Here is a 144179-nt window from a genome sequence, read left to right on the forward strand (position 1 = left end):
ATGCTTTGTAAGTTTAGCAGAGATGAGATGCTTTTTGCTGGCGTTGTGTTGCACGGGCATATTAATCTAGATAAATGTATCTCAAAATTTGATGTCATATCCTACATTTCAAGATAAATGCAACTGCTTGCTAACTTTTCCTTTCCTGGAAAATGTTCTTGGGGAATCCCTTCACGTGCTTCTTCAGTTTCGGTGAATGGATCCCAAGGTAAATGCCATTGGAGCACAACATGTACTCCTAAACCAAAGTGACTCTACTGCGCTAGAGTCTTGAACCCATGACCTCTCAGTGATCGCTGTCTTGAAATTGGTTGGTTCAAACTGATTGAGCTATTCCACTGGGCTAAATGATGGCTAAATACTTAAATCAAATTGAGTCAATAAATACTAATAAGTTATGGATAGTAAATTTTTATAGATGTACACAATTGTTTCCAGGTTTACATTATTCGTTACTTCTTTCAATATACAAACCATGAAATGGATTTGAACTGGTTTGCCCCAAAATAATCAACTAGACCAGAGTCAAGGGTTTCCACTAGGAGGTGTTGTTGTTCTTGCATATGATATGTTAGGATTTGTGCAATGCGAGAGCCTTGAGTTTCTCCATGGTGTTCCATAATTAGACCATGTTTTATGATAGAACTTATAAGAACACCTCCTAAGCTAGCTGGTTTTATGAGGTATATTATGCAGCAGTGACGGGGATCATAGATATTTCATCTGGCACTTCTAATTTTATTTTTGATTTAGCACAGCCTATGTGAGTCATTGTTATCATATCTGATTGTTTTAATTAGATTGCTATTTGTGAAGACGAAGACAGGTTATTTGCTGTAATAGTGATATAGGCACACATCCTTGTGAGATCTGTAGCAAGGGAAATACTTTGTTAAAATTTAGTTGTCTTGTGCATGACTGAATCTCTCAGAATAAGGTGAGGATCTAAACTGAGTTGCTTTGGTTTGTCTTTTCTGAACAAAATCTCAGCATTAATGCTGCAGATAAAAGATAACAAATAATCACACATAGTATTCAACCACTTGAGTTTAATGTGATATTATCAAATTTGGGGCTCGAACTTAAGAGAGATTACATAAGATCAGAAATAGAAACAAATCTGCAGAGAATACGAGAGAGCTCTTGCATGCTTATAAAACTTTTATATAATTGGGTGTGAAAATTAAGATATCAGCAATTCGGCCAAGTCAGCAATCTCGAGTGTAGCTGGCTACTAGAATCCATTGTAGTTGAACAGAATTGGTCAGACGAGACAGCTAGGAGGAATTCTTGGAGATTGTCATATTTCAATAAACTTTCTTGTTCAGTGTTTCAAAAAGTTGTTACTAGTTGGCAGTTACGAGGATCTATTCCAAGGGATTGGATACTCTGAAAAAGCAGTTAGTGTTGTTAATTTCTGATGCTGATTATGTTAAAATAAATGGATAGTTTGAAGTAATACTAGTATGCAAAGCTCCTGAGATCTACCATACAAATGCTAAATTCCAGTAGTAGAATGAACATAATAGACAAGTCATAAGCCAACTTTACTTGTAATCATATGCACATAATAGCTGGTCCATTTGCCGGTTTTATTGAGGTTCCCTATGGCGTAATTCCCTGGTCAGATCAACTTTGAAAGAACATACATTTCCGTTGAAGTGCAAGAACACTTTTTAAATAGTAAATTTTATCCTTGATAAAAATTGAAGTCACTTTCTTTCTCCTGTCTATAAAATCAACTCTTTGTGCTGGAATGACATCGACTACTTTTGAGGTTTTAATTGTCAGAATACAGTAACAGTTGGCTAGAGAATCTTTTGAGAAGTTGCTGAGAGAAATCTTATGGTCAAGATCTTCCTTTATTAAGCACATCAGATATCAAAACACAATGGATTTCTTGGTCGATTGGTGGACATCAATTATTTTTGTTATTAATCAGGATATTATAATTCTTATTCTTCTTTGTGGGTTATGTTCAGAGTTGTTGGCAGAGGTTCGAGATTGATAGGTTCTGGTTCAGCAGTGCCTAAACTTGTGGTTTCAAACCACGATCTTTCTAAACTGGTGGATACTTCAGATGAATGGATCTCTTCTCGTACAGGGATCCATAATCGACGGATTCTTTCAGGCAAGTTATCATACTTCATGGTATCTCATATATATATATATATATTGTTAGATCAAGTAAATACCTACATACATAGGCCTGATTTGGTATTTATTGCAGTCGATGAAGGATTCAGGAAAGTTTAGAATTGATAATTTTTTTTGGATTCTAAAAAAAGGCCTGCCAAAACCTCTTCACTTACATGGACTAAAATGTCGTTGAGCTCATTTTTCTTTGCAGGTGATGAAACACTAACCGGTTTAGCTGTAGATTCATGTAGAAAAGCCCTTGAAATGATGAAAGTCAAGCCAGAGGATGTTGACTTGGTTTTGATGTGTACGTCTACTCGAAATGATCTATTTGGTGGTGCTCCCCAAGTAAGCATCATATGATATGTATTTGATCTATAGCTGGATAATTATCGTTAACCTCACAATGACACTTTAATGTCTTTGCACTCCAGATTTTTGTGTTTTCCCATGTTTCTGCTTGGTTCAAACTGTTTGAGTTGAAGTTTTCCATAATATGGGAACTACTTGGACTAGAGAGATTATGCTATATCGTTAGCATTTTTATGGGCATTTATCAGTTATAGAATCTATATCATGATAGTATCAAATTTTATTGATGTTATAGCAGTTAACATGGAGTTTAGATGCATTTCATTGAGTGGCGACCAATTCTTTTTTATTCATGTATTGATTGGCTTGGTGATCAATTTCGTTTGTCTAGGCTAATCTCAATTCAGAGGTGCTGTATTTTGAAATTCTACAATTCACAATTTTGTTGATATCAAAACTCCTCGTATTGCTGTGTTTTTTGTTTTGAGATGATGTTTGTAGCCAACATTTGGGCTTTTGTCGTGACAATTTTTTTGTATAGTTTGATATAAGGGGATGCCTTTAAACTCATTATCTTTGTTGCTTTGATTAAAAGAGAAGCATCCTACTAACCTAAAAATGAACTGTAGTGACATTGAAATTAAATTTGAAGTTCTGCATGCATTTTTTCGTTAACTTGTTAATGCTAGTTTCTGCTGTAGGGAATTGCTTTGATGTTGGGTTGTTTTGTTATTATTACCTTTTCAATGGCTAGAAATGTGTCTTGAATTCATGTAAGTGTTTCCTTGGGGTGGGCTGAAAAGCCTTGGAAATAGGCACATGGGGGAGCACGTAAATGCAGATTTGATCAAGCTCATTCTTAAAGGAATAGAAAGGGATATGGTGCGAAACTGGAGGCCAATTATTCTGCTTAATGTTTTGTACTGTGTCAAGGTTTGATGAGGTTTGATCTATCATCATGGTCAAGGTCTGCTGTCAGTGTCTATTCTACCCTTATGTGCTATGGTATTGGTCACTTCACTAACACTGTTATTTAGTCTTGCCATAGTCTTCAAGAAACCCCTTTATTCACTGCTGATATGGACATGTGGATGCAGCTTACAAATATTTTTTATGACCTGCGATGTGTTCATGCCGAGACGGTCTTCAAAATTATCAATAATCAATGGTGGTTATGACCTATCAAACTATCAGTTATGATACATGGATGGCTAATAGTAACATGCATGAGAATTCTCTTTTTTGGTTTTGGTTATAAACTTGTAGTTCTACTCTTGTCATTCCTGAATGGTTTTGATTATTAACTGGTTTTTTTTTTCAAAATTGTCCCTCTTTATATATATTACAAAATATTTTTTGTACTTGCCATTTCCCTACTGTATCTGGATCATGGCTTTTAAAAAATTTGGCAAATCTGTATCCAGATCCTTATATGTATCCTGCTGAACGTAGTGGAGTCTTCAAAACTATGGTTTTCACGATCATGTCCACTCCCGTTTCTTCCTATTTCTTCTTGCATCTGATTTGCCTTGCTGTGTTATAGCTTTCAATAGCAGCTTGCATGTCAGATTATAATTTGGCTTAGTCTTTAGAGAAATGTTTAATTTGCCCTCGTATATTTGCTAGGTGTTGTTCGACTTTCAGTCTATGTATAACCACCGCCCCACCAATTTCCATGGACAATGGTTGCATACCATTTCACCCCCAACCATTTGGCAATGGTTCCATGTAGGATCCTTCTTGTGTTTGGAAGCCATGGCAATTCTCTACCACAAAAATAATCTCCAAATAAAGCCTTACACTTAATTTTTAGATGTTTTTTTAGCAAACTAACTCTTAAGAGAAAGAGGGTCTGAAGAATATTTGTACATACCTTTACAAGTTCCAAGTCTTCACTCCGAATCAGTTCCGGGAGCAGATCTGAATCAACTGCAGGAACAGTTCGAATCAACACCTGGAATCAGCAAAAGAGCAGCTCCAAAAACCAGTGTTGCAAACATTGCAATGTCATGATATTATTGCAATGTCACATTGTTTACCCCAAACGATATTATTGCTGGTAAACAGTGCGGTATTTTCATTCTTAAAAATATCATGGCAAAAACACAAGATAGACCCCAATCAAATCCTCAAATCAGCACTCCAAGTCTTAATCCAAATCAGATCCAGTAATAGATCCAAGAAGCACTCCAAATCATCGGATGAGACTTTCGGAATCAGCCCAACAAGCACTCTGAATCAGCACAAGAATATTGTTGAATCAACACTCTTTGCTGCTCAAATAATCAATGAGAAGGTTGTGAAGCAAATAGAGGGGGAAATGATTAAATAGACAAGAAATGAGGTTTATGGCAGTTTTAGGATTTTTTGTGTTTATTTTTTCATTTTCTGGGGTTGGGGCTGCAATGGTACAAAATTGGTCAAACTGTCTGGTTTGATCAGTTTTGTCCCGAACTGGCTGTTTTGGGAAAAACCAATCAATTCTAGCTTCATGGGCTGGTTCTGACTGGAAATGCTCAAAACAGTGCCAGAACTAGGTGATTCTAGTCTGGATTGTCCATTTTCAAATTTCAAGAACACTGAGCTGAACATGGCTCTAAAGATGTTAACTACACAAGTTGATGATAAAAAAGTTGACATTATCCGTTGCTATTCCCGCGTCTCCGCACCCAGCCCCCCCCCACCTTAAAAAAAAACCCTCATACCCACTGTTCTTGTGTTTCGGGGAGTAAGGAAATGTCCCTTTGTGTGATGGATTTCACTGGGGATGAAGAGACTTGCTGGCCATACCTGAGACATTCCTGGCAAATTTCAGGGATGTTTTGGGCATGTCTGGTATAAGTACTTATCCTAGTAAGAACTGACAATAAATTAATAATAGAGAGATATAGGGTAGTGTTGTTGGGAAAAGTATCCAATTTGGAATGCCCCTATCCCACTCTAAGAGGTGATAGTGCCTTAGCAACAAACAGGTAAACTTATTTGAGTATTCTTCTTTATGAAATTTAAGTGAGGAAGAAGGATCTAACTAACCTGTGTCTTCCGCTAGTTTGTCGATCCAAATCACTCCTCTCTTCAGTAGCTCCCAGCTTCTTGCTCCTTCACCGGCCCAGCTTCACCGAATTCCTGCAAGATCACGAGAGAGAGAAACTACACAAAGATACAGATATTCATTCATAAAAAGCTCAAGATCAGATTAAGCTAAACATGTAAGCATAACAAAACATCATTGGTATACAACATGTAGGAGAAACTCAAATAGTTTATTGATGAAATAAGAAAGTCCAAGAGGAGATACAACCAAGTGAGTTCCGATCCAGCATCTACCTCCCAGCAAAGGAATCCCTTCCTCTCCTCCAACAAAGCATAAATCACCCAATGTGCTAATCTCAATCTCAAACCAACAGCAATTCTCTGCAAAGTACAAAATTCCAGCCTCCTGAACCTCTGGGTGAGAGATCCATATATAGATGTAAGCAGAGAGGATGAGTCAGCTTATGTTTTGACTTGTGGCTTCTCTCTGTCAGTTCTTGCTTCCACTTGGAGGTTGAGAACCTCTTACTCATCACTAGTCGAATTCATTGAGGTAAGTGTCATTGGAGAAGATTCTGGAAGCTTCCAGGGTCTTTCCACCTCGTTGAATGAGCTTGCCATTTGTCATTTCCCGCTCAGCGCACCCTGGTAGTGCTTCCACCTGCGTTGCAGTGCACCTAGCCAGTGCAGACTTTGCATTTCAACGCAGGCAGCTAGTGGAGCCTCTGAATTGATCCTGAATTGACTGTTTCTGAGTGGTTTTTGGTGGAGAACTTCTGGGAGAAGCTGTCATTGGTTGACCTTGTTCCTTTAGGAGCCGTAACAACATCTTTAGGGACTTTGGATCCCTTGAATTATGGACATTTCATGCTTATAGCTGTAAGGCACAAAAATGTCTATAACAGTTGCCCCCTAAAGTATGAGGCCGTTTATCGGGTGAAATGCTTTATTAGGAGGATCCGAAGTTCATTCAATGCTGGGAGGAGACCTGTAATAAGATACAATACAATACATTATTTTTCATACTATTTTCATGATCTAGCTGAGGCGGGCATTCCCATGCTCAGCTTTATAAATTCATTTTTGTGTACATAGGACAGACAATTGTCTGATGATAGACTGATGATCCTGCTGAAATCATCATCCTTTGGTAGGATGATTGTCTGTGCTGCAATGCTGTACATGTCAATGTCTTTATTTTCCTGAATATATATCGCAGCCCGGATGGATGAAACTAGATCCGGGGTCTTCAAACTCGTTCGATCTTCACTCTAAGTACAAGTCGATCCATGTGAGAGATGTTCTGAAGTCGAACATGGAAAGACATCGCTTGATTACCGGTCAATGAGGTAAACCGTTAACAAGCGCGAGAGGAATCACCGATAATGATAATGACCCTCAAGGTACTGCAGTACAATTCACGTGGTGTGAATAAAGGGCTTGGCGTCGAACACCACGCAAAATCTTTCGGTCAAAGGTCATTGATGTATACCTGTCGCCGGAAGTGAGAAACTTGCCATTGAGGCATGCAAGTTTCAAAGTACTGAAGGGGTTGTTCCTAGATCAACTTCTTGGATAATGAGCTGATGTCGACAAGAAGCGATCCGTCAAAGGAGGGCCTTAATGTATCCCACATCAGTGACACGGAACGGAGCAAATGATTTCGATGGAGGTGAAAACGATCTGATGATATATGGTTCAGGGTGGCGGTCATGAAAAGAATGAAGGATAATGTATGGTAGTGGATGGGACACAGTTGACTTCTCTGGATGACTTCTCTTGAACATATCGGCGACACTTATGTGATGGATTGGTAGCATTTACCCCAAAGGTGGATGGTATGGCGAGACCATGGTGATGTGACCGGTGAATGAAACAACCCAACCCGACTCAGGCACGGAGTGGAAGTGTCATGTTCAAGAGCGACTTGCTACCAATAAAGTTCTTTGAGTTTCTTCCCAATTTTTCCCCAGTCATTGCTGACCAGTACCTCTTTATTTTTGTCAAGCTTGAGGGGGATAAACCCATCGCTATGTTTTAACGAGCCTAGCGATAGTGAAACTCGTTCTCGTCTAAAGACAAGTTTGTTGCTATTTAATGCTTTTAACGAGTCTAACGACAAAGATAACTCGGTCCTTTTCATTTTTAGAGAGTCTAAAAAGGTACGTAAAGTCAACTCCGAAAGTCCTTTTTCGTCATCTAATCCCTTAAGTCCGAAAAAGTATAAAACAATACAGAAGGGATGAATTTTCGATAGTTTTAACGAGCCGAACAAAACAAGCGCTCGATCTTTTTGTGCAATAATCCCTTAGGTCCAAAAAGATTAAAATCTAGAGGAGGGATAGCATTTCCGGTCACTTTAACGAGCTGGAAGGCCAAAACTCGGCAATCTTTTCATATTTTACGAGTCAGATGAAAAGAGCTTAAAGAAGACTCGTCTTTTGAGGAACGAGTGATAAAACGGGTAGCAGCTGATTCCAGGTAAGGGTTGGAATTTTCCAATCACGGCAGTGTCACAAGGATGGCTAGTGAAATCACTCTTCGCAGTTGCTCCTCAAAATGGGTAAACAATCATATGGAGGTGAACGATCGGCCAATGGAAAAGTGGAGGTGACGGTGCAAACACGACCAAGGCTTTAATGGCTGATAATGTTACATTCACGGTGGTTATTTACTGAAGGGTAGTTCATTTTTTAACGAGCTTAAACGCGGAAAAACACTGCTCAGTCTTATGTTTATTTTTTAACGAGCATGAACTATGTGCTAAAACTGCTCAATCTTATGTTTATTTTTTAACGAGCATGAACTATGTGCTAAAACTGCTCGATTCGGGTTTATTTTTTAACGAGCTTGAACCCTGTGGTAACACTGCTCATGATAAGTTTGCATGCCCCCAGCATAACAACGCAAATCGAGGTGCATGCCCCCCAAGCTTCATTGCATTCAACTCGGTGGTTGGAATGAAGGTTTACCTTTGAGATTTGGAAAGGGGATTGTTTCATTTTTTAATGAGGTTGACACAGTAAAAGAACTATCCTCATGACTCCTTGTTTCATTTTTTAACGAGGTTGACACGAGATAAGAACCGTCCTCAGAGTCCAAATCCATTAGATATAGAAGGTTTCATATTCCACTGTGGCCACTTCCGCCAGATTACTCGGAGGCGGTAGGGCAAAAGTACCCATTAAGGCAGGGTCTTTTAGGAGACCTACTCCGATATTTTGGAGCGAATGATTGCTTCCATGGATCATTGGAATGCTTCCAGTAACTTGAGAACCGTTGGGGAGGAAGTTTTGTTGATCGAAGATTGTAATCCCTCCTTGGAAAGGGAATGCAATCTTTCTAAAATAGGTCGACACAACAGCTGCCATGGCATATATCCATGGTCTTCCTAGTAGGATGTTGTAATCAAGATTTCCATCGATGACTTCAACATCAATTTCTACTGTTTTTCCCCCTAGTTCAACTTTCAAGTTATTTAGGATACCATATGGGGTATATGTCCTTCCGTCGAATGCTTTTAACGTCGTCGAAGATCGCGACAAGGTTGGAGATCCTAAAGTTTTCCAGCAACTCATCGACATAATACATGTAGATGCCCCCTCATCAATAATTGTTCGATGAACAGTTTTGTTGAGGGCTTTCACTTGAATAAGGAAAGCTAGTTGGGCTAGTAACTGAGGATTATATCCTTTATGATTAAAGGCCACAAGATTGGAATCCATTGGGTCAATTTCACCTATTGCTGATAATAAAGCTTGCTCTTGGGAGAGGCAATTTTGCGGTACCTCAAGCGTCGACATAGCGGACGGCGATCGGGCCAGGTCTTCTATTATATTATAATTCTGTGCTATTTTTGTACGAGGATTAAATGTCGACTTGTATACTACTCCCTTTGGCGACTTTATCATTTGTTCAGGAATGGTGGGTGGCACAACTTTGGTCAAAGTTGCTGTCGAACTACTAGGTTGTTCATTAGCCTTGTTATTCAACACCTGTGGATTCCCGTAATCTTTATTCCTTGCCAAAGCATCATTTTGCTGCTTTGAGATAGACAACATAAGCACTTGGGATCGGGAAGCATTTTGATTAGCAACCAGTTTGGTTCCCGGGCTTGGAAACGGATCAGTCAATACTGCTGAGGTTTTTGAACTCTTAAAGAGTTTCTTAACTTCAGCTATATGTGGACAATCTCTTGTCCAATGATCCTCATCGCATATATGACACCCCGCAGGGGGTTTCCTTTTTCTCCCTTTCTTTTTCTTCTTGCCCCCTGGTTGCTTCAGTTGTTTGCCCTTGTCGGTCGACACAGCATTTACTTCCGAAGCAAGAAGTTCCTCATTTGCATTTTGATTGGAAATCTTACGGGCCTTTTTAGATGTAGCCTTTGTCGATTTCGTGTCTGTCGCACCAATCACGCCATCGATGGCATGAGAGTCATTGTTTGATTTAGGAGGAGGAGGAATTGAGAATTCCGGTCTAGGGGCGTCAGGTATTTTGTTGTAGAGCGTGCCAGACTGAGTATAGACCAAGTCCAGATATTGCGCACGAGCGATGACTTTCTCTTCCGTTACGACTCCCCCCTTTGCCACATCTTCCTTGATTGTAGGAAGTAAGGATTTGATAAACCATTCAGCTAATAGCTGATCGGGAACGTACGTTTTTACCATCCTATGACGACGTCACCACTCATGTATATGATCAGATATGTGAGTGGTCGTTGTCTGTTTGAAGTTGGTTAGGAGTTCCGTTCCCGTTTCATACCTTATCGGTAATTGAAAATGGGTTAAGAAAGTCGTGGCTAAGGTACCGAAGTTGTCGAACGAAGCTCTAGGCAATTCAATATACCATTTTGCCGCTGGACCAGTTAACGTCCTCTGAAAAAGGCGAAGCCTAATCGAATCATCGTTTAGGGTGTTTGATGAACACCACAGATGAAATGTCATCACATGATTCGACAGATCTTCACCCGGATTTCCATTGAATTTAGGAATATCTGACGGAAGTTTATGCGGAATCGCTGGCCACCAAGGGGCATAAGCAATTGGATCATTCGTCAGCCGGTTTAGATCTGGTAATTCTAGAGTTGCTACAAAGGGCAACTGTTGATTCAGGTTAGGCGAAGCATACCCAGGATAAGATGGAATCGCCTGAGCAGTGGGTCTTTGCATACCGGCATAATGTATTTGATGCTGGCAACTTTGACAAGGTTGATGGGCATAACCATTATAATATGGTTGTTGATAACCGCTTTGGAAATGCGATTGCCCATTACTTACAAAGACTTGTTGCTCAGGTCCTTGATATGATTGCTAGAATGGGGGTTGTTGAGTTTGAACCCGCTCTGGTTGTTGAACCATTTGCTGTTGACCAATACTGGATGATTGACCAAGATGAGGAGTCACAGTACTTGTTTGATCCTGAGTCGCTCCAGATCAGGAGGCACTAACCTGAGGTTGTGATTGAGTCGTTGAGACAAGAGGCTGTTGTATTGCAACCTGAGGCTATTGGGGTTGACATACAACAGGTAGCGCTTGTACTTGCGACGCAGTCACCGTAGCAGGTATAGTGGGAATATTCGACACAAGGTGGACTGGTTGCATTGAATATACAACCCTTGGTTGCTGAGGCAGTATTGGTACCCAACTGCTGGATGTAATTCCAATTTGACCTGAACTTTGTTGTAAACTCCCATATGGTTGTTCTCCGGGAGGGAACAATGAAAAGGCATACTGCCCTCCATATGGTGGCAATCCAGTACTTAAAGGGTAGATTGGCCTTTGAAGACACATTGGATCAATTTGTTGAGTTTCAACATAAGAAATACCAGATGATAATCCGGCTGAAGAAATAGGAACTAACCATGTCGTCGAAACAGTCTCTGATTGGACTCCAGCTTGTTGTTGACAATTTTCCGGGACAGATGGTATACCGGCAAACATCGTTGGAGTAGCAGCAGGAGGCTCTGCCGCTGCTGCGTCGGATGACACAGTCTTGGATGTCGACGGTTGTTCAGACATATTTAGTCTATCCAAAAGATTTTCTAGCGATTCTACAAGAACTTGCGATGAAAAGAGACTAACTTCGAAGACCAACGAGGGAATGGTGATGATTATTCCGTTTAAAATAAATTTTAGACGCTTTGACACAACTTGCTTTTTCAATTTTAAAGAGTCGAGAAAAAGCAAAAGATGACTCTAGTCTCCTTCGATGTTTTAACGAGCCCGAAGTGACAAATGCTCGGATGGACTTTTTCCGTTATAGAGTCTGAAAAAGGCCAAAAGGAACTGCTCTGGAGTTCTAGGTAGAGGGTGTGCCAAACTTTTCGCAAAACCGCAGAATACTTTTTAAGGTACGGGCGGTCAATCTTCCCGAACACTGTGTTCAGTGCATTGCGATCAGTAGGGCGGCCGACACGGCTTCCTAAGGATAAAGGTTTTATGCCTATAGGGGTCTCCCAATATATACTCGACGGTACGTGGGAGCACAATCCGTACTAGCGCTATCGTCTCTCAGGAGGAATCACCCAACCATCAGCGAGATCGACAGTCACCAGGTTTTACGACGCCGGAACACGTCTCTAGCCTAGACCTCTATGTTGTGCGTTAAGTTACAAAGCGTTGTTAAGTTCATTCAATTTATTTTAGGTTGATCTTTCTTAGAAGTTTGTCTTTTTGGATCACCACGAGATGTATGATACAATTCCTAAATGCAGTCTAAAGATGATAAGCAAGCTTTTATATCTTTTCAACAATGAAAATCCTAGCTACAAGGGGAAAAGAAAGACACAATCTTTTCTCAAAGAGCATAGAGCACACTGTAAATGCACTTTTCCTAAATCAAAGCATGCAAACTATCAAAATGCAAATGCACAAATGCATGTATTTGTTTTCGATTTCTTAATATTGATGCCTGAAAAGAAAGTTGTTGTACAAATTTGAATTCGATTTCAAGTGAAAACATAAACAAGTTCCTTTTTCAAAATCAAAAAGACGATTACAACACTTTATGATTTACTTGTTTCGACACTAGAAATGCATAAATTCAAACCAAATGACAAAAGTAAAAGCTCAATCAACTGTGAACAGCAAACAAGCTCACTCCTAAGATCAAAACGACACTTACGACAGGTCTAGATCTAAGGGCGACAGTATGACTAGTTTATTTTGTAATGGGAAACTGCAAATGATGTAACAAATACACAAAGAACAAATACAGTTTCTTTATACAACCGAGGCGGAATTGAGGCAAAGAAAAGGGGTTTCAGATAGGTACACTGACTGATAACAGGCTGCAAAAACAGAGATGAAACTGAGCAAAGGAAGCAGGGAACCACAGCTGCACAAGGCAAGGGCTGATCAGCGCACCCTCAGCACAAAGAAACTGAACTTCAGCGCAGGTAGCCTTCACGGGACCTGCGTTGAAATGCAGAACCTCTTCACAGAGTCTGCGCTGAAGCAGAAACGAGAGTTGTTTCTGGGTTCTGGGTCACGGTTTGCAGTTAAATCTACAGCTTTTGGCCGGATCAAAGCTATCAATTAGGTACAATTAGGAGGATGATTTAAAGGAGGACTAAGATCTATCACAAAGGGCTGTTAGAGCACTTGTGGATCAATTTGTTCAGATCATAAAAACAGGCCCAGTGAGTGGACTAGAGTGGCAGATCTCTACTTTGCACTTGAAAATAGCAAATGCATTTCGATTCGGCACTCCTGAGTTTATGATAAGAACAACAATAGAAACAAAAATAAGCTAACAAGATACTTTCCCCAGCGGAGTCGCCAATTTGTTTTTGGGAAAAGTATCCAATTTGGAATGCCCCTATCCCACTCTAAGAGGTGATAGTGCCTTAGCAACAAACAGGTAAACTTATTTGAGTATTCTTCTTTATGAAATGTAAGTGAGGAAGAAGGATCTAACTAACCTGTGTCTTCCGCTAGTTTGTCGATCCAAATCACTCCTCTCTTCAGTAGCTCCCAGCTTCTTGCTCCTTCACCGGCCCAGCTTCACCAAATTCCTGCAAGATCACGAGAGAGAGAAACTACACAAAGATACATATATACATTCATAAAAAGCTCAAGATCAGATTAAGCTAAACATGTAAGCATAACAAAACATCATTGGTATACAACATGTAGGAGAAACTCAAATAGTTTATTGATGAAATAAGAAAGTCCAAGAGGAGATACAACCAAGTGAGTTCCGATCCAGCATCTACCTCCCAGCAAAGGAATCCCTTCCTCTCCTCCAACAAAGCATAAATCACCCAATGTGCTAATCTCAATCTCAAACCAACAACGATTCTCTGCAAAGTACAAAATTCCAGCCTCCTGAACCTCTGGGTGAGAGATCCATATATAGATGTAAGCAGAGAGGATGAGTCAGCTTATGTTTTGACTTGTGGCTTCTCTCTGTCAGTTCTTGCTTCCATTTGGAGGTTGAGAACCTCTTACTCATCACTAGTCGAATTCATTGAGGCAAGTATCATTGGAGAAGATTCTGGAAGCTTCCAGGGTCTTTCCACCTCGTTGAATGAGCTTGCCATTTGTCATTTCCCGCTCAGCGCACCCTGGTAGTGCTTCCACCTGCGTTGCAGTGCACCTAGCCAGTGCAGACTTTGCATTTCAACGCAGGCAGCTAGTGGAGCCTCTGAATTGATCCTGAATTGACTGTTTCTGAGTGGTTTTTGGTGGAGAACTTCTGGGAGAAGCTGTCATTGGTTGACCTTGTTCCTTTAGGAGCTGTAACAACATCTTTAGGGACTTTGGATCCCTTGAATTATGGACATTTCATGCTTATAGCTGTAAGGCACAAAAATGTCTATAACAGGTAGGTCTTATTGATAATTGCTCTTATCAAAATTCCTTTGTTGCATGTGGAGGAATCTGTACATGCTGTTGTGCAAAATTCTGACTTAAAGCATATGATTCTTGTTCTAGTTTAGTCTATTGCTTCTTACAAATAGTATGTATTCCCTTGTCAAAATCCTTCTGCTTTCTGAATGAACTCGTGCTTCCTGTTTGCAAATCTGTGAATCAAAGCTGACCATTCTGTCATAGTTTAGTATGTTATTCCTTGCAATTAGTTTATAGTGCCTTGTCAGAATATATGCAAAGCATCCTTATTTTCCACATGCTAAACCATTAGCTTGCTTCTTAGTGACTGAAGAGTCTTTTTTATAACAACATCACTGTCAATATCCTCTATCCTTTTGGAGCATACCTGTATTTACCATTTAGCCACCTATTCATGAATTTGTTTGAGCCGAGTCTCACAGCGGCTCAAATTCAAATAAATAAATCATCTAGGAAATAACCTATAAGATGTATAGAAAAAGAAGCTTGTAATTGTTTTCTCATTCCCCAGGGAGACAATTGCTCTATTATTTTGTTGCTCCCTTTTTTAAAGTTGAATTTTTGCTTGGACAGTGAAACCCTCGTAGCCGAGAGTTGCCACTTGCCAGTATATCCAAAGAGGTTTTCAATACCTTTGCAGATCAAATAGGGCATATACTATCTATATGCCCTATTTGATCTGCAAAGGTATTGAAAACCTCTTTGGATATACTGGAAGTGGCAACTCTCGGCTATGAGGGCAAGCAAAAATTCAACTTTAAAAAAGGGAACAACAAAATAATAGAGCAAGTGTCTCCCTGCGGAATGAAAAAACAATTACAATCTTCTTTTTCTATACGTCTTATAGGTTATTTCCTAAATGATAAAATTTATACAATTTTATATATGGTGATCTAGATATGTCCTATTTGATCTGCAAAGGTATTGAAAACCTCTTTGTATATTGCATAAAGACAAAAAATTACAAATGCCTGAAACAGTTGATACCAGATGGAAGTTAGAACACAGCCAAACTAGAACCAGGCCATAACCAAGACCAGAAAGTGAGCATATTCTTCATATGACTAACTAGACTAACCGGCACAACATAAGAAATAACACAATTCAGCAGATTCTATTGTGAATTTGTAATCATTTAGCAGAATCTGACGGTCCTCTCTTCAGTCAATAGTTAGGTTTAATATTGGTAATTTTCAACAAATGAGCTTCCTTCAATGTTGTGGGCCTTGTGGCTGAGACTACATTTGTTACCTATGCAAGGTAGCAACCATTTTGAAATGTCTCTTGAGTCTTCATAGATCTAATCAAAAAACTTCACTGGAAGAGTTTCTCATTGGGATACATTTCACAATCATTGGCATGATTTGGTGTCTTCAAAACTTGTTCTTGTGTGCATGTGTGTATTACGTTTTTACAAAATTGCCACTTTTCTATTACTAGTATTATCTTCTCACATGTGTAATGAAATGGTTCCACAAAGTATTCCATCTATATCAATAATTATGTTGGTATATGAACATCTTTCTGCAACCACATTCCTATTGGGTTTGAATGAATATTGCATAAGTCCACCACAAAGTGGCTTGCCTTGTGATATACAAATGAAAAGTAACTGCTATTACTAATTGTGCATGTGTTGATTTTATGGAAATTTGTAATTGTTCCGGTTTTTAAATGGGATCTGTTAACCCTTCCACCTACACCTACCTACAAGTCAGTGAGAAAAGCCTTCAACCCCACAAGGTGTGGTTGGTGGCAGGGAACTAAGAGAAGGGGTTGTCACACTAAATCCCCTCTCTCTCCGTTTAAGCTATCTCCTAGGTTAACTATGCGGGGTGGTCCCTAATATGGAAAACTAAGATAAAAGAAATGTAAGGTTCTAGGAGAGATGTTAAAGTGAAAGTGGATTACTTTTAAGAATTATGAGCAAAATATGATATGAGCAATAAAAATCATTAACATATTAAAACCATAAAACCAGTGCCTTAAGATAAATTGATCAACAAGAATGAAAGATATATTTGCTCAAAACAAAAGTAGAATGCTTCAAAAAATGAAAGCAAAGCAATCCTGAAATGGAGACAAAAATGTTAGCACGATAATCGATACAAGATATAAAATGCTTTTAAAATATAATCAATGCTTAAATCAAAGCATATAGAGATATCTTGCAAAAGAAAAATCAATTAGTGTTCTACTTGCAAAAGGAAAATGAAACAATGCTTGCCAACATAAAATATTCAATAATGACAAGTAAAATGGACAATTGCAAATGAAATCATAAGATGTATTAGCATGAGATGCACCTATACTAGATTTGAATGCAATTAGTCTTGGTTATTTTTAATCTAAAATGTCTAATCTAAATGAGAAGTCCTTTTCTTGAGCTCTTACCAAAGGGTAAAAATTGGGGTGACTGTAAGAAAAAGGGGGCGAGGGCACATAGGTGTCATTAATGATACTTGTCCCCCAAGTCTTACGAGCCAACCTGTGCCTTCATTCCTACAAGGGGACAAGCCACCTTCATAACTGCAAGGTCACAACGACTTTACCTTACTTCATACCAGATGAAAGAACTACTTCGTACCATATGGAAGAACTTTCCAAGAAAGTCTTTTTCCCTATACTTTCTATCAACCAAGCTTATGCTTGGAGGTTAATTTTAGTGAGGCTTGGGGCCTGGCTTGGAAGCCTTCTTATACTAAAATTCCCAGATGAAATGCATGAGTGAGTGCTATTGCTTTCAAGCAAGTATTGATATTAGTGCTCAAAATAAAAGACAATTCTCAAATAAACAGTGCCAATATATTTCGATGGAAAGGGAAAGTGAAACAATTAGCTCAATGTAGCTCCACAAGTTCCAAATATGTTGCTTTGCAAGTAAATGAAATCAATGCCAAATTGCTTCAGTGGAGTGACACAAGAAAGGCCCAACAACAATGATAATGCCACAAAATATAAATTGACAATGATAAAGCAATGTGCTCAAGAGATTTGTGAAACCAAAGTAGATGGATAAATTAAACTAGTTTAAGCTTGCCCAGTAAATATAAAATACTTGCTTGCATCAAAAGAAAAATTGCATGTGTTGTAGTAGATTGCCCAATACAAGTATTCAAGAAATTGAAATGGCAAACATAAACCAATCTAAAATGTATGTTAAAATGAGAATGGATGTGAGTGTTATGTTAAAAAAATAATCTTGCACGAATGAGCTTAGCAATGAGATTAACAAAGAAAATTGGAGTAACTAAACTAAGAGATTAGTCCACCCACAAGCAATGATCCTCCCTCTAAATGAGGAAAAATGATACGATGGGAAAAATCCCAAGCTCCCTCACAAGAAAAAATAATCTTTTTATTAGAGATTGGTTATAAAGAGAGAAAATAACAGTTTATTGAAAATACTTCCCAAGGAAACCAAAGGAGAATTTTACAACATGCCACTTCCAAGGGCTAGATCTCTTCAAGTAACAACTACAAGAGAGTCTTTGACAAAATCTGAAAATACAAGAAACAAATTTGCAGGAATCAAATCCGCCACAAAGAGAGTTGTATTCAAGGCTAAGGAGAGAGGCTAAGCCTCCTTTAACCCACAGCCTAGTGAGAGAAGGATGCTGCCCTCAAAGTAGAACTCGACCTTTCAAGAAATGATGCCTCAAATACTCACAACCTCCTTGAATTTTAGTCTCAAAATGCTCCAAAGGTCCTGCAAATAACTTGTTAAATGTCTCAAATGAAAACTCCCTCAAGCTGCCACAAGGATTGAATTAGTAAATTTGCTCAAAAGGGGCTACAAAACAGATCCAAAATCTGTGGAAAAATGACATGAAAGAGTCAAAATGATAATCTACAATTAGTGTACAAGAAATAGATCAAGACATGCAAGTAGAACTCCATACTTGTCTAGCTAAAACCATGCTCTAGGTAGCAAATAAAATCCTTGAAAGACCAAGATATTGATCAAGAAAAATATTGAATTTAAATTTATGTGATCTTAGTAGGCTAGAGGAAAAGAAACACCCTCTTTCAAAATCGTTTGATGAGATCCTTTAGGCAAACCGATTGGGTCCTTCTATTCTTGATCTTGGGAGTTAGTCCGTCTATTGGAGAGTTACCCCATGCCCAAGTAATCCCTTCAACCAAATCTAAAGATCTCTACACACTTGGAAAAATATGCCAACAATCATAAAGGGATTAGATTATAAAATGGAGGAGAAGACTATAGATTTCACCAAAAATCTTCTAGTGCCCCTCTTCCTAGAGTATTTTTCTAACCCAAAAACCAAACAAGATAGCTTGCATATGTTAATCCAAACAAGTGGAAAAATGATAACTAGCATAATCTCATCAAACGATTTTGAAAGAGGGCGTTTCCTTTCCTCTAGCCTACTAAGATCACATAAATTTAAATTCAATATTTTTCTTAATCAATATCTTGGTCTTTCAAGGATTTTATTTGCTACCTAGAGCATGGTTTTAGCTAGACAAGTATGGAGTTCTACTTGCGTGTCTTGATCTAGTTCTTGTACACTAACTATAGATTATCATTTTGATTCTTTCATGTCATCTTTCCACTCATTTTGCATCTGTTTTGCAGCCCCTTTTGAGCAGATTTACTAATTCAATCCTTGTGGCAGCTTGATAGAGTTTTCATTTGAGACATTTAACAAGTTATTTGCAGGACCATTGGAGCATTTTGAGACGAAAATTCAAGGAGGTTGTGAGTATTTGAGGCATCATTTCTTGAAAGGCCGAGTTCTACTTTGAGGGCAACATCCTTCTCTCACTAGACTGTGGGTTAGAGGAGGCTTAGCCTCTCTCCTTAGCCTTGAATACAACTCTCTTTGTGGCTGATTTGATTGCTGCAAATTTGTTTCTTGTATTTTCAGATTTTGTCAAAGACTCTCTTGTAGTTGTTACTTGAAGAGATCTAGCCCTTGGAAGTGGCATGTTGTAAAATTCTCATTTGGTTTCCTTGGGAAGTCTTCTCAAAAAACTTTTCTTTTCTCTCTTTGTAACCAATCTCTAATAAAAAGATTATTTTTTCTTGTGAGGGAGCTTGGGATTTTTCCCATGGTATCCTTTCTCCCCATTTAGAGGGAGGATCATTGCTTGTGGGTGGACTAATCTCTTAGTTTAGTTACTCCAATTTTCTTTGTTAATCTCATTGCTAAGCTCATTCGTGCATGATTAGTTTCTTAACATAACACTCACATCCATTCTCATTTTAGCATACATTTGAGATTGGTTTATGTTTGCCATTTCCATTTCTTGAATACTTGTATTGGGCAATCTACTACAACACATGCAATTTTTCTTTTGATGCAAGCAAGTATTTTATATTTACTGGGCAAGCTTAAACTAGTTTAATTTATCCATCTACTTTGGTTTCACAAGTCTCTTGAGCACATTGCTTTATCATTGTCAATTTATATTATGTGGCATTATCATTATTGTTGGGTCTTTCTTGTGTCACTCCATTGAAGCAATTTGGCATTGATTTCATTTACTTGCAAAGCAACATATTTGGAATTTGTGGAGCTAATTTGAGCTAATTGTTTCACTTTCCCTTTCCATTAAAAGATATTGGTATTGTTTATTTGAACATTGTCTTTTATTTTGAGCACTAATATCAATAGTTTCTTGAAAGCAATATCACTCACTCATGCGTTTCATCTAGGCATTTTACTGTAATAAGGCTTCCAAGCCAGGCCTCAAGCCTCACTAAAATTAACCTCCAAGCATAAGTTTGGTTGATAGAAAATATAGGGAAAAAGACTTTCTTCGAAAGTTCTTCCATCTGGTACGAAGTAAGGTAAAATCGTTGTGACCCTGCAGTTATGAAGGTGGCTTGTTCCCTTGTAGGAACGAAGGCACACATTGGCTCGTAAGACTCAAGGGACGGGTATCGTTAATGACACCTTCGTGCCCTCGCCCCCTCTTTCTTACAGTCACCCCAATTTTTACCCTTTGGTAAGAGCTCAAGAGGAGGACTTCTCATTTAGATTAGACATTTTAGATTAAAAATAACCAAGACTAATTGCATTCAAATCTAGTATAGGTGCATCTCATGCTAATACATCTTATGATTTCACTTGCAATTGTCCATTTTACTTGTCATTATTGAATATTTTATGTTGGCAAGCATTGTTTCATTTTCCTTTTGCAAGATATCTCTATATGCTTTCATTTAGGCATTGATTATATTTTAAAAACATTTTATATCTCGTTAACATCTTTGTCTCCATTTCAAGATTGCTTTGCTTTCATTTTTGAAGCATTTTACTTTTGTTTTAAGCAAATATATCTTTCATTCCTGTTGAGCAATTTATCTTAAGGCACTGGTTTTATGGTTTTTGTCATATTAATGATTGGCATTGTTATTTCAAGTTGCTCACTTCATATTTGCTCATAATTCCTTAAAATTAATCCATTTTTACTATAACACTCTTCTAGAAACTCACATCTTTTAACTTAACTTTTCATTAGGGACCATTCCCCTTAGCTAACCTAGGAGATAGCTCAAACAGAGGGAGTCGGGATTAGTGTGACAACCCCTTCTTTGAGTTCCCTTCCACCAACCACACCTTGTGGGGTTGAAGGCTTTTCTCACTAACTTGTAGGTAGGTGTAGGCGGCAGACTCATATCATATTTTGATCATAATTCTTAAAAGTAATCCACTTTCACTTTAACATCTCTCCTAAAACCTCACATTTCTTTTATCTTAGTTTTCCATATTAGGGACCACTCCCCATAGCTAACCTAGGAGATAGCTTAAACGGAGAGAGGGGATTTAGTGTGACAACCCCTTATCTTAGTTCCCTGCCACCAACCACACCTTGTGGGGTTGAAGGCTTTTCTCTCTCACTTGTAAGTAGGTGTAAGCGGCAGGGTTAACAGGATTCAACCTAGTCTCTATAGTCAGTGATCCATAAATTATTTTGTTTTCAACTTTCAAAAGTTCCAAATTTTTTGGATCTCGTGTCATTGTTAGGATTAAGTTTTTGCATGCTGACAACCTATGTTTTTAGGACATAGCCCATTTTCCCCCTCAACCATATTAAATTGGTATTTTTTGTGTCAATTTATATAATTTAAACAATTTTTTCCCCAAGGAAAAATCACAATTTTATTCAAATGAACAAAATTACGTTTTGCAGATGCTTAAAAAGCATCCAGTCATGCCAGCCATAGGCTGAGATCCACAAAGAAAAAAAAAAAACTAAAAAAATCAGGTCTAAGTGTAGAAAAACCACTTAGCCTACCCCTTTCTACCTCTCTTCTTTTCAACTTTTCGCCAGACTCCCTCTGAAGGAGCGGCATTTACAATTGCTAACTGATTTACATCTACCTTCAAAGAGGCTTCTTTTTCTGAATCCAAACCCTCTTTGGCATGGGATCGTTTCACTCCACCTGCTTCCTATTGGGGGAGCGCTCCCATCGACTGCTGCACAATACTCTCTGCTTTTTGAGAAATTCTATGTCTTTGGCCATTGTTTTAGCCTGCTCTTCCCCTTTATTTTCTGATGTGCCTTGGTGCTCCTGGACCTCCACATTCATTTGATTCACCATAGTTTCCTCATCCTCTTCTTCTGAAATCTATGGATCTGGAATCTGCTACCCCTTTGGCTTTTTGGATTGCTTCTTTTTCCTATTTGGAAACTTCTTTGCCGGCGGACATGTGTTTTGTAAGTGTCCAATCTGAAGGCATATGCGACACCTAAATGTCGTATTCTCAAAGTCTAAGACCGTGTCCAATGAAAGCTATTATGAATTAAGGGGATACGATCTGGTAGTCCTTTACTAAGATTGACCTCTACACATATTCTGGCAAAAGTAAAAATTCCTTTGTCAGCTCTTTCTAAATCTGTCTTTATGTATTTTCCCAAAGTGTTTCCAATTCCCTCTAATACCTGGTGGTGCCAAAAAGGAAGAGGAAGGTTATGCAATCTTACCCACATTGGCATTTTTGAGACCACTAGTGTATTGGCATCAAAACCTGGGAACCATGGAGTGATAAAAAGACCTACACTCCCCCAAAACCATGGTCCCTCATTTAGAGCATAATCCAAATCTTTCTGTGTGTCAAATTGTACAATAAAGAATCCTTTTGAACACAAATAAATGTCGCAGTTGGGAGCATAGTTTAAGAAACCAGAACTAGTGACCAGACCAGTCCCCTAATAAACTGAGTTTCAAACCGGAAACGGTCAAACCGGGACTGGTCAAATCTCAATGAACCGGTTTTTAAAAAAATACATTAAATAATTATTTTTCAATGAAAAAAATTATTTTTAAGATTTAAAACCATGATTCAAAGTCAATAGAGACAAAATATGCAAAGTTTGCTCATCTATATACCATGTAAAGGTGAATATATCAAAATGGCACTGAGTGCAATACATATCATTGACAAAATACATAAGCAAGGACGCTCTAAATGGCCTCTAGAGTCTAAAAACAATGCTCTAAGCTATGGGGCCACCGACCTACTACAAGTCTACATATTAGTGATCAACAACATGATCACTCCTCATCATGATCAAACTCATCACCACTACTAGAGAAGGGATCATCAACATGAGCTACATAAATAATATGGCTCAGAGTTTGAGGACTCCTAAAACTCCTCTACAACTTTAGTAGTAGTAGTAGAAAAAAACAGTGTTGTGAAAATCGCGATATTATCGTTTTATCGCAATTTTTTCCCGAAGCCGATATTATCGCGAGTAATAATCTCGGATTTTTTTTATACCCGATAATTTCGAAAAAATCGCGATTTTTTCCCAATTTATCGCCGAGGGTCGGGGCAGCGCGGTTTTATAAGGGATGCTAAATGTTCGAAATGCAATTTTTTTTGAAAGAAACAAATAATTTTTCAGTGGGGCAACTTAATGATTAAGTCTAGGCCCTAGTATTGATATGCTATTCATGGTAATGTTAAATTCTTAAAATAAAAGGATGAAAATGAAGATTAAGGAGAATGAAATGACTCAGGATGTTTGAGAGTGGTTCCGGCCTCATTGGATTTCATATGGAGAAAGTAGAATTTTAGATTTCATTCAAAATCCAACAGACTTATCAGTTTTTCAGGATTTCAGGATTGGGAGATTGTAATGTTTCTAGGTGACACCACCTGCTCGGGCTACCCCTGCCACCAGTAGAGGATGTGATCTACCTCCTATAGCTCTTACTTCTAGTTCTTCAGCTTCTAGAGCACAGCAGACTCCACTGCCAACTCCACCAGCACCAGCGTCTACATCTAGAGGGAAAGGGAAAGCTGTGGCATTTTCTCGCAAGAGGGGCAGAGGAAATCAATAGGATTAGATTTTAGTTATTTTCTTCATTTTATTGTATATGACATTATGACATGATGAGATACATTATTATATTTTTTGTTGATATTTTGAGGCTGAGTTGGGACTTGGGAGTCAGAACTTACTATTCAGGACATGATTCAATGTTATGTGTGATTTTAGCACTAGAAATGATATTAAACATCTTATATATTAGTTCTTTTATCATATTTATGCGTCAATGTATTTATTTTATATTGTAGATGGTTTAGATATTAAAAAAAATGAATATTTTTGTACCAAATGATTTTTTCCTGATAATTACGATTTTTTCCTCACGCCGATATCATCCTGATAACGATTAATGCAACATTGGAAAAAATAGACATCAAAACTACAACATTGATCAACATGGTCACTCATGAAACTCATCATTGATTCAACGCTAATAGAAATGGGATCATCAACAAGAGATACATAAACATCATCTAGCTCAAAGTCTTCAGACTTAGATTGCTCAACCTTATAACATGATAGAAATTGAAAAAGTTAAACATGACTAACTAGTTGTTTTCCTTTGAGTGAAGGGTACATTCTTGTTAAGGCCATGGTAGAGGAGTTCAACAATCAATACCACCAACATCAACAAAGTTCAACAATCAATGCCACCAACATCAAGGTTTTTAAAGGGCTTCATGCTCTTGATCAAATGTCAATCTCATACCCTCACACATGATAGAATCAAATGGAAACATTGCAAACCCCCAAACCATGAAATCTTGAAAACCATTAAGTTTGCTGAATTTTGAGTGAAATATAAAATTCTAGTTTCTCCATATGAAATCCAATGAGGTTGAAACCACTCTTAAACATACTGAGTCATTTCATGGTAATGCTAAAAATTTAAGTAAAGGGATTCCTTTATTTTTCCTTTTCATCCTTTTACTTTAAGAATTTAACATTACCATTAATTGCCAACATTGCTAGGGTTGAGACGTGTCAGGCAAATGATAGGGTAGGCATGATTTTTTTGGAGGGGTTGTTTTTGGAGGAAAACAACCCTCAATTTCCCTCAAAACAACTCCAAAACTGCATTCTTTGGAGTCCATAGGTGGCCTGCCAATGAACTGACTGGTTTAGGAGAGAACCGACCGATTTGACCATAAATCCACCTGTTCCATCTAAACCAGTCGGTTAGGGCCGGTTTTTGTGAATTTGGGCGAAATAGACCCCTCAACCGAGTTTTTTGTTTAGTTTAACCCAGTCGCCCAATGAACCGACCGGCTTGACCGATTTTTAAAACTATGGTTGGGAGTCCAATTAGAGAAGACCCACTGATGAAGATCCTCTGATTTGGGCCAGAAACCATTAAACCTGCACACAATGGCTCGTGATTGGAGAACATCAAACAGATCCTTTACCTCTGGTATATTTACTGCCATTGCTAGATCATGTTCCATCTGATCAACGATGTAAGGGCCCAAAATATTTTGGCTTTGCCCAGCTGAAGCGAACTTCTTCCCTGCAGCCTGGAATGAACCAAAGGTTTTCGCTTGAGACTCTCCCTTGCTTTTCACTACATCCCGATATGAAGCTGAAGCCATAGGGTCGCTGGTTCCTGGGGAGCCCCCCGTAGCCTCAAATTTAAGATAATGGAGGAGGAACAAATAATGCAGTAATCTTTCATCAGATAATCTTGCATTGATTTGCCACTGCAGATCAGGTTTTGAAAGATCATCAAAATGCCCAGAGTATTTTGAATATTCATCTTCAACTCTTTTACGAGATCGAGGATTGAACCCAAAAAAGGACGGATTTTACACCTGGGGTTTTCACAAATATTTCTCTGCACTCATTTTTTTTTTTGAGAAGTCCAGATCACGAATTGAGGGGCATAGAGAGAACGAGACCCCAGAGGGGTTCCAATCTTCTGAAAAGACCTCCATTGCAAAGCATTGGAACAACTTCTCGGTAGACTAGTGTGGCTCAAATAACAGTTTACGACCCCTTGGGATCAGATCATATGCGACCTACAAAATCCCGACCCCGTACAACTTTGCATATACTAAGAAGAAACCCCATCCGACCAGATCTGCAAGAGATAACCGCATAATTACCATAGCGACATGAATCAACGTGACAAGGACTGAATCGACGCCATAAGCCTTGCATGATAGGAAGGATGTCCGGATCCGACCTTTTGAATGGTGGATCAATGACTGGGAAGGGTCCTATCAAACAAGTTTCAGGTGTATCACCTTTCAAATTTAAAATCATAGCTGTTGCGGTGCGAAAGAACGAGAAATCCATGGGATAAGACACTGAATTACTATTTAGATCCAAACCATGTGCTTGACTTGGACGCCATGCACAAACATTTTGGATACCAATCTCATCGAGGGAATGTTGAACCCCTGCGACGATGGATGAACTGCAAACAAGAGCCCTAGCCATCTCTCCCGACTCCTTCCAAATTTCGTTTCTTTTTGTTTAAGTTTTCAGATCATGTAAATCCTAATTTTAACAAATACAATTCACTACGTGTAGATTTTAGATATATCTTTGTAAATTTGTGCATTAATTATTCATACTCGTGATTTTGTATTAGAAAAAAATGCAATTTTGATATCAAGTGCAGAGGGAGGTGGGTTGTATAAAAGCCCCGACTTTCGACATTACAGTTGCTTGTAGTGGCTTTTTGTTGGGTCTTGTAACAACTACATGTTTCATAAAAGGTGAGTTGTTGTGTCTATTCTGGTCCTTGATAAATCCAAATTTGTTTGTGTAATTCAATTTCTTATGGTTAGTATCATTGGAACAATGATAGGTGGCAGATTTGAAAATGTTTTGGTTATTGGCGCAGATGCCCTTTCTAGATATGTTGATTGGACAGACTGGGGCTTGTGCATTCTTTTTCGGGATGGAGTTGGTGCTGTGCTGTTACAGGTAGACATCCTTTTTTAGCCTTGCAAATTAAGTTACCTTTACAAAAGTATCACTGCTTTGACTACTTGAGCTCCCATATTTATTTTTCCCTTTCGTTGTTAAACATGATTTTATACCTTTCTATTTATATGTAAACTAAATTTTTTTTGAGTATTTGACATATCCATTTAAGTGTTGGTATCTTTACCTTGCTGTCCTAGTTGCTAAAATCTTACACACTGGAATACATAATAAGATGCTATATTGATTAGCTCATTGTGGTTGTCACAATAGCTGTTAGGGCTGAAAAATCAACCATTCTAAAATAATGGCTACTTACATAACTTGCACAACTTGGAGCAATGATGTTGGGCACATGATTTCATTGATCTTTTCATGGTGCAAAGCATATAGGCTGTCTCTCTGTTATTGTTGGTAACCAGGGTACTCTCTCAAGTTGATGAAACATTTCTAGAATTTGACCATGAATATTCATGGTGAAGAGGCTCCCAAGTTCCAACAGTCATCCACTTTTCCGAAGCTAATAAGCCTAGCTAGATGTAACTTTGATGTAGTTTCTATTAGTAGTGCAAGCAAAGAGAAACAAAGTCAAAATTGGAAGAAAATGAAACCTTTTCTTATTAGAAATCTGCAACTCTAGGATCACCCAACAACTAATCGACACTAGTTTCTGTTCTTTTTTCATTGTCTTATGTGCCAGATCTACATACATGCTCACACACAGACAAACATGCATTTGAACTGGATAGGAACTCTGTAGACAATAATCATTGATAACATAACTCAAAAGTAAGACGAGGATACTAATAGCTATGAGAAAGGAAAGGAAGATATGAGTGAGGGTAAGATAAGATGATTTTATTAATGTCCAACGAATGACCATAAATAGGCCAATGAGATTGAAGAATACAACCAATATGAGTACAATGTGGGAGTGCAAACGCAACTTCTAAAAAATTCCAAAGCTAAATCTACGATAAAATGAAGTAAAGAAGGATACAAGACAATCTCATAAACATGTATATAACTAGATAATGTAGAAGGCTAAGTGAATAAGTCTAGGGTTGGAGGTCGATGATGTCAAGAGTGCCTGAGTCTGATAGTCGATTGTGAGCCTGACAATGGCACTGGCTCGTTATTGGAGTCCTCTGGATCCAATGAGTGTGGTTGCATGATCTTGGGGGGAGATGTAGGAGTGAGGGATACTCCTAACATCTAAGGCCAAAGGAAAGAAGCTCTGGATAAGTCTTTCGTTGCTTCGCCGCGGCTGGGGAGTAACTCGTCGGGTAGGGGGGGGTCCTTGTTCGGGAATCGTCTGGTAGTAAACCCTCTGATGCTTTGGGTGCGAGTGAATTGATGTGTTGTTTGGCACCTTCGCAATGGTCTTGAGAGTACTAGTTGGCTTCACAAAAGGGGGGGATGAGGAGAGGGCTGAGGTCTCACTGCTCTACTATTTGAAATACCTTGGAACTCAATGAGTCACTTGTTGCTCCAATTAGCCAGATCAACCTAAAAATATGATGTGATCATCTGAATCGTCCCCTAGTGAGGTGGGGTATGTAGGATTTGAGATCTGTGTCTAAATATTTCCTTGATGAAGAGGGCTAGGCATTATTGGTTAGGATACCGAAAGAAGGTAGAGAGGGACCCTCTGGATTGTCTACAAAGGCAATGATATTGTCCTCTAATCTCATAGTATATGGGGCACCGAAAAATGAGGTGCATCTCGGTCTTTGGCTCCTGTAGGTGGCACAACTGGCAGACCTTATCAGATCGTGGTATATGGTGATCCATCTCCACTCGAAGTTGATGGGACCCAACTCGAAGCTGCCCTAGTGGGATTCTGAGTGAGTGCATCTAGTTCCTGCGAGTATAAGGGGGGAAGGCGATAAGTCCATCTTGTAGCTCCAAAAAATGCTCTATGTAGAAGTACATCTTTAAGCCAAGGCTCACTAAGGCGGATGTCCAAGTGACCTGAATGTATAATCTGTAGATATCTTCTATGATGGCATGATGACATCTTTGAGCCAAGGCTCACTGAGGGGGGATGTTGAAGTGACCTGAATGTATAATCTGTAGATATCTTCTATGATGGCCTGATGCAGTATATGTTGAGTCGGTAAGAGATGTGCTGGTTTGTCAAGGGAGAAACTAAATGGAGGAAGGTGCTTTGGGGAGATGGTCATCGACTAAAGGAGTTGAAATGTCTTTGCGAACCATTAATGAGAACTACCTGAGTGGGTATCCAAAGCGATGGCCTGTGAAGAACAAAGTGCAAGATAGGGGTATCTCTCTCTCCTGGTAGAAAAATCTATGTAAGCCCTGAATCTATGGAGGAAAGAGACCAAGCAGAAAAGGAACTCATGGTGAAATGGGAACCCAAACTCCACATCAATAATGGGTTGTAGAATTATGCATTTGCAGTTGGATGATATAATGGAGAAGCAAGGTTTGGACTCTCTCCATCATGGCCAATTTGTCTGTAGTAAACAAGGTCCATAGATCTAAGAGCCATAGAAGATTGTGGGTCTGATAATGGCTTCCATGAGGTGGAGCTTGGACGAGATGTCCTGGAACTATGCCTCGAAGCATTGTCGCTCGATGAGGGATAAGCCGTAACCTTCATTGAATTGAGGTTGGAGTGCCTGTTGAATACCAAATCTAGGCCTTGTGAACAGTACCCCCAAGTAGATGTAAGATGGGGTGATCTCAATCTCTGTCTTGTGGTAGTAGACGTGTAGGCCTGAAATAGAGTTCTTCAAGGCATTTAAGATCAGAACCTTGGTTTTACTAGGTTGACCTTTAGCTGTCAAAGGTCACAAAAATTGGCCAACGAATCAATCTATCTTTGTAATCCCTCAGGAGTAGAGGCCAACAAGACCAAGTCATCAACAAAGAGGAGCAAGGCAATCATCACACTCTTGATTACGTTGATGGAGGAAAAGCTCGAGTTCATCAATATAAATGCCAAAGAGAGGCAAAGAGAGGGGACACCCCTTCTTCTCCCCAGTGGTACTCTGAATGAAATCAAACCATGGGCCATCTTGGGGTGCACCAACACTGACTCATAGAGTCTCATGATAGCAGTTAAGAGGGTCTCTGATATACCAATGTTGTAGAGTCTATAGAATAATGCTTCCCTCGGAAATCGAATTTTTTGTAGTTGTCAATTTTATTTTTTTTGCCCATAAAAAAAACCGCAATTTCATTCATATAATTGAAAAAAATTACATTTTGTATATACACACCACCATGTGTATTCATTAGTAAACTACCCAGTTCTTGTAGTGGCTATATTGCATTAAATCTACATTGTCCTGTCATCATATTAATATTTCGTACATTTTTCTGGACATCACAAAATAATACTAGTATAGTGCTGCCAAAGCCAACAACCTGTAAACAAACATATTTACTAACATAATATGCTATGAAGCATCACAAAAACTGATAAGTGAAAGTTTCAAAAATTAAACATGATCTTCATTTTGTATCTCGTCCATAAATGGCCTGTGGTAGAATTGGTAGTGATCGACTCCCAAGTCTTCAACTACCTGCCACAACCCCTGAGTCAAGTGTAGGTCTTCCTTAGAAAGTCAGTGTGCTGTTCCATTTTGTTTCTTGTAAATATACATGCATGTAAAGGAAATGAATGAGAGCTTCAGTCTTAACAGATCCTCCAAAATATGAGCAAGGTATATGTTTCGACACTGTTGAGCATCATTAAGTCAATTTACCACCATCAAAGAGTCATCGAAAATTTGAAGCTAATCACAACCCTTCTCTTGAGCAAATGCTATAAGATGTCTACAAGCTAAGAGTTATGCCTAGTTTTTTGAACATCTACCTAGACCCATCTTAACATGGAAAGAATGTTGCTCGGACAAGTGCAGAACAAACCCCCCTGCCCCCACAATGCATCTCATCACCCTGAGATGCCCCATCAAAATAACCCCAAGGAATACTAACATCAAGTACTTCTTGAAATATTATCCTCCCACTGGCAGGAACTCTTGACTGAGGATAATGTGAGAGAATTGCGAGACCTTTAGCTGTTATCTTTTCTATATAAGATGATTGGTTTTGGAAAATCTCTCTGTTTCTGGCCAACCAGATGCCCCAACTTAAAATGAGTGGCAAAGCTTTAAAAGATTTTGTAGCCCTATTCTGTACCCAAGATTTCCATATCTCCTCAAAATGAAAACTCTTCCACACACAATCTAGACCTAAAAGAGCACAACCAGCTGAACAAACTTTCTCTATTATACACCACACAACAAGACGAGACTTTGATGGACATCTCGACTTACAAAGCACTTTACACCACCAAACGACCCCGACATTTTAAGCTACCACATTTAGGTGTTTGTAACCTAACTTGGGAGTATAAATACCATGAGGAGAGTGAGCCCAAACCAGCTCATCCTCTTCGTCAAACATTCTAATATGAGCTATAGTCAAAGCATCCAAATAGCTACTCCATTCCTCTTGGTATTCCTCCTGTAGAATTAAATCTTCAACTGTAAACCAACCTTGTCGCCAAAGGGTGGTTTGTATACGATTATTTATATGAGAAATTACGGAAATACCATGATCTTTGAGAAGATTAATGGAAGCTTGTGACAGTCTATGTATGTCCCTGCTACCAGGCCAAGGATCTAACGCTAATCTTACCTTACTTCCATTCCCAATCTTCCATGCCAATCTTGATGTTATCATCTCAAAAGAATTTAATACAACCCTCCATACAACATAAATGCTTTGGCATAGTTTTTCCTAAAGTCAAACCCAATCCTCTATAGAATAAGGAGCTATATATTTTTGGTACACAACCATAGTCCAAATGCTATGGGTGGATAATAACCTCCAACCACATTTCGCTGCAAGAGCTTTTGAAAATAAAAATATATTTTTGAGCCCCCAACCACCCAATAGCTTTGGAACTGCAAGATGATTCCACTTGACCCAAGGAAGGACAAAGTTGTCATGAGTGCCTTCCCACAAGAACTTGAAGCAAATCCTTCTTGCTTTTTCCAAAACATCCTTCGGGATCCAAGCTAGTGACATCCAATAGACAAGAATAACTTCAAGAATTGATTTTACCAATACTAATATGCCTGCTCTAGATAACCACCTAAAACTCCAACAAGTGAGTCTTTTCTCAAGTTTGGCTATTAACCAAAACCAGTCTTCTTTTTTGTAGCAGTTTGGCTTCAAATGGAAGCCCAAATACTTTAAACCATCCTCCAAGTCGTTTAGCTCAAAAGGAAGAATTGTTCTGATATGAAGGAGCTCAGGAGCTTCCATATTATGAAAAGATATGGTGGACTTTCTAGCATTGATAACCATACCTATAGCTTTCCCAAATAGATCCAATATCTCACATAGTTTATGGACATCCCTTATTGAACCATTACAAAAGATAAGAATATCATCAACAAATAGCAAATGTGTAATTGCTAAAGCATGAGAAAAAACCACACCTTGAAACTCACCTCTCCTTTTTGCCTCCTCCAACATACAACTAAGACCTTCAACCACGAGCAAAAAAGGGAGTGGATACAAAGGGCACCTTTGTCTCAACCCTCTTTGAGAATGGAAAAATGGCGAAGCAAAGCCATTTATCAAAACTGCAAAAAAGATGGAATATAGGCAATCTTGCCGCCCAAAGTGTACACCTAAGGCGCAAGGCTTAGAGCAAGGGTTGTCACATATTCCCTACTCACTCCATTTAAGATCTTGCCTGGACAAGCTATGGGGGGTGTTGGAATTTCTAAGTTTGACACGTTGGAAACCCTTCATGCACTTTACTGATTTATTCCTACCTACATGTTCTGTTAATTAACAAGTTATTTACCATGTAAATACTGGAAATAAATACAAATGCATGCTCAACACATTACAGATCATCAACTGAAGGAAATATAAACAAGCACACAAGTGACACTGTTGTTTTTGGACTAATGTCCCCGGAAAAACCCAATGCGGGAAAACCGGTGCAGCATTAGGAGGGTTTGATTTATTAAGCAGTTTCAGAATACAATCTAGGTGCCAAATCCGACTCGCCCAACAGAGAAAAATCTCGGCAGTGGTACCTCTCTACTCAGAAGCAGATATTCCAGCTAAAACCCCGGATAAACACTCGGCAGCTCTACAGCTCCAATCTGCCCCCACGAAACGCTAGCGTCAGCCTCTAGGTACTGTGTTAGCCCAACGTCACTTTGGCCCAGTGTTAGCCCGTCACTTTGGCTTGGCCTGCGTCAGCCCTCTGGCCTTCTGCGTCACCCATGCTAGCCCTCTGAGGCACTGTGCAACTCCTAGCTGGCTCTGCGTGAACCCTTGGCTACTTTTGCGTCCCTCTCTCCAGCTACTGCGCTGATCCTCCCAGTGCTATCTCTGCCTCTCTGCTTCTGTATTCACTGCCCCTCAGTTGCAACTCTGATCACTCTTTCAACTTTCTCAGCAAACCCAGCCCCAGAAAGTCGAAATCTTGATCTCTTGGTGTGTTCTCCAAGTGACCCTCAAGCCTCCTCTTATACTTTCTCGTTGACAAATCAACGGCCGAGATTAAGTCCCTAATCAACCATTAAGATTAGATCTGGCTTGATCCATGACTTTTGGACCATTCTACCACAATTTTATATTAATTCACATTAATATTTTATTTTCCCTAAGTTTAGACTTAGGGACTCCATTAAAAATATTAATTATTTTAATATCTCTCAAACTGTTTAGAATCTACCCAAACCCTTTCTGGGTATTGGAGATCTCATGTGCCTTAGCCTCTACACCAATTTTCATGGCTAGAGCACATTCGATGCTACCCCAAATCAACACTCCCTCTTAGCGAGGACTGTGCTCTAGTAATACTCCTTACTGAGCATCACTCTGATCATCCGACATCAGTCCCTATGCTGATGCTAGGCCTGCTGCCCAACATCCTCTGCACTACTGCATCCTATACTGCTACCCATGGCCCTGCCATTGCCACTGTTGCATCCGTACTGCAACTCCCTCTACATCCATGCTGTTGCCCATGGCCCTGCCACTGCCACTGCTGCATCTGCATTGCAACCCCTCTCATCATACTGCATCATGCTACCCATAGCACTACTACTGTTAACTGTTGCACTGCAACTCAGTTACTGAGAAGTAAATAACTCATCTCCCAACTCTGACATCTCCGTCAGGCTAGAAACACTCCTGACACTGAAGCTCTCTCTATCACTGACAAGTGCTCCCTCTCTGACCTCTGCGTTGCTGCAACAACTCCATGCATCTCGCACCGTTGCACACCTCTCTATGCCATCCTGCACTGGTGCAACACTCCCGTGCCTCTCACACTGTTGCAGCCTGCTAGCCTCGCGTTATCCTGGGAATCCTGCACTGTAGCTCCCTCTGTCGCTCCATCCGCATTTGTCTCTACTGACATTGCCAGTACTGCTACTCCTCTTCGGGGCTCCCGTAGCAAGGTCTAATCCAAGAGGTTGGGTACCTCGAGGATCCTGCCCCTCATCACTTGTAGTCCGCCTGACTACAGCTTGATGTCTCCCCACTTCTTCTGAAGTGGCACATGAGCACTCATGGCATAGTCATCGTCTGTCTCCACTTCCTTCTCTGCCCTTGCTGGCACTGCCTTGGTCTTGGAGGCCTCTCCCTTACTCTTCTTCCTTGGACACTGGGTCGCATAATGACCCAACTCCCCACAATGGAAGCATTTGACCTTGGAGAGGTCCTTCTTCTTTCGTTTCTCCTGCTTTCCCTCAGATGCTAGGGCAACATCTTCCTCCTCCTCCTTCTTGATTCTGATCCCCTTGCCGCTGCTTCCCGCCTTGCTCAACCTTTTGATCTCTTCTTGGCGAAGAGCAGCCCACATTTCCTCCCAATCTGGAAGGGTTGCCCTGCCTAGTATGCTCTGGACAAACATCTCCCAGTCTTCTGAGACTGCGTTTAGGGTTCTCACCATCAATTTTGGATTCGATGTTGCCCCTATGGAAGTCAACTGATCCCGGATCTCCTTCCATCGACCAAGGAATGGGTCGATTTGTTCTCCCTTCTTCATCTGGTATGATCTCAGCTGATTTCCTAGTAGCATCTTCCTCTGCACAGAAGTATGATGATACAACTTGGTCAGGGCCTCCCACATCTCCTGTGTCATGTTCTTCTCGACAATATGTGGTACTATATGATCCTTGACCCCATCAAGGATGATACTCTTAGCCCTCGCCATTTCATCCTCGTACATGTTGTTATCAGCCAGTTCAACTGGGATAGCTATCATCCTCAAGGCGAAGTGCTTGACAAGATTCCTGTCTAGCACGGATAAGATTCTGGCCTTCCAAACTATGAAGTTTGAGTCTCCGTCCAATTTGTCCTGGTCTCTTACTCCGTGTGGTACCATTTCGCTACTCCTCTACTTCCCTCCTGGAAGTTCTCGGTATAACTCCTTTGAGCCTCGATTTCCCTCCTGGAAACCCTTTTGCCAATGTCGAGATGCCCCTCTCCAATTGTCTGTGCAAATGCAACACTGATCTGGATTCCTTGGCTAGAAATCCACCTCGACAACAACTCCCTCTACCTTGGTCTTGCCCTGTTAGGTACTATTCTAACTACAGTACCCCACCAGCTCCACTCTGCAACTTACCCACAACCTCCTAAACCCCAGCAAACTGAAGGTTAGAGCTCCTAGGCTTTGTGCAATCCTGGCACCGGCAAATCAGCCTCCTCAGCCAACTGCATCAGCCCTCCTGGGCTCTGCGTGAGCCTGCCTTTGCCTCCCTCAGCCTCTGCGCTGCTCTTCCTGGCTCAATCTTGATGATGCAGGCACTATGTCACCCCTTCCTTACTGTTATTTTGCTAGGAACAACTTCTGTCACTCGGGACAACTGTTTTCTGTTGTTGCTGCTCTGTTCGGCTGATGTCCTCAGTTCTCTTGTGATCTACAACCACGCTCTGATACCATGTTGGAATTTCTAAGTCTGACATGTTAGAAACCCTTCATGCACTTCACTGATTTATTCCTACCTACTTGTTCTGTTAATTAACAAGTTATTTACCATGTAAATACTGGAAATAAATACAAATGCATGTTCAACACATTATAGATCATCAACTGAAGGAAATAGAAACAAGCACACAAGTGACACCATTGTTTTTGGACTAATGTCCCCGGAAAAACCCAATGCGGGAAAACCGGTGCAGCTATCTGAGGGTTTGATTTATTAAGCAGTTTCAGAATACAATCTGGGTGCCAAATCCGCCTCACCCAATAGAGAAAAATCTCGGCAGTAGTACCTCTCTACTCGGAAGCTTAGAACCCTACGACAACCGATTCCTCCTCAAGCTTCAATATATCAATGAAGAGGTCACAAGTCAATAGATGATGAACTTTAACAACAAATGACTTGCTCCCAAGCCTCTAGAAACCGACGACCTTGATGAATATAACCCTCAAAGCTCATGACCTTGCAAAGGAAAGGCTAGAATTTTTTTAATAAAAATTTATACGATGAATTTGCAATTTTTTCAAGCCTTTAACCTCTTGAAAAAATTCGATAACCCTTAATATGAAAACGTTTCAGATCAGAGTGGGTTTGCGACCCTCTTCAAGCCCTCGACTAGGAGAAAGAGGCCTCTAAGGCTTGCGACTAGTCTCCAAAAACAACCTCTAAAGATCAACCCCAAAAGGCTAGCTCCTAGCCAAAAAATTGATGGATAAACCCTTCAAAAGATGTGAATGATTTCTCTGCAAACAACCAAGGGTTAGTCACTTAATATCTGAAGCAAAATGAGGCCCTAAAGGCCTTGTGACTAGGCCAAAAATGAGCCAAGAGGTCAGTGGCTAGCCCAAATAAATATAAACAAAACCTTGAGTCCAAAAATATGTATATCTGATCTGCAAAAATTGGAACCCAAGTCAGATTTGCAAGAGAAAAAATTTGAGAAACAATTCAAAAATTATTTACAAAAATTCTAAGTAGAAACCCTTGCAAATAAAATCGATTTTGGTGTGAGGAAGGCTCCCAAACTCTTGCAGCTGCACATTTTTTATTTATTTTTCGGTGAGATCCAAGCCACAAAAAAATTGAAATCTTCCTTTTGAAAGGCCTAGAGATGGCCTATATGCTTGCGACCTTGAAGAGAGAGGGCTAAGATGCTAGACGACTCTCCAAAAAATGATCGTTGCACTGAAACCCTGAAGGTATAGCCTCAAAAAAAAATTCGTTTCTCTTTGATTCGTTGGGCTAATCCACTTGCAAACAAAATAAAAAATAAAACCCTTGTCCCTCTCTTCAGATCTGCAAGAGAACAAAAGAAAAACCCCAATTGATATATACAAGATGGACAAATATATACAAGAGTTAGAGGAAAAATATATACAAGATAAATTTACAAAAGCTAGATCAAGGAATGAGGGTTCCTTGATCAACAAACAATGGCTCTTATTAGCAGATCTATCCAATGCAAGCACAAATAAATAGAGATAGATAAGTGAGATAAAATTTTAGATGAGCAATAGCCAAGAAACCCTGCCAAATATATTCATTAGATAAGCCTTGAAATCAAACAAAGTGGGCTCTTCAATCTCTATGTCTTGGGAGTTGGCTTGTCCAACCAAAGACTTCCCCTAACGCCCAAGATTTGAATCACTGAAGATCTCTACACACTTAAAATTAAATTATTAGATCATAGGAGTTAGATAACAAAATAAACCAAAAGATCTAGAGATACCTGCTAGATCGATTAAATTTAAAATGCTTCTCTAGCCCAATAACTAATGCAAGATACCTGTGCAAATAGTTAATCCACAACTGGCTAATGAAATAACAATTATTAAAGTTCAAACCCAGTAGAGCATTAAGAACAATATTCAGAAAGAATTTACCATAAAGAATAGAAGAGGAACACCACCATGAATTGACCCCAAAGACTTCTTTATTATTCCAAAAAAATATTACAGACCAACAAAGCTTGACTTAGAGCTCAATTACAAAAAATTTCATGATAAAATGAGGAGCAAGAGCTTCCTTATATAGGAAAAATGAGAGCGTGAGACGCCTTCAAGTGGAAAAACGAAGTTGACTTGATCCATGGCTTGATCCTTCCAGAGAAAATTCGAACCCTTGATTACTACTGCATAGATCCATAGAAAAATTCGACTTCCTTGATTGATGAGCTGGATGGACCATTTGTTGACTCTGGGTGGTTTTGGACCACTAAAATATCTTCAAAATATTTTTTCTTGAAATTTCCTCATTCAAAATAACTACCTAGACCAAAAAATTCGATTTCCCCCGAGAAATTATTTTCTTTTTGGCCCAACGAATTTTTTGCCTTGGAAATGAAACTTTTCCCAACTTTCAATTTGATCCCTTTTTTGGAAAGTGCCCTTTTTAAATATTTTTCCACTTGGAGAGAATTTTATTGCCTCTCACTTTAATTTTTTGACTAATTTCTAGCTATTTTTTTGGCCATTTTTTGCCATAAAATAAAAATAATGACTCTAGACACAACCAAATTCTGTGACACTTTAGACATGATCTAGTATGATAATTTACATGGACTCAAAAAACTAGGACTCACTTAAGACCTTACCATCAATCCCCACTCTAGCTTTGGGGTATATTTGAGAGAAAAACTCTACTAATTATTTGTAGTTAAGAAAACACAAATAAATAGCGGAGAAAAAAAACTCCCGAGAGTGAAACTCTTTGGTCAAAAATCATAGGCTTACCTAGATATGTTACAAGGCTTTATAGACATACTAGAATCTTTTTTACATAATTTATTATTTAAATAGAGCAGTGAAAAAGTTAAATAGCGTTGTTAAATGATTCTATTATTTCTATAAGCCTTGTAACTCATCTATCTGCTTTTAACTGCTCTTATTAACTGTTGACATTTGATGACTAAAAAGGTTTCCTGCAATCCCAACCCAGTTTTAATTTCACCTTATCACTCCCATTCAGTTAAATGCCCTTTCCCATAAACATACATTCAACATATAGAATTCTAGAAATGAAATTTTCAGATTAAAACACATGGGACTGTCAACACATGCTGAAAAATAAATATGGACATAAACAGACCAGCAACACACATAAAAATACACAAAAAAATTTGGTCAACTTAGACCCAGGGAAAACCCCTTCAATCTTCTCCGGGGAAAACCTGTTAGAGAGCTCTTCAAATTTATTTATCTTTCAAGTTCAGGAAAAAAATACATTTGCAGGCAAAACTAAACAACAAAATATAACTTATCTCTTCAGCCCAAAACTCCTTTAAAACCATGCCCACTTTGCCTCGATTTCCATGCTGTTAATTTTAGGTATGTTCTATGCTTAGAGCAATTTATTTCAATTTTCACAGTTAGCTCAATATCTTTTCCAGATTAGCAATCACATCAACATAATAGTAAATTGCAGATAGAACATAAACATAAATCACAAAAGACAAGCCAAGACAAGAGGACACAAGATGTGGCGCTAGCCAAGGACAAACCCCAATGTGGGGAAACCCTTGATCAATTCTTCTTATATGTTCTTCAATAGTTCAGCAGAGAGAGAGAGAGAGAGAGATAGTACATTTACAACAGAAGTCAACACTTTGACTTATCTAGATAAGAGCATAGATCATCTCTAAGAAGATGATACATGAGATCAGTTGAAGACATGCTGCTTCAACTGGTTCTCCAAGGTGACTCCTTCACCTATCATCGTGCTACATTTCGTCATCATGCTACACCTCACCGTGCCACACCATGCTGCATCCATCATCACAATGCTGAACCTCATGATTGTTGCACATTATGCTGCACTGTTGTCCCATGTGCCATTGTTGAACCATGTTGTCATACAACATGTCTCATGTGCTTGCAACACCATACTTGCCACTACTATCCATGCTGTCCATGCTTGCTGTTGTACCATGTGCCTTCTGCCATGTCACAACTGTTGTCCCACTTTGCTTGCCATACCTTGCAGCTATCCCATATGTCTTAGCATACTTTGCTGCACTAGTTAGCAGTATCATGTAGTCTTGTTGTCCCTTGTATCGTGGCTCCACCAAGCTTCATTGTTTGGCTGTCCCATTCATCTTTGCAACACTAAGTCACCTGCTGTCCCTTACATCTTGGCAGCACCATGTAGCCTAGCAGTCCCATTTACTTTGCTGCACTAGTTAGCAGCATCATGTAGTCTTATCACTATTGTACTAGTCGCCTAGCTTGTTGTTGTCCATGCTTGCTGCTGAGCAGCACTATGTACCCATGCTGCCATGTGTTGTTTCACCATGCTGCACTACTGCACTGTAGCACTGGTTAGGGCATCACTCTACAACCCTTATCCTCCATACAAATCAGCAAACCAACCTTCTAAAGACTGCGGTTCTCCAAGGGAATAACCCTCCACACCTACACTATTCCTTTTGGCTTTGATTAACTACGGCTAAGGCCACGCTGTCCCTACAACTCGTTCACGTTGTCTAGGGCAGCCTCCACGTTGTCCTTCTGGTCCTTCATACTATGGTTAAGGCCACACTGTCTCTATAGCCTCTTCACGCTGTCTAGGGCAGCCTCCATGTTGTTCCTTTGACCCCTTATACTGCAGCTATGGCTTCGCTGTCCACAAAGATGTTCCTCGGCCTAATTTGCCCAACAATACACACTTAGAACAACCCTTGCTTACCACACTGTCACCTACAGCCTAAGTCACCTGACACGGGGATTCGGGACACGTAGGATTCGGGATTCGTGGTGTCGGATTCGGGACACGCTGACCCCCCGGAACAGGACACGTTAGGACACGCTGATATATTAGGACATATATATATATTATAAAATATATATATATATATAATATATTTAAAATATATATATATATATATTAAAAATTAGATATTATCATATTTCTTACACAAATTTTAATTAATGATACAAATTTATTGATTTCAAACATAGATCTTCATCTATAGCTATTAGCATGCATAGTACATACAAAATTCAAATAAATGTCAGTGGTACTGGTCACATAAATGATAAATCTATTAAAAATTTAAATCATGATTCATAATTCATAATTGAAAGACAACTTACAACTACAAGATAGTAAGATAAACACACTGACAACTGTAGTTTTCTCATTAAGTCATCAAATCAAAATGTGTTACATAGGTAGTGTTGGTGCAATGCCAATGGCAAATAGAAATAGAAAATATAAAACAACTACAGGTATACAAGCCTCAAGGCATCAATCAGCATCAGAATCAGCATCACTGTCCCCATCATCATGGTCCCCACTGCTCTCCTCTACATCCTCCTCCTCCCCTGTATCCATAGTCGCCTTTGCATCTGCTAGTATGGAGGCTGACCCCTCTAAGTCATCAAATCTAACAGGCTCTAGCACTGGATCATTGAGATCCATGTTGGCCAATGCCAACTCAACAATGGTGTCCAGACCCATATCATCAGAAACAGTGTTACTTGGGAGCGGGAGCGAAAGCGGGGAGCAGGAGTGAAAACGGGAGCGGGAGCGACATATTCAGAAGCTCTTGGTTTGGTGCTCTTGATTAAATACGAGTTCCATACCCTAATACATGACAATATTCAATGGAAACATTGCAATCCCCCAATCCTAAAATCCTGAAAAACTGATAAGTCTGCTGGATTTTGAATGAAATATAAAATTCTACTTTCTCCATATGAAATCCAATGAGGCCGGAACCACTCTCAAACATCCTGAGTCATTTCATGGTAATGTTAAAAATTTAAGTAAAAGGATGAAAATGAAGATTAAGGAGAATGTCACTTTTACTTTAAGAATTTAACATTACCATGAATAGCATATCAATACTAGGGCCTAGACTTGATTATGAAGCTGCCAAAATGCTCTACTCCTTGCTGCAACAGCACAAATCACTTACCAAATGAAAATATTAATGAGCAAACATGCCCTTTTCATACCCGCGCTGAGCTTAGCGAGTCCTGGAAACCGGACACGTGTCCTAAAATCGCGACACGCCCCTGAAAATCGCGACACGCCCTCGTACACGACGTGTCCTGTGATTTGGACACGAATCCGAACCGAATCGTGTCGGATTCGCCGGATTCGGGATTCGCAGGGGGTTTAGGACGAATCTGGTTTCCTAGCCTACAGCAAACCCTCACTGCAGCCCATAAACTTGACTGCGTTAGGGCTTCTCACTTGACTGCGTAGATACTAGAGCTATCCTCCTTATAGCGTTAGGGATGCCTTCTTTTCCTCCAACATCTAGGGCTTCCACTCCTAGATTTCTCTTCCACTAAAAACCAAGACAAGTGGAGAGAAATCAAAATAGAAGTGTGTGTGAGAAATGACTCTCAATTCATCTCCTTTTATACTAAAACGTTGAGCACACGTGGGGTTTATTTGGTTGTTGGCCGACCTTGACGAATTGTCCTATAACACAAATAAATTCACAACTCCATGAATACTTATCGGAATTGGATGATCTTTAGATCAATCCTACACCTCTTGATGAGAGGGATCCAAGAAAAATATCAGCTGCCATAAATAAGATGACCCACATGGAGTTTGGCCCTAGCTGCCAATTTTAACACTCCCTGTCAACTAGGGAGAACTCCATCCGTTGATCCATATGTCCGACTGTACTATCTTTGCCATCAATGCCCTGCACTGCTCTGCTGAACCATGAAGAAGAAGAATTGATCGAGAATGTCACATACCATTCTCTACTGACCCAAAGTCAATTTTATTGATCCCAGATCAATATCACAAGAGAATCTCTCAAACCACTCATACTAATCCCAGATCAATGGATGTCATCCTAGCATAGGGAGTACGTCGATACAACGATGCATCCATCGATAGTACTACTATGGTCCCTAACCCCATTTCCCTGCTCATTGGCTAGATGAGAGGTACTTCTCGTGAATCCCAGACTGCATGGGTAGGATGCCTTGATAGGAGAACCATTCATACTATCCCTAAGTTGCCACGAGGTATCACAGGCAATGTTGCACGAAGCGGGAGCGAAGCGGAAGCGGAAGCGGAAGCGCGGAAGCGTCATTTTCCAAAAATCTAGGAAGCGAAGCGTCCGTGGAAGCGTCTGCTATATATATATATATATTTTTTATATTTTTTTGCATTTATACTCAAAACAAACATCCCAAATACCAAATTAATTGTAGAAGACATGAAAACATGCATATTTTTGCATAAATCAAGATAGATATGGCATCCATGATTCCATTGTAGTTACTAGTATGTACAACAATCATCTATATTCTAGCTATTACAAACATACATCAAATTTTTAAGCATATTATAAAACATAAAACATTTAAGCATATTATAAAACATAAAACATAGAGCATATTATGATTTATCTAGCAAGTGAGCAACTGTCAACATTTGTCATGTCCAAAATTCAAATAATAATGTTTACAAAATATGTCACTTGGTCACCGCCAAGCCAAAAAGGTTCAAAATTCAAATTCACAAGTCTACAAGTCTAATGAGTAATCTATGACAAAAAGTAGTAGATTGTGAATATATCTACTAATCTCTCCTCCTTCCACAACGAATAGAACGTGGTGGCGGGCCTCCACGTGGTGGCAATGAAGAAGATGGTGCCTCTGGAAGTCGTGGCACTGAAACTGATGAAGAAGAACCCCCTGCTGTTGGTGTTGAACCATGGAACCTAGGAACCAAGGGCCAGATGAGGGAGCATCTGCTATATTTATATTTTTTTTTGCTTTCATTTGTCACCCTAACCCAAGGTGGACCCACCCCCAACAAGCAAACTCACCTAAAATTTAAAAAAAAATTGAAAAAAAAACGATTTTATAAATGCTTTTCCGGAAGCCTGCTTGGAAGCGTCTCGGAAGCATCTCGGAAGCGTCTCGGAAGCGTCTGGGAAGCGCCTGGGAAGCGCCTGGGAAGCGTCTGGGAAGCACCGTACGAAGCGCGCTTCGGCGCTTCGGAAGCGCCAGCGCTTCCAAATTTCCAGGAAGCGTCTAAAAATTTCGGAAGCGCGCTTCGCCATTTTCGGAAGCGCGCTTCCGGGGGCGCTTCCTGGGCGCTTCCGTACGGGGCGCGCTTCGGGCCTAGGATCCGGGGGGGGGGGGCGCTTCCTGCAACATTGATCACAGGGGAAGGCTGAGCCATTCACCCTGTATACAGCGCACCATTAGGGGAGGGTGAGTTGCCCTATGGTTGCTTGTTGCTCCAATAAGTACCCCAAGCCCCTCGGAGCTCCCAGAGCTCAATGCATGCAACATGCAGGACCCTCATAAGAGGGTCTTTCAACAACTCCAAGTTGTTCAGAAAAGTAAAAAATTTGACCTTTCCGAGTCTTAGACAGAATGTTTGCAACCTGTACATCAGTCTCAATGCGATGGAGCCTCCTCACTCATCGACGTACCATATCCCAGATAAGGTAGTATCTGATGTCTATATGCTAGAGCAATTATAGAATACGGAATTCCTCAACAATCGAATTCCCCCCACTGGTTGACACAGAGGATTACGGTGGTATCCATCATGTGTACAAACAGCTCGCTGAAGAGCTTCCACAACCAGACAGCTTCACACGAGATCATACTCGTAGCTATGTATTCGGTCTCAGCAGTGTTTATAGCAACCGACTTCTACTTCTTGCTCATCCAGGATATCAGACACAACCCAAAGAGAACCAACACTCGGAACTGCTCTTGCTATCCAGCACAATGCCTGCCCAGTCAGTATTTGAATAATCATGCAGCTTCATATTTCCGGTAGTGTATCTCAATCTATGAGAGATTGTGCCCCGAAGATATTTCAGAAGATTCTTGGCACCAATCCCGTGAGGCTCAACCATATATGAGCTCATTATACCAATTGCAAGTCATATGTCCGGACGGAAGTTCACCAAGAACATCAATGCGAATGAGTTTATGAAATTCAAAGGCATTTCCCAAATCTGGTCCGGCATTACTACCATATAACCTCGAGGTAGTCACGGGCTTGCAGTTTACCTTTCCACATCTGGAATCCAACTCCCTCTTACTTCTGCAAATGAGAGGGTGTGCACCTGTCAGAAATAGGTCGTCCTCAAAAGGTGTTGGTATGAGAGGTCTATCATCCACAACCTTCAAGCAATGGTTTGGATCGACTTCACTCCTAGTGAATCTCAGCTTCATCAGACAACTATCAATCCTCTCATACTATGCCCGGGGTGTTTTGCTTCAAGCCATAGAAGGCTTTCTTCCACCTGTATACATGAGATTCCTAATCATGAATATCAAACCCCTCGAGTTGTTCCAAACCTGTGGACCTGCTACATGAGGGGAATGGTCCCCTTTAAAGATTTTCCTTTGGTATGTTTCAGACATGTACCTTCATGTTCTTTTTGAATTCAAGCATCCCTGTCATCATCTGACTCACAGACCTCCGGTGTTAGGTGTCAACTGACATGGTCCCTAATGGACTTCCTGCAACTTGATACAAATTGCCAACCTTGAACCCATGAGTAAAAGCATCTTTGAAAATTCTATTTTCAAACACGTACCTTTCCATTAATGAATGCCACCCTGAAACCTTTGACTTCCATTGTCGAAATGGACACCATGTTCTTCTTGCGATCAGTTACATAAAAGAGATTCTTGTAAATGAATTGAGTTACCCTCATTCAATTGAGGGGTAACATTCCCTACACCCTTTCCGGGATAGGTGGCATCGACTCGAAGTATAATCCCACGGTTGTTTCTATCTCTACCAAATTCGAGAGAGCACCCTTCTCTCCGATGAGGTGCCTTGAAGCACTACAATCAATAAGCCAGATTTCAGATTCCCAAAGAATCTGAAGGAGAGTGTAAGAGCCCTAAATTCAGAATTTAACAAGGTTTAGTAAATTCATGTTGAGAAAAACTGTGAAGCCCTTCAATTCAAAATTTAACAGAGTTTAACAATATTTCTACTCACAAATATGAAATTTTAATACAAATTATCTATTCTTCTATTGAGTACCAACCTGTCTGCTCTGTTGCGACTCCTGCTTCTACTGTGTTACCAAAACGACCAAAACCTCCCAGCCAAACTGGGTACAACCTAGGTACTCAGTCCAAAATGCTTCTCAATTGATGCAAACTGTTCCCCCGTGCTCAAAAACTTCAGAACAAAGAAGGCTCAGTCCTTACTGTCGGTAACTTCGAGTTACAAATTTTCCTCCTCTCCACTATACTTCCTCCAACCACCCCCTGATCATTCTTTTCCCCCCCTCTTGAAATCTTCCTTCCTCCCTTTAAACAGTAGAGGTCCCTTCACCTCTACGTATCCGTTCACCACCTTTATGAAAATATATTTTTTTTGTTAAGCGGTGGTTGCTTTGTCATGCTTCTTGCCTTTAATTGAATCAGATCCCCTTACAACATCGAGTGGTATCACTTTCAATTATGATGGTTGGTGTTTTAATTTATTAAATAGTATATGGCCATAATAATTTTAAATATTTAAATATTATTTTATTTTTATAACATATCAGGTTTACTAATAAGGTTTATGGGTTTAGTTTATTTAATATACATTTTGGGTTATATATGAGCTGGTAAACCTATGAATAAACTCAACATTTTCACTATATTTCTTACTAATTGTATATTCCTTCTATTTACGAGAATTGGGTATTTAATTAACACTTTTGATAATTAATTCATTTTTTTTATATTTAGACATTTTCTATGAATAGTTGATATATTTAGTGCAATGTATATGATGCATGCATATGTAGCTATCATATGCATGCCTCACATACATGCTAATATTGCTATGTTGTTCGTGATTTGAGATAGGTTGTTACATACACCATCTTTGACCTCTGCATTGAATTGAAAGGGTAATTTCCTCCTATGTACTATTTTACCAAATCTCTGTCAACTAGGAAAGGTAGTTGTTAAATAGCAGATATATAAAGTTAAAGTCTGAATCAATACTTCTGCCAATTTTACCTTTGTTAAATGTTTTTAATAATCAGTAAATAATAACAAAAGTTGGTTATTCCGCGTCATGTATTATTAACCATAAAGAACACATTAAAAAAAACAATAGTAGCCACATTTTATCAATATTTAGTTTATATTTCTCTATCAATCACATGGGTGAGAGTATTGCTTTGAAGATAAAATTTTATGGAATATCTTTTCTTAGTTCCTGTTTCCGTGATTTTATATAGAATTTGACAAGAGAGGAACAATATTTCATAGATATTTAGTTTATACTTTTTAATATATAAAATATTTATATTTTAAATTAAAATTGAATTCCATTTAATACACGTCTCACCCTTGCCCAGACACATGGAAATAATCGTTTCCACACTTGTCACTCGGACCAGTTCTAACCTGACCCTTCCTTCCCTTCTAACCTAAAAGCTCGATCTGAAAATGCTATTGAAACTTCCTCCTTTAAATTCATAGAATTAACGCCTAAACGTTCTGATTGAGCTCCGTTGGAATGTAGGTGGTATGATATTTTATTTTAAATTATATTTTGATTGTGCTCTGTACTCTGGTGGACGAGCTCCTTTCAACCTAGCGAGCACTTCATCTGCAGTGGCCACTAAATCTTCGCTCCACTGTTTGCAATCTATCAACAGTAGATTCTGGTAAATGAAGGCCCTATCCACGGAGGAGGTGAACGTGTTGGAAAGATTTCCACACTGTCCATTTGTAATTGGGTAGTAGGGCCGCCAGCTTCACAACGAGGGGTCGATAATCCCACAACTGTTGCATGTTCGGAACCTTCACCAGATAGGGGATTATACCTTCCCCATGCAACATCTTTAGCTACAATCTCTAAAAAAAGTCGACGCCGTGCCTTCCCATGCATCCTCTTCCGTGTCCCCAATACGCTCGCTCCAGAGTTTTCTCAAAGCCTCGTTATAGCCGTCCCAATCAATCTTTTCGGCTCTCAGGTGCTTTATAGTACACTCGACGGCTACGCTCCAACACAATTCTCGAATACAGATTGCATCATTTGATTTCTTAAATTCTTCCCTATTGTTTAAATCTTTAAAGGATTCTAGGGTTTCAAGGGTTTGCTCAGAAATCGAGCCCTTTGAAATCTCTGACCGAATTCTCTTCAATAACACCATTTTCTTCAGTGTAAGATTCCCATTTGAGGAGGGAAGGACCCTAAACAATTCGGAAACGAGCCAGTCTTCGTCGCAGTGTCTGAGAACGTACTCTAAAATCCACTCTGCACTCATCTTGTCCTGGTGGATTTTAGTAGCGGCCATTAATTGTCTGTAAGCTCCCTGTAAAGAGCAAATTGCCCTGAAACGGCTATTTTCCATGTTTCAATCCATTAAAACCGATTAAATACATGATAACATAGAACCTAGCCTAACGATACTCTATGATAACATCCCATGGCTCATCCTTCTTCAGTTTCGGCTTATACCAACCACCTCCTGTCGCAAAAAAATCACATGGGAAAAGAAATCACTCAGAGCAGAGAAAATGCCCATTGATTTCTGAAGTCTTTGATTATTCATAGCATTTCCAGTACATCGATACGAAGTTTATTTTATCATATTGTCAGCGCAAATTCACAACAAAAGAGATCGATATCGCTTGTTCCAAGGACACGCTATCTATCGATGTGTACGAATGGGTCTGCGGTCACTTGTCGTTTCCACAATTCCCCGCTAAAATGCAGTTTATGATTTTATAGTGTATTAACCCAGATCACTACAGAGAGATATTTCTTGAAAGTTTATAAATATATTAATGAAAAATGACACAGCGGATTCATACGGAAACCATAAACCAGAGGTTGCAGGATTAAGTGCTTTGATACCAGATGTAAGAGCCCTAAATTCAGAATTTAACAAGGTCTAGCAAATTCATGTTCAGAAACACTGTGAAGCCACCTTCAATTCGAAATTTAACAGAGTTTAACAGTATTTTTACTCACAAATATGAAATTTTAATACAAATTATCTATTCTTCTATTGAGTACCAACCTATCTACTCTGTCGTGATTCCTGCTCCTGCTGCGTTACCAAAACGACCAAAACCTCCCAGCCAAACTGGGTACAACCTAGGTACTCAGTCCATAATGCTTCTCAATTGATGCAAACTGTTCCCCCATGCCCAAAAGCTCCAAAACAAACAAGGCTCAGTCCTTACTGTTGGTAACTTCGAGTTACAAATTTTCCTCCTCTCCACTGTACTTCCTCCAACCACCCCCTGATCATTCTTCCCCCCCCTTGAAATCTTCCTTCCTCCCTTTAAACAGTAGAAGTCCCTTCACCTCTACGTATCCGTTCACCACCTTTATGAAAAGATATTTTTTTTGTTAAGCAATGGTTGCTTTGTCATGCTTCTTGTCTTTAATTGAATCAGATCCCCTTACAACATCGAGTGGTATCACTTTCAATTATGATGGTTGGTGTTTTAATTTATTAAATAGTATATGGCCATAATAATTTTAAATATTTAAATATTATTTTATTTTTATAACATATCAGGTTTAATAATAAAGTTTATGAGTTTATTTTATTTAATATACATTTTGGGTTATATATCAGCTGGGAAACCTATGAATAAACTCAACATTTTCACTATATTTCTTATTAAATATATATTCCTTCTATTTACGAGAATTGGGTATTTAATTAACACTTTTGATAATTAATTCATTTATTTTATATTTAGACATTCTCCATGAATAGTTGATATATATATATATATATTAGTGCAATGTATATGATGCATGCATATGTAGCTATCATATGCATGCCTCACATGCATGCTAATATTGCTATGCTGTTCGTGATTTGAGATAGGTTGTTACAGAGAGGGCCAATACAAGATAATGCTTCTTTATCTTATCAGAAACAACATTTGATTCTTCATACCTGGGGTTCCTTGCTTTCTCTGAAGAGTCAGCCGTTTCCTTGATGACCTGCATTACCTGTCATTTCTCTTATCATTGAAGATGTCCCTGGAATGATTGTTATCATCATCAAGTGATGTGTCCCTACCTCAGACACTCCTTCGCATAATGGCTGCACTTATTACAACCAAGGCATCTGCCTTTCCTTCCACCCTTGGATCCAGACTTCCCATTGAAGTGATCTTTAGGTAGGCCATCAGAAACTTCCACTGTGCCATTCTGATAATATTCTTTGCTTCGACTTCACCCTTGGTGAATTTGAAGAGGGATGAGGAATCCATTAATCCTTTTGACCTTTCCCAATGGTCTTCGGTGATTGCTCTTTCACTCTTGCTTGGGCATTGTCTTCACCTCAACTCCGATACGATGTTAATTTTAGGTATGTTCTATGCTTAGAGCAATTTATTTCAATTTTCACAGTTAGCTCAATATCTTTTCCAGATTAGCAATCACATCAGCATAATAGTAAATTGCAGATAGAACATAAACATAAATCGCAGAAGACAAGCCAAGACAGAAGGACACAAGATGTGGTGCTAGCCAGGGGCAAACCCCAATGTGGGGAAACCCTTGATCAATTCTTCTTATATGTTCTTCAATAGTTCAGCACAGAGAGAGAGAGAGAGTACATTTACAACAGAAGCCAACACTTTGACTTATCTAGATAAGAGCATAGATCATCTCTAAGATGATACATGAGATCAGTGGAGGACATGCTGCTTCAATTGATTCTCCAAGGTGACTCTTTCACCTATCATTGTGCTGCATCTCGTCATCATGCTGCACCTCACCGTGCTACACCATGTTGCATCCATCATCACAATGATGGACCTCATGACTGCTGCACCTTATGCTGCACTGTTGTCCCATGTGCCATTGTTGAACCGTGTTGTCATACAGCATGTCCCATGTGCTTGCAGCACCATACTTGCCACTGCTATCCATACTGTCCATGATAGCCATGTTGTCCATGCTTGTTGTTGTACCATGCTTACTGCTGTACCATGTGCCTTCTGCCATGTCACAACTGCTATCCCACTTTGCCTTGCCATACATTGCAGTTGTCCCATATGTCTTAGCATACTTTGTTGCACTAGTTAGCAGCATCATGTAGTCTTGTTGTCCCTTGTATTGTGGTTCCACCAAGCTTCATTGTCTAGTTGTCCCGTTCATCTTTGCAACACTAAGTCACCTGTTGTCCCTTACATCTTGGTAGCACCATGTAGCCCAACAGTCCCATTTACTTTGTTGCACTAGTTAGCAGCATCATGTTGTCTTAGCACTATTGTACTAGTCGCCTTGCTTGCTGCTAAGCAGCACCATGTACCCACGCTGCCATGTGTTGTTTCACCATGCTGCACTACTGCACTGTATCACTGGTTAGGGCATCACCCTACAACCATTATCCTCCATACAAATCAGCAAACCAGCCTTCTAAAGACTGCGGTTCTCCAAGGGAATAACCCTTCACACCTACGCTATTCCTTTTGGCTTTGATTAACTGCGGCTAATGCCACACTATCCCTACAACCCCTTCATATTGTCTAGGGCAGCCTCCACGCCGTCCTTCTGGTCGTTCATACTGTGGCTAAGGCTATGCTGTCTCTATAGCCTCTTCATGCTTTCTAGGGCAGCCTCCACGCTGTTCCTTTGACCCCTTATATTGCGGCTATGACTTTGCTGTCCACACAGCTGTTCCTCGGCCTAATCTACCCAAGAATATGCACTTAGAACAACCCTTGCTTACCACGCTGTCACCTACAATGCGGCCCATAAACTTGATTGTGTTAGGGCTTCTCACTTGACTGCATCCTAGGGCTTCTCACTTGACTGCGTAGATACTACCTCCTTGTAGCGTTAGGGCTGCCTTCTTTTCCTCCAACGTCTAGGGCTTCCACTCCTAGATTTCTCTTCCACTAAAACACAAGACAAGTGGAGAGAAATCAAGATAGAAGTGTGTGTGAGAAATGACTCTCAAGTCATCTCCTTTTATACTAAAACGTTGAGCACATGTGGGGTTTATTTGGTTGTTGGCCGACCTTGACGAATTGTCCTATAACAGAAATAAATTCATAACTCCATGAATACTTATCGAAATCGGATGATCTTTAGATCAATCCTACACCTCTCAATGATTGGGATCCAAGAAAAATATTCGCTGCCATAAATAAGATGACCCACATGGAGTTTGGCTCTAGTTGCCAATTTTAACACATGCCCACTTGAAGCTGAAAATATGTACTGTACGGATACATACTGTACTGTATGCATTCCATACAGACTGTACAGATTTTTCAAATTATTATTATTATTTTTTTCAAAAACTTCTCTCGAACGACGTGCAACTCACAACATTAAATATTGTTCATACTGTACCTTCTGATGTCTTCTATGCCTTGATATTCGTGCCCAGTTTTGCCCAGAAATAACTCCTCCAACTTGCTATAGCAAATTTCTCCTTCAAAACTTTTCTCCAATTCTTAGCCTCCTTTCTCCAATCTGCTCTCATGAGGAATGAATGTAGTTTTTCTTTTCTTTTCCCCCTTTTGTTTCCCTAAATGACTTTTGGGAAACCCTAAGATCTAATGGCTTAGATTCATTTAGGTCAAGGGATAAGAATAAATGTGCATTTAATTCTCACTTTATATTTTTTAATTCACTCATTAAATAAAGTACCCACATTGTACTTTATGTCTAAAGTCACTTTTCACTTTATAAAGTCACACTTAGGAAAATAATTATTTTGGACATTTTTCCCTAGGTAGAGACCAACCCATGTGAAACCGCTTGTCCAAGGTAGATTAAAAATCAAGACTCCCTCTTACCAATGAAAGTGTTTCTCACCACACCCATCTTGTCGCTGAAATGGACATGCTTGCCTCTTGCCAAGGACTTCATGAGAACATCGTCCACCTGCTCATCTATTGATATATACTCCAGCTTCACATCCCCCTTCTGAACATAGTCCCTAATGAAATGATATCTAATGTCTATGTGTTTTGACCTGTCATGAAACACTAGATTCTCCTTGAGTTTAATGTAACTCTGATTATCACAACGAATAACCGTCGGTCTCAACTCCTAATCAAATAGGCCATACAACAACTTGCGAAGCCAAATGGCCTCACAACTAGCTTGGCTAGCAGCCATATACTCAACTTCAGAAGAGCTCAAAGCAACTGACTTTTGCTTTTGACTGAACCACGACACAACTGCCGAACCCAATTCGAAGCAACACCCTGAAGTGCTTTTCCTGTCAGAAGCACACCCTACCCAATCTGAATCTGTGTAACCTACCAACCTCACTCCATCTCCTTGCCTATAGTCCAGACCATAATCAACAGTCCCCTGCACGTAACAAAGAATGTGCTTTGCAGCTACCTAGTGCACCCTCCTAGGCTCAACCATGAATTGGCTAAGTGTGTTCACTGCAAAGCATATATCTGGCCTAATGTTGACCAGATACATCAAGGACCCAATAAGCTACCCATACAATGTGGGATCCACCAAACTAGAATCTAAAGCATGAAGCTTCTTCCAGTTGGTGATCATAGGTGTAGACATAGGTCTAGAGTCTGCCATGTGAAATCTGCTCAACACATGTACAACAAATTGCCCCTGCCCCAGAAAGATATGCCCCTCCTCCTGCCACACCTCAAGCCCCAAAAAGTAATGCATCAGCCCAATGTCCTTCATCTCGAACTCCATAGCAAGATCCTCCTTGCAACCACTAATCAGTCTCTCTGCCCTAGTAATGAACAAGTCATCAACATACAACACAAGAATGAGCAGACCATCCCCTACAACAATGTAGTATAGGTTCGGATCTACATCACTATTCATGAACGCATCTGTTGCAAGTAAGTATCAATCCTCGAATACCAAGCTCTCAAAGCTTGCTTAAGTCCATAGAGTGCTCGCCTCAATTGACATACATGGGTCTCCTGCCCAAGTACCTCAAAGCCCTGTGGCTGCTCAACATACACCTCCTCCTCTATAACTCTGTTGAGAAATGCAGTCTTCACATCAATCTAATGGATCTGCTAACCCATTTCTGCAGCAATAGAAATAAGGGTCCAAATAGAAGTGTACCGATGGGAGCGAAGGTCTCATCATAGTCAACTCCCTCTATCTATGAGAACCCTTTAGCCACAAACCTCGCCTTGAACTTCTCAATGCTGCCATCTGCAGCATGCTTGATCTTGTAGAGCCACATGGAAGTCACAATTGATTTTTCCCTCAGGCCTAGGCACCACTTCCCAGACATTGTTCTTAATGATATAGGCATATTCCTCCACCATAGCCTCTCTCCATACCTCCTAGCTGGTAGCCTCCTCATAGCTAGTAGGCTTAGAGTCAACAATGTTGGTAGCCTTGGCTACATAACTACAAAACTGCTCAGGTGGCACACTCTCCCTGTTCACCCTCTTCGGAGGACCAACAGACTCTACTTCCTTCAAGGTGTCTTGAAGCCACTTGGGCCTCCTCTTCCCTGAAGAAGCTTCCCCATAGGGAACCTCATCCTCTGGCCCCTAGTCTGGTGAACTTGAAGGTCTGCCAACTGACCCTGGTGTGCCTGTACCAACACCTGTCCTCGAAGAACCTATACTGACACCTGTGCTTGTGTCAGCTGAAGTGCCATGTGAACTCTGTACCAGTGGACTCCCTAAAGAAGTGCTCGGTGAACTTGCCACTGGTGCCCCAGATGTCACTAACACTGAAGTACCTCCTGTACCAGTCGATCCAAAACCCTGAGGTCCTGCTCCCTGTACTTGACCTCCCTGCTGAGGAGAAGTCTGTGACTCTCTCTCATCATACTCCCGTGATCTCCGATAGGCCCTCTCCTCCTCGAACTTCACATCCCTCCTAATCACCACTCTCCGTTTAGAAGGAATGAAGATCTGATAGGCCTTCGAAGTCTCATTGTAACCCATAAAGATACCCTTCTCTGCCATGGGTTCCAGCTTCGTCCTCTGCTCCTTGGGGATATAAGAATATGCGAGACATCCAAAGATACAAAGTTGTCCCACACGAGGCTTCTCTTCAGTGAAAGCCTCCTCCGAAGTCATATTCCCCAATGCTCTATGAGGACTCTTGTTCTGAAGATAAACAACAATATTGCAAGCCTCAACCCACAAAAACAAAGGCAACCCCTGATCATGAATCATTGCTCTAGCAGCCCCAACAATAGCTCTGTTCTTCCTTTCAGACATCCCATTTTGCTAGGGGTTTCAAGGAACTGTGAACTCTCTCCTAATTCCCTCCTATGCACAAAAGTCAGAAAACCCACCATCGGTGTACTCACCACCATTGTCTAACCTTAATACCCGAATCTTCCTACCTACCTATTTTTCCAGAAGAGCTTTGAACTCTTTAAAGCGACTGAAGACCTCACCCTTGGTCTTCAAGAAATATATCCAAATCCTCTTAGAGTAGTCATCAAATAATATAACATAATACTCATAACCACCCAAAGACACATGAGACATACGACCACTAACATCAGTATGAATCAAGTCTAGCATACCTATAGATCTGCTATCACTCGTTGGTATTGGTAACTTGGTGTACTTGTCCAAAACACACCCTCTGCAGACCTCATGATGCTTGACACTGAAATCAGGAACTCTAGTAGTGATCTCCCTCTGTACTCTCAAAGCTCCATGATGCACAAGTCTCACACTGTTGGTGGCACTAGTGTGAGTGCTACTCACCAATGCTCTTGCCGACTGAAAACTGAACCTATATAGTTTCCCAGAGTGGACTCCAATCACTTTGGCCAAAGTGATGGAAGCTCCCCTGGCATGCATCAATACCTGCCCTCCTGAGAAAGTGACATCAAACCCCTTCTCCTCCATAGCAGACACTGAAATCAAGTTCTTCTTCATCCCCAGAGCATACAAAGCATCCATGACCTTCAAAGGAGGCAAAGACTCCCTCTCAAAGGTCACAGTTCCCACACCAACAACTTTCACAGTGCAATCATCTCCTAGTACAACCTCAATATCAAGTGCCTTCTCTGTAAGCTCTGAAAAGAACTCCTGTGCATCTGTCATATGGCGGGAAGCCCCACTGTCTATGTACCACACATCGGATGATGTACTCCTACTAGATGTAGAAGTAGTATATGCAAAGTCCTTGTTAAACTGTGAAGCAAACTGCTCCACCTCTGCTGAAGCTGCAGTACCCTTCTTCCACTTGTTCTTCTTCTTAGGACACGTAGCAACATACTATCCCATCTTCTGACATGCCCAACATTTGACTTTAGACATATCCGTATCTTTCTTCTTATTCTTCTCCTTTCCCTTAGCGCCATCTCATGAGGCCCTTTTCTTGGCCTTCCCTTTGTTCTTCCCCCTGGCTGTCAAGGCTACATCCTCCTCATCTGCTATCTTCACCCCACCAATGCCAGTCTTCCATATCTCATGCTACACACAATCATCCCAGAATCTGTCCCAATTGGGAAGATTTTCCCTAGAGGTAACAGCATCTCCAAAGACCTCCCAAGACTTAGGAAGTCCCGCTACAGATCCTGACTAACTCTGTGGGTGCAACTACCTCAGCAATAGCAGTCAAATCATCACGTACCTGTTTGACCTTGCCAAGATAATGAACTACACTTTCAGCCTTTGTCATCCTGATGTTCTTCAATTGTTCTTTGAGTACCATCTTCCTACTCTCATTGGTATTCTGATAGAGAGTGGTTAGAGCTGTCCACATCTGATATGCATGTGTTTCCTCTCACTTGAGGAACCACATGATCCTTCAGATTGTCTATCAAAATCCTTTTTTCTGCTGCAATCTTTTGTGAATTCAACAAGTTCATCTGTAGTAGTAGGAGGTACAACCACTTATCGCACTATGTTTGTTAGGTTTCTGTAATACTAGTGATTCCCCCATTACTATTGTCATTGTATCCCTTATTGTTATTGTTGTGCCCCTATTGTCCCCATATTGTTATTATTGTGCCCCATAGAAGCCCACTATTGTTATTTTTGTGCCCTTATATTATTATTGTTAGGTCGGCTTTGGTTATATTGTGACCCCTTAGACTCCTATATATAGAAAGGAGGTTTTGTCATTTGTATCATCCAAGATTGTTTATTTGTGTAATGTAAAGGAGGTTGCCCCTTTGAAGAGGCTAGTTTCTAAGTCATTGATCTATCTTTTTGTGAGTTGGTTTCATAACATTTGGTATTAGAGCATTGAATTCTTGGGTTTCGCTGCTCCAAATAGGTCATCGTGGCATTTTCGCTATAACTTTTTTGCTACAAAGTTTCAGAAGCTGAAAAAAGAAAGCCCATTTGAGAAGAAATTGGTCTTAACCTCAGGTCCGAATTTCAGAGCTTTTTGCGCTATAGTTTCGGAGCTATGATCTGAGGAAGTTAGGGTTTTTGCAAACTCCAAAATTTCATCTCAAATAGGTCATCGTGGAAGTTTTGCTATAGTTTTTTTCTAGGAAGGTTCAGACTCTGAAATTAAAACCCATTTGAGCTGAAATATTGGTGAAGCTCGGGTCCAAATTTCAGATTTTGTCTCGCTATAATTTCAGAGATATACACTGAGGAAATTAGGGTTTTTGCAGACTCCCGAATTACATTCTAAACATGTGACCTTGGAAAACTCGTCATAACTTTCTCTCTAAGCATCAGATTGAAATTTTGTAAGAAGCTACAGAAAGAGGACGAACTATACTTTTCTATGTATTTTTTTAGGTCCGAAGGTCAAAATAGTAACACGTGGCACTTCGTACAAATTCGCTCTACTAAACAAGTATATAAACAGGTCATCTTGGGAGGTGGGGCGTAACTCTTTCTTGGAGAATCCAATTTCGATCAGACTGGTGGCATTAGAAAGAGGGCACAGAGGGATACTGCAGGTTGCAATTTCAGACCTTGGAGATCTGAAATTACAGAGTTACATTCGTTCAATATCGAGCTCCTAAAAAGTGAAAAAACGTGTGTAGTTTTTTGCATAAGTTTGGTTTGAACAATTAGTTTGAAGGAATTCAAAGGGCATAGTAAAGCATTATTATCGGTTATTGATGCCCCGAAGAAAAAAAATGGAAACACCTAGTAAAAAACCTAAAAGCTCTAGCATGACTCATGAAGAAGAGGAAGAAATGCAACATGATATATCAAAACTACGAGAACAAGTGCAACAAATTTCACTCGCACAAAACGTGACAGAAGCTAAGATGGATGGTTTAAAGAAAGACGTAGAAGCTAAAATGTATGGTGTAGAAGCTAAGATGGATGGTTTAAAGAAAGACGTAGAAGCTAAGATGGATGGCGTGGAAGCTAAAATGGATGATTTAAAGAAAGACGTGGAAGCTAAGATGGAAGATTTGACAAAAATTCTACAAAAAATGCTTACTAATGGCGAAAGAGTAGTAAAGGAAACTCATGATGAGAACAAAATAAATGTTAATCATGATTTCATAGACTCTAACGTTGGATCAAAGAACCACCATGTTCCAAAGATCGATATGAGGAAGTTTGATGGCAAGGATCCCGCAACATGGATACTACAGATGGAGCAATTTTTCGATCTCCATAATGTCCAAAACACACAAAAGGTATGCATTGCAACTTTATATTTGGAACCAAATCAGTTTGTATGGTATCGATGGCTTTGCTCTCGTAAACAAATTGTCACTTGGTCTAATTTTAAGGATGAAATGATAACACATTATGAGGATACAAAAAGCAACACTTTTTTTAGCCAATTGATAAATCTCAAACAAAAGGGTTTAATGATAGAGCACATGGAGGACTTCCAAAAATTGAATATAAGGGTAAAAGATATTCCAGAGGAGCATAGGATTGATGTGTTCATAGGGATTTTAAAGGATAACATCCAACATGAGGTTCGCCTTTGGGAACCTAATTCATTGGAGAAGGCGTTCAAGTTGGCAAGAAAAAATGGAAAGGAAAACTTTGCAACAAGGAAGCCTACCACTCACAATCATAAAGATGGAAGTGTTGTTGCCCCTAGCCATCCACAACCTACAAGGTTGACACTACAACAATTGGAAGAAAAAAGAGCAAAAGGGCCTTGTTACAGTTGTCATAAGTGTTACACTAAAGGGCCTTGTTACACTAAAGGTCATAAGTGTGTTGAGAAGAAATTATTTTACATAGATTGTGAAGAGGAGGAAGAAAAGGAACACGAAGCATCAAAAGAAGAGGAGGAAGAAAAGGAACACGAAGCATCAAAAGAAGAGGATATACACCAGGAAAAAACCCTAGAGAAAGAAGAAAGGAATCCGACCATATCTTGTAATGCATTGGCTGGAATTACCACTCTTCAAACTATCAAAATAGAAGGGCATATCAAAAAAAAAAGGTCATAATGTTGATTGATTCGGGCAATACTCATAATTTTATTCATTGTAAGATAACCAAGGAATTGAATTACTTCCTATATCCAGCATCAGAGTGTCAAGTGATGGTTGCAAGTGGAGGAACCATAACTTGCTCAGGAAAGTGCCATAATATCAAGCTATCCATGGGAGAATATGTATTGAATAGCCCAATGTTTTCCATTCCAATGGGTGGTGCTGATGTTGTACTAGGAGTCCAATGGCTACAATCCTTGGGTACAATAACTTTTAATTTTCAAGAACTTTTCATGAAATTTTCTTCAGAAGGAAAGGAAGTTGAATTAAGGGGTATCGCAGGGAAACCAGGAAGGATAATCAGCTCTAATGGAATGACAAAGCTTCTAAAGAAAGAACAACGAAGCATAATTGCACAATTATGTTCAATAGAGGTTCCCACATCGAAATCATCTATTTCTCCAGATCTCCAAAAAGTCTTGGAAAATCATTCCAAGGTATTTGAGACTCCCAAAGGCCTCCCACTTATTCGTGATCATGATCATGCTATTCATTTGATTCCAAGAAGTGTTCCTCCAAACATCATGCCTTACAGATATCCCTATGCCCAAAATAGTGAAATTGAACGTATGGTTGCAGAAATGCTAGTGGTCAAAGTTCTTTCTCTGCTCCAGTAGTATTGGTTCACAAAAAGGATGGATCATGGCACATGTGTCCAGATTATAGGGAGCTCAACAAGCTCACTATTAAAAATAAATTTCCCATTCCTTTCATTGATGAATTATTGGATGAATTGCATGGATCAATTTACTTCACAAAGTTGGATCTTCGATCAGGATATCATCAAATTAGAATGAACACTGAAGACATTCCAAAAACAACATTTAAAACTCATGAGGATCATTATGAATTTTTGGTCATGCCTTTTGACCTTACCAATGCACCTTCTACATTTCAAGGTTTGATGAATTCCATTTTCAAACCCTTCCTTAGAAAATTTGTGTTAGTATTTTTTAATGATATACTAATCTGGAGCAAGTCTTGGAAGGATCATGTTCAACATGTTGATAGGGTGCTCAAACTATTGGAGGAGAAACAATTATATGTAAAAAGCTCCAAATGTTTCTTTGGAGTACAAGAGGTGGAATAGTTGGGTCATATTGTATCTCATGAGGGTGTTAAGGTAGACCCTAGCAAAATAAAAAATTATCCCCACATCCATAAAGCATCTACGAGGATTTCTTGGGTTGACAAGGTATTATCACAAGTTTGTTAAGAATTATGGGAGAATAACAGCACCTCTAACAACATTATTGAAAAAATATGCATTTTCATGGACTCCAGAAGCAACGAAAGCCTTTGAACATCTTAAAGAGGCAATGTGCCAAGCACCGGTCTTAGCTACACCAGACTTCACAAAAACCTTTATTGTGGAATGTGATGCCTCAGCAAATGGAATTCGTGCTGTTTTAATGCAAGAAGAAAGACCCATTGCTTTCGAAAGTCATCCAATCAAAGGAAAATATTTACACAAAGCTATTTATGAGAAGGAAATGTTGGCAATAGTACATGCACTTAAGAAATGGCGACCCTACCTAATGGGAAGACACTTCAAGGTAAAAACAGATCATGATAGTCTTAAATACTTTTAGAACAAAGATTATCTTCAGAAGAGCAACAAAAATGGGTCACAAAGATGTTGGGTTATGACTTTGAAATCATCTACAAAAAAAGGAAGCAAAATGTTGTGGCAGATGCACTCTCAAGAAAGGATGAGGATGTGGAAGCATTTCTTTGCGCCATTCTATTATCCAACCAAATTGGATAAACGAAGCAAGGGATGAATGGAAAAATGACGAAGAAATGTGGGCACTCATTCAAAAGTTACAACAAGATCCCAATACATCTGATACATTTAGTTGGAAAAATGATTCGTTATGGTACAAAGATCGGTTATAGCTATGTAAGAATTCCCAACTCAAACAAAAGATATTTAGGGAATTGCACAACTCTCTCTTAGGAGGGCATTCTGGATTTTTAAAAACTTACCACAGGGTTAAGAAGGAATTTTTTTGGGATGGCCTTAAATCGGATATTCAAAAGTTTGTGGCAGAATGTTTGGTTTGCCAACAAAATAAAGTTGAAACAAGTAAGACCCCATCCATTCCAAGCCAATGTTGGGAGGAGGTTTCAATGGATTTTATCACAGGTTTACCCAAGTCCGAAGGAAAGAGTGTTATCATGGTGGTAGTTGACAGACTTACCAAGTATGCACACTTTTGTGCATTATCTCATCCAGCGAGTACAGTTTCTACTGCATTTATGGAAACAATTCAAAAGCTACATGGAAACCCAAAGATTATTGTAAGCTACAGAGATCCCATTTTCACTGGAATTTTTTAAACAAAATTATTTTCTTGTCTTGGTACTCAGTTAGCTGATAGCTTATCTTATCATCCTCAATCTGATAGGCAAATTGAGATGGTAAACAAATGTTTGGAAGGATATCTTCGTTGCTTTGTATCTGATAAACAGACACAATGGGTCAAATGGTTGCCTTTGGCTGAATGGTGGTATAACACTTCCTTCCATACTGCAACAAAAATGCCCCCATTTATGGCACTTTATGGATATCATCCACCATCCATCACATCATATTTAAGAGAAAATTCTAAGGTTCAAGCAGTGGAAGATCACATCGAGCATCAACAACAAGTTCTCCAACTCTTAAAGGATAACCTCACCTTGGTGCAGAATAGAATGAAACAGCGGGCAGATCAACATTGCAGCAAAATAAGTTTTGATGTAGGTGACTGGGTATTCCTATGGTTACAACCATATAAACAAATGTCCCTCAAGCAAGCTAGAAGGATAGTAAATTATCACCAAAGTATTATGGTCCGTACAAGGTGTTGCAAAAAATCGGTACTATGGCATACAAATTACAGCTTCCTGCAGCTTCTCGAGTGCACCTAGTTTTCCATGTGTCATGCTTAAAAAAGGTTATAGGTGACAAGCTCCCAGTTCAAACAATATTGCCAGAACTTGATGAGGAAAGAAAAATCATATTGGAACCAGAAGCAGTCAAAGAAACAAGAACTCGACAGCTACAAAATCGATCAATTTCAGAGTATCTCATCAAGTGGAAGAACTTACCCGTTGAAAATTCCACATGGGATGGTGATAATTTTATACAGAAGCATCCAAAACTACTCAAGCGTTAAGAACAACACTTTTTTGAAGAAGAGGGGCATGTTAGGTCCCTATAATACTAGTGATTCCCTCATTACTATTGTCATTGCATCCCTTATTGTTATTGTTGTGCCCCTATTGTCCCCATATTGTTATTATTGTGCCCCATAGAAGCCCACTATTGTTATTTTTGTGTCCTTATATTATTATTGTTAGGTCGGCTTTGGTTATATTGTGACCTCTTAGACTCCTATATATAGAAAGGAGGTTTTGTCATTTGTATTATCCAATAATTGTTCATTTGTGTAATGTAAAGGAGGTTGCCCCCTCAAAGAGGCTGGTTTCTAAGTCGTTGATCTATCTTTTCTATCTTTCTGTGAGTTGGTTTCATAACAATGTCCCAAACTGCTGCCTCCTCAAACATTGTTTGAATTTTGTCTTTCCAAACGACATAGTTGGATATCCTATCCAGTCTGCCCTCTATCCTTAAGAACATGGCCATGGCAGCTGTCCAAAATTTACAAAACCAAGAAAATGGAGAAATGAACTTTCCAGCACACCTTGTTGTTCCAAAAGTTCAGTCCGTGTGAAATTTCATCTTGTTGTCCCAAAATATCAGTTTGCGGTTCAAAAATTCAATTTGTTGTCCACACCAATTCCGGCGATTAATCGCGACTTTGAATCGGCTCGGCGGCAGAAAGTCCCGATTTGAAACTCGGCGTGTCAACTCGTAGGGTTTTCGCCGTTCGGTTCCGGTTTGCGTTTATAACATGCGTCGATTGTTTAACGGTGACCGTGATACATTGGTTGATAGCGCGTTGGCAGAGTGTAACGGTGATACATTGGTTGGATAGCGCAGACTCCAGAGGCAGAGCCGCAGAGTGAGCACAATAAGCACAGGCTACAGCATGCGACCGCAGCACGGGCACCACACTGCAGCATCCACCGCAGCACGGGCACCACAGAGCAGGCTGCAGCATTCGAACTTCGAAGCCGCAGATAAATATTTTCATGGTATAAGTATTATATAAATTAATTAAATGGTTATAAGTATGGTTATAAATTAATTAAATGGTTATAAATTAATTAAATGGTTATAAGTATTTTCATGGTTATAAGTATTATATAAATTAATTAAATGGTTATAAATTAATTAAATGGTTATAAGTATTATAAGTATTAATTAATAAAATTTTATCAACCATTTAATCTATATAACTATATTAATAATATAATTTTTTAATATCATTAATTAAAAACAATATTTATTTAATATATTATTAATTTAAATAATAATAATTTATTAATTTATTATAAATTTATAAAATATAATTTTTTTATAAAAAAACATAAATGGAGAATTTTTAAGAAAATAAATTCATAAAACTTTTAAATTAAATTTGTTTTAAATTTTAAGAATTTGTTTTAAACTTTTAGAAGCATATGCTTCTAAGGACTCAAGACTCAGTGCTTTGGATCATGTTTGGAGTCTGGACTCATAACATATATGAGATACTTATTTATTCATGATATTTTGGACATTTATTGATATTATGCATTTTTTGGAGATGCCTTTACCCAATATTAATGAAAAATGGTTTTTTTAATTCAATATATGTGTATATTTTTATTTAATGAATTCAACGATTTTTTGCCGATTTTTTCCCGATTTTTTCCCGATCCGATTAAAACTCTTTGCTCTTTTGCCTCGCCGATTTATTGCCGATTCCGAGTCTGGTAACATTGGTTTTCTGTCCCAAACCACTGTTTGTTTTTCAAACTGCAATTTTCAGCCTGTACCTTTGATACCATGTTGAAATTTGATGACTAAAAAGTTTCCAGCAATCCCAACTCGATTTTAATTTCACTTTATCACTCCCATTCAGTTAAATGCCCTTTTCCATAAACATACATTCAACATATAGAATTCTGGAAATGAAATTTCTAGATTAAAACACATAGGACTGTCAACACATGATGAAAATAAATATGGACATAAACAGACTAGCAACACACATAAAAATACACAGATTTTGGTCAACTTAGACCCACGTAAAACCCCTTCAATCTTCTCCAGGAAAACCTGTTAGAGAGTTCTTCAAATTTATTTATCTTTCAAGTTCAGGAAAAATATATTTGCAGACAAAACAAAATAGCAAAATACAACTTATCTCTTCAGCCCAAAACTCCTTGAAAACTGTGCCCACTTTGCCTCGATTTCCATGCCCACTTGAAGCTAAAAATATGTACTATACGGATATGGACTGTACTGTACAGATTTCTGTACCGCTGTACAGACTATACGAAATTTTCAAATTTTTTTCAAAAGCTTATCTCGAACGACGTGCAACTCACAACATTAAATGTTGATTTTACTATACTTTCTGCTGTCTTCTATGCCTTGATTTCTATGCCCAGCTTTGCCCAGAAATCACTCCTCCAGCGTGTTGCAACAAATTTCTCATTCAGAACTTTTCTCCAGCTCTCAGCCTCCTTTCTCCAATTTGCTCTCATGAAGAATGAATGCAGTCTCTCTTTTCTTTTCCCCCTTTTGTTTCCATAAATGACTTTTGGCAACCCTAAGATCTAATGGCTCAGATTCATTTAGATCAAGGGATGACAATAAATGTGCATTTAATTCTCACTTTCTATTTTTTAACTCACCCATTAAATAAAGCACTCACATTGTACTTTATGTCTAAAGTCACTTTTCACTTTATAATTTAACATTGACTTTACCACTTATAAGCTCACTTTCACTTTATAAAGTCACCACTTATAAAGTCACTTTAACTTTATAAAGTCACACTTAGGAAAACAATTATTTTGGACACTTTTCCCTAGGTACAGACTAACCCATGGGAAACCACTTGTCCAAGGTACATTAAAAGTCGACATTAACTGGATCATGTAACCTGCTAATGGGGTAGTTGAGACTGAGTACTCAACAGGCAGCTCATGATCCAGTTAATAAAAAGAACCTCAAAACCCACATGTGTTAGCAACATTTTTATGAACAACCAGTTGACCTCGATCGTATGCCTTTGAGAGATCGAGCTTAATAATGAGACCTTTTAATCTATGAGTTTTTATACTATGCAACCCTTATCAGCGACTCCAATAGCTTCATAAATATGTCTCCCCTCAAGAAAACTGAATTGTTCCTTTGAAATGGTCTTTGAAAGTATGGGCTTGATCCTTCTAGCAATCACCTTTGAAATAACCTTACATACACAATTTCATAAAGAGATGGGACGAAAATCTTCAAAGGAGGCAGGATAGTCGACTTTTGGAATGAGAGCTATGAAGGTGGAACTGAAAGCTGCCAGAATCCTTCCCTCTCTACGAGAGTCATTAACAACTCTTAACAAGTCTTTGCGAATAAGATCATAAAACCCTAAGAGAAATTCAACAACCCAACCATCATGTTGAAAATGGTACCAAGGAGGTGTTTCCTAGGCATTTCTCCTTTTGGCCTAGGGAGACACATTAATCACCTTTTGTCTAAGTGATATTATGAGTTTATTAATATCAAGTGGCTAAAGTATTTTTTACATGCAGAGGTACTAGATATTTTAAGTTATTAAAGTCACATGTGTTTTAAAAGTCACTTTATGTGAAAAAGTACTAAGTACACTTTATATTATTAAAGTGACTTTTATATTCTAAAAGTGACTTTATGAGGAAAAAGTGACCATGGTACTAAAACATTAAAAAGTACTAGGGAGGCTCATTAATAGAAGGGGGACCACATTAAAAAGGGGGTCAAGAGGAAATGATCTCCACCCTTGATGTAATGAGCTGAGATTTAATCTCAACCATTAGATCTAAAGGTTAGGGTCTTCATCTTATTGAGAAGACAAAAAGGGAGAAAAAGGAGGCCAAAGCTTATTATTCTCATGAGAGCTATCGAGGAGAGGAGCAAGGAGAAAGGAGGAGAGCTTGAAGAAATTATACAACAAAGAGCTAAGAAGGAGACTACAGTTCGATTCTCTTGGAGGTTGCGTCTAAGTCAAGGAGGGAGTTCGAAGTCTAAGAGGACAGTCATAGTCAGCTTAATACACAGGTTGAGGGCCTCTTCAGAGGCAAGTTCAGTTACAGTTCAAGTGGGTAAGAATCCTGGTAGAGTATTTTACTGGCAGCAAAATTCTGGGCACCCTCAGCGAAAATCTCGGGCCTGGACAATGAGATTTTCGGGATTGTTTCCTAAGCAGAGTTCAAGTATTTTTGGCCTGTTAGTTCAGTGTTTTTTTAAGGGAGGAGTCCCTGCTTCTTAAGGCTCATTTTCTGTTGAGAAATCTGAAGACTCAAGGAAGATAAAAGTAACTGTACAATGCTTAATTGCCTGCCCAGAAGGAGCTAATAAGAGGCTGTGTTTTTCACTGAAGGAGGCAGATTGTGGGTACAAATATCAGTCCAAAAATTCAGTGCAAAAGGACTTTTGAGATACTTCAAAAAGAAAGAGATATGTAGAATCTCTTGTTGCCTCTTTTGTTGTAAGAATTATATCTAAACAAGCAAAATAAAAATCCTTCTCCAGCAGTGGCTTTCCCCATTGTGGGGTTTTTCTAGGGTCAAGTTGACCAAAAACAAGTGTATTAAATTCATGCGTGTGCTTGTTATTTTCTCTTGTATTAGCTATGCAACGTAAATGGTAGAGTAGCCCTTTGTTTTTATGTAAATATTAATTTGATATAAAATATCAGTCATATGTTTTATGATGAGTTTGGGCATTAAACCATGCAAAACATGAAAAATGGGTTGTGCCCTATAATTTTCTACATGGTATCAGAGGAAAAGAGAGGTCAAAATAGAGATTCTTCATCAGCTGATACAAAAACCTGCAAGCAAACTTCTGCATATTCAGTGAACAACAATTATTAAACCTTAGTCAGAAACCCAAAGAGTTGTTGGTTAAGAGGGAGGAGACTGCCTAGTATCATATTTGCTCCAAATTGTTGGTTGTGAGGGTCATGGCTACTGGGTTGAGGGTAGAGGACAAATTGAGTGGGGTTGATAATTTTGGCCCCTGGAAGGAGAGGATGACACTTTTGTTTGAGGAGTTGGAGGTATGGGACATTGTAGAGAGTGCAGTGCAACCTCCTATTGACCAAACACAGTTGACAGAATTCAACAAGAAGAATGTAAAAGCAAAGAGGATCATCCTTGATGCCATCAAAGATCACCTATTCCCTCATGTGACAGGAATGAAGTTTTCCTATGAGATGTGGGAGTCCCTTGTCACATTACACCAGAGTTCTAATGAGAACAGGAAGATGGTGTTGAGGCAAAAGCTAAGAAACACCAAGATGACCAAGACCGACAATGTGACCTCATACCTCACCAAGATCTCACAGGTGAAGGATGAGTTGGCTGCCATGGGAGAGGCTATCCTAGAGAACTAGTTGGTTAGGATTGCATTAGATGGGTTCACCGAGAAATGGGATGGATTCATACATGGCATTGTGGCCAGAGAACACTTTCTAGACTGGAGGAGGATGTGGGACGATTTCATCCAAGAGGAGATCAAGAGTGCTAAGGTGGGCAACAAGAGTGGTGGGGGAGGTGAGGAAGAGAATGTCGCCCTTGCAACGAAGGGCAAGAAGAAGGCCAAGAAGGGGTCTTCTAGTGGAGCAAAGAAGGAGAAGGGGAAGCAAAAGGTGAAGGAGAAGGACATGAGCAAAGTAAAATGCTTTGCTTGTGGGAAGATGGGTCACTATGTTGTTCAGTGTCCCAACAAGAAGAACAATAAGAAGTAGGGAGTTGCAACTTCAACAGAGGTGGACGAGTTCACTTCTAGATTTGACACTGAGTTTTCCTTATCAATAGAGGTGGATGAGTTTTCCTTAGTGGTGAGTTTAGCCACTCATGTTACATCTTCCCGTGCATGGTTTCTTGATAATGCATATGACTAGAGTGAAGGAGCACTTCACGAGTCCCTTAGAGGATGACATTTACTTGGAAGTTGTGCTTGGAGATAATTCCAAGGTCAGAGTAGCATGAGTGGGGACAATATCATTTCAGCGGGAGTCATTAGCTCCTTTGAAAGTGATAGATGTTCTTTATGTTCCAGGGTTGAAGAAGAACTTGATATCAATTTCCTGCTTGGAGGATAGGGGGTATGAAGTTGTGTTCTGTAGAAGACAGGCATTGATATATCCTAGGGGATCTAGTGTTGAACATGTTAGATCTATTGGAGTCTAGAGTGGGAGGCTATACAATTTCATGTTTTAGCCTATTAGAGGCTTAGTGGCACAAACCAGCAAAGTGAGTTGTGTGAGCTATGGCACAGGAGGATGGCCCACTTGCACCATGGATCTTTCAGGATGCTGAGAGAGATGGTTACAGGATTATTAGAGTTTAGCACTGATCATCATGATGTGTGTAGGGGGTGTGTTTTGGGAAAGTGCACCAAAACACCTTTCCCAAGCACTGACAACAGAGATTTAGGTATCCTTAACTTGTTACACTCTGATGTTTGTGGTCCTATGTCTCATGTATCATTAACTAGATGTGAGTACTATGTGACCTTCATTGATGACCACTCTAGGAAGACCTGGATTTTCTTTTTGAAGACCAAGGATGAGGTCTACAAGAGGTTCTAAGAGTTTAAGGCTCAAGGTGTTGAGATCAAATAGGGAGGAAAATCAAGGTGTTGAGATCAGATAATGGGGGTGAGTATATGTTAAAATTGGCAACCAGGGCAAAACTTCATGTGGGTCATCTTATTCATGGCTGATAATATTTTTATTAGATTCCTCTCGTCGAGAGGTGTAGGATTGATATAAAGATCATCCAATTCCGATAAGTATTCATGGAGATATGAATTTATTTTGATTATGGAATTATTATCAAGCCGACCTACAACTCATGTAGGCTCAGAAGCCCAACAGTCGCATCTATTCACCCACCAACGTTGTGTATAAATATAAGAGGACTTTTCCTCATTTGGACTCACTCATCTCATCACATCTCTCTCTATCTACTGTGCAGATATGAGTCTCTTCTCTACTGCGCTGAAATGGGTCTCTCTCTCTCACACATGTGAAGCCGGAAGCTGTTGAATTTGAAGCTGCAACTGCAGGAGTAAAGATTGAATTGCGTGGCCTAGAAGATCTCCTCTTTGGAACTGTGTTGTAGGTTCATCTGAACCTCCTTTGAAAGCCGTAACTTTTGGTGGTGGAATGAAGTCAATCCGACGAACGGTTTGCAAGATATCGACTGCCCTAGTTTGAAGCCGGAAACTGCTGAAACTGAAGCTGCAACTGCAGAAGTAAAGATTGACTTGCGTGGCCTAGAAGATCTCCTCATCTGAACTGCGCTGTAGGTTCATCTGAACCTCCTCTGGAAGCTGAAACTTTTGGTGGTGGAATGAAGTCAATCCGACTGTCGGTTTGTGAGATATGGTCTGCCCTAGTTTGATAATGAAGCCGCTAATGCTGATGCTGATCTAGGGTTTGCTACTGCTGATATGAATCAGATTTATTGTACTATTTCTCTCTGCTGAATTATTGAAGATAAAAGAAGATTTGATCAAAGGGTTTCCCCACACATTGTGGGGTTTGTCCCTGGCTAGCCGCCACATCTTGTGTCTCTTGTCTTGGCTTGTTTTCTAACGATCGTTTAATGTTCTATCTGCACTTTACTTTATGTACATGTGATTGCTAATCGGTGGAATATAATAAGAAAAAGAAGTAAACTGTTATAAGCATAGAACATACCATAACTTAACAGTACACCTCCACGAAGATGAAGGAGTTTTGTAGGAGTCGGGTGTCAAGAGGGAGTACATAGTGCTTTATAACCCCCAGCAAAATGGGGTGGCAGAGAGGAAGAACAGGGCCATAGTAGGTGTAGCTAGAGCCATGTTGCATGATCAGTGATTACCTTTTTTCTTGTGGGTCGAGGCATGTAATGCTTGTTAGTTTTTGTAGCATCGGATGTGTTCTAGCCACGAAATTTGGTGGAGAGGCTAGAATGCATGAGATGTCCAAAACCCATAAATCGTTTTTGGAAATTCTGCCTAAAAGTGTCTCAATTAGATTATTAACCGTTTTTTTTTAATATTTCCTAAGTCTAAACTTAGGGAATATGGTTGATTAATCAATATTAATTGAGATAAGGTGAGAATCATCTAGAAACTCACTTTGATCGATCCAGAGATGATCTTAGCCATTGATTAAGTTTTAATCTTGGCCATTGGTGCTCCAACAATGGATTATAAGAGGAGATCGATGTAGTAATGGAGAACACACCAGTGCAAATACTCAATTACCTAGGCAGTTCGATTTTCTCAGTGGCAACAACTTAGTAGAGAAGATAGAGCTAGAGGGTGAGTAGCAGGTGGAAGAGGAGGGTAGCAACATTCCGGAAGGAAGGTTTCCAGTTCCAAGAAGAGGCAAAGAAAGGAAGGCCGAAATCCTCACAGGGTCAACATAAGCTCTGCGTAGAGGATGACGTAAGAGGCACACCACAGAGGCTAGGGAGGTAATTTCAGAGGCATAAATTAGCTGTGGGGTGAGAGGAAATTATCACAATAATTTTGCCAATATTTTCCTCAGATTAGATTGCCAATTGAGCATCTAAATTATTGTACTCAGAATTGTTGCTGAAGAATAATAATTAAACCCTCATCTGCTACACCGATTTTCATGCATTGGGTTTTTCCAGGGACTATTGTCCAAAAATAACTATGTCAAAATTCTTGTGTGTGTGTGTTAGAATTTCTCAATTTTCAGTATTTTATTTTTCCGCTGTATTTTTATGGTGAAAATTGCATTTGTGATTTATTTGTTCTTTTTCGTAGCAAATAAACTACATAATTAAATTTACAGAAGAATAATTTCCAGTTACAGTAATAGATAAAAAATTCATATGGTATCAGAGCATGATTGATTAGTTGGAGAACTCAAAAACGAAGAAAGAAATTTCGCTCCTCAATAAGGGCAGCAGGCCGAAATTCCCAAGGGCAACGCAGTCTTTTTGCCAAGAGGCCGAGTTGCTTGAGGAAGTTCAATTTTTCTGAGAAAGGGGCAGAAAAATTCGATTCTTCCAGTTTGAGTGATTCTAGAGGCAGAGGGAGAAACTCAGTTATTTCGTTGGGAAAATCTCTAGCGAGACGCAAAAGGTTTTGCAGCAGATTGCTAGTGCAGAACCAGTGTCGGGTGAAAGAGGAATAACACACTATAAATTCTTCAGCATAACCATGGACAAAAGTGACATTCAGGAGACTTCAGATTTGTCTTCCAGGTTGGAGGACGAATTTTCTTGCTTATCAGGATCAACTTCACAGGGTGTCTGGTATATAGACAGTGGAGCATCAACTCACATGACAGGGGTTAGAGAATATTTCTCTAGCTACAAGGAGCAGATGGACTTCCAGATTACTATGGGAAACAGGACGAAATGTACTCCAGTGGGGAGAGGTACCATAGATTTTTAGAGAGAGTCAGGAGTAAGTACCAACGCTACAGATATATTGCATGTGCTCAGTGCTAGGATTGGGTATGAACCTGATTTTACTATCCCAGTTATAGGATAAGGGGTATGATATTCACTTTGTAGGGAAGAAAGTGTATGTCAAACACATAAGCTGTAAAAAGGTAAGGCAGATTGGAGTTCGAAGTAACAAATTGTACCAGTTACAGATTGACTCTCCAATGGCATTAATAGGTAGTGACAGTAGTAGTGGGAAGGAGCTGAATGAGTTACGACATATGAGAACGGGACATCTACACCATGGAGTGCTCAGGATGCCCAGAGAAACAGTAACAAGGGTTCCAGAACTTGGCACAGAACATGATGATGTGTGTAGAGGATGCGTATTTGGGAAGTATGCTAAGGCAACGTTTCCAAGAAGTGACAACAAAGTTGATGGCGTGTTAGGACTCATACATTCAAATATTTGCGGCCCAATGTCCACTAGAGCTCTTAGCGGTGCCGAATATTTCCATCACCTTCATTGATGACCATTTTAGGAAGACCTGGATCTACTTCTTGAAGACCAAAGATGAGGTCTTCAATCGTTTCAGAGAGTTTAAAGCTCTCATGGAGAGTGCAACAGGGAAGAAGATCAAGGCGCTTTGCTCAGATAATGGTGGAGAATATATTGATAAAGACTTCACAGATTTCTGTGCGAAGGAAGGCATCAAGAGAGAATGGACAACTCCATATAATCCACAACAGAATGGTGTAGCGGAGCGGAAAAACAAAACCATTGTTGGAGCTGCAAAGGCTATGTTATATGACTAGGATTTACCTAGATTTCCACGACAGTATATATTCAGATCAGGAGTCCTCATAGAGCATTGGGGAAGAAAACGCCAGAAGGAGTCTTCACAGGGAAGAAGCCGAAAGTTAGTCACTTCAGAATTTTTGGCAGCGTTTCTTATTGCCATGTGCCAGATGAGAAAGGTACCAAACTAGATCAGATTGCAGAGAAGGGGTTCTTTGTTGGATATGAGAAAACCTCAAAGGCATACATGTTCTACATTCCTAGCAACAAGAAGATTGTATTAAGGCAAAACGTGAAGTTCATGGAGGACCAAGCTTTCAGGAGATCTCATGAGATGCCTACAGGTGATCAGAACTAGTCAGTAGAAGCTCTTGTGGTCCAACAACAGGGGCATCCAGTGGGACAGGCAGGAGGACAATCACAAGGATCGAGTACTGTGACCAGTACTAGTGTTTCCTCAGGTGCAGGAAATCCAAGGAGTTCTCAGTAGATGGAGCAACAGAGGCAGGATGAGGAGGAGCTGATTGAACCTCCCACAACTAGTGGTCAAGCCAACAAAGAGGTTCGTCATATATTGAGAGATGTAGAGGAGTTTATTAAAACTCCAAGGACGAACAAAAGACAATGCAAATAGCCTGACAAGTACCAAGCGTTGGTGGCTCAGGTTGCAGAACCTTCTAGCTTTCAGGGGGCCACACAACATGAAGCATGGGTAGATGCCTAGGCCAGAAGACAAATCAGTTGTAGGTTCTAGATGGATCTACAAGATCAAGTGTGTTGCAGACGACAATGTGAATAAATAGAAGTCTAGGTTTGTGGCAAAGGGGTATGCACAGAAAGAAGGGATAGATTATGAAGAGACCTTCACCCCACTTGCCAAATACAGTTCTATCTTGTCAGTTATATCCCTAACAGCTTAGATGGATGGTAGATTCACTAGATGGATGTCAAGACAACTTTCTTGAACGGGGTGATAGAGGAAGAAGTGTACATAGAATAGCCAGAGGGCTTCAAAGCTCATGAGAGGTGAACTCATGTGTGCAGACTGAAGAAAGCTCTATATGGACTCAAGCAGGCTCCTAGGGCATGGTATGGTAGGATTGACAACTACTTGCAGCAAATGGGATTCGTCAAGAGTGACGCAGATCCCAACCTTTACTATTTGATGGTAGACGGTGAGCCTCTCATCCTAGTTTTGTATGTGGATGATCTCTTTTTGACGGGATCATCAGGTCTTATAGAAGACTGCAACAGGAATCTGGCAGCTGAGTTCAACATGAAGGATTTGGGGTTGATGCACTATTTCCTAGGATTGGAAGTGTGGAAGAAGAATGGGGAGATCTTCCTTGGGCAAGGAGGATACACTATAGATATTCTGAAGAGGTCCAGAATGCAGGATTGCAAACCCATGTCTACGCCCATGATCACCAATTGGAAGAAGATAGATGCATCAGATGACAAGGATGTCGACCCCACCTTGTATAGACAGTTTATTGGATCTCTCATGTATCTAGTCAATACTAGGACAGATATTTGCTTCACAGTGAATACCCTTAGTCAGTTCATGGTGGAGTTAAAGAGGGTACATTGGGCAGTAGCGAGGCACATTATGAGGTATGTGTGTGGCACAGTCGAGTATGGGTTGAGATATACCTGAGGAGATGATCTCAGATTATCTGGATTGACAGATGCAGATTGGGTAGGCAGTGCAATGGACAGGAAAAGTACCTCTGGGTACTGCTTCAGTGTTGCATCAGGGATGGTTTCTTGGTGTATCATGGAGCAGAAGTCAATAGCACTGAGCTTTGCAGAAGCAGAGTATATGGCAACAAGCACAGCTACATGTGAAGCTATATGGCTTCAGAAGCTGCTAGTGAGCTTTTTTAGGCTGAGAATGGAGGCGACCAATGTCTACTGTGATAATCAGAGTTGCATAAAGTTCTCTAAGAATCCAGTGTTTCATGACACGTTGAAACACATAGATATTTGATGTCATTTCATCAGAGATTGTGTACAACGTGGATCAGTCCAGCTATAGTATGTTCCCATAGAAGTGCAGGTTGCAAATATACTCACGAAAGCTCTAAGAAGATCCAAGTTCGTCTATTTCAGAGAACAAATGGGTATGGTGGAGAACCTGTTTCAGTAGCAGAGGTAGATTACCTTGGATGATTCTCGGCTGCAACAACAACAAATGAGAGGGAGTTGCAGTGCAGATGCAGTGTTGGAAGCAGTATGGAAACATCAGCAGCAACACAGATGCAACGTATATCAGATTTGCACAGTGGTTAGTGGCCAGTATGGCTAGACATCAGGAGCGTGAAAGAAGCTAATGTAGAGACAGAGTGTTGTGGTAGGAAGTGCAACACTAGAACACATTCCTCGCTAAGAGGGAGTGTTAGTTTTTGTAGCATTGGATGTTTCTAGCCATGACATTTAGTGGAGAGGCTAGAATACATGAGATCTCCAAAACCTAGAAATTGTTGATGGAAATTCCACCTAAAAGTGTCTCAATTAGATTATTAACTGTTTTTTTTAATATTTCCTAAGTCTAAACTTAGGGAATATGGTTAATTAATCAATATTAATTGAGATAAGGTGAGAATCATCTAGAAACTCACTCAGATTGATCAAGAGATGATCCTAGCCATTGATTAAGTTTTAATCTTGGTCGTTAGTGCTCCAATAGTGGATTATAAGAGGAGATCGATGTGGTAATGGAGAACACACCAGTGCAGATACTCAGTTGCCTAGGCAGTTCAATTTTCTCAGTGGCAGCAGCTCAGCAGAGAAGATAGAGCTAGAGGGTGAGTAGCAGGTGGAAGAGGAGGGTAGCAGCATTCCAGAAGGAGGGTTTTCAGTTCCAGGAAGAGGCAAAGGAAGGAAGGCCGAAATCCTCATAGGGTCAGCGTAAGCTCTACACAAAGGGTGACGTAGTAGACACAACACAAAGTCTAGGGAGGTAATTTCGGAGGCAGAAATTAGCTGTGGGGTGAGAGAAAATTCTCACAATAATTTTGCCAGTATTTTCTTTGGATTAGATTGTCAATTGAGCACCTAAATTATTGTACTCAAAATTGCTGCTGGAGAATAATAATAAAACCCTCGTCTGCTGCACCGGTTTTCCTGCATTGGGTTTTTCCGAGGACTATTGTCCAAAAATCACTATGTCAAAATTCTTGTGTGCGCTAGAATTTCTCAGTTTTCAGTATTTTATTTTTCCGTGGTATTTTTATTGTGAAAATTGCAGTTGTGATTTTATTCGTTGTTTGTTGTAGCAAAAAAATGCATAATTAAATTTACAGTTAGAAGAAAAATTTCCAGTTACTGCAATAGATAAAAATTTCACAACACTGCAGTATATTTGCAAAACAAGGGTCCACACAAAATCTTGGGGAGCAAGACTCCTGAGGAGGTGTTTACTGACAAGAAGCTGGAGGTTGGGCACATTAGGCTTTTTGGGTGCCTTACATACTCACACTTACCTAAGGAAAAGAGAACGAAGTTGGAACCCACTGCAGAAAAGGGTATTCTTGTGGGTTATAGTGAGACCAAAAGGGCCTACCACATATATATTCCTGCACAGAGGAAAGTTGTTCAGAGGCGGGATGTGAGATTTGAAGAGGAGAGGGCTTTGAGGAGGTCTCGGGAGCTTGAGCAGGCAAAGCAATAGGATCCTCAATAGAGGGCCACACTGCAAGTGTTAGGAGCATTAGGTGGTACACCAAGTTCAAGAGGATCACCTTCTTCAGGGGTGACAGGTTCACAGACTCCAGTATCATTGAGTGCAAGATCACCCGGTGCAGGATCGTCAGGTGCAGGATCTCAAAGTCTAGGATCTCCATTGATCATAGAAGAGCCTTCCTCGTCAAGAGGAGAGGCTTTAGTTGATGATTTTCCATACCACCAGAGGAGGCTACTACAAGGAAGAGGAAGCCAAGATGACTTCGTCATACTTTGAAGGAAGCCCAGGAGGCAGTGGGGAAACCCAAGTGGTCAATGAGGGAGAGCAGACCACCAAAGAGGTTGTGTGGCTTTGTAGAGCCAGCAAGTTATGAGGAGGCTGCCAGTCAGCAAATCTGGAGGGATGCCATGGTGGAGGAGTATGCCTCTATCATGAAAAATGATGTCAGGGAGGTAGTACCACGACCTGAGGGGAAGTCGGTGGTGACTTCCAAGTGGCTCTACAAAATCAAACATGCTGCAGATGGCAGCGTGGAGAAGTTCAAAGCTCGTTTTGTGGTGAGGGGGTTCTCACAGGTAGAGGGAGTTAACTATGAGTAGAACTTCGCACCATTTTCTCATTATACCTCCATTAGAGTAGTGATTTCTATAGCAGCTGAGATGGGTTGGAGGATTCACCAGAGGGATGTGAAGACCACCTTTCTCAATGGTCTTATACAGGAGGTGTACATTGAGTAGCTACAGGGCTTTGATGTTTATGGGAGGGAGTCTCATGTGTGTAGGCTTAAGAAAGCCATGTATGGACTGAAGTAGGTGCCAAGGGCATGGTACGAGAGGATAGATGCCTACTTGCAGCAGATGGGTTTCTAGAAGAGTGATGCAAATCCGAACATATACTTCATTATGGTTGGTGACGATCCACTCATTTTGGTTTTGTATGTGGATGACTTGTTTATTATAGGAGAGGACAAACTCATCCAACACTGCAAGAGAGATATTGCTTCAGAGTTTGACATGACTGATATGGGACTGATGCATTACTTTCGGGGTTGGAGGTTTGGTGGGAGGATGGGCATATCTTCATTGGCCAGGGCAGGTATGCAAGTGATATCTTCAAGAGATTCTATAGGGAGGGTTGCAGGCCTATGGCTACTCCTGTGATCACCAATTGGAAGAAGTTGCATGCTTCAAATTCTAAGTTGGTGAACCCCACCTTGTATCATCAGTTGATTGGTTCTTTGATGTATTTGGTAAACATTAGGCCAAATATTTGTTTCACAGTCAACACGTTGAGTTAGTTTATGATGGAGCCCAGAAGAGTGCATTGGGTGGCTACGAAACATGTATTGGGGTACCTATAGGGCACAATCGACTATGGTTTATATTATGTCTGGGGAGATGGAGTCAGATCAAGTGGTTGCATGGACTCAAATTGGGATGGCAGTGCTAGTGATAGGAAGAGTACTTCTAGGTGTTGTTTCTCGTTGGGCTCAGCAGTGGTGTCATGTTTCAGCAGGAAACAAAGGTCAGTGGTATTGAGCAGCACAGAGGCAAAGAATATGGAAGCTAGTCAGGCAAGTTGCAAGGCACTTTGGCTTCGCAAGATGTTATTTGGTTTATTTGGTTAGAGGTTGAGACCAACTACAATATACTGTGATAATCATAGTTGTATTAAACTCTTCGAGAATCCATTATTTCATGACTAGTCAAAGCATATTGGAATTGGATACCACTTCATCAGAGATTAGGTTCAGGGGGTAGATGTGAAGCTTGAGTATATATCCACTGATGCATAGGTAGCAGACATTCTCACCAAGTCATTGCCAAGGGGCAAGAATGTATTCTTCAGAGACATGATGGGAGTGTTGAAAATGGTACCAAGGAGGTGTTTCCTATGCATTTCTCCTTTTGGCCTAGGGAGACACATTAATCACCTTTTGTCTAAGTGATATTATGAGTTTATTAATATCAAGGGGCTAAAGTACTTTTTATGTGGAGATGTACTAGGTACTTTAAGTTATTAAAGTCATATGTATTTTAAAAGTAAATTTATGTGAAAAAGTACTAAGTACACTTTATATTATTAAAGTGAATTTTATATTCTAAAAGTGACTTTATGAGGAAAAAGTGACCATGGTACTAAAACATTAAAAAGTACTAGGGAGGCTCATTAATAGAAGGGGGACCACATTAAAAAGGGGGTCAAGAGGAAATGATCTCCATCCTTGATCTAATGAGCTGAGATTTAATCTCAGCCATTAGATCTAAGGGTTAGGGTTCTCATCTTATTGAGAAGACAAAAAAGGAGAAAAAGGAGGTTAGAGCTTATTATTCTCATGAGAGCTATTGAGGAGAGGAGTAAGGAGAAAGGAGGAGAGCTTGAAGAAATTCTACAGCAAAGAGCTAGGAAGGAGACCATATTTCGATTCTCTTGGAGGTTACGTCTAAGTTAAGGAGGGAGTTCGAAGTATAAGAGGACAGTCACAGTCAACCTTAATACACAGGTCGAGGGCCTCTTTAGAGGCAAGTTCAGTCACAGTTCGAGTGGTAAGATTCCTGACAACATGTTTTACTGGCAGCGAAATTCTGGGCACCCTCAGCGAAAATCTCAGGCTTGTACAACAAGATTTTTGGGCTTGTTTCCTGAGCAGAGTTCAAGTATTTTCAACTTGTTAGTTCAACGTTTTGTGAAGGGAGGAGTCCCTGCTTCTTAAGGCTCATTTTCTGTTGAGAAATCTTTAGATTCAAGGAAGATAAAAGTGATTGTACAGTGGTTAATTCCTGCCAAGAAGAAGCTAATAAGAAGCTGTGTTTTTTGCTGGAGGAGGCAGACTGTGGGTACAAATATCAGTCCAAAAATTCAGTGCAAAAGGACCTCTCAGATGCTTCAAAAAGGAAAGAGATAAGTAGAATCTCTTGTTGCATATTGTGTTGTAAGAATTATTTCTAAACAAACAAGAAAATCCTTCTCCAGCACTGGCTTTCCCCTCTGTGGGGTTTTTCCAGGGTCAAGTTGACCAAAAACAAGTGTATGAAATTCATGTGTGTGTTCATTTTTGATAGCTTGGGAGGTACTCCAAGATCTAGGGTTTAGGGTTTGGAGGTTGGAGCGCCAAAATAAGGCATTGTGGGTTTGGAACCCAAGGTGTAGGCTTTGCACCCAAGCATGTGGGTGTGAAACCACGAGAAGTTTTGGACACGTGATGATTTTAGGGGATAAAGGATCCCGAGAGCAATCGAGAGCATAAAAAATCTCTCAAATCTGAGGTCTAGAACTTGATATATGAATTTTTTATTGTAGCTGTGGGTTAATGTGGCACCTAAAGGAGGTCGGCTTGATGTTTTGGAGTGCCAAAAGTTATGTTTTGACACCACATGAGTTAGTATAACTAGGAATGACGTTGGAGGTCATTCCCCGCCATCCAAGTGCATCCATTCATAGAGAATACATCTTTGAGGCAGCCACAGCTAGAGGACAAGGCTAGATGTGGTGGTTAAGGGCTAGTTTGGGGTCTCTTATGTGTCTTGCAGGTCCGAGTTGAGCAGCAGAGGCAACCACAACCTTTAAGGGTAGATTGAGTGGTGTTTGGGCAAGTTTTTGGGTGAGTCTTCCTTCCTACAGCAGGCTGTAGCCCTACCTGTGAGCTACAGACAGGCCACAGGCCTAATCATCCTTGGATAGAGGGTCGAAAGGCTAAGGTGCTAATTCGGAAAGGGCCTCAGAAGATTCAAGGTGATTAGGAGCTTGGTTGAGGGCTGGAAATAGCCCAGAACAACAGAAAAGGCTAGGCAGATTCATTTGGAGGGAGGCTGCAGTCAAAAAAAAGATCTCAGAGGTAGAAAGAGGGTTGTAGCAGCTTGCCAACAAGCCCTAACCAGAGCACAAGGCTTGCAGCAGTAACACCAGTCCTTGGGAATGCAGGTATGTGATGTATATTGATGTATTTGTGTTGAATTGGATGAGGTCCTAGTGTGGACAGAGGTATTGGACACCTTGTGGAGTGTTGGAGGGCAGCGAGAAAGGGTCCAAAGCAACCCTAGAACAATAGACTTGGACAACTGTGAGTTGGGTGAAGTGTGGGTAGGCTAAGTAGCTCCTTGGTGGACAAAGGAGGCTACTAGAAGAGGCAGTTTGGAGCTCAAGGTTTGGCCAGTCAGAGGAGCAGTTTGTGACAGCCCATGTTCATTGCTGGAGAAGAGACTTGCAGCAGTGATAGGTGGCAACCCTCCTGCCCTATGTTAGCCTTCATATAATAGCAGTGAAAGGCTATAGTGGGAAGAATACCCTGTGTAGTTGAGGAGTAGCAGTGGGTAGAGGCGTTGTTCACAAATGAAGTTGTTAACAACTCAACAAGATTCTCGATGTGTTGATGGGTTGATGGACAAACGATCAACATGAGAGCAGATTGAATAGTCGAGTTTCAGTGGCCAGATGGACTTGGAGCATTGATAGAGGTAGGTGTTGCAGATTGGGAAGCGAAGGACCTGTAGGGGTACAGGATATGACAAAGAAGTTGTGATCGTGCACTACATCAACTAGACCGTCAAATTATCTTGTATTTGTATTCTTGTACCATAGCATATTTGAGGGCCATTATCCTTGGTATGCAAGCCCTAGACTGTTGTATTATTCAGTTGGATTAATATAACGAAGATTGGGTTGTTGTACAATATTGTGTAAAATGATGTGTATATTTTGTGCACTAGTAGATTTACTGCTATTTATATTATGTTGTGCAAAGTAACTTCGTTGTGATTCTTGGTTTGGTAGCATCAGTGATCTAAGATTCTACCCTAGACACCAGGATCGTGGAAGAACAACATGGTATCAGAGCGTGTTTGAGCTACTTTGAGGGACAGTGTTCAAAGTGTGCACAATGAAGTACAACTTAAGAGGGAGTTGTTCACAATGTAAGTGAAGGGCTCTCTACAATGTCGAAGTTGCAGGTTGGTCTCCGGTATGAGGACAGGTTGGAAGAGCTATCCAACTATAGTCCATGGAAGGAAAGGATCAAATTGGTCTTGCAGATCAACATGATCTGGGAGTTCGCCGAGAAAGAAGTCAAGAAGCCAACCGACCCTAAGGAGCTGGAATTTTACGAGGAATTGGATACGAATGCGAGATTGATCATCCTAGATGGTGTGAAGGACTCCCTAATACCTCATTTGTCCAGGAAGAACACTGCACATGAGATGTGGATGGCTCTTTAGAATTTGTTCTAGAATAAGAACGAGAACTGGGTACTGGTATTAGAGGATGAATTAAAGTCCACCAAGATGATGCAGCGTGAAGGAGTGACTTCGTATATGTCTAAGGTCAAAGATGAGCTCGTTCTCATCAGTGTGACTATTTCATATTCTGATATGGTGAGGATTGCTTTGAAAGGGTTCACCGAGGAATGGAAGCCCTTCATCAAGGGGATCATTGCCGAAGAGAAGTTGCCAGACTAGAGTAGGATGTGGAATGACTTCATCATTCAGGAAGAGTTTGAGACGAGGATCTTGATCCGAAGAAGGCTTCAGATGATGACGTGGCACTTGCAACACGCATGAAGGTAAAGCAAAAGGACTCGAGTAAAATCAAGTGTTTCAACTATGATGAGATGGATAATTTTTCGTTGAGATGTCCGATGAAGAAGAAGATGGGAGATGACAAGAAGAAGAAAGGAAAGTAGGTCACTGGTACTGCCACTTCTGTTGAGATAAATGCTCTCACCAGGAGGTTGGAGGATGAGGACTTTGCTTTGATCTCTCATTTCTTGTAGGGTACCATCGATGAGGCTGTATGGTACATGGATAGTGGAGCGTCGAAACATATGATAATGTCACAGGAGGTATTCGAGACTCTCGCTGAGTGGGACTCGAAGTTGCACATGGTGTTGGGCGACAATTGTCAAAAGGAGATCCGAGGATTGGGAGTTGTGCCATTTAGGATGGAGTCAGGACAGGTGATGCGAGTCCAAGATGTACTATTTGTACTAGGACTCAGATATAGCATGATATCTGTCTCAACTTTCGAGCATAACGGGTTTGATGTCTTGTTCCAGAGTGGGAAAGCAAGACTCAGGTCCAGAGAATCTAGCTCTGCAGGTGTTGCGACTGGAGTTAGAAAGCGTGGTCTATACAGGTTGACGGGTAAGCCTTGGATCACGGGAAGAAGATGCAGGAGGACCAGGTGTAGGTTCCAGAGAAGCAAGTGCAGGTGCAAGTTTCAGAGGGGCAGATACAAGGTCTAGAGAAGAAAGTCCAGGTTCCAGAGGCTCAAAGGGAGTCGAGTTCTAGAGGGAGCTGGGAGGTTTAGAGGGAGATTTTGCAGCCCAAGAAGAGCGCATGGTCAGTGGGGAGAAAGGGTGCTTCTATAGCTACCAAGAAGGAATAATGAAGGGATTGGAAAATGATATAGGAGAAGAAGAAGCAAGAAGCTTCCAATGACAACGACGCTTCCGAGAGAGGTGTAGTTCATGCTACAGAGATTGTTGCAGTTGTGAGTGCTAGGAGTTGGGTGAGTGTTGCGAGCAATGATGATGATGACGAGTTATTTCTTAGTCTTGGAAGCACCTCCCTCGCTAAGAGGGAGTGTTGATTTTTGATAGCTTGGGAGGTACTCCAAGCCCTAGGGTTTAGGGTTTGGAGGTTGGAGCGCCACAATAAGGCATTGTGGGCTTGGAACCCAAGGTGTGGGCTTTGCACCCAAGCATGTGGGTGTGAAACCATGAGGAGTTTTGGACATGTGATGATTTGAGGTGATAGAGGATCCCAAGAGCAACTGGGAGCATCGAAAATCACTCAAATCCGAGGTCTAGAACTTGAGATATGAATTTTTTATTGTATTTATGGGTTAATGTGGCACCTAAAGGAGGTTGGCTTGATGTTTTGGAGTGCCACAAGTTATGTTTTGACACCACATGAGTTAGTATGAATAGGAGTGATGTTGGAGGTCATTCCTCACCATCCAAGTGCATCCATTCATAAAGAATACATCTCTGAGGCAACCACAACTAGAGGACAAGGCTAGACGTGGATGTTATGTGTCTTGCAGGTCCGAGTTGAGCAGCAGAGGAAGCCTCAACCTTTAAGGGCAGATTGAGTGGTGTATGCGCAAGATTTTGGGTGAGTCTTCCTTCCTACAGCAGGCCGTAGCCCTGGCTGTGAGCTACAGGCAGGCCATAGTCCTAATCAATGTTGGATAGAGGGCTGAAAGGCTAAGATGCTGGTTCAGACATGGCTGCAAAAGATTTAGGGTGATTAGGAGCTTGGTTGAGGGCTGGAAATATCCCAGAGCAACAAAAAAGAGTGGGAAAATTCATTTGGAGGGAGGCCATAGTCAAAATAGAGATCTAGGAGGTAAAAAGATGGTTGTAGCAACTTGCCAACAAGCCCTAACCAAAGCACTAGGCTTGCAGTAGTAACACCAGTCCTTGGGAATGCATGTATGTGATGTATATTGATGTATTTGTGTTGAATTGGATGCTAAGGATGAGGTCCTAGTGTGGACAAAGGTATTGAACAACTTGTGGATTGTTGGAGGGTAGCGAGAAAGGGTCCAAAGCAGCCCTAGAACAACAGACTTGGACAACTGTGAGTTGGGTGAAGTGTGGGTAGCCTATGTAGCTCCTTGGTGGATAAAGGAGGCTACTAGAAGAGGCAGTTTGGAGCTCCAAGTTTGGCCAGCCAGAGGAGCAGGTTGTGACAGCCCATGTTCATTGTTGGAGAAGAGACTTGCAGCAATGATAGGTGACAACCCTCTTGCCCTATGTTACCCTTCATATAGTAGCAAGAGAAGGCTATAGTGGGAAGAAGACCCTATGTAGCTAAGGAGTTGCAGTGGGAAGAGGGTGTTCTTCACAAACGAAGTTGTGAACAACTCAACAGGAGTCTCGATGTGTTGATGTATTGATGCATAAACAATCAACGTGAGAGCATATTGGATAGCCGAGTTTCAGTGGCTAGATGGACCTGGAGCATTGATAGAAGCAGGTGCTACAGATTGGGAAGCGAAGGACCCACAGGTGTACAGGATATGACAAAGAAGTTCTGATCGTGCACTACATCAGCTAGACCGTCAGATTATCTTGTATTTGTATTTTTGTACCATTGGATATTTAAGGGCCATTATCCTTGGTACACGAGCCCTAGAATATTGTATTATTCAGTTGGATTAATATAATGAAGACTAGGTTATTGTATAATATTGTGTAAAAGGTTGTGTATATTTTGTGCACTAGTAGATTTACTTTTGCTTATATTCCGCTGTGCAAAGTAGCTTCGTTGTGGTTCTTGGTTTGGTGGTGTCAGTGATCTAAGATTCTATCCTAAACACCAGGATCATGGAAGAACAACAATGTGTGCTTGTTATTCTCTTGTATTAGTTGTGCAAAGCAAATGGTAGAGTAGCTCTTTGTTTTCATGTAAACGTTATTCTGAAATAAAATATCAATCATAGGTTTTATGATGGTTTTGGGCATTAAGCCATGCAAAACATGAAAACTAGGTTGGGCTACACACTCCTATAATTTTCTACACATTAGGACCTGGGGTTTTATCTTTTTGAAAACTAGCCAACATCGCCTTCAATTCATCCTGAGACACCTCTTCCATTAGTTTTATGTTTTCTTCAACATCCACAAATCTTGGAAAGAATTGAGCCACTCTAACAACTTCTACAATATTAACCCCCTCAAGTTCCTTGAAGAGGTTTTGGAAATGTTCGCTACCAAGAATGGCAAGGCCTTCAAACTTTGAGATCACACGACCATCCTGATCCTCCATATTCCAAATTGTGTTAATCATCTTCCTGCCTTTTGCATAGGCATGAAAGAACTTGGTATTCTTCCAACTAGATTGCTCTACTTTTTAATCGCCAAGTAGCTTCCTTAGCAGCCAAAATCTCCTTCCTTCTAGCTTCAATTCTGCTTAGCTCCTCTCTGGACTCCTGAGAGCCAAAACCCTCTTCCATGGAATCTGAAATGGCCAATATTTTATTTTCAATCTTAGCCAGGTCTTCCTCCTCCCTTCTATGCTTATTTGCAACCCACTTCATAGTCAAATTCTTGATATGATCAGATTGGCCTTGAATTGACTGACAAGAAAGATACCATACTGAGCATCAAATACATGTTGATTATCTCTGAGCAGTGAAATGAAACCCTCTTCTTTTATCCAGCTTGAATTCATTTTGAAGGGATTGGCAAGCTTATAATTTTTCCCTTTCAATTCTAACAAGACAGGAGAGTGATTAGATTCACCTCTTGAGCCTACCCATTGACAAAGAAAATTAAACCTATGCACCAAAGGTTCTACCACTAAAAACCTATCCAATCTTTTTTCCACACGCCCTTCACAAAAATGATGGTTTCTCCATGTGGGCTTTAACTTTATAGGTTCTAGATCAATCAAATTCTTTGCAACAATTTTGTGTGAAAAAATAATCTGAAGAGGATATATTTTGGCCCGAGGACCCCATGTTCGGCTGCTCCCAGAGAGTAATTTAAGTCACCTCCAAGAATCAAATTCTCTTCCTCCAAAAAAGACTTACCAAAGAAATCATTCCAAAAGGACACTAACTCCTCATTCGGCCCATAGAGATTGATAAAGGTGAATGTTGTGTCCAATTCTGCTGAAAAACCCACCAAACCCAAGCTAGAGGCAATACTCCAAGTGTTAAGAGCCTGAATCTTTCAGGAGTCCCAACTCAGAGCTAGTCCAGTCAATATACCACGAACATCCAAAGGAATGAATTTCCATGAACAAAAGAAAGACTCAAGAAGTTTAGAGATACAATCTTCCTCACCAAAAGTTTTCGAAGGCAGAGAATATCGGGATTCTCCACATGAACCAATCTCTTTAAAGCAAGTTTTTTGGGATTACTTGCCAACCCTCGACAATTGAAAGATAGAACTTTCATTGGGTAACCCCTTGCTAGGATATCATTGCTCTAAGTGCCCCATCTATGGAAGTTTTCTTTTCCGCAACCATCTCCTCATGAGCTTTTGATTTTGCTAAAGAAATGTGAGATTTTCTTCCCCTACCCTTATGGACAAAGATGAAACTGTTAACTGACCAAGTCCTCCATGAAAACCCTCAAAAACCGTAAGGACTTGTCTCGACCTCAAATTGTAAAGAAATTCGCCCTCTTCCAAATCACATGTGCATCCCGAAGAGGTAGATGCTATTGATGAAGAGTACCCCGACATACTAACAAATATAGGACAAGAGACTTGCACAAGAGAATGAGAAGTGACTGGCTTCTAAGGACCCAACAAATCCTTGTCTAAAGTAGAATCACCCCAATCTTTCCCTAACTCTGAAAATGAGCTTACAAGTAAAGTAATAGGGGGAAGGGAAACAGAGTAACCATGTACCGAAGTGCCCACACTAGTCTAGAATTTAGATAACCGATGCCATATGATCAAGCCCTATAGAGACATCCACCAAAAGATTCTTTAGAGAGGCCACCATGGTACTCGACTTAGCGGCCCCAAACTACACCAAATTCTCTACCCCTGTCGAAGCCTCCTTTTGCATATTTGCATCAACTTCCTGTGCCCCTTCTACAATCTTTTGTTTGTTGAAGGCCTTCGCAGAAATAGAGGGTTTTTTGAATGGAAAACTACAGTTGTTTACCGGATAACCATACTTGTGGCATCTCCTACACCTAAATGGAATCCCTTCATAATCCAGCACATGTAATTTGACCGTCCCTTTTCCAATATTCATGGTCTCATGCAACTTCTCTCGAAGGTCCAAACTAACAAGGACCCTTGCCACAATCATGTCTTTGGTATCTTTGAAGGAGAAATCCTTATCCAAATAACAACCCAAACTATTTCCCAAGTTTTTAACATTGTTTGTTCCACATGTGCCATGACAACCCAGGAAAATGAACCCATACTGATACCACATCTAGTCTCTCCCTGCTAGCATCAAAAAGAGGAGACCAAACTTGAAGATGACAGAAGTGGAATCAATTGACCATACCTCTTTTGCAATTGTTTCAACCTCCTCATGGGTTTTGAAATTCATCTGAATCTAGCCCTTGGCCAACAAAAAAATCTCCGGAGCATCATTAACCAATGGATTGATCTTTTCATCCCTCCAATCCTCAAGTGTCTTTAAACAAAACTTTCATCCTCTAGCCCTACCCACCAAGGATTTTTCCGCATACTCCACTGCCTGAGCCATCTCCACATCATCTCCCAAACAAAGCTTGTAAGGAGCAAGGGTTTTGTCACTTTTCAAGACGCGGTTCTTCTTCCTTTTTGGAACAGACCCCGGGCCATTCAAACAAGGAAAATGTAGATCTCCAACCTCCACCTGCCTAAATTCATTCTCATTCCCCGACTTAATAACCTCTTGAGCTGTTGAAACCTGAATATTTCCTACACCAGCAGTAGGAAGCTCTGCACCATATTGAAAAGCTTCAAAGAACTGACCCAAAACCATCGAAAAGGCTCTTGTACCTGAGGAAACCATCACTCGAAAGAAAAGGGAATCCTAGATCTAGAAGCCCCATCAAAAAGGAACCCTATAAACCAAGAAGATTGTCGCCAGAGATCGGTGGGTCTGTGGGTGTAAAACCCCACACATTAACTACATGAGAGGAACTACCTTCAAGAGGGGGAAAAGGATTTACCTGATAAAGCACAAGAAAAACACCAGACACATGGCAGGGGAAATGAAGGAATCTCCTACATGCAACCGATTCTCTGTCATAGAGAACCCTACAAAGAAATAAGTTAATAGTAAATTATTAATAAGATTAATTGCAAATATTCCTAATGATGCTTGTTTATAAAAACTTCTCAAGAATGGATTAGAGCTCTGCGAAATCCATCTCTCAATGGCTAAGGTTTCCCTAGCCACCACTGTTGACCCCTATTCCGCTATTGAATTGTGCTTGTGTTTGTTGCCACTGTTGCTGCCTGAGTTCCCCTCGGCTTCTTGCTCATAGCTTGGCCTCCCTGTTTGTCCTTCCAATTTGGTTCATAACTGCACTAGCTAATTATAAGATAATAACTATAATTTTTTGTTAAAATTCTAAAAAAATGTTTCATAAATACAAAGAAATGCTTGTTGAAATCCTTTGGTTTTTGAAATTTTTGCGTCGTGAGGTCAACAAATTTGACGAGAGCTCCAACAAAGCCCAAGATCCAATTGTCAAACAATTAAGTCACAAAAAAAGACATTTCCTACATTTGGTCCTACCCAACAAGGATTTTTTTGCATACTCCACCCCCTGAGCTATCTCCGCATCATCTCCCAAACAAAGCTTGTAAGGAGCAGGGGTTTTGTCACTTTCCAAGACACGATTCTTCTTCCTTTTTGGAATAGACCCTGTTGAGAAATCAATGCTAGTAGGATTAGGGTTAGATTTCTCTTTCTTGAAAATTACTTGTGAATTATGTTGGGCTCTTTTACTTATTTGTTATATTATCTTTCATCAAGCAAGTACCAAATTATGTGTGCATGAAGATCACAAAAACACAAGACACGAGATGTAGGCACTCTGCCGGGGTTGGAAAACCCAGTCAAAATCTCTTCCTTCAATAGTTTTCCTTGAGACTCTTCAATGTAGACAAAGACCTCCTCCACACCAAGCCAGCCTCTCCTTCTTCGATCCAACATTCGACCTAGCAGTAGCATTTCGACCCTAGCAACTTCGACTTGGCAGTTTCCAGCATCAGCAACAACTTCAACTTGGTAGCCTCCAGCATCAGCAGCAGCTTCGACTTGGCAACTTCCGACATCAGCAACAACTTCGACTTGGCAGCTTCCGACATCAACAACAACTTCAATTTGGCAGCTTTTGGCATCAACAGCAGCTTCGACTTTGACATGGAGACTTCAATCTTCTAAACTAGCCCACACGAGAGAGAGAGAGAGAGAAAGACCAAAACTTCGATTTTCTTCTTCCCTTCCTCCTAGACCAAACTCACACTCCTTTTAGATTCTTGCTTCAACTTCGCACTTTTTCCCACCTTCTAGCTTCCAGCTCCCAGATATCGAACTATGTGTGAGAGAGTGAGATCCTCAAATGAAGTCGAACTGCCTTGTATACATAGCCTTTCAATGAGGTCAAATTGCCTTCCTTGAGGCCGACTTGGTGTGGAGGTTACATAATTCATTTTTGACTCAAAAATAATTCTTTTTACATCCTTCGAAAGCCCCAGAAGGGCCTCATAAAATTTACAATGACTCTAATGACTCTTTATCAATCCTAGGAGTCCAAAATGGGGACTTTGACTAATAAAAGGATGACCCGAGCATGAAACCCATGCTTTAATAAGTCATTGTAACAATAATAAAAATTCTTTTGACAAATATATTTTATGAAGACTGAACCTAGTTGCATTTTTTCAACACCCCCTCTTAACTAGGGAGGTATTCATATGGAAGATCTCAAACTATATGAACTATGAAGAGTTTAGGCACCACAATGCCATGGATTAGATTCCTCACCGGCAATCTATCCAAGGTCTCTCAACAGTTTAGGCACTGTAATGCCACAGACTAGATTCCTGAACATGGCAATCTATCCAAGTGGGACTAAGATGGACTAAAGCTTTTAGCCTCTCTAGGTACCATCAGGCTTACTTACTAACCATCAACCCAGGGATCTAGGTGTGTATCCGAGGTCAGAGCTCCATGACCAACGCCACCCTCCCTACTTCGGGAACTAGACATCAACACAAAGTGCCGACCAGATGTCCTCCCAGGTAATGTCTCACTCACAAAGCCTCAACTTCCAGATTATCACAATCGGTAACAAATCCTCCCCGATCAAGTAGATCGGAAACAAATCTCTCCAAACTGTTCGACAATACTAAGTATGTAAAAACATGCTATCAAACTTCCGAGAGATTTACCTATACAAACACAACCCCAACCCGCAACAAAATTTCAAATGTACATAAATAGATACAAACCTTCGGGGTCTTCCAGACAACTTGATGTTGCTTCTCAGCTTTCCACAGTAGGACTTAGAGCTTTCCAAATGAATCTTGGCAGAAGATTCCTCAACCATATAGCTTCCTTTCCTACTTCTCATGCAACAACAAATCGATCCGACTTTTCTCATCTCAGAAGCCCTTCAAAATACATTCTCCAATTTCTTGTCTCACTCATGGCCTTCACTAAAACTTACGGTTGTTAGTCCTAGTCCAGTGCATGACACATGAAGTAGAAAACCATATCCATCACTCCCTCTTAATCTGGGAGGATCTAATATACTCAAGCTCCCTTTTAACCAAGGGAGATCAACTTTCATCCAAGCTCCCTCTCAACTTAGGGCGCTCAACTTCTTTTCTACGACATCGGAAATCTTTCATTTCTTCCATCCTTATGGTCAGAGTTATCATGAACACCATCATTCACATCATGCTTATCAAATCAACTTTACTTTACGAACATCTTCACCATCTTGAAGATTATGTACCTGCACAACTTAGATAGCAAGTACAACCAAATCTATAGAAGCATGAAGTTAACCATATCATAATCATATAATCGAAGCATTCAACTTTAGACATCAAAATGATCAAACTTAGTTACATACGAGAGACACATACACTTTAACTTCTTACTAAGTTTTTTTTTGTCATAAACCCTAGACTACTTCATCAACACTTTGAGCATTTCATAACAACTTTCATTACATCTAGGGTTTCAATGTCCCTTCTATAGGTATGACACCCTACTACAATTTATTGCAAACCCTAGAAACAATACAAACAAACATAGATCTACAAAGTATCTAACAACTTTCAGAATTCATATGTTAGACTTCCTACTAGGATTTCATACAAACCCTAGATTTCATACATGAGCTTTTAACAACCAAAACCAATCATAGCTCAATTCAAAGTAACAACATGACTAGCTTCCACTAGGGTTTGTTGCAAACCCTAGATTTTCTCAAACAATCAAACATCAGTCATAACTAGAACTCAGATTTCAACAATCTTACACAAATCTCAAATTATCACATAGTCATCATATATCAAAGATTACTAAGGTTTAGTTACAAAACCCTAGAATTTACAAACACTATCATCCTAGAGAATCAAACTTCGACTAGGGCTTAGTTCCAAACCCTAGGACCCATGACCATCAATAATTAGGTCAACTCATACATCTAGGATTCCATCATCATGCGCAGGCATACCATAACATGTGTCAGTCAAACCCAACTACAAAAATATCAATAAGAGTTAGACATATAAAAAACTTGATTAGACTAGGGTTTGATCGGACAAACACACATCCCAAGGATTTCATTTCTAAGACATTATAGGGTCTTGCTTATTCACCTTACCAAACCCTAAAGATTTAGGACTTCAATACAAGAATATTGCAAACCCTAAATTACCAATACTTCAAAGGTTTGGGATTTCAGACATCACCATTAAATCCTAAAAAGTTAGGGTTTCCATAACCATACCAAAACCCCAAAACAACTTCATCAAAACATCAAATATTTTCTCTAGACTTCAACCATAACCCTAAATAGGCTAGGGTCTCACACATAATCATCAACATACCCTTAAGTTAGGGTTTTTCACAATGAACCTTTCTAAGGTTTCACTAGAGTAATCAAAGATAAGAGGAGGGTAGATTTATCTAATGATGAATCACCCAATCAAGAATCTTTAAGATTCAAGAAGGCTAGACACAATGATGTTAGTAATAGTTTATCAAGAGTAAGCATGAAGAGAGCAAAAACTTATAGTTTAAGACATACCTTTATTTCTTAACAAACCTTGTAATTCCAATGCTTTGTCTTGTGAAGCCTTCTTCCATGTTCCTTGAGTATTCAACAAGTCTTTTCTAAACAAAACTATTTCTAGAAATGTGATTAGTATCTAATATAAACAAACTTAGATAAGTAAGGGAAACCAAATATAAAAGACAATACAAGGAGTAAGATACTTATCTTTGGAAGTTGGTAAGGGCTCCTTCCAAGCTTGAGGGATAGTAGAAGGATACGCAAGGGATAGAGTCCCTAAGAGTTCTTCGCAAATAAGTCTTTGACTTTGGGTCCTTCCATCATGTTCTTCTTTGGCAAAGTTTGCTTGATCCTTGTCCCTTCTTTCTTGGCTCTTTAGACTTCTTGATTTTTTTGTAGACTTCTTCACTTTTCCTTTTACTAGATCCAAGACTCTATTCTTTTCGGGGATGAGATCTATCCTCTTCTTCCAAGCATTGTAATTGAATGATTTTTCTGATTTGTTCTCTTCCTTTATTGTGTTAGACATTGTCTTTGAAGATAGTAAACTTCTTTCCTTATAAGATCTCCTTATATGATTCTTTAATTGTTAAAATTGGCAACTAGGGCCAAACTCCATGAGGATCACCTTATTCATGGCTGATAATATTTTATCTAGATTCCTCTCGTCGAGAGGTGTAGGATTGATCTAAAGATCATCCGATTCCGATAAATATTTATGGAGATATGAATTTATTTTGATTATGGACAAATTGTCAAAGTCGGCCAGCTACTTATGTAGGCTCAGAAGCCCAACAGACACATCTATTCATCATCAACGTTTGCATATAAATACAGGATGTCTCCTCCTCATTTGGACACACACTTCTCATCCATCTCTCTCTCTCTTCTGCGCAAAAAAGAGTCTCTCTCTCTTCTGCGCAGAAAAGAGTCTCTCTCTCTTCTGCGCAGAAAAGAGTCTCTCTCTCTCCTGTGCAAATAGGTCTCTCTCTCACACGTGGGAAGGAAGGATGCAGTTTTCTAAGGGTTTACAAACTGCAAATTGGAGCTTTGACCAGCGTTGACCAACATTCTCTCTCTCTTGACTACGCAGTAGGTGAAGCTGACTCTCCTTGGAAATCCGCAATTTTTGTCACAGGAATCGAGGTGATCTGACCTCCGATTTGGAAGATATTGACTGCCCTAGTTTAGCGCTGATGCTGCTGATGTCGATGATGCTGATGTCGATGATACTGATGCCGCTGATGCTGATGCTAATGCCGCTGATCTAGGGTTTGTTGTTGCTAATATAAATAAGATTTTTGTACTATTTCTCTTTGCTCAATTATTGAAGATAAAAGAAGATTTGATCAAAGGGTTTCCCCATATTGGGGTTTGTCCCTGGCTAGTCGCCACATCTTGTGTCTTGTCTTGGCTTGTTTTCTGTTGATCGTTTAATGTTTTATCTGCACTTTACTTATGTACATGTGATTGCTAATCTGTGGATAATAATAAGAAAGATAAGTAAACTGCTCTAAGCATAGAACATACCATAATTTAACATGGTATCGGAGCTGAGGTGAAGACAAAGCCCAAGCAAGAGCAAGAGCAATCACCGAAGAGAAGGTTGGCAACGCTATCAAAAAAAAAAACTATGGGGTCCTCAACTCCTCCCCGCCGAAGACAAGCTCCATGACAAGTCTGACTATCACGGATGGAAGATGTCTCTTGATCTGACTTTAGAAGATCAGGAAGTGTTGGACCATGTGAGAGGCAATATTGTTGAGCCTCCATCAAATGCATCCGCTGCTGCCAGGAACAAATGGAAATCCAGAGAAGTCAAAGCAAAGAAGATCATCCGGGACTCTATCGACAAGCGCTTGGTGGCCTATGTTTCTGAGCTAAACACCTCCAAGGAAATCTATGATAGATTGGTGAGTTTATTTAAAGTTAATGATGCAAATCAAGTTCTGTTTCTTAGAAATAAGCTAAAGGAAAATTAAGAAGGGCAAAGATGAAAGTATGCAAGCATATTTCTTAAGAATCACCGAGATCAAGAACGATCTCCTATCTATTGGGGAAGTAATTCCTGACAGGGAAATGGCACTCACAACTCTTGGAGGACCACCATCTGAATGGTATATATTCAGGACTACTCTTCTCAACAATAATGTAATTCCCGGATTTGAGGAATTAATGGCAAGATGCATTCAAGAAGAAGCAAGGATGGAAGAACAGGAAATGCCCACACTTAAAGATCATCCCGCTACCTTTTCTTCTCATGCTAAAAGAAGAAACAATTCCGAGGCTAAATCCAAAGGAAAGGCTAGAATATGAAATATCTCGTGAAAGGTGTAGGCAATGTCTCTCTTAAATTGAATCAAGGTAATACAATCCACCTACAGGATGTATTATATATACCTGATCTCAAAAAGAACCTAGTGTCCATTTCGGCAATGGAAGACAAAGGCTACAAGCTGGCTTTCAGCGATGGCAAGGTACATGTATGAAAAAATAATATTAAAGATGCCTTCACTCTTGGGTTTCTAGTTGATTCATTATATCAGGCCGGAGGAAGTCCGCTAGGTGTCATGTCTTGTGACACATCTCAAGCCTTGATCGAGAATCAAACCGAAAAGAAGATCAAGATCTTAAGGACTAATAATGGGACTGAATATGAATCTAATGAGTTTCATGACTTTTGTAAAGAGGTTGGCATTAAGAGGGAGACTACTACACCATACACTCCTTAATGGAATGGTGTGGCGGAAAGGAAGAACCATACGATTGTGGAAGTTGTCCGTGCTATGCTTCATGATCAAAGACTTCCAAAGTTTCTATGGGACGAAGCTGCAAACACTGCCGTATATGTACAAAACTGATGCCCCCATCAAGCATTGGGTTCCAAAACTCCTGAAGAAATGTTCACCGGTAAGAAACCTAATGTATCTCATTTTAGAATTTTTGGACGCCCTGTATATTTTCATGTGCCGAATGAGAAAAGGAATAAATTGGGTGCATCTGGAAAGGAAGGAATCTTCGTGGGCTATAGTGAAAATACTAAGGGCTATAGAATCTATGTAGCCTGTCAAAGGGAAGTCGTGATTAGTCATGATGTCACCTTTGACGAAGATATGGCTCTTAGCAAGGTGAACAATCTTCCTACAGTGAGGAGCTCTCAAGAAGTTGACACCAGGAAACCGAAAGAAAAAGATGATGAAACAATGCCCGATGTGGAAGAACCCATGGATCCTATTGATCCTCCTCCACCTGAGCCTTCCTCTTCTAGGAAGAGGGCTTCATGGCTTAGGGGAACACTTGATGATGCTAAAGGACATGCTGCACCCCCAGGAATCTTCCGTGAAAGTAAGAAACCAAACAGGTATCAAGGATACCTGACCATCATGAGCACGATCATTCAAAATGAGCCTTCATCATTCTCAGATGCCATCAAGCATCAAGTATGGAAGGATGCTATGACCAAAGAATATGAGTCTATTATGAAGAATGATGTCTGGGAAGTGGTTCCTAGACCTCTGGACAAGACAATTGTCACCTCTAAATGGCTTTACAAGATAAAGCATGCAGTTGATGGAAGTACGGAAAAGTATAAGGCTCGTTTTGTCGCTCGTGGCTTCTCCCAGAAGGAAGGTATAGACTATGACGAGATATTTGCACCTGTTGCCAGATATACCACCATCCGCTCGATCATAGCCCTTGCGGCTTCACAAGGATGGAAACTACATCAGATGGATGTTAAGACCGCATTCTTGCATGGTTCAATCAAAGAAGAGGTCTATGTGGAGCAACCCAAAGGATTTGAGATTTATGATCAAAAATCTCATGTGTGCAGGTTGAAGAAGGCCCTCTATGGGCTGAAGCAAGCACCCCAGCATGGTATGAGAGGATCGATAGCTACTTGATGAAGCTGGGATTCACTAGGAGTGAAGCCGATCCCAACCTTTACTTTAAGGTTGAAGATGACAAACCTCTCATACTGGTGTTGTATGTTGACGACCTCTTTCTAACAAGTGCAAACCCTCTCATTCACAAATGTAAGAGGGAGTTGGCTTCTAAATTTGAAATGAAGGACCTAGGACTGATGCACTATTTCCTAGGACTTGAAGTTTGGTAGAAGCCAGGGGAAATTCTCCTATCTCAAGGAAAATATGTGGTGAAGATATTGGAAAGATTCGGTATGGTGGACTGCAAGCCTGTAACTACCCCGATGGAGCTTGACTTCACAAAGTTAAGCGGTAGTGCTGCTGGACCTATCTTACGAAATGCCACTGAGTATCGTCAATTCATCGAAGCATTGATGTTCTTAGTGAACTCCCGTCTAGATATATGCTTTGCAGTCAATACGTTAAGTCAACATATGGTTGAACCTCACCACATACATTGGATTGGTGCCAAGAATCTGTTGAGATATCTTCGTGGCACAATTACTTATGGGTTAAGATACACTGCCGGAGATGTGAGACTACTTGGATATACTGATGCTGATTTGGCAGCCAGTGCGGTGGACCATAAGAGCATTTCCGGGTGCTGTTTCTCCTTGAGATCTACTTCGATATCCTGGATGAGCAGGAAGCAGAAGTCAGTGGCTTTGAGCACCACCAAGGCAGAATATATTGCTCCTAGCATGGCCTCTTGTGAGGCAGTCTGGTTGCGAAATCTCTTCAGTGAGCTATTTGGATTTACATTGGATACCACCGTGATTCTATGTGACAACTAGAGCGGGATCCGTTTATCAGAAAATCTCGTATTTCATGATCGCTCCAAGCATATTGATATCAAGTACCACTATATTCGAGATATGGTGCAGCGAGGAGCAATAAGGCTCCAACATATCGGTACAGATGAACAGGTTGCTGACATTCTGACAAAGCCCCTAGGAAAGGTCAAATTCCTGACTTTCCGGGAACGACTTGGTGTCGTTCAGAGACCCTCTGATGAGGGTCAAGTATGATGTACTAAGCTCTGAGCTCCAGAGGGCGTGGGGTACTTCTTGGAGCGACCTATGACCACAGGGTGACTCATCATCCCCTATTGGTGCACTTTGTATAGGATAAAAGGTTCAACCTTCCCCTGTGACACCCCGTGGCGAATATGGAACAAGATGATTAGTTCTCCTGTGGGCCAGGATGATTCGTTCTCCGTGGCGACTATGGAACGGGATGATTAGTTCTCCTGTGGGCCTAGATGATGTGTTCTCCTGTGGGCCTAGACGATGACTTTCCGAGAACGACTTGGTGTCGTTCAGAGACCCTCTGATGAGGGTCAAGTATGATGTACTAAGCTCTGGGAGCTCCAAGGGGCGCAGGGTACTTCTTGGAGCGACATATGACCACAGGGTGACTCATCATCCCCTGTTGGTGCACTTTGTATAGGATAAAAGGTTCAACCTTCCCCTGTGACACCCCGTGGCGACTATGGAACAGGATGATTAGTTCTCCTGTGGGCCAGGATGATTCGTTCTCCGTGGCGACTATGGAACAGGATGATTAGTTCTCCTGTGGGCCTAGATGATGTGTTCTCCATGGCGATTGTGGAACAGGATGATTCGTTCTCCTGTAGGCCAGGATGATTAGTTCTCCATGGCATCCACTGGACAGGATGATTCGCTCTCCTGTGGACAAGATGGTTCACTCTCTTGTGGGACAGGATGATTCACTCTCCTATGGACAAGATGATTCGCTCTCTTGTGGGACAGGTTGATTCGCTCTCCTGTGGACAGGATGATTCGATCTCCTGTGGACATGAGAACTAATCATCCTATTCCAGCAACTTATGTAGGCTTAGAAGCCCAACAGACACATCGAATCAAGGTTCAACCTTCGCCTGTTTTGGCACAGGAATCGAGGTGATCTGACCTCCAGTTTGGAAGATATTGACCGCCCTAGTTTAGGGCTGATGCCAATGATGTTGATGCCGATGATGCTGATGCCGATGATACTGATGCCAATGATGTTGATGCCGCTGATGCTAATGCCGCTGATCTAGGGTTTGCTGCTGCTTATATAAATTAGATTTTTGTACTATTTCTCTCTGTTGAATTATTGAAGATAAAAGAAGTTTTGATCAAAAGGTTTCCCCATATTGGGGTTTGTCCCTGGCTAGCCGCCGCATATTGTGTCTCTTGTCTTGGCTTGTTTTCTGTTGATCGTTTAATGTTCTATCTGCACTTTACTTATGTACATGTGATTGCTAATCTGTGGATAATAATAAGAAAGATAAGTAAACTGCTCTAAGCATAGAACATACCATAATTTAACATTAATCAAATTCTTGAGGTTCCTTAGATTAATTTCAGGAGATCCTTAAACTGTCTTTTTCCTCCTTCACCTTAGCTCCATTCTCCAGTTTTAACGATGTTGATCTTAGGCCTCTAATAACTTTTGTTATCTCCCAATTTCATTGTATGAGAAGATAATTCCTTTGATAGAGTGTGAAGTTGTTTACTCTTTCTTGTCATATGCCTAAATGCTTTACTGTCAATAATCCATACATTATCATTATTAAGTGAACTGTAAGTGCAACCAAGAACCCTTGACTTTTGAATTTTTTGAATAAGTAGTAGAAGGTCTTCTTGATACAACTTCCTGCAATATTGAATCCCATTCTTATCATAAAGGGAGTAATCATTTCCTTCAAGCCAACTACGTGATCTTCAATTGTCTTCGACCTTAGCTCTGATACCATGTTGAGAAATCAATGTTAGTAGGATTAGGGTTAGATTTCTCTTTCCTGATAATTACTTGTGAATTATGTTGGCTTCTTTTACTTATTTGTTATATTATCTTTCATCAAGCAATTACCAAATTACATGTGCATGAAGATCACAAAAACACAAGACACAAGATGTAGGCACTCTATTAGGGAAAAACCTCTATCTAGGGGAAAACCCAGTCAAAATCTCTTCCTTCAATAGTTTTCCTTGAGACTCTTCAACCTAGACAAATACCTCCTCCACACTAAGCTAGCCTCTCCTTCTTCGATCCAACCTTCGACCTATCAGTAGCATTTTGACCCTAGCAACTTCGACTTGGTAGCTTTTGATATCAACAACAACTTCGACTTGGCAACTTCTGGCATCAGCAACAACTTCGACTTGGTAGCTTCCGGCATTAGTAGCATCTTCGACTTGGCAGCTTCCAACATCAACAACAACTTCGACTTGGCATCTTCTGACATCAGCAACAACTTCGATTTAGCAGCTTCCGACAGCAACAACAACTTCAATTTGGCAACGCCGACATCAGTAGCAACTTCAAATTTGACAAGGAGACTTCAATCTCCTAACCTAGCCCACACGTGAGAGAGAGACACACACCAAAACTTTAATTTTCGTTTTGCCTTCCTCCTAGACCAAACTCGCACTCCTTTTAGATTCTTCCTTCAACTTCATAGTTTTTCCCAGCTTCCAGATATCGAACTATGTGTTAGAGAGTGAGATCCTCAAATGAAGTCGAACTGCCTTGTATATATAGCCTTCCAATGAGCTCGAATTGCCTTCCTTGAGGCCGACTTGATCTTCTTGAGACCGATTTGGTGTGGAGGTTACATAATTCATTTTTGACTTAAAAATAATTTTTTTACATCGTTCAAAAGCCCAAGAAGGGTCTCATAAAATATGCAATGACTCTAATGACTCTTTACTAATCCTAGGAGTCCACAATGGAGACTCTAACTAATAAAAAGATGACCCAAGCATGAAACCTATGCTTTAATAAGTCATTGTAACAATAATAGAATTTTTTTCACAAATATATTTTATGAAGACCAAACCTAGTTACACTTTTTTCAACAAACCCCAAGCCATCCAAAGAAGGCAAATGTGGATCTCCAACCTCTATCCTAGCCTCTGCCTGCCTAAACTCATTCTCATTCCCCGACTTAACAACCTCCTGAGCCTTTGAAACCTAAATATTTCTTACTTCAGCAATAGGAAGCTCTGCACCATACTGACAAGCCTCAGAGAACTGACCCAAACCACCAGAAATACTTTTGTACTTGAGGAAACCACTCCTAACGAAAAACCACCATTGCTCGAAAGAAAAGGGCTTCCTAGGTCCGGAAGCCCCATCGAAAAGGAACCTTGTAAATCAAGAAGACTGTCACCAGAGATCGGTGGGTCCGTGGGTGTAAAACCCCACACATTGACCGCATGACATCTACCTTCAAGAGGGGGAAAATGATTTACCTAAGAAAGCACAGGCAAAACCCCTGGACACATGGCAGTAGAAATGAAGGAATCTCCTACATGCAATCGGTTCTCTTTGATAGAGACCATAGAGAACCCTCCAGAAGGAATAAGCTAATAGTAAATTATTAATAGTATTAATTGCAAATATTCCTAATGTTGCTTGTTTATAAAAACTTCTCAAGAATGGATTGGAGCTCTCGAAATCCATCTCTCGGCGGCTAGGGTTTCCCTAGCCACCACTGTTGACCCCTGTTCCACTGTTGAATTGTGCCTGCATTTGTTGCCGCTGCTGCTACCTGAGTTCGCCTTGGCTTCCTGCTCATAGCTTGGCCTCCCTGTCTTAGTCCTTCCAAGTCTGGTTCATAACTGCACTAACTAATTATAAGATAATAGCTATAATTTTTCATTAAAATTCTAAAAAAATGTGTTTCATAAATACAAAGAAATGCTTGTTGGAATCCTTCGGTTGTTGAATTTTCTATGCGCCGTGAGGTTAACAAATTTGATGGGAGCTCCAACAAAGCCCAAGATCCAGTTGTCAAACAGTTAAGTCACAAAAAAAGACATAGATACGTTGATATATATGAGCAACTAAGGAGCTGATTAGACGATCAGTCTATCTGATATACTGAGTCCAAAGCTAGCCTTTTAAGCTTGATAATGAATCCTTAATATATATCAAGTGGTGTCTCTAATTATCTTTGACAATGGCAGTAATGGGATATAAACTTTCTTCTAAACAAACCCATTTTTTGTTTAAACCAAGCTGAGGTCAAGCATGAGCTTCTTTGGGGCCAACCCATTTGCAACTAGGCGTCAACCTTTTGTGAACACTTTATTTCTACATGTACCATTGTTTATTGGGCATGCACACGTACACATATAAATAGAATCCAAACGATGGAATTTGATGAATTGACTATGTACTGCCAATATATGAATACTGTGACAGTTAATACTCTTCTGAAAGATTGATAATCTAGATTCTGTTATGAAGCGAACATATAGCAATGAGTAAAGAAGAATCTAAAAAGACTTCTGGATCTGTATACATTATTTTGTGTCTCCTTTTGTCATCATCTGGTAGAACTGTTGTTTGTGTCGCTATTCAAATTGATTTTGTTTAAACTTCTGACATGCACATGTTTGTTGAAACTCTACAATATGTATCTAAGGATAGAGAATTTATAAAAGAGATTCACGTGTCTCAAGTAAGTACTCTGGCATTGAGAAAAGGATTTTATGTGTTTTCTGTATGAATAATTTGCAGGCAGGTAAAGGAGATCAGGATAGTCTACTGGGTTTTGATCTACAGAGTGACGAGCATGGCCAAAAGTACATAGTTACATTCCCATACCAATGTTTTATTTAACTTTCAATAAGCCTTTGTAAAGGGAAGGTTTCTTTAGGACTCCTGCTTATTGTTATTACCTCAGTTGACAGAAAAAACGTCTTCATGGATTATAGTCTATTTGTCGGGTGAAGAAGGGGTAGAAATTGTCATGGAATACTAATGCTTCTGCTTGCAAAGTACATTATTGTTTAAAACTTTTCAGCATTGATCTGGATTCTGCAGGCATTTGAGTGTCCCAGCCAATGGAGAAGGTGCAGTGAAGGACTTAGGTAGCTCAAATGGTGCAGCACTGAAACCTCCAAAGCCTTCATCCCATTCTTGTATTCAAATGAATGGCAAAGAGGTTTTCCGTTTTGCAGTAAGCCGTGTTCCACAGGTTATTGAAGCAGCAATGGAAGAAGCTGGGATTTCAGGTTCACATTTTGACTGGTTGCTGCTTCATCAGGTTTTGTTCAAAATTTATGTGTTGCCAGAGCATTTTTACAAAAGCAATACATTTGTTTAATGTTTGATGAATTTATTTCTGCAGGCAAACCAGAGGATTATTAGTGTTGTAGCTGATAGGCTGCAGATTCAACCTGATAGGGTAATAACAAATTTAGCTGATTATGGTAACACAAGTGCTGCATCTATTCCTCTGGCACTTGATGAAGCTGTTCAGAGTGGAAGAGTTCAAAGTGGCCATGTTATTGCAACCAGAGGTTTTGGAGCTGGAGTTACATGGGGTTCAGCCATTGTGAGATGGGGTTGATTGAATACTGCTCACTTCAGGAATGGTAGACCAAGACAGCAGTGCTTGTCTGAAAAGATTTTACTGCCACGAGGAAAAGTTGATTGAGAAATCTAGTTCCTCCATGTATACCCATTGTTAATTCCTTCATTCTCGAGCAGTTCTTTCCAAGTTCAATTACAGCAGAACTTGGGTTCCTTTGTTGTTTTCCTTAATTTCCATTTCATATTTTATAATTGTATCTTTGTTACGATACAGTAATGCAAACAGAATGTTCCTGGCAGTGTGCTTGACTTGATGGACACTGTTTTTGAACATCAATTAATGAATTGGCTTTACTTCAAAGCCCAGTGTTACAATTCAATGATAATGCCTATGTACAGATAAAAATTAAAAGTTAAAAATGCCCATTTTTCTCTGGTTTTTGAGTGAGCTGGGTAGCCTATTTCATGTATTTAACAGAGGATTACCATTACAGGCTATGCAAAATGCCTTTGAGTGCTGATTTTGAAGATGCATTTCGTCTCATATTATATGGGTCTTTAACTGGTTATAGATGCTGCAGCACTTCTATGTCATTGGCACACAAGCTATGCAGTATTGAAGTAATTTATTCAGTTGATTTGTATGGTTGATATACTTCCCACATTTATAATAGATTTGTTCTTGTTTTATGCTCTCTTTCAGACAGTTTTTCACTTTGCAAAAGTGAAAATTCATCCAACTTCTGGGCAAAGTGTAAATGGGCTTTATTAATGGTCCTTTTTTGGGATTTTGGTTTTTTATCTATTTGAAAAACTCTTATATCTCTCAACTTTGAATTGGTTTTGGTGGTTCCTTTCCTGTTTCATACTGCCACACTAAAATTTATTATTGCTTTGTTAAAGCTATAAAGTTGAGTTCTACTAGTAGCTGCAGAGCTGAGTTGCATGGATATGGATACGGGAATGGATATGGCTACGGTTTCTGAAATAGAAAGACAATTTTTTGAAAACCAGGATTTGAATATGGCTAGGATATGTCAAATACATACACGCACATTAAGAAACTACGAGACATAAAGCTTTCAGAATACCATTTATGGATTTAAAATTTGAAAATAAATTCAAAAAGATATTATCATCAATAGAAGCCCAAGCCCTCTGCTAACTGACCTAGCCTGAGCGCTCTGCTGCTCTCTGTTGCCGCCGCCTCCTGCTGCTGCCATCCAACGGCCCCTGCGAAGGGGGAGGTTCCCCCTCCGCCTCTCTCTAACTGCTCTGTCAACACCGCCTTTCAATCCTTGGTGGCTTCCCTTCCCAAGCACCCGTGGCTGTCTGCTGCTGTGTGAAAATTTGTTAAGAGGAATGATGAAATAAAAAATGTCTCTCTGCCTGACGATGTGCATCGCACCTCCTTGCTTATGCTGAGCGTGCCCTAATAGGGAAATTTACTGGAATGTGGCCGTCCCCAAGGTCGATGGAAATTTGGATAGGTAAAACTTGGAAGCCAATGATGAAAGGGGAGATTGCTCTGTCCGCTGTAGGCAATGGATTTTTCATTTTCCTATTCGAAATAAAAGAAGATAGAGATGTAGTGTTTTGAAATGGGCCTTATTTCTTTGGCTCTAGCGGTATGTATCTGAACAAGTAGACGTTGGATTTCAATCCAGACGAGGACATTCCCACTGCTATACTAGTGTGGGTTAAGCTCTCTTGACTCCCTATTTCCTGTTGGAGTGACGATTGCCTTAGAGCTATTGGCAATGGGTTAGGGAAATATCTGGACAAATCTGAACCCAAAGGCTCCCAATTTGCTTGTGCTAAAATCTGTGTAGAAGTTGACTTGGAAAAAGGTTTGCCGGTGGAAATCAACCTAAATTTGGGAGAATGGAAGCATAGACAAATCCTAGAGTACGAACAAATTCCATTCGAATACAGGCATTGTCATGACTACGGTCATTTTGCAAGAGATTGCTCCAAAGTTGGGCAAAATAAAAATCGAGATAACCGTTCTCCCCAAGAGTAGCAGTGGCAAAAACCAAAAAAATGAGGTCCGAGAGGAAAAGGATCATTCCAAAAGCCTCAAGAAACAATAGGTAATAACACAATACCTTCCTCTTCAAATCCTTTTAATGTTCTTAATGCCTTAAATGTTGAGAAGGATGCTCCTCTCCAACAAGAAGAAGAAAGAAGCAAGAATGAGGAACTGGCAGTAGAGGATGGAGAAATAGTGGCAGAGAGCAATCCAGGTAATGTAGGGCTTGAAGCCTCTCCCTCCAAGGTGGCTCCGGCTCCTAACCCCCCGTGTGAACATCCAGGCAGTGTAAACAAGGATATAGAAAGAGTCATTACTCGTCACATGACTCAGCACTTATCCTAGGCAAAACACTGTAGCAGCCAGGAAACAGGAAGCTCAAAGAAAAAAGGTAGACCAAAACAGAAGGAATTATGAGAAAAAGAAGCTGAATTGAATAAAAAATTGGGAAACCAACCAGTCATTACAAAAATTCTCAAAGGGAAAGTATTAAAAAATAAGGAAGGAAAGGATGGTGGATTCACTCAAACCACTTCCAATAAATGAAAGTAATATCCTGGAATATCAGGGGGCTAGGAAACCTACTAAAAACCTAGCAGTGCAAGACATAATAAAACAAGAATCTTTGATGGTGGTTTTTCTTCAAGAAACAAAGTTAGAGGAATCTGAGGTTTTCAAAGCAGCTGAAATTTTCTGGAAAGAATGCTCTGGGACTATTCAATCGTCCAGAGGGGCTTCTGGAGGACTGGGTATTTTCTGGTCAAATAAGAACTTCTCCCTTGTGGAAGAAGTAAAGACGAAATCCTGGGTGATGGCTCTTTTGGAGGTACGAGAAATGGGAGAACGAATCCCGTTCATAAATATTTATGCTCCTGTGCTATACAGTGAAAAGTCTGAATTCTGGGACTCATTAGAAGTTATTAAAGAGAGGAACCAACATCCAAATAGTGTGATGGGAGGTGACTTTAACACCGTCCTAAACACTATAGAAAAAAGAGGAGGAACTATGGTTAGGGATCCGTTTAGAGACAAAATGGAGGAGATAATAGATAGTTGGGATATGATGGATATTAAACCTAAGTTTGGGAAATACACGTGGTCTAATAGACGGACAGGAGACCATTATATAGCATCCCGCTTGGACCGTTTCCTGATCCATGGCAAGTGGCTATTTAAAGGTCTTGAATCTTCATCGACAATAGAAGCTCAAGGAGACTCAGATTGTCACCCTATTATGATTAAAATGGAGAAAGTTGAAAATCTTGGGCCATTGCCATTCAAATTCAATGCAGACTGGGGCCTCTCAGAAGAGGTCGGGGATTTGGTGAAGAGGGCTTGGATGTCACCTGTTCAGGGCTCCCCGAATTTTGTATGGGAATCCAAGCTAAAGAACGTAAAAATGGATTTGAGAAAATGGTTGAAAGAGAATTACCAACCTCTAGGGAAAAAAAGGCGAGACAAAGTACAAGAACTTGACGAGCACTACAAGTTGATGGAGGAAGCACCAATAGAAGATAAACACATTCAACAGGAAAAGGACCTTTCCAGACAGATTTACTCCTTAAGTCGACAAGAAGAAAATCTGTGGAGATTAAAATCCCGTAGTTTATGGTTAAAAGTTGGGGACTCCAATACTTCCTTCTTTCATAAACAGGCTAAATCTCAGGAGAATCGAAATAGAATAAGTGAAATAGCGCCTACAGGAAGGCAGAAGGTCAGCACCTTTGCGGAAATCAAGAACGAGGCCTTTTCCTTCTTCAAAGCCCTTCTCAGTAAATAACATATTCCTCTTGACAGTGCAAAGGACTTTCTTTAGGCAATGCCACGAGTGATCTCTCCTACTGCTAATCAATTTCTTTTAGACGAAATAAAGGAAGAAGTTCGAAAAGCTGTATGGTCCTTGGAGCTTGACAAAGCACTTGGCCCCGATGGTTTCTCTATTTTCTTTTATCAGTTATATTGGAATATTATAAAAAAGGATCTCATTAGAATGTTGAACCATAGCAGAGTCAAAAAGAAGATTGGAGGGAGCACAAACTCATCCTTTCTTGCCTTAATTCCTAAGGAAGCCAATCCCTCAAAATTTTCTAGATTTCGCCCTATTTCGCTGTGTAATTCTTCCTATAAAATCCTGACTAAAATAATTGCCAACAAGATTAAGCCCTTGTTTTCTTCCTTCATCTTTGAGAATCAAGGAGGGTTTATGCAGCAACAAAACATTCTTGATAATATCATTTTGGTTCAGGAAGCAATCCATTCGAGTAAAGAAGCGGGAGAAGCTGGAATGGTTATCAAACTAGATATGGAAAATGCATTTGATCGGGTGAATCATTCCTTTCTTTTCCTTGTTATGGAAAAACTTGGTTTCAGAAATGAATTTATTTTATGGATTAACGCTTTCGTTGGTTCCCCTTGGATCTCTCCTTTGATAAATGGTAGGTCAACCCCCTTTTTTGCTTCCTCCATATAAATTCAGCAAGGTTGTCCTCTGTCACCTTTGTCATACATAATAATCGTTGAGGCACTAAGTCAGAATCTTGAGGCTGCAAGGCTGGATGGATCTCTCCCTGGTTTAAGCATTGCAAGAAATGTTCGAGAAATAAATCACTCTCAGTTTGCTAACGATACCCTTTTGCTTGGAGGTGCCTCCTTAGTGATAGCCTCAAGATTCAAAAATATTTTGGATTGTTATCTTCTTCTTTTTGGAGGATTGATAAACAAATTGAAATGTCAATTGATTGGATGGAAATGCCTAGGGGGCAACGTTGATTGCAATTGCTCGTTTGCTAGGGTTTCTTATGGATATTAACCGAAACTCCTTCTCTTATCTTGGAATTCCAATCTCATTTACGCAGGCCTCATGGGAGTATCGAGAATCAATCATGCAGAAAATTAAGAAAATAATTCATTCTTGGGGAGTTAGGTGGCTAAATCTTGCGGGGAGAGTTACTCTCATCAAATTAGTTCTCTCCTCCCTTCCGGTGTATCTGGGAGCAGGCCTATTAGCTCCAAAGAATATAAATCATAGAATAAGCAGTTTAATTCGAAAGTTCCTTTAGAAAGGGGGAAAAAGTAATGACCATAAATTTCACCTTGTCAACTGGAAATTGGTAAGACAACCAAAGAACTTAGGAGGATTAGCTATCAAGGATCCTGAATTCATGAATTTGGCTCTTGGGGAAAAATTGGTATGGAGGCTTCTTTCAGACTCCAATGAGTGGTGGAAAAAGGATTTCACAAGAAAGTATTTCCACAAAAATCATCTTCTTAGGCATGAAGGAGAATCATTGGAGGGGAAAGAACAAAAAATTTGGAAACTATGCAAAGTAGCGAACACCTGGGTTGGCAACCGGGTAATGGGAAACATATCCACCTATGGAAAGATCGATCTCCCTTGTCTAATTTTGTTTCCAAACAAGGGTTTGTGGAATTCTCCAATTGGATGGAAGAGCATGGTTATATTCGTCTTGCTGACATTTCCAGTTGGGATGATCAAGGAATCTGGAGTGGGTGGAAGTCTTTGGATCTGCCCAATCATTTGTTGAATCATTGGCAATCCATGATTCTACATCTGAAGGGGTTTGCGCTAATTGTCACCAGTAAATTGGACAATTGGATTTGGCAGGGAGGTAAGTGTAAAAAATATACAGTTAAGGAGGGATATGCTCTTCTCATTAAGAACCTATCCTCCCCTCCTTCAAAAATTTGGGGAATGATTTGGAATAGGGATGGGCTTCCTAAGGTCAACATTTTTTGCTAGGAAATGGTTCATGAGAAGATCCTCACAGCTGAAAATCTAAGGAAAAGGAACATCCAAGGCCCCTCTTGCTGTGTGCTCTATGGTAGACAGGAGGAATCTATTAAGCATCTTTTTTGCCAAAGTCCCTTCTCTAAGGAAGCTTGGAAGTTTTCTCTTTCGACCTTGGTTCAAGTTATCTCCATTCCTGAGGAGTGGAATGAGATGTCTATCCATTGGAAATATAAATACCCTAGCCCCAAGAATTCAAATTCCCTCATTATGCATTGTTGGATGGCGGTGCCTAAATATCTATGCTGGTTGATTTGGCTTTGCCGAAACCAAGCAATCTTCTAGGAAAAGCATTGTTCTCCAGGATCTACTGCAATCAAAGGAATGACACTTCTTGAGGTGATCTTCTCCAGGGGATATGACGACTCAGATTTGAATGAATTGAGAAATATTGAAAAAGAGTGGCTCATAATTTCTAATTCCAATTCCCAAGTTATTAGTTCAAAACCTCATATAGTTCCTCATTATTGAATTAGACTGAATGGGGATTCCTTCGAAGAATGGCAAAGAAATATAGGACAAGTTCAACTCTATTTTGATGGTGCTTCGAAAGGTAACCCCAGGGAGGCTGGAGTGGGAGGGGTGCTTTTTAACCTCGAAGAAAAATCTGAAATAAAGTTCACTTGGGGACTTGGGAAAGCCTCGAACAATCAAGCCGAAGCACTTTCACTCTGGCAAGGCCTGAAGATCAACATCTCTAAAGGCATCAAGAAATTGATCATTGTAGGTGATTCAATGGTGGTTATCCAAAAATGCATGTGTCTTTCCAGGAATGAACACCTTCTTGACTCAGAAACCTCTCCATTGATCATAAGGATAATGTATCTTCTCAAAAAATTAGAAGATTACAAAATTTTTCATGTCAAAAGAGCAAATAACCATTTGGCTGATATATAATCCAACAAAGGAGTGGAATTAAAGCAAGGATCCTTACACATTGATCAACATAGTTGTACATATCATGTCCCTTAATTAAAACTTTAATTGTAATCCATATGGATCACAGCTGGAGCATGGGAATTAACGAGGATCAACAGGTAATTAAATATGTGTAAAGTTTTGTAGATGTTCTATGCTAAGAGCAATTTCACTTTTCTCACAGCAATCATACAAGTAGATAAGCAAAATGCAGATAGAACATATAAGCAGATCTTATAGAAGACAAATCAGAAACAAGAAAAATGTATGTGTTCGTTTCGGCGGTCAGCAGGATGCTTCAACCAGCAAAGTCTCCTTTGGTCAGCCAGCCCAGCATGTGTCATAACAACCCTCTAACCAGCGTGTGTCACAACAACCCTCAACGCTGGTCAAACTTCTGCGAAACCCTAGCAGAAAAGTCCTCTTCGTCCTTCCCACGTGTGGCTGAAATTCGTCCTCCAGGTAGCTCGTACTCTTAGGATGAGAGAGGAAGATATGAGTTGAGTTGTGTTAAAATTCTCTCCAACTTTTCCTGTATATATATCCATCAATGAGGGTGTGTGACACGTCTATTGGGCATGTGAGCCTACATTACAAAATGGCTGACCTTGCACATATAATTTATTAAGAATAATAAATTCAAAATATAAGTTCTGCTCATCGGATTAAGACTATTTTTATATGGATTTTACACCTCTCAGAAAGAGGAATCCAACAAAAAATATTAGCCTCTTAATCTGAGCATCAGAACATGGAGTTTGGACCTAGTTGTCCAAATTTAACAATATGGAAACTTTATGAGGATCTGCAGGAGTTCCTCAGGAGAGGATGATGGTAGATGGACATTAAAGAACTGGTGGGTGTGGGGGAGTAAGGCGGCCATGTTACAAGACAAGTGGGCTCCCAGCCCTTGGTTAATAAATGGGAATTCAGGTGAGAGTAGGCTCAATAACGTCACGGTTCGATTCGATAGGAAATTGGCAGTGATGGAGAGGGCAAAAGGCCTTGGCTTTGATGCAAAAAAGAAATGCATTTATGCTTGATAAGATGGGAGGGAATTTCGGTAAGGAGCAGGCGTTTATATATAGCAGTTGGTTGAAGCAGCTCAACCATAGAATTATTCTGGTGCAAGGGAGAATTACAAAAAGGATGGCTTTTACGAGTAATGGAAGAGGGAACGATGCAGAGGAGCTCGGGCGCAACGGGAAGGACATGGAGTTGATTCAAAAGTCAATGGAACACTTGAATACGGGTGTATTGAACCTGAAACATAAAGTTGACAATATTGAACTGTGAGTGGAGTCGGCTATTGTGGGGGTTCTGAAGGAGGTATTCGGGCTTTATGATGGCTCTACTCCTATGGCAGATGGAAACAATGTTGTTGCAAGTCAAGAACTGGAACCTGGTACAGGTGTTAGATGATCCAAAATATATAAACTATAGTTTAATTATTTAGAGTCTAATATTCAATTATCTAGAATATTTAATTAGATATTGGAGACATTTTAGAATAGCTAATTGTTGTAAAAGATATGACATCTAGAAAGGTGTCATTTCTTAGGAACTAATTTAGGAAAATAGTTAGGAGTGTTGTTATGAGAGCATTAAATGTAAATGGACACTTGTAAATGAAATAAGTGATCCATAACAAAATTAGTTTAGGACATTAGCTTATTTAAAGCTTGTTTCTCTTCTTGCAAGAGTGTTGAGTGATTGTGTGTAAACTCTTGCAGATTTTATGTAATTTTCTTTTCCTTATTAATAAAATTTGTGTGTCTGAGGACACTTCTGCTATTATTGTGGTATCAGAGCTTCAATGATGCAGATGATGTGAAGAGGAGATTCTAGCTCTACAGGCTCTTGGAAAGCTCCATCAAATTGTTCAGTGGTTGAATGGTATGAAAATTTCTCAATTCTATTAAGGAAAATAAAAATGATTATTATTGTTGATTTCAAATTTTGAGTCTGGAAATTAAATTTTTTTTTTTTTATGACGTACTCTTAAATTTGTTTAAGATTCAAGAGACAAAAGGGTCTTCCAACCATCGATAAGGATCATGCACAAGCACCCCATGATAATTTTCCACCCTAGACTCATCCCTCCTCACTAGCTGTGTTTTTCAATTGCTATCCTCAGCCACTCACTTCAAATAAAAATTCTCTGAACAATCTAATGTGATCTCACATCTAGATAAGGTCGCATTTGGAGTTTTATTCTCGTCCATCCCGATCATGCTCTCTTTTAGTGGAGTTATTTTCCATTTACAATTCTGCCCCTAATTCAAGCCACATTAACATGTCGTGTTACCTACAGAGGAACCTTTTCTCTAATATTTTGAAATAGTGGGTGTTTTGGTCGAATTCGAAGAATGAGATCGTGGAGGACTTTCGAGAGACGAAGGTTGAGATTTTGAAGGAGGAGAAGGTTGCTTGGGAAATGGAAATTGCAAAGCAATGACGACAATGGTGATTGATGGGCGTCAACTTCTGGATACTCTAATCGTTCCTCACTTGGTAAAGAACCCATATTAAGATCAACAGTGATAACACGATCAAACAATGAATAAATGTGGGCAAACTTTTCTTTGTACTTAGACGAGTGCCCTTCAAAACGAACTGCTGGCAATGCCCAAACAACAGAGCGTCTGTGTAATGCCGTAACATTATGAAGTGGATTACTGGCTTGATCTCTGAGAATTTGTTTGTCTTTGAGGCTGCATGCCATGCCTTCCACAGTGAGAAGCAAGTTTCCAAGATTTTCCAAGACGTTGAAATCGCCCCCATTGAAGCTAATGGGCCTCCTCTGTACTGTTAACTGAACGGGGTAAGCAGCGCAAAATTGTTGCCCAATCACTGCTATAGTTGGGTTGTTTGACCCTCCGAAATTCTGGGGTTTGAGCTGAAAGGAATAAAAAGACTATTGAACCTGCATTGCGATTTTCTTGCAAAATTTTTGGTTCTCACAGAAGCAACTGAAGATGGGGCTGGCCTTAAGAGGCATATTTTGTTGACCCTGCAACTTCTCTAAAAAATTGTCAAGATTATCTAAAACTTTATTCATAAGTCAAAAGGAGGACCGACCGATTTTGTTGACAATGTAACTGATTTCAAAGATTGTTCACACTTCTATTGAAATGGAGGAATGTTAAAAAGTAACTTTAAAAGGTCACATTTGTGAAAGGAGTTATAAGGTGTGAGTTTTGTAACTTTGGAGTGATAAGGTGTCACTATGTAATTTGTAATTTTTGGAGTAGTTATTTTTGTAAAATTTTGTAATATTTGGAGTAATAAGGTGTAGTTTTATTTTTTTATTTTTGGGGTGATAAAATTGTAACTCGAAGTAATGTATTTACTTTGTGGGGGGGTGTTTGAAAAGATAACTAGCTACAGTCATAGAAGTCAATTTGCAAGAGCATTGTAAAAAGTCAAATTTTGAAAGTTTCATTGTAAAATTTTAGAGAAGTTGACTAGAGCCAAGTGCAAAGCTCAGTCACTTTTCTCCTCTAACGACTATACGAGGGTCAAGGCCAAGCCCTGATAGATCATTTTTTGTGTGTGGTGTTGTGCATGGTGTGTTGTCCATCTTCTTTTTGTGGTGCATGATCCATCTTGGTGCATACATTTACTTTTACAATGTCCAAGCTAGTAAATTTATTTTCTGAATCTGACAAACTTGAAGGCTCAAAGAATTACAAGACATGGAAAAGGCACATAGAAAGCACTTTGATTTACAATGAACTTTGGCGAGATGTATGTGATGGTGATGTTAAACCAAATAAACCTACAGATGCAACCTTACTAGCTAAATGGGAGATCAAAAATGCCAAAGCATTAACATTAATCAAATCTTTAGTTAATGATGAAATGTATGTTCACATTGAAAATGCTTCTGATGCATGGTTTGCCTTGAGAACATTTAAAGATTTATTTGATACACAACCTGAATATAAGAAAGTTGATCTTCATTGAAGTTGCTCCAATAGAAATTGATAGAAGGGGGAGATGAACATTAAGTAGGAAATAGTAAATGTTGTTTTCAAGCAATGGATGATAATTTCATGACTACTATTTTGATTGCTGGTTTGCCTTCTGCATATTCACATTTCTTGAAAACTTTACAACTGACTGGAAAGCTAGAAAAATTAACATTTGATGAATTAAGTGAAATGCTAGCTCAACATGACAAAGCTTTTGGAAAGAAGAAACAGGTTGGAGAAGACTTCTTCTTTACAGAAGCTAGCACTACTAAATCTTCAATTGATAGTTTTGGAGGTAGAGGAAGAGGACACATCAATCAAAATCAAGGAGCAGATAAAGGACAATGTAGTGGTAGAAGTCAAGGTAGAGGGAATAACTTCGGTAGAGGCAACATTTCTAGCAAAGGCAACATTCAAGGCAGAGGCAACAATCAAGGAAGAGGACAAAGTCAAGAGAGAGGACAAAATCAAGACAAAGGACAAAGTAAAGGCAGAGGCAAAGATTTCAGTCAAATTGTTTGTAGAAGGTGTAATAGAGTTGGTCATTATGCTGAAGATTGTCGAACTTCTATTGAAAAAATTCCAAAGTTTCAACAACACATGGCACAATTTGTTAATGATCAAGAAGATGATGGCTCATAATATGTCTTCACTACACTTCAAAGTTTAGAATCAACAACATTACAAGTCTCCACATATCTTAAAAGTGATTATGAAGATGCTTGGATTTTAGATACAGGGGCAACACAACATATGACTTTTCGACGTGACTTCTTTTGGACTTTTCAACAATGCCATCTCAATTCAATCTTTCTTGCCGATGATACAAGACACAATCCTTGTGGAAAAGGTGTAGTAAAAGTTTCTCTTCCTGGCATTGGAGAAAAACTAATTTCAAATGTTTGGTATGTACCAACTTTCAAGAAGAATTTGTTGTCATTAGTCACGATTCGACAAGCAGGACATCAGGTTGTTATGGAGGATGGCTTAGTAAAAATCAATTCCATCAAACAGAATATGAAGACAGTCATGACAGGATATGAAGATGGAAAACTTCTAAGGATGAAAGGAACAATCATTCCACAAAATTCTGATTTTGCAGGAGCAACAAGTACAAATATTTCACCAATAAGGTTGTGGCATGTTAGATATGGGCATTTAAACTTTGAAAGTCTCTCTCAACTTCAAAAGCAGGGAATGGTTAAAGGACTTCCAACTTTTAAGAAAGAAAATGCAAATGTGAAGCTTGCATTTACGGGAAACAAAGTCGAGAGACTTTTCCAACAAGTTCATGGCGTGCAAACAGGCGTTTGCAATTGGTTCACAGTGACATTTGTGGACCTCTACAGACTTCTCTAAGAGGTTTTAGATACTTTTTACTCTTCATTGATGATTTTAGTAGAATGACTTAGGTTTATTTTTGAAACAAAAGTCAAAAGCATTCAAAAAGTTTAAGACTTTTCGCCAACTTGTTAAGAATGAAGTCAAAGAGAAGATTGGCACTCTCAGGACAAACAATGGAGGGGAATTCACTTCTAATGAATTCCAAACTTATTGCAGGGACAATGGTATCAAAAGACAACTTACAAATGTCTACACTCCACAGCAAAATGGAGTAGCAGATAGAATGAATCACACCTTGTTAGCGATGGCAAGATCTGTGCTAACTTTCAAAAATTTAAGTTCTTTATATTAGGCAAAAGCAATACATAGAATAGTCTGCTTAAGGAATAGGTCTCCTACTGCTTCTTTGGATGGAATTACACCATATGAAGCATGGTTTGGTTTCAAACCTCGAGTCAAACATCTTAGAGTTTTTGGTTCAGTGTGTTATGCCTTAGTTCCAAAAGAAAAACGAACTAAGCTTGATTCACGAAGTTTGAAGTGTACATTGATTGGGTATTCCGATGAAAAGAAGGGATATCGTCTTCTGTCCAATGGAAAGTTTATTGTCAGCAGGGATGTTATATTTGATGAAACAAAAAGCAAGAGTGCCACAAAGATAGAAAGTCTTCTATAGAAATTGGAAACTAAGGGAGATAAAAAGAAAAGCAAAATGCAAAATCAACCAAGTACACAACATTGGTATGAAATTGAATTTCCTTCATCAGAAAATGGTTCATCCAGCTCATCTACTTCATCTACACCATCTGGATCTTCTGGCAGTTCATCTAAATCTCCTAGCAGTAGCTCATCTGACAATGACTCTCCACCCCCTGAATCTTTAGATGATCGAAGAACATCTGTTTATATCAATCCACTTTATAATGATGGTGATTATTTAGATCCACAAACAAGTGCACATCAATTGCCTAAATGGGCCATTCAACTTTTGAAGGATGTCAGGCCAGATGAACAAAACAAAACAGGAACACAAAGTTCACAAAGAAATGAAGAAAATTTTGCCTTAATAACAAATGATTTTACTGAGCCCTCCACATACAAAGAGGCAGTAAAACATATAGAATGGAAAAAGGCAATGGTTGAAGAATACAAGGCAGTGATGGAAAACAACACTTGGAAACTTGTTGACTATCCCAACAATGTGAAACCCATCGGATGCAAATGGGTTTACAGAATTAAGTATAAGCCAGATGGAGACATTGAAAAATACAAAGCAAGGCTTGTTTCTAAGGGTTTTGCACAGCAAGAAGGAATTGACTATGAGGAAACATTTGCACCTACAGCAAAATGGAACACCATCAGATTAGCACTTGCATTAGCAACTCAAAAAGGATGGAAAGTTCATCAGATGGATGTTAAAAGTGCCTTCCTCAATGGAGACTTGCAGGAAGAAGTATATATGACACAACCTCCAGGTTTTGAGATTGAAGGGTAGGAACACAAAGTATGCAAACTAATCAAGGCTTTATACGGATTGAAACAAGCTCCACGAGCTTGGTATGCAAAAATGGACGAGTACCTTCGCAAGGTTGGCTTTAAGCGAAGTGAATCTAATGATACTTTATATGTACGCCAACAGGGTAAAAATCTGGTGATTCTTGTTATGTATGTGGATGACTTGATCATTACTGGGAACAATAATGATCATATTTTGCAGGTAAAGGAGTTGCAGGCTGGTTTTAAAATGACTGATTTGGGATTACTTCACTACTATCTTGGAGTTGAAGTATTCCAACATCCAAACCATATTTTCATTTGTCAAAGCAAGTATGCATCTGAACTTCTTCAAAGATTTGGAATGCAAGATTGCAAGCCTGTTCTCACCCCAATGGAACAAAACTTGAAACTTTCAAAATTTGAAGGGGGGGAATTGGTGAACAATACTACTTATAGACAGTTGATTGGCAGCTTGATCTATCTAACAACCACTCGTCTAGACTTATCTTATGCAGTCAGTATTCTATCGCGCTTTATGCATGAACCAAGGGAAAACCACTGGAATGTAGCAAAAAGGGTCCTTAGATATATCCAAGGGACAAAAGATTTTGGTCTTATTTACAAAAAGACTAAGAACTTTGTACTTGGTGGATATTCAGATGCAGATTTTGCTGGAAGTATTGATGATTGGGCATCAACATCAGGTTATTTGATGAACATGGGGTCAGCTGCAGTTTCTTGGAGTTGCAAGAAGCAAGCTACAGTGGCCACTTCTTCGGCAGAAGCATAATATATATATCAGCATGGGAAGTAGCATGTGAAATTTTTTGGTTGCACAGAGTTTTGTAGGATTTAGGCATTCCTCAAGCAAAAGCCACATCTTTATTCATCGATAGCCAATCAACCATAAAGCTTGCCAAAAATCCAATTTTCCATTCCAAAACAAAGCATGTGGACACAAAGTACTGTTACATCAGGACACTCATTGCAAAGAACGTCATCAAACCAGTGTATTGTCCTTCAGAAGATCAGATATCAGATATTGTCACAAACCACTTGGCAAGATCAAATTTACTATGTTCTGGGAAGAGCTTGGTATCTATTGCAATGTACTTTTGGATCAAAGGGGAGAATGTTAGATTATCCAAAATACATAAACTATAGTTTAATTATTTAGAGTCTAATATTCAATTATCTAGAATATTTAATTAGATATTGGAGATATTTTAAAATAGCTAATTGTTGTAAAAGATATGACATCTAGAAAGGTGTCGTTTCTTAGGAACTGTTTTAGGAAAATAGTTAGGAGTGTTGTTATGCGATCATTAAATGTAAATGGACACTTGTAAATCAAATAAGTGATCCATAACAAAATTAGTTTAGGACATTAGCTTATTTAAAGCTTGTTTCTCTTCTTGCAAGAGTGTTGAATGTTTGTGTAAACTCTTGCAAATTTTATGCAATTTTCTTTTTCTTATTAATAAAATTTGTGTATCTAAGGACACTTCTGCTATTAACAGGGAGGAGCGCAGAACTGGGCATGCCATCTGAGGTGGCTCAAGAGGAATTTGAGCCTAGAAGTCACGGGTAGACGTTTTGCAAAATTATAGTTTTATCTGTCGAATAGTAAAGTACTGTGGAGTTTTATGGAAAACCTATACTTTCAAAGATGTAAAGATATATAGGAATAAGATAGGTAGCAATAGGGTCTCTTTGGTGTTGTATCTGCACAAACCTGAGACAGAATTCTCCATGATTGTAAGGACCTGGCCCATTTCCAGCTTTATTAATGAAAAATGCTAACCCATTCTCTTTAAAAAAAAATAGAAGCCCAAGCCCTCTATTATAATTTAAACTTGATATGATGCCATTAGTGTTAACATTCTATTTTTTCTATTTTTTTTTAATGTCTACCTTTTTCATTTTAGCAATCGAAACATCAGTTGCAACGATATATATGCGGACCAAAACAGCTAAAATGTTGGTTGAAATGGTCAATACAGTGTTCGAAAAAACAGAAACGCCACTGAAATGTTCCAGCTGTGTTTCAGAGGTGCTTCTTAAAGAAATGTTTCTGAAACACAAATATACGTTTCCAGCACCTTGGGGTGGATTTTCCAGTGACATAGCTGCGGAACATTTTAAAATTTATACACTGAAAGCTTTTAAGTTTTTAACCATATTAACATCGAACATTGGGCATTTCTTGAAATGATAAATATTGCTGCTGCTGTTTTTGTGTCTGTCATGCTTACTGGATCAATTCTTAAGGGCTGTAACTTTAAATGAAGGTGATTGACCCTCCAGCTTCGATATATGCAGGGATCCAAGTTGTTCTGAAGGGTATTCTGTAGAGTGTCTCCGCACTAGAGATCTCTGCATTGTCACAAACACGCAGGCATGCATATTCATACAGATGCAGGAGAGAGAGATACTTATTTTTTATTATAATTAATCCAATGTATGTGGACTTCTTTTTTCCATGTCTCACTGCCTAGGGAAAACCCCGAGTGCTTCCTCTCATTTGGAGGATGGTACCCAGGGTAAACCCTAGAATCTTCAGGGCACAAGGCTGGTCAGCAACAGGGCTCAAAGCCATTACAACAATATACTTGTTACGAGCTCGACATGTTTACTTGTGGGAATTGAACTTGGTTGGGGAGGATAACAATCATTCCTCCCAATCACCTGTTCTAGAGCCAGTTGACACTATGCTGACTCATTACGTAGATTTTAGACATAATCAAGAGGTGAGGCACATATGTTATGAGTACGTTGCAGTTGGAGTCCTATTACCTAACACCTAACGTATGCCTTAATTAACTTAAGTCTTCATTGTCCTATATCATAACTTTATTGTGTTACGTTACTATTTCTCATGTTTCTTAAAGTACAGTTCCAAAGTTAAGATAACATTACATAATACTATCATTATAACATATATTCTAGTACCCTCTTATAGTGGTCATATAATACACAACTATTTATCTCAAAACAAAACCGACTTAAGTGAACCAGACATGTAGAAGATGTCCATATCCTTACCTTTAGGTAGCTATGCTATAGATTCGAGTTATGAGTAGTGTAACTGATCAGTGGCATAGTATGGCTCACAACTCTACACCCAACTGTGTTTCCTATGCACTCTGTACCAACTCTGACTGGAAGACCTATATCCATCATGGTTGATACTGAACATCCCAAACCATCAACCATATGATCCTTCAGTAACTCACAAGGCAGATTGGAGTCAATGATGGCTGAAAATTCCAGTCCATCTACAATTGATGCAGAATATTGTTTGTCCTCCAACAAACACACTTCTATGGCTTTGTAGCACAACAAAGCATAGAGCTCAGCTTGTCAATCGCACCCCTTGTACACGAACTTCACTACACTTTACATTCATTTTACTACTTCATTTGCCAAACTAAAATTCCCATAGTTAACAATATCCTGACCTACTTCGTTGTAGAAACTACTGTGTTCACCTTCACTAGTTGATTTCTTCCACTCAACCTTATTTCTTCATCAACTTGGGATTCAACAAGTTTGAACCAAGACACAAATCAACGTGCAACAAATCAAAAGAAATCTATTGAACACAATGCCCACCTTCTTTTTCTAGCATGCCACCTGCAGCCTTATGACCGGAGTATGGAAGTTCATCTTCTTTCACATCTCAAGCATGTCCTTTACCATAGGAACCAACGACGTTTCCCTCTTTTCTTGGAGCAATCTTGGTATCTCTTGCCTCTCATGCAACTTGTGTAACATCACATGACGACTGGGCAACATTGTACACTCGGTCTCCTTGCAAATGCACTGATTTTTGAATTTTCAGCTTCAAACCAACAACCATCATTTTTTTTTAGATATGATTGTTTAACAATTCTGACATCCCTACTCACAACAACCTAATTTGGATAGGGATCAAAAAGCCTATATGCTTTTGCTTACCAAGTTATTCAACAAATATTCAACAAATAGCAATTTTCAATGTGCCATTATCACAAGGAACTGAACCAAAGATTTGAAGTAGCTTATCATAAGGAATTGAACCAAAGATTTGAAGTGGCTTACCATGGGTTTCTTCTCTAACCATGCCCCCTAGGTGTGACTCCAATTGGATAAATACACTGCTTTATGCATAACTTCTACCCAATATGTATTTGGAACTAGCTTTTTCTGCAACACACTCTTTGCCATTTTTACGGCCTTCTGCTTCTTTTTCCTCCATCAACTTTTGGCCTCAAGACTCCTCTTTCTTGTAAGAGTCAGGAAACATCTTAAATTTCTCTCTTCTATTTGACCAAAGAATGCTCATCAATCGTCCACATTCATCTTCAAATAATGAACTAAATTTCTCCAAAGCATCTAAAGCACTAGGGTTTTCTCTAAGAAAGAAGATTTATAATATTTTTGACAAATCACTACAAGAAGCCAAAAGTACATGGTGCCTGACAATTACTGCAAATCTCTACATGTACAAGCTTTCACACCTTTTTTCTCCAAACTCTACTCGTCTTCACAACCTCCTTGTGTTGCGTCTTTTCAAGACATGCTGCACATCACCCATCCATCTCTTAAATACCAGGGAGACCAACAACCATCACTTACCTACTTGGAGAAATAGGTTGTAATGCCCAAAATATTGATTCCAAAATAAACTGGTATCGATATCTCTATTGTCCAACGGCTCCCATGACTCAGCCACATCCTCTGAATTCATAACTGCAACACTTTGGAACCTGTAGAACCCGTGCTCTTTCAATAAAAGTTATATTTTTTTTTGCTCCTCCCATACATCACCAAGAATCTGCCAGTTGTGAACATTACTTCCATATATGGACTCTGTTTTGCAATTTGGCTATTAGAAAGCAAATTCGTACTCAGACTAGGAATGTAAATAATATTCTTAAACGAAGACTTCTTACCACTTCTCAGTTGTACTTGTACAATCCCATGGCCCTCAACCACAGGGGTCCTGCCTTTTCCCAGATTAGTGTTTCTGTCATGGACTTAAGCTTCCACAAAGAATACAGACTAGGCCTTCCTATTCATTGTGTACTGTGAGATGCCCATGTCAATTATCAATTATTCATCTCACACCTAGAAACATCCACCTGTTTCCATTGATCATATTCATGGGAATCTGAAAACATCTACATGCTTACCATTTTGTTAGCGAACGAACTCCAAAAGGGAAGAAATCAACTTAAAAATCCCAAAACAAGGACTTACCTCCTACTCTTCACCCTCTTTGGTGAAAAATTATTGGTACTATAGCTGCTTTCTGAATTATTCTCTAACTTCCAGCTATGATTTCTGTCACCTTGCACTGTCTGCTTCCTAGTAGAAATCAACTAAATCTTATAGCCTTATGGCTGCCCTGTTATGTTTTCCTTGCTATCCGAAGTGTTTCTCATTATGCCTGACATCGCAACTTATCTTTGCTAACCTCCAACAAAATTCTCTTTGTATTCATCTCTCCTCCTGCCTTTTGGACTCCCAGTGGAATGACCTTTTCCAAGCAACAACTTGTGCTTCCCAGATTTGTGCTACGTGGTTCACAAGCATGTGTCCAACGCAATTTAAGATTTTAATTTTTTACTTAAAATGTTTCACTAAAAGGCAAATTCAGTTTTTGAACAATTTACATCATCTCTTCTCCACCTGTACAACCTCCTTGTACTGATAGACTGCTTTCCACACTGGCATACAACTGCCAAATTTCTCACTGTGCCACCCAATACTTATTCCAGACTTCTTTGCCAATCACTGTCACATTCGGACGTCAGACTGTGGTTTCTCCCCGCTGCTTGTGGATACCATCCTGTAGCTGCCAACTAACATGGGCCTTACTGCCAGAATTATAATGTGCCGATAATTTTTCCTATTTTAAATAAAAATCTCCAATTGTAGAAAACCAAATCAAAATATTAAAAGTTTTTTCAAATTCTGTCTTATGCTACAACTGGTGCACTTCTGGATTTGCAAATTCTGTCACACAGATTTTTTGCTGTTCAGGCTCGCTGCACATATTATCAGCCTTCATACTGGCCAAACTCAGCACTGACCCAACACAGCCGCTATCCTGCTAACTTTCTGGCCTGCTGCAGAATTTGTCTGCTCTCCGAGCACCCACAACAATCAAAAGACTACTCAGAAATTGTGAATTTAAATGTGTACTTATAGACCTACCTTGCTTTGCACCCTCGCTGGTGTATCTGCCAGCCTCTTGCTGTTGTACATGCTAACCTGCTGTCTGCCCGTTTTTGGAAATACATTCTTCCTGCTGCATGTTTTCATCAGTTAAAAAATTTGTCCAGAAGTACGCCAGAGATTGGCAACTCACCCCACATCGAAAAATCTCTGTTTTGCACTTTTCTGCCTGGAGAACGTGTTGCTATAGTCTAACAGATTGTTGTTTCAAAATATGCACCGAGAAATTCACTGCATCAAAACCATGCCTAACTCTGAGTCAAATCTCTTGTCTGGAAATTTTCCTGCAATCTATATTGTTTTTGCAAAAAATTGTTTCCTTATTTTCGTAGCATGCGTGCCAGGCACGCTTGTGCATTGGGATTTACGTCATAAGTGTACCCTATCTAAATTTCCCACTTTTTCTCTCTTCAAAATTGAATTCTTGTTTTGTTTTGTTTAATGTTTCCTTAGTTCTGAAGTTAGCCACAATTTAGGTGTATTAAAATCCTTATTTTAATAAAGTTAATTTGCTTAATTGTGCATTTGTCTCTGCCACACACCTCTGCCTCTGTTCATGATCTACTCAACAGGTGCTTTACCTTCAACCTCATTCAATATTGTGTACCCAGGATCACTTGAACCATTCCTGTTCTTCACTGTGTCTCTTGGATGTCCAGTTTCGAGCTCTAATACTGTGTTATGAACACACACATGCAATTTCTCACATATGCAGGAGAGAGAAAGATAGTTTATATTATTCCTATGTTGCACTAGTTTCTGGAATTGTGGGGACATAGAAATAGATGTTCAGATTGACAGGGAAATCTCCCCAACTTTTCCAGAGAATGACATAAAAAAATACTTAAAAATTAAAAGATAAGAAAAGATTAAAAAAAAAAACTGAGATTTATAAAAATATACGTGAGTATTTTTAGACATCCTAGCCATTTTCCAGAGAAAAAATTCACAGCTCTTCCTATAAAGAGTGACATTGTGTTTAGCAATGAGTGACATCAAGCAGTCCCATATACCACCAGTAAAGCACATAACCATATAACACAATACTGTAAGAATAGAGAAAAAGTAAACAATCAGCCAATAATCATATACTCAAACTGTCCTCAACTTAGATCATATAACTATCATTTTTGGAGGGAGGATGTCCTCAAATCCATTCTGAGATGATGAAACAAGTAGTGTACCTGTAAGTCTGCTGCAATCTTGCTTAGAGAGTTCTGTTTTCTTCCCGACTAGACGATTATTATTGTTCAGCCTTTTCTCCTCCCTTCTTAATAGTCATTAGAGACTCTCTAATTATAATAAGGCACATTATCAAAGGATTACAGGTCAAGAATATTCCATTAGAAGCAATCCTGGGAAGTATAAGATCTATTCTAAACGGCAATCGTCAAGTGGAATAATACCATGTAAAAAGGAAAAATAATATTGTGGTAAACCTTCAAGCCAATCATGCAATTAAGTTAAGGAAGAAGGGGTGTTGGTGTTCAACGACTCAAACTCATGATCAACCTGTCCCAATATACCACCAGTAACACACTTAACCACATAACATAATACTGCATGAATAGAGAAAACAATCAGCCAATAATCATACTCAAATAGTCCTCAACTTAGATCATATAACTATCATTTTTGGAGGGAGGATTTCCTCATATCCATCCTGAGAGGATGAAACAAATATTGGACCTGTAGGTCTGCTGGAATCCTTCTTGGAGAGTCTGTTTTCTCCCTGATTATGCACTTCATCCGACGATTATTGTTGTTCAGTCCTTTTCTCCTCCCTCCTTAATAGTCATTAGAGACTCTAATTATAATAAGGCACATGATCGAAGGATCACAGGTCAAAGGTCAAGGATCTTCGATTAGAAGCAATCTTGGGAAAGATAAGATCTATTTTAAGCAGCAATTGTCAAGTGGAATAGTACCATGTAAGAAGGCAAAATAATATTGTGGTAGAACTACAAGCCAATCATGCAATTAAGTTAAGGAAAAAGGGGTGTTTGATTTTCAATGACTCAACTCATGATCAACTTGTCCCCAAAACATGAGCTTAAGCCAAGAGTCATGTTACAAAGGAACCACACAAGACCATAGTTTTAAAAACTCGTGAAACTGGCTCGTTAGCAACCTTCAGCCAATGACTTGGTAGCAAAATCTCGTTTAGGGACTGGTTGATACTGGTTAGGTACCAAACCAACCGGTTTTGTACTTAATTGGTACCAACTGGCCTAAACTGGTCAGTTACGCTCCAAACCTGGCTGGTCAGATCTCACATGTGTGGGAGGAGTTTGGGATCCATAGTGGCATTTTTTCAGGTGGTTTTGGAGGAAACTAGAAGTTGTTTCCCTCTCAAAACAACCCCCTTTGGCTATAAAATCAACCCCCCCAAAACCTAACTCAACCCTAGCAATGTTGGCAATCAATGATAATGTTAAAGTCTTAAAACTAAAATGATCCTTTTACTTAAATTTTTAATTTTAACATTACCATTATATTGTTTCAAGGTATTTGAGAGTGGTTCCAACCTTATCAAACTTCATATGGAGAAAATAGAATTTCATATTCCACTCAAAATTTAATAGATTCTACAATTTTCACGATTTTAGGCTTTGTAGGATTGCAACATTTTCATTTGATTCTATCATGTATGAGGGCATGGGATTGGCATTTAATCAAGAGCATGAAGCCCTTTATGTACCTTGATGTTGGTGGTATTGATTGTTGAACTCTTGTGTCACGGTTGTAAGAAAAATGTACCCTTCACTCAAAGCAAAAGGATTGGTTAGGCATGTTAAGCTTTTCTTTAACATGTTATAAGCTTTAGGAGATGAACCCCTTCATTGAAACCAAAATCATTGGTTAGGCAAGTTAATCTTTTTCAATTTCCACCATATTGCAAGGTTGAGGAATCTAAGTCTGAAGACTTTGATCTAGAGGGTTGATGATCCTATTTCTAGTAGTGATGAATTACTGATGAATTGGATGAGTGATCGTGTTGATAAGCTATTTGTAGTAGGTTAGTGGCCCTGTTTTTTTTTTAGTCTAGAGATCATTTAGAGCCCCATTGATTATGTATTTTGTTGATGATATGTATTTTGTAGTTGGTGACATTTTGATAAATGCACCTTTACATGGTATATAGATGAACAAGATTTTCATATTTTGTCTCTTATTGTTTGGAATTATGCTTTGAAAACTTAAAAAACTTATCTTTTTTAAAAATTAATTATTTTATGTATTTTTTAAACTGGTTCATTGAATCCTGTGTGGTACAATTTGATCCTGTTCCGGTTCGAAACTCGGTTTGATAGGTGGATAGATTTAGAACCCAGTTCCAACTTTTAAAACTATCCAAGACCCCTCTTTATCAACTTACAACACTTTACATCATTGAAGGGCATAAATCCACCACCACTTCTCATGATGGCCATATCTAGCACGTCCCTTGTTAATCAATTTGTCTGTCATCTCCCATGTTGCAATTGTGGTATAAATTTGTAGGAAACCATGGAAGAAGGTCAGTTGGGATTGTTCTTGGCAATGTCCCTCGCCACTTAGTGAATTTCATTATTCTTTGGAAATAACTTGGGTTGGAATCCTCCTTACAACTAGTCTCTTTCTGAGGTTCATGGTGTTGTAGAGGCAATTTTTAAATAAATTTACTGTCATATGTGGTTCTCTTCTAGATCTTTTTTTGGCCAATTTTATTTTAGTTATCAATTACAATTGTATGGGAAATTGTATGGGCTCTACAAAGAAACATCAGGATGGAGATATTTGGAATTAGTGAGCTTTAGATTTTGATGCCCTGCTTTGCACGAAGATTTTGGGTTGCACTACTTTTGTGAGCTTTGGCCACATGCTTTATATATATATATATATATATATATATATATATATATATATATATATATATATATAGATGTATGTATATGTATATATATTCTAGTTTTATGTAAAAAAAAATGTACTTTATATTATAAATACAAGAGACCCCCCAACCTTGATGGCACAAAGGAGACCCCCAAATTTGTTGGCATAGAGGAGATCCCCAACTTGCTATTTCTCTTAAAATTGAGGTCAAAGATGGGCTATAATCAATCCCATGATTTGTCATCTTTTGGTTATCACTAATTAAAGGGATATCTAGCATAGATCTTCATAAAATGTTCTCTAGATTTACGTATTTTGTCCTTAAGTTGGCATTTCTATCATTTAATGTTAGTTGGTTTTCATGAAAGAAAGGGTGTTATTTTTTAAATGTGAAAACAACACATACAACAAATTTCTAACCCCCAATGCAGAAGATAAGATAAGATAATTTTATTAATGTCCAATGAATGACCACAAAAGTAGGCCAATGGGATTGAAGAATACAACCGGTATGAATATGACGTGGGAGTGCAAGTGCAACTTCTAGAGAATATTGAACAATGAAAATAACACAAAGAAAACCTACAATAATATATCCTAAAGATAAAACACTTGTATATATAATCGTGACGAAGGTACGGTGATACAAAATACCAACAATAAGTGAGCATGTTCAAGGTTGGAAAAGTGGACAACTTGAGAACTTGTTGAGAGAAAGAGAGATATCAAATGATGAAGCTAATGATGTTAGGGCCTCTAGGTTTTGATGGCTAAAGATAAGGGAGCGAATTAAGTATTGGTACGGTGTCAGAGTCCTCTGGGACCATTGGGGAATTCAACCATATGATCCTAAGGGAGTGTAGGAGTAAGGGATACTCCTAGCATTTGAGGTCGAAAAAGAGAAACTATAGATAGATCTTTGGCTACTCCGATGGATCTAGGAGCTACTTTGATGGTGGAAGGCACCTTGTTTAGGGTCCGTCTAGAATTGATCCCTCTAGTGCTTTAAGGATGTATGCACTGATGTACAGTTCGACACCTTCGAACTAGTCTTAGTGACATTGGACGATCTCCCAGACGAGGAGGTTGAGGAGTGACACGGGGTCTTACTAATCTATTGTCTACTGCACTCTGGGAATTTTCTCATCGCTTTTTGCTCTAATCTTATGGACCAACCTAAAAGTATGAGCTGATTGTCCAGGTCATCCCAAGACGAGCCTCGATGTACATGAACTGATATTTGTGGTTGAAGATCTCCCTGATGAAGACGGCTAGGCATCTCTAATTTTGATATCTGAAGAACACAAAGAGAAATCCTTTTGATTCCTTGTATAGGCAATCATAACGTCCTCTGATCTCATAGTATAGGGGGCATCTAAAATGAGGTGCATTTCTGTCTTGGCTCTTATAGGTGGTACATATGACATATCTAATGAGATTGTAGTATATAATGGTTTGTCTCTATCTGGAGTTGATGAGAACTGACTCGTAGCTGTCCCAAAGGGATCTTGAGCGAGCCCATCCAATGGTTGCGTTTATAAAGGGAGCAGACAATGATGCCATTCCGCATCTCCAAAAAATGCTTGAGGTAGGACGTCTTTGAGTCAAGGCTCATAGGATATGACATACAAGTTACATGAATGTACAATCTATAAATGTCCTCTTTGATAGATTGATCCAGTATTTGCCTAGCCAACAAGAGATGGCATGGTGCATCAAGAGAGAATCTGAGTGGGGAAAGGTGCTCTAGGGAGATAGTTAGTAACTGAAGAAGCTGTGTTGCCTCTGAAAACCAACATCGTGCACAACTTGAGGGGGGTTCAAAGAAAGAGTCTTGGAGGAGCAAAGTGCAAGGTAGGAGTAACTCTCTACTAGTGGCAGAGTCTTTGAGAGATTGGACTCTATGAAGGGAAGAGATTAAGCGAAAAATGACCTTGAGGAAAAATGAGTGGACATCAAACTATTCCTGAATAATGGGTTGCAAGAGCTTTCTCCAATCTATTAAGGACCATTTTGACACTCCTTGATAAGCGGGGATGCCTTAGGAGTGTTCTGGGGACTTCATGTTATTAGATGTAGGATGTTGGTGTTTTGAACCAATTGGGAATGTTTCACTCTTGTACCTAAGTTCCCAACGATGTGGTAACTATGGGGATGGGTTCCCTAGGTGGTTGAAGTAATTCATGTGCAACATTGTATTATTCCAGTGCATGATGACTTATTTCATTGACATAATCAAGAGGTGGGAGATGTATGCTACGAGGCTACTTGGGAATGCTTTTCTTCCATACCCAAGTTCCCTAGAATGAGGTAACTGCTGGGAAAAGTTTCCTAGTGTTTGGAGAAATCCTTTGCAACACTATATTATTCCAATATATGGTGAATTATTACATAGACACAATCAAAAGGTGGGAGATGTATGTTATGAGCATGTTACATACTTCCTAACTTCTAACATCTAATGTATGCTTTAATCAATTTAGGTCATCATTACATCATAATTTAACTTTGTAATACAGTATCATTAAATTCTGATTGTTACATGATATGAAGTTAGTTAAAATAACATGACAAAATATGACCATTATAACATAGATTAAAACATTCATGAGGTTGTGGAGAGCGTTATATCAGTGTCTAGTCAGTGTGTGGATGTGGTAGCTAGGAGGTCAAGGTGAAGTATACTTCATAAACCAACCCATATTTTACAATGCTCTAGTTGCTCTTATCTTTTAGATGATGCAAATGGCTCCAAAATACCACTAAGTAAACTCATGATGGCATAGGACGATATCCAATATCAAGACTTACTATTTAGCCTGCACCCATCATAGGTGAGTGCAAACACTTTCCTTCATAACTTTGCTTTCTCGTTGATCATTGGTTTTTTCATTTTAATACGCTTTTGTGGTTTCAAATGAAGTTTAACCAAATTAACAGTTTGTATTGTTCCACATTTATATTAAAAGATAATGAATGATAAATTATAGTTTCCAAAACACTCACTGATTGGTTCTCAAAGCTGGTAGGTTATGAATCTCAAATAGATTATCATTCTCGGATTCAATGCACAGGGTACCCAAGAAAATTAGAAACAAATTGAAACGATGCAAGGATGATTCAAATTTAAACAGAAACACAACAAATTACAGATATAACCATAAATATAGAGATGCAGTAGAAATAACATTATCTTTCATTAATATCAAATAATGAAATATGCTTACAAACATAATGGAAATGAGACTAGCTTCGGCGATGATAGCTTATCTCTGAGAAGAGATGTGGCGACTAAATGGCTTTGAACTGAGTTACAATGAGGCTCAAGGGCCTTTTTATTATTAAACAATAAGAGAAAACCCTAAACAACCAATACCCTAACCCAAGGAGATGTAACACTAAGAGTTTATGGGCCCTGTTGGGGTTAGTTGGGCAACCAACTTCTCGGTGTCGTAACTTGGTCATATTATCTCCATTTGACGCGCATGATACCTTGTTGGAAAGATCTCTCTGAGGACTACAACTGAAAAATTGATTTCGATGAAATATCTTGGAGGAATATTGCCCAAAAAACGTCAATTAGGGCCTCAAAACAACTTCAGAAGTTCAGGACCCGAAAAACTGCCAAAAATAGTAAACTGTGCTATAAGGAAACTAAAAAATTGAAAGAAACAATGGTGGGGGTCCACATGGAATAGGCGGGTGGTCACCAATATCCACCTGGATCATTCCTCCCTCTTAGGAAGCAATGGTCTCCATTGTGTTGAGTTCCTCCATGAGATGAGGAAACTTCTGCTGAACTTCGTCCCTAGTGAGCCATTTTTCTTGGTTCAGGAGTTGGTTGACTTTGACAACTCGATATAGTTGGATCTTCTGCCGGCGAGTGTTCTTGATATGTGTGTCCATGATTCGATCATTTGCAGCTTGTTCCATCTAGTCTGGATTTAACTCTATTGGTGTGAGCTGTTCTGCAATGTCGGATGTGTCCAATAATGGTGGAAAGTATGGCCGAAGGCGATCCACATTGAACATTGGGTGCAAGCCAAGGAATGGGGGAATGTTGAGCTCAAAAGCATTATCTCCCACAACCTTGGTGATGGTGTATGGCCCATATTGAAGCAGGCGAATCTTGCAGTGGGACCCAACGAGGCGCTCCTTCTACAAATGTAACCAAACTTTGTCTCTCACCTGGAACTTGTGTAGCACCCGATGCTGATGATGTCGCTGCTTGTACTTATCATTGGCTTTGTCCAATATGTCATGGACCTGTTAGAGGATGTGTTGAATGTGCTCAATGAAGCTATTTGCCTTGTCAGCTTCGGACTGGACATGAGCTGAATCTACCTGAGTTGTTGCAAATGGTATGGCCACATCAATGGGACATAGTGGCTGGAATCCCAAGCCCACCTGAAAAGGGTTGTGTCCAGTTGAGCTGTGGAGAGCTCGGTTGTAGCTGTGCTGGACATAGGGGAGGCTCTCCTCCCATTTGCATGGATGCTTTGAGTTGTACATGCGCAGAATGTGTATGATCATCCTGTTGACGACCTCTGTCTGGCCATCAGTTTGGGGATGGAAAGTTGTGGACTTAGTGAGCTTGGTGTCCAACATCGACCAAAGACTGGACCAAATTGTACTGAAGAACCTGCTGTCCCGATTTGAGATGATAGACTGTGGGATCCCAAAGTGTACCCAAACTCGTTCAAAGAAGAGTTTAGCAGCGGCTTCTGTTGTGATATTCTTCTTGCAGGCCGCCATAATGGCCATCTTCGAAAATCTGTCGATGACCACAAAAACACAATCGTTTCCATGCTTAGTAAAAGTAAGACTTGACATGTAATCCATGGAGATGGATTCCCAAGGTCGAATAGGGGTAGGCAATGGAGTATAGAGACCTTTCTTCTTGATGGTCGGTTTGGAAACGACACAAGAAGTGCAGGATCTGATGTACTTCCCGACATCCTGTTGAAGATTTGGCCAATAGAAATACTTCTGCAGTACTGCCATTGTTTTCTCGACCCCGAAATGCCTAGCGGTCCGACTGTAGTGCACTTCCCAAATCATCGTCGCACGCTCGCTTGAAGGAACACAAAGGTGTCCCAGGTGGCATAACATAACATCCTGGAGGTGAAAATCTAGAACTTGCAGACCCTCCAAGAGCGTATGGTATGTGTGGCCGAATTCTGGGTCGCTTTTGTAGAGAAGTGGCCAATCAGAAGTCTTGTGCCCACAAGAGTTGAGCACGGTGGTTAACGCCATTATTAGTGGTCAGCTGAGGCAGTCTGCAGCATTATCTGTGTTTCCCTTCTTGTACTTGATATTCAAATGGAACTGTTGCAGGTATGTGGACCACTTCTGATGGCGATCATTCTGCAACTTCCCTTGTGTCTGTATGAACTGCAGGGGTCGGTGGTCTGTGTGGATGACCATTTCCTTCCCCAAAATGTAATGCTTCCATTGTCGGAAGGCCTGCACAATGGAATACATCTCTTTGTCATAAGTAGGATACTTACAGACTATGTCTGAAAGTGTCTCACTGTGATATGCCACTGGATGCCCCGGTTGAGTAAGGACTGCCCCAATAGCATAGTTAGAGGCATATGTCTCGATCTCAAATGGTTGTTGTAATTCTGGTAATGTGAGCACTGGTGCAGAGCAGAGGTGATGTTTCAACTATGTGAATGCCTTCTGTTGAGATTCAGACCAAAATAATTTTTCTTTCGCTCCTCCTTTGGTGACTTGACTCAAGGGCCAAGTGATATGAGAGAACCCCAACACAAACCTGCGATAGAAATTGGCAAGACCCAAAAAGCTACAGAGCTTCGTCAGAGTGGTCGAGGAAGCACAACTTGTGTTGCCGCAGTGTTTGGAGAACCTATTAGATGTGGTGGAGGTGCTCTTTCCAACTATGGCTGAAGATCAGGATGTCATCCAAGTATACCGCTACAAATGAGTTGGTGAATGGCCGCAAGATGTCAACCATAAGCCTCATGAAGGTTGCAGGAGCATTCGTCAACCCGAAAGGCATAACCAACCATTCGAAAAGGCCCTCCTTGGATTTGAAAGCAGTCTTCCACACATTAAAGGGTTTGATTGGTACCTAGTGATATCCAGACTTCAATTCAATCTTGCTGAAATATTTTCCCCCCTTGAGTTGGTCCAGAAGGTCATCAATCTGTAGGATCAGGTACCTATTCTAGACAGTGATCTTGTTCAGTGCCCGATAGTCAATACAGAGTCTCCAAGTCCCATCCTTCTTCTGTACCAACACGATCGGGCTCCCATAGGGCGATGAACTCGGCCGAATGTGACCTTTCTGCAACAGCTCCTGAATTTGCCTCTTGATTTCATCGTTCTCCAGAACGAAGCGCTGATAGATTGGTCCATTGGGTAATGACGCACCTGGGGTCAGATCGATGGAGTGCTTGACCTGACAGTGCAAAGGCACCCCTGCAGGGGAGGTGAAGATGTCCTCGTACTCCTCCACGACCTTGTCCATCTGTTGTTGTCATGCGGAGGGGCCCTGTCTAGAGGTCGTGGCCATCGTCTTATTCTTTCCTTGAGGGCATATCATTAGGAAAACAAATTTCCCAGTTTTTGAAATGAGCTTACTGCATTGTTTTGCAGTAACCAGAGAGATGGTGGTAGGCGGTGCTACCTCCGGTATCCTGTACAACTTATTTCCTAATGTAATAATAACAGTGCGAGGCCTTGACTCATACACAACATGTCGCTTCCACAAGTATGGTTGGCCTAATAATACATCACAAACATCAAGGGGAGAAACATCACATAATACCTCATCCATGAAGGGCTTGATGTTGTATGGAAGGCGACATTGTTGGCTCACGCGCATATCCCGTCCTTGGTGAAGCCACCCAATGGTGTACAATTATGGGTGTGCTGTGGTCGGTAAGCCCAACTGCTTCACGACCTCTGCTGCAATGAGTTTCTTTTGGCTCCCGATGTCAACAATGAACTGTAGTGGGGAACGCTTTACCCACATCTGGGAGTGGAAGAGATGCTCCTCCTCCTCTGGATCTTCGGGTTCCTCCTTCTGGATCTTTGTGGCGGTGACAGTGACGTTGGGCTCCACATCAATAATCTGCTTCTCTTTGTCATTTCCCTTGTTGGGTTCTGACTCAAAGTTGGAACATGTATCTGATTTTGAAGCCTTCATTTCGACCACCAGTGACTGCTTGGCCCGACACTCACTTGTGTTGTGGGTGGAGCTCTTATGGAACTCACACCACTTTCCTGTGTCCTTCTTCGGCTTCACAGTGTTGTCCTTTGCTTGTGGCCTTGGCGGGTTGTCCCGGGCCATCCTGCCTTGGCTTTGTCCTTTGTTCTACGGTTTGGGGGCACCTTTCCCTTGCTTTGGATTCACAAATCGAAAGTCTCGCTTCTTCTGTTTAAACTTCTACTTGATCTTGACGGCGTATCGGTACGCCGTGCTGAGAGAGATGTACAGGAACTCCATCTCATCCTCGATGTATCTATGTAGGCAGTTGCAGTACTTAAGTACCAAATGTTTCTCAGAATCCTTGATACCTAAGTTGGTGTGAAGGGTATGAAAAACACTGGTAAACTCCGACATATCTTGGTCCCTTCCCTGCCGTAGCGTGGTACACTTTATGTATTTTTCCTTGTAGCTCCCGACAGGGTAGTATTGCTCCTTGATGGTGTCCCAGAATGAATTCCAAGTGGGAGTGGATGAAAACAGTGAGGTCCTACTTTCATCCTTTTGCTCACAATAGGTTTCCCACCAGTCCTTGATGTGGGGGGCGACTTTCAGAAGAACAAAAGTAATATTTTTCTCGGCTGGAAAAATCATGAACAAAAAAATATCCTTCTAGTAGATTCAACCATTTATAGACCGCGTCTGCATTTATTTGACCCTCATATATGGGAATGTCAAAGTTTACTTGTACCTTAAAAGGTGTGGAGCCTCCAGAGTGGCTGTTGGATGTGGATGCGCCGCCGGTGGGCAACCGTTGAAGGATCTGGGCAAAGTTATCCATCATCGTGTTCCTTTGTTTCTTGAGGGCCTCCTCGAGCAATATTTTGATAGGATCTCTTGCTCCCTTGTCTTTCTTTTCTTCCCCCATGGGAGGTCGTTGGGATTTCCGAGGCTGGTCTTGCAAAGGTTCGACTAGTTCGAGCCCTAACTCCTTATATCCCGACCTCGTTGGGGACATGCAAAGAAAAACAAAGAAAGTGCATACTGCCAATAATACCACTGATTCGAATTTAAACAAGAACACAACAATTACAGATATAACAATAAATACAGAGATGCAACAAAAATAACACTATCTTTCATTAATATCAAATAATGAAATATGCTTACAAACATAATGGAAATGAGACTAGCTCGGGCGATGGTAGCTTATCTCTGAGAAGAGATGCGGTGGCTACATGCCTCTGAACTGAGTTACAATGAGGCTCAAGGGCCTTTTTATTATTGAACAATAAGAGAAAACCCTAAACAATCAAAACCCTAACCCGAGGAGATGTAACAACAAGAGTTTATGGGCCCCGTTGGGGTTAGTTGGGCAGCCAACTTCCCGGGGTTGTAACTTGGTCATATTATCTCCGTTTGACAAGCATTATACCTCGTTGGAAAGATCTCTCCAAGGAATACATCTAAAAATGTGATTTCAATGAAATATATTGGAGGAATATTGCCCAAAAAACATCATCTAGGGCCTCAAAATGGCTCCGGAAGCTTAGGACCCGAAAAACTGCAAAAAATAGTAAACTGTGCTACAATTAAGGAAACTAAAAAACTGAAAGAAACAATGGTGGAAGTCCATGTGGAATAGGTTGGTGGCCACCAATATCCACCTGGATCAAAGGAATTGGTGAGATTCAATCATATTCTTTTTGCTATGAATACACCTTCATTTCATTCTTGAGAAATTTGTTTTGGGGTGGAGTTGAGCTTAACTTGATTAAGTAACCAAGATATAATGATCGCCATCTTGTTAAATCACTAATTTGTAACAATTAACAAAATCAGGATTAAATCCAGATAAAATCACCAAATTGCGAGTTTTTCAACTAAACAATTTTATTGGACGAGTTTTTGGTTAGTTTTTAACATTGAAAAAATTTGGGATTAAATCGTAAAAATTGGGATTAAATCATAAAAAATTGGGAGTTTTTCAAAATTGAAAAAAATGGATATTTTTGTACTTTTTAAATTTTGTTGATTTTTTCGATTTTCTCCTAGTTTTTATGACTTTTTCAATTTTTGGAACCTTGCCGATTTATTCCCAGGTCCGACATTTGCAACTTTTTTTCAAAAAGAGAATAGTTTGAACTAGAAATACAGTAGATGAAACTACTTTATGATCAATCAAGAGTAGGGATGTATTTTTGCACAAATGAACATTACTTGATTGTGCATATTATTGTACATCCTTTAAAACACTATGGAAATTACACTTTATAATTAAAATCAATTGTTGATAGAAGGATATGGATACATTGTAACCCTTTCCACTGATAGCGAAGATCTTTAAGGTTTGTACTCACTCCATTAACCAAAAAGCATGGCAATTTAAGAGAGATGTTATGAGATACTGTCAACATGACAATGAATTGGTGATTCTCCAGAGACTAGAAAATACACTAGATGAAACTGCTTTATGATCCTTTAGGAGTAGGGAGGCATTTTAGCACACATGAACATTACTCGATTGTGAAAATTATTGTACATACTATAAAATATTATGGAAATTACACAATATAATTAAAATCCATTGTTGATAGAAGGATATAGATACATTGTAACCCTTTCAATAGATAGCGGAGATCTTTAAGGTTTGTTCTCACTCCACTCACCAAAAAACATGGCAATTTAAGAGTGAGATGTTATGAGATACAATAAGCATGGCAATGAATTGGTGATTCTTCAGAGAGGTTATGCTAGAACACTAGGATGACCCTTGTCTTCAATTAGCTTCTATCAAGGTCATTATGTCAATTTTAGGAAGATTCTTCCAACTTTGATAAATTGTTCAACATATTCATATTTTACATGGTCTCGATGGAAACTGTTCAAAGTAGATTTTGTATCCACTGAAACATATAAAAATGGTTCCTTACATAATTTTCGAGATTTCTAAGAAATTGAGAGACACCATTTTCTCTCCCCGTTTATTAGCAGTCTTGGCAAAGAATATTTTCCAAAGAACACAATTCTAACCCAACGTGCAGGAGCTATGCCTTCCATTGTTGAACTTTAACCATATATTGCAACATACATAGAAATATTGTTGTGGAGCATATGTGATTGTGTATGCAAAGTATGAATCCCATCTAACCTTCACAAATTTGTTGGCAAGCTTTGAGGGTGCACATTTTTTTAAAGCTCATGAATCTTTGTCTTAGTGACTAATTTAATAGCACGACATATCTTTTGCATTTGCAATTTACACACTTGAAACAATGCAGAAATACTCATTACTAGCATATCATTAACTTTCTCAGTACTTAATTATGATCGAGAGAAGAAATTTGTTGTGACAAAATCATCTCACTTACTTTATCAACACTTATTTATGACTGGGAGAAGAAATTTGTTGTGACAAAATCATCTCACTTAAATTTTGTATTCAAACAACATATTTCCTTCAATTTTGCAAACTTACTTTTGTAAAAGCCCACCTCTTTCTCTAGTTAGACATTCTTGCTTTCTAGTAGAAGAAATTTCTCCTTGGACATAACATATGCATTATAAACAAAATGAATTGTATTCTCACTAGTGGCTAAAAAATTCAAACTAAAACAAATTTGGCCATGGTAATTCCACCCTTGGATTCTAGAGTCTTGGATTCAACAAGCACCAATTTCATGTCCTCATCGCATTGTAATCTTGTTTGTTAGATTGTTCAACTTTCCATGCCATGCCAAGCATCTTGACAACTATTCAACAAGTGTCTTACATTTCATGCCCTTAGAGGAAGAGGTTGGAGTACTTGTTACTTTTGGAACAAGGCCTTCTATTGCAACTGTGGCTAATTCTATATCCATGATTGTGACGGGTTAAAGGACTTCACATATGGAACCAACAATTGCTAAGAGGTAGGTACAAGAAGTGGCTTATAGTAAATATGGCAAACACTTTATAAGTTGATGTTCTTCCTTACTACAACTCACATTAGAGATTAGCTAATGCCAAGGAAGATGCATTTAATTATCAATCTAGGGGTTCCACAATAAGTATGATAGCCTCTACTTATCCTAACAACACAGTTGGTTTTGTTGATGAAATGCTCATGGTTTCGATCGTTGCCTTATAGGGATTGGTCATTGATCTAAAATTCCTAAGAATGACAAATAACTTGATGGGAAAGTGAAATATTGCACTAAGTGTTATCACTTAATGGAAAAGTGATTTTTGTTATTGTAGAGAATTGTGATTAGTTGCTGAAACAACATAGAAGGTACATGAAATTGTTTTATGCTTCAACATGCTTGGTCATCAACAAATGAAAATCAGAGGAAGTGGGGTATCATTTTGGGTCCATGTGGCAAGGGTTCCCATTAGCCTTCATGTTCTATGTTATGGCAATACAATGCTTGGGTTATCTTATTTGATGTTAGGAGAAGTAGGTGTCTATCAAAGGTATTCCTCTAGTGAAGAAGGGAGCTAAACAACTTGTAAATGACCATTTTGCAAATGATTTCTTCCTCACCATTCTTAAGAAACAAGAATTCGTGAAGACATTATGGATTTCCACCAAATATTTTTCTATGCTTTTGCTTCTAGGATCCAATTGACCAAAGACAATGCTATGGACAAAGCCTTCGAAACCTCGCTACTTTCTTGCTAAGCAAGGTTGGTCTGGGATCCAACCATGATATATTTCTAAGTCACCCATGCCTTGTTTGTTAAGTTGGTTATTAGGGTGTTGGAAGGGAATGAAGCTTGGAAGGTGCTCTTATGAAATTTGATTTGTCAAGGAGCTCCCCTAGGTAATAAATCTTGGTCGGGTTTGAACTTGCAAATTGCCATCATAACCCCAACTAATGTTAGATGCAATAGATCTTTGTTTTTCAAAGCATTTGGAAGGCTTGGCTTGTTTCTAAACTGTATCTGCACTTGAATTAGGGGACATTTAAGGTATAAAATGGACCTCCTAAGGAAAACAATAAAATAATAGTTAGAAATTGTAGAAATTTCACTGTAGATTAATCTGATTATGCAATGCACTAAAGCAAAATACTTAACCTACTTCTACAATCAAACTTGCGGAAGCTTAATCAATTTTGAGCAAGATCAAATAGAACACATATAATAGAGAAGAAGATTCAATCACACATGAAACACAGAAGAATACTCTGGGGAAAGCCTCAGCTAAAAACCCCGCTATCTGTATTATCATACAAGTGGAAATATCTCAGGATTACACAAAGCTTTAGCTCTCAGTACAATCCCTCGCTGCTGCTCACAGACAGAATAGACAACACATGTGCCTTCCTTCAGTCCTCCACACCTCCTATTTCCTTGCGCAGTTTCTCTTAGGTTCTCTAGCTGTATCCTGTGTGATTCTCACCTCACACACTGCTCTGACCTCTGAAATAACTGCGCAATCCTGAAGGAGACAATTCCTTCTGCATGGATGAGTTTCCTATATAGGAAAATTCCTCCAACTGATAGTACACTGTCCCATCCTTTGATCTCAAATGGGTCTCTGACTGAACTGACATGCATTGGTTATTTATGAGAGAATATTCAATTATCTGGAGAACACTAGTTGCATGCATGCATGCATTAAATGACTAAACTCACAATCAGTTCCACAAACTGTTTGGAACTAATCTAACTGGACTTAACTCAGTTAACTGAGCTAACTAATTACAAATCAAATACAACTCATCCTTATCTTTTTAGGGATAACTTCCTCAATCAAAGTGATAATTGTTACATGTCTTCACAAAGACTTCATGTTTGAATTTCTCCAACTAATTAACTCAAGATGAAATCATTAATTATTTTTCAAACAGCTAGTGAGACTAAATTCGAATTTTAATTCTCATTTTTGATTCAATGACTAATCAAAATTGGAATATATCCTGAAATGTTATTTATATAAATTCTATTTTTAGCATTTCTATCTTTTTCTATTTCCAACAGAGTTGGAGTATATCCTGATATGCTATTTATAGCAATACTAGTTTTAGCATTTCTTGTTGCTATTTTCAACACTCCCTCTCAACAAGAAAGGCATTCAACTCGAACTCGATCCTGAACCTTTGGAATGTTCTGCATGCAACACTTCTCTCAAGTGTTGTTGCTCTAGCAACTCTAGAAACAAAAAATATCCAACTTGAATCAGTATGATGCATCTGTCATCAAAGTCTCTGACTGTTATTGCCTCTATCAACTGAAAACTCTACACCCCTGTGCTCTTCAGTATCTGACTACTCTAGCCTCTGTCACTTTGATCTCTGACTGCATCAATCTCACTGATTCCTCCCGCTACATCTGTGCTGCTGCTGGTTCTATCTCCTAGCACTGCATCCGCACTGCACCTCCTCTCAGGATGTTGTATTGTGTTTCCCAATGCTGCATTGCAACTTAGTTACTGAGAAGTAAGTAACCGATCTCCCAAGTGACCTCCTTGCTGGCCTAGAAACACCCTCTGATGCTGAAGCTCCCTCTTCCGCTCCATCCGCATCTGTCTCTAGCCACTCAGCCAGTCCTGCTACGCCTCGTCAGGGTTCCCGTAGCAAGGTCTAATCAAAGAGGTTGGGTACCTCAAGGATCCTGACCCTATTTCAGCCTTCTTGGGACTATCACTTCACATCACCCCACCTCACACCTGGAGGTATGGCTGCATGTGATCGTTCTGCCCACTTGGTTCGAAATTTTCCCCTATTGGAGGTCTCTGCATTAGTGGATTCCTCCACTTGGTATCCTATCGACTTCTCCAGTTGTGGCTGCTCCACAACCTCCTGAAGCTACTTCACCAATTGTGGCTCCTCCACAATTGTCTGAGACTTCTTTTGGTGTTGCATATTGAGAGGTAATGTACTCTCCCTCTCAACCACCAAGTCTCCAACATTTACCTTGTTCCTCAAGGCTTTGCATGCATCTTGAACCTTAAGAGCATACAAGTTCTTGACTCGTGAACCGATCTGCTTCACCTGTCTCGTGGTGATGTGTCTAAGGAAAACCTTTCCCTTAATGAAGACTACATCGTAGCCTTTGTCCTCCATCATCGCGATCGATACCAAGTTCTTCTTCAGTCCTGGCACATGCTTCACATCTGTCAAGGTGATGCGAGCTCCATGCTCCTTCTGAAAAGCAACCGTACCTTCACCTAAAACACGGTACTTTCCATCATTGCCCATCTCTATGCTCATCTGGAGGTCTTTCTCCTCTAAGGTACTGAACAAACTCTTATTGCCAGTGATGTGGAATGAGGCTCCACTGTCAAGAAACCAACCATAACCCATCATTGATGAAACCATGCATGGGATGAGGGTAAAATCCAATTCGAACTGAGAGGCCAATGCCTCACCTTCAGATCCTTCCTAGGATCCCTTCTTGGATTTCTTCAATGGACAATTAGTTGCATAATGGCCCACCTCATGACAATTAAAGCATTTCACTTTATATTTTTCAATCTTCTTCCCACCATGAGAAGAACTCAATTTGGGATGAGAATCCTTCTCCTTCCCTTTCCTTGCCTTACTAGCTAAGGTGAAATTTTCTTCATCCTCCTTGAATGAAGGACCATCTTTGGTGCTCCTCCTGATCTCCTCCTACATTAGATCCGACCACAATCATTCCCAATCCAGCAGTTTCTCTCTTCCTTTCACTAAGTCCTGGTAGCTATGCCAGCTCTTAGGAAGACCAAGGAGAGCAAGACTCACCATATCATCATCGGCTATCGTGATTCCTACACTTCCAAGCTCATCTCTGTAGGTGGTGAGCTTGTTCAGATATGTAGAGATCGTGTCGCCCTTTTCACACTTGATTTTCCGAAGCTTGTCTTTCAGTGCCAGCTTCCTCTGATCACTGTTGTTCTGATATTGATCCTTCAATGTCTTCCACATTGAAAACGGAGTCTCCTTCCCATGGAGACTCGATACAATATGGTCTTGAACTCCCTCCAGAAGAATCCTCCTCGCTCTCGCCACACATTTCTTCCATTCCACCAATTCTTGGGCATTAGCTGCTGCTAGCTTAGGGACTTCTTCATCAATGAAGTCCTTCAAACCGTTGTCCTCTAATACCGCTTCCATGAGATCCTTCCAGGCTATGTAATTCGAGCTGCCATATAGGGCATACTCGAGTCTCAAGCCATTGAACGCCATTAGTGAACTTTGAGATGTGATAAGAAATCGATTTTGTACCTACAATCAAGAACTTCAAACTTTGAACTTCTCACTTCTTTGTATACTCTTCTGCACTTTGATCACCTTTGCTTTGATACCATGTAGAAATTTCACCATAGATTAATCTGATTATGCAATGTACTAATGCAAAATACTTAATCTACTTCTACAATCAAACTTGCAGAAGCTTAATCGATTTTGAGCAAGATCAAATAGAACACATATAACAGAGAAGAAGATTCAATCACACATGAAACACAGAAGAATACTTTAGGGAAAGCCTCAGCTAAAAACCTCGATATCTGTATTATCATACAAGTGGAAATATCTCAGGATTACACAAAGATTTATCTCTCAAGCTATCCAGCTCTCAGTACAATCCCTCACTGATGCTCACAGACATAATAGACAACACATGTGCCTTCCTTCAGTCCTCCAAGCCTCCTATTTCCTTGCGCAATTTCTCTCGGGTCCTCTAGTTTTATCTTGTGTGATTCTCACCTCACACACTGCTCTGACCTCTGAAATAACTGCGCAATCCTGAAGGAGATAATTCCTTCTGCATGGATGAGTTTCCTATATAGGAAAATTCATCCAACTGATAGTACACTGTCCCATCCTCTGATCTCAACTGGGTCTCTGATTGAACTGACATGCATTGGTTATTTATGAGAGAATATTCAGTTATCTGGAGAACACTAGTTGCATGCATGCATGCATTAACTGACTGAACTCACAATCAGTTCCACAAACTGTTTGGAACTAATCTAACTGGACTTAACTCAGTTAACTAAGCTAACTAATTACAACTCAAATACAACTCATATTTATCTCCTTAATTAAGGGATAACTGTTGCATGTCTTCACAAAGAATTCATGTTTGAATTTCTCCAACTAATTAACTCAAGATGAATTAATTAATTATTTTTCAAACAATCAGTGAGACTAAATTCGAATTTTAATTCTCAATTTTGATTCAAGGACAAATCAAAATTGGAATATATCCCGAAATTCTATTTATAGCAATGTTATTTTTAGCATTTCTATTTTTTTCTATTTCCAACAGAGTTGGAGTATATCCTGACATGCTATTTATAGAAATGCTATTTTTAGCATTTCTTGTTGCTATTTTCAACAAAAATGATAAGCTATGAATTTTCAAAAGGAAAGGAAGAAAACTACTTTTTTATAATGGTATTTTTGACTTATCTCCTTACAAGTTCACTCGAATTTCAAGTGTAGGTAGTCGTTGGAATTTCACAACCCACAAATACCCACCTTGCATACTTTTGATAGACCCAAAGTGAGAAATGGAAATACATGAAAAAATGTGTTTATGTAATTGAAGTGTGGGCACTTGTTGGAGTTCTGCATGCAACAAGTACCCACCCTACATACTCTTGATAAACCCACAATGAGGTAAAATGGAAATACAGAAAAAAATGTGTTTTTGTGTTTCAAGTGTAGGCACTTATTGGAGTTCCACATGCAACGAATACCTTCCATACATATTTTTGATAAACCCACAATGAGGTATGTTGACCACTACGTGTCAACAACCCATAGCAGTAACCCCCTTTTTTTGCAAAAGGGATAGCACTTGATTGATGTGTCCATGCAGTCTAGCTATCATCATCAGCTTGACTTCCAAGATGTTATGTAAACCCTTTGTGCATGTGTATAATGTAAATAATGTCAACAGATCTATGTCATATATGTAACGACCTAGGTAAACCTACTTTTCTAGTGATGATCTTCATTCTAGAAGGTTTTTTGTCTCACCGATCTATTCTCGAATGGTTGACAGAGTTTTCCTCTAGTCTTACCCCAAAGATGGAATGGATTTTGTCGCTAGGATCTTAGGCGAGTCCTAGTGTTCTAGATCGAGTCTATGTAAAAGTAATTTGTGAATAATCTTAACTATTTGGTTAGGTTATTTTATTACAAATTTCTTGGTTTGCTGGATTATATTTGTCACAGAAATGGGTAGTTTGTGAGGGTCTATTACAAATGGGTTTTCCCCTTTATGATGTAAAAAAAATAATATGAAAATCATGATGTAAAGTGTCTTGAGGGTTGGAAAAATAATTTATCCCCTCATAGGTTAATTAATTAAATTTTCTTGCCAAAAATTAATTAAAATTCTAAGCTAGAAATTTAATTAATTCTAGCTCTTAGGTAAATTTAAATTCTCCAAAGACAAAATTCATTGGTCCTTAAAAATTAAATTTTAAAAGGTCCCGGGAGTAAGGTAAATTAATTATTTAGAAATTTTAAACCTTTGATCCATGGGGGTTAAGTAAAAGCCAAATTTTTGGGGAAATTAACTCAAAAATTTATTTTTTGAGTTAACTAAAATGCATTTAATTGAAAAATTCGAATTTCCTCAAGAATTAAATATTTCAACTGATGAGATTAAAAGAAATTTTAATCTTCATCAACGACCGAGATTGTTTTGACGCGGATCACTCGAACTAGTCATTGGAGGATTTATCTTTAAATAGGAAGTCATTTGTCAGTCGATCTATCCGACTTTTGAGTCGTGTGCTTAGCAAGAAGATCTTGTGTAATCTTTTTATGGATAATAAAGAAAGACTTTAGGGTTAAGTTTTGTTGGTGTTACTTTTCATGGGAATACTGTAAGATGTGTTTTTTTTCATACATAATTTTTTCTAAAGCCATTGATGATAGATTCTAAAGCATGATTTGAGTACAAGTATCTTGCTCAGTCGTTGGGGTTTGGCTGGATTGAATTTTGCAGGGAAATCTTGATTTTAAATCCTCAGGCATTAGGGAAAGTTTTTAGTTGGACTAGCCAATTCCCGATCTATGTTTCCTAAAGAGCCCAGCTAAATTAACTCCGGGCTTATCATAAGATTTTTCATTGCTGATGCGCGAAGGGTTTCGAGTTAGCACCTACTTTAAAAATTTAAAAATTTATTTTTTTGTGTGGCTTAATGACAAATATCACTGATTAGAGCCAGTAACTTGTAAATTTTGTAATTATTTTTCTAACGTGGGTTTTTCTGGGTTTTAGTTCTTATCATTGTATATATCGTTTGGGTGTTTTCTTGTTATCATTTAGCTACAGATCTGAGGAAGAAATTTGTGTAGAGTCCAGATCTATGCCCTGGAGGGTAAGATCTAGATCTCTGGGGTTTATCAACATAATTTTCCAAGGATATTATTCAGATTTTTT

The 144179-nt window shown here is 39.6% G+C and overlaps 2 protein-coding genes across 2 annotated transcripts; both read left to right on the forward strand.

The window, feature by feature from the left end:
- Positions 1 to 1301: 1301 nt before the first annotated feature.
- LOC149224561 (beta-ketoacyl-[acyl-carrier-protein] synthase III B, chloroplastic-like) lies at positions 1302 to 102458 on the forward strand. The gene is made up of 8 exons (XM_089383575.1): positions 1302 to 2131; positions 2351 to 2487; position 4301; positions 26273 to 26374; positions 26503 to 26585; positions 101152 to 101216; positions 101458 to 101680; positions 101765 to 102458. Exons 1-8 carry the CDS (start codon positions 1975 to 1977, stop codon positions 101984 to 101986), a joined length of 990 nt encoding a protein of 329 aa, XP_089239701.1. The 5' UTR covers positions 1302 to 1974; the 3' UTR covers positions 101987 to 102458.
- A 2151-nt stretch (positions 102459 to 104609) lies between these two features.
- On the forward strand, positions 104610 to 105761 carry LOC149224562 (uncharacterized). The gene has a single exon (XM_089388216.1). The coding sequence runs from the start codon at positions 104610 to 104612 to the stop codon at positions 105759 to 105761; it is 1152 nt and encodes a 383-aa protein (XP_089244342.1).
- The last annotated feature ends 38418 nt before the right edge of the window (positions 105762 to 144179 follow it).

This window comes from Pinus tabuliformis, chromosome Q (assembly GCF_031772625.1).
Source record: "Pinus tabuliformis cultivar Carrire ecotype Pingquan chromosome Q, CPIR1, whole genome shotgun sequence".
Lineage (NCBI taxonomy): Eukaryota > Viridiplantae > Streptophyta > Pinopsida > Pinales > Pinaceae > Pinus > Pinus tabuliformis.

What these genes read in the sequence shown, in the direction of transcription:
- LOC149224561 (XM_089383575.1), top strand. Translation starts at nt 1,975, where the DNA reads ATGTTCAGAGTTGTTGGCAGAGGTTCGAGATTGATAGGTTCTGGTTCA. An exon ending in TAATCGACGGATTCTTTCAG is followed by an intron (nt 2,132 to 2,350) that starts GCAAGTTATCAT and finishes TTTTCTTTGCAG; the next exon opens with GTGATGAAACACTAACCGGT. An exon ending in TTGGTGCTGTGCTGTTACAG is followed by an intron (nt 26,586 to 101,151) that starts GTAGACATCCTT and finishes AATAATTTGCAG; the next exon opens with GCAGGTAAAGGAGATCAGGA.
- LOC149224562 (XM_089388216.1), top strand. Translation starts at nt 104,610, where the DNA reads ATGGTGGTTTTTCTTCAAGAAACAAAGTTAGAGGAATCTGAGGTTTTC.